The sequence below is a fragment of the Ambystoma mexicanum genome, chromosome 7p (genome assembly GCF_040938575.1).
Source record: "Ambystoma mexicanum isolate Mex_15411 chromosome 7p, UKY_AmexF1_1, whole genome shotgun sequence".
Taxonomy (NCBI): Eukaryota; Metazoa; Chordata; class Amphibia; order Caudata; family Ambystomatidae; genus Ambystoma; species Ambystoma mexicanum.
Genome location: NC_090939.1, coordinates 789,056,106 through 789,200,284, shown reverse-complemented (window position 1 = coordinate 789,200,284; position 144,179 = coordinate 789,056,106). Strand labels below are relative to the sequence as shown.

General features: G+C 44.6%; 1 protein-coding gene across 1 annotated transcript; it reads left to right on the top strand.

Annotated features, from left to right (window-relative positions):
- Positions 1-43,709: 43,709 nt before the first annotated feature.
- On the top strand, positions 43,710-102,512 carry LOC138525999 (nuclear apoptosis-inducing factor 1-like). The gene is made up of 3 exons (XM_069636290.1): positions 43,710-43,983; positions 44,462-45,244; positions 102,400-102,512. The coding sequence occupies exons 1-3, from the start codon at positions 43,710-43,712 to the stop codon at positions 102,510-102,512; spliced, it is 1,170 nt and encodes a 389-aa protein (XP_069492391.1).
- The last annotated feature ends 41,667 nt before the right edge of the window (positions 102,513-144,179 follow it).

Genomic DNA, 144,179 nt, shown 5'->3' with positions numbered 1-144,179 from the left:
CCCCTGGTGGCTGGGGGGTGGGGTGCTGGGAGACATGGGTGGGGGCCTGGTGAAGGCTGCCTCTGGTGGCTGGGGGGTGGGGGTGCTGGGAGACATGGGTGGGGCCTGGTGGAGGCTGCCCCTGGTGACTGGGGGGGTGGGGGTGCTGGGAGACATGGGTGGGGGCCTGGTGGAGGCTGCCCCTGGTGGCTGGGGGGTGGGGGTGCTGGCAGACATGGGTGGGGGCCTGGTGGAGGCTGCCCCTGGTGGCTGGGGGGTGGGGGTGCTGGGAGACATGAGTTGGACATGGGTGGGGGCCTGGTGGAGGCTGCCCCTGCACTGCTGGGGGGTGGGGGTGCTGGGAGACATGGGTGGGGGGCCTGGTGGTGGGTGCCCCTGGTGGCTGGGGGTGGTGGGAGACATGGGTGGGGGCCTGGTGGAGGCTGCCCCTGGTGGCTGGGGGGTGGGGGTGGTGTGAGAAATGGGTGGGGGCCTGGTGGTGGGTGCCCCTGGTGGCTGGGGGGTGGGGGTGGTGGGAGACATGGGTGGGGGCCTGGTGGAGGGTGCCCCACAGTGCTGGGGGGTGGGGGTGCTGGGAGACATCGGTGGGGGCCTGGTGGAGGCTGCCCCTGGTGACTGGGGCGGGTGGGGGTGGTGGGAGACATGGGTGGGGGCCTGGTGGAGGGTGCCCCTGGTGGCTGGGGGGTGTGGGTGCTGGGAGACATGGGTGGGGGCCTGGTGGAGGCTGCCCCTGGTGGCTGGGGGGTGGGGGTGCTGGGAGACATGGGTGGGGGCCTGGTGGAGGCTGCCCCTGGTGACTGGGGGGGTGGGGGTGGTGGGAGACATGGGTGGGGGCCTGGTGGAGGCTGCCCCTGGTGGCTGGGGGGTGTGGGTGGTGGGAGACATGGGTGGGGGCCTGGCGGAGGCTGCCCCTGGTGGCTGGGGTTGTGTGGGTGCTGGGAGACATGGGTGGGGGCCTGGTGGAGGCTGCCCCTGGTGGCTGGGGGATGGGGGTGCTGGGAGACATGGGTGGGGGCCTGGTGGAGGCTGCCCCTGGTGGCTGGGGGGTGGGGGTGCTGGGAGACATGGGTGGGGGCCTGGTGGAGGCTGCCCCTGGTGACTGGGGGGGTGGGGGTTGTGGGAGACATGGGTGGGGGCCTGGTGGAGGCTGCCCCTGCACTGCTGGGGGGTGGGGGTGGTGGGAGACATGGGTGGGGGCCTGTTGGAGGCTGCCCCTGGTGGCTGGGGGGTGGGGGTGCTGGGAGACATGGGTGGGGGCCTGATGGAGGCTGCCCCTGGTGACTGGGGGGGTGGGGGTTGTGGGAGACATGGGTGGGGGCCTGGTGGAGGCTGCCCCTGCACTACTGGGGGGTGGGGGTGCTGGGAGACATGGGTGGGGGGCCTGGTGGTGGGTGTCCCATAGTGCTGGGGGGTGGGGGTGGTGGGAGACATGGGTGGGGGACTGGTGGAGGCTGCCCCTGGTGGCTGTGAGGGTGGGGGTGGTGGGAGACATGGGTGAGGGCCTGGTGGAGGCTGCCCCTGGTGGCTGGGGGGTGGGGGTGCTGGGAGACATGGGTGGGGGCCTGGTGGAGGCTGCCCCTGGTGACTGGGGGGGTGGGGGTGCTGGGAGACATGGGTGGGGGCCTGGTGGTTGGTGCCCCTGGTGGCTGCGGGGTGGGGGTGCTGGGAGACATGGGTGGGGGCCTGGTGAAGGCTGCCTCTGGTGGCTGGGGGGTGGGGGTGCTGGGAGACATGGGTGGGGGCCTGGTGGAGGCTGCCCCTGGTGACTGGGGGGGTGGGGGTCCTGGGAGACATGGGTGGGGGCCTGGTGGAGGCTGCCACTGGTGACTGGGGGGGTGGGGGTGCTGGGAGACATGGGTGGGGGCCTGGTGGAGGCTGCCCCTGGTGGCTGGGGGGTGGGGGTGCTGGCAGACATGGGTGGGGGCCTGGTGGAGGCTGCCCCTGGTGGCTGGGGGGTGGGGGTGCTAGGAGACATGAGTTGGACATGGGTGGGGGCCTGGTGGAGGCTGCCCCTGCACTGCTGGGGGGTGGGGGTGCTGGGAGACATGGGTGGGGGCCTGGTGGTGGGTGCCCCTGGTGGCTGGGGGGTGGGGGTGGTGGGAGACATGGGTGGGGGCCTGGTGGAGGGTGCCCCACAGTGCTGGGGGGTGGGGGTGCTGGGAGACATGGGTGGGGGCCTGGTGGATGCTGCCCCTGGTGGCTGGGGGGTGTGGGTGTTGGGAGACATGGGTGGGGGCCTGGTGGAGGCTGCCCCTGGTGGCTGGGGGGTGGGGGTGCTGGGAGACATGGGTGGGGGCCTGGTGGAGGCTGCCCCTGGTGACTGGGGGGGTGGGGGTGGTGGGAGACATGGGTGGGGGCCTGGTGGAGGCTGCCCCTGGTGGCTGGGGGGTGGGGGTGGTGGGAGACATGGGTGGGGGCCTGGCGGAGGCTGCCCCTGCACTGCTGGGGGGTGGGGGTGGTGGGAGACATGGGTGGGGGCCTGGTGGAGGCTGCCCCTGGGGGGTGGGGGTGCTGGGAGACATGGGTGGGGGCCTGGTGGAGGCTGCCCCTGGTGACTGGGGGGGTGGGGGTTGTGGGAGACATGGGTGGGGGCCTGGTGGAGGCTGCCCCTGCACTGCTGGGGGGTGGGGGTGCTGGGAGACATGGGTTGGGGGCCTGGGGATGGATGCCTCATATTGCTGGGGGGGTGGGGGTGGTGGGAGACATGGGTGGGGGCCTGGTGGAGGCTGCCCCTGGTGGCTGGGGGTGGGGGTGCTGGGAGACATGGGTGGGGGCCTGGTGGAGGCTGCCCCTGCACTGCTGGAGGGTGGGGGTGGTGGGAGACATGGGTGGGTGCCTGGTGGAGGCTGCCCCTGGTGGCTGGGGGGTGTGGGTGCTGGGAGACATGGGTGGGGGCCTGGTGGAGGCTGCCACTGGTGGCTGGGGGGTGGGGGTGCTGGGAGACATGGGTGGGGGCCTGGTGGAGGCTGCCCCTGGTGACTGGGGGGGTGGTGGGAGACATGGGTGGGGGCCTGGTGGAGGGTGCCCCTGGTGACTGGGGGGTGTGGGTGCTGGGAGACATGGGTGGGGGCCTGGTGGAGGCTGCCCCTGGTGGCTGGGGGGTGGGGGTGCTGGGAGACATGGGTGGGGGCCTGGTGGAGGCTGCCCCTGGTGACTGCGGGGGTGGGTTTGTGGGAGACATGGGTGGGGGCCTGGTGGAGGCTGCCCCTGCACTGCTGGGGGGTGGGGGTGGTGGGAGACATGGGTGGGGGCCTGGTGGAGGCTGCCCCTGGTTGCTGGGGGGTGGGGGTGCTGGGAGACATGGGTGGGGGCCTGGTGGAGGCTGCCCCTGGTGACTGGGGGGTGGGGGTGGTGGGAGACATGGGTGGGGGCCTGGTGGAGGCTGCCCCTGGTGGCTGGGGTGTGCTGAGAGACATGGGTGGGGGCCTGGTGGAGGCTGCCCCTGCACTGCTGGGGGGTGGGGGTGCTGGGAGACATGGGTGGGGGGCCTGGTGGTGGGTGCCCCATAGTGCTGGGGGGTGGGGGTGGTGGGAGACATGGGTGGGGGCCTGGTGGAGGCTGCCCCTGGTGGCTGGGGGGTGGGGGTGCTGGGAGACATGGGTGGGGGCCTGGTGGAGGCTGCCCCTGCACTGCTGGGGGGTGGGGGTGGTGGGAGACATGGGTGGGGGCCTGGTGGAGGCTGCCCCTGGTGGCTGGGGGGTGTGGGTGCTGGGAGACATGGGTGGGGGCCTGGTGGAGGCTGCCCCTGGTGGCTGGGGGTGGGGGTGCTGGGAGACATGGGTGGGGGCCTGGTGGAGGCTGCCCCTGGTGACTGGGGGGGTGGGGGTGGTGGGAGACATGGGTGGGGGCCTGGTGGAGGCTGCCCCTGGTGGCTGGGGGGTGGGGGTGCTGGGAGACATGGGTGGGGGCCTGGTGGAGGCTGCCCCTGGTGACTGGGGGGTGGGGGTGGTGGGAGACATGGGTGGGGGCCTGGTGGAGGCTGCCCCTGGTGGCTGGGGTGTGCTGAGAGACATGGGTGGGGGCCTGGTGGAGGCTGCCCCTGCACTGCTGGGGGGTAGGGGTGCTGGTAGACATGGGTGGGGGGCCTGGTGGTGGGTGCCCCACAGTGCTGGGGGGTGGGGGTGGTGGGAGACATGGGTGGGGGCCTGGTGGAGGCTGCCCCTGGTGGCTGGGGGGTGGGGTGCTGGGAGACACGGGTGGGGGCCTGGTGGAGGCTGCCGTGGTGGCTGGGGGGTGGGGGTGCTGGGAGACATGGGTGGGGGCCTGGTGGAGGCTGCCCCTGGTGGCTGGGGGGTGGGGGTGCTGGGAGACATGAGTTGGACATGGGTGGGGGCCTGGTGGAGGCTGCCCCTGCACTGCTGGGGGGTGGGGGTGCTGGGAGACATGGGTGGGGGGCCTGGTGGTGGGTGCCCCTGGTGGCTGGGGGGTGGGGGTGGTGGGAGACATGGGTGGGGGCCTGGTGGAGGCTGCCCCTGGTGGCTGGGGGGTGTGGGTGCTGGGAGACATGGGTGGGGGCCTGGTGGAGGCTGCCCCTGGTGGCTGGGGGGTGGGGGTGCTGGGAGACATGGGTGGGGGCCTGGTGAAGGCTGCCCCTGGTGACTGGGGGGGTGGGGTTGGTGGGAGACATGGGTGGGGGCCTGGTGGAGGCTGCCCCTGGTGGCTGGGGGGTGGGGGTGCTGGGAGACATGGGAGGGGGCCTGGTGGAGGCTGCCCCTGGTGACTGGGGGGGTGGGGGTGGTGGGAGACATGGGTGGGGGCCTGGTGGAGGCTGCCCCTGGTGGCTGGGCGGTGGGGGTGCTGGGAGACATGGGTGGGGGCCTGGTGGAGGCTGCCCCTGCACTGCTGGGGGGTGGGGGTGCTGGGAGACATGGGTGGGGGGCCTGGTGGTGGGTGCCCCACAGTGCTGGGGGGGTGGGGGTGGTGGGAGACATGGGTGGGGGCCTGGTGGAGGCTGCCCCTGGTGGCTGGGGGGTGGGGGCGCTGGGAGACATGGGTGGGGGCCTGGTGGAGGCTGCCCCTGCACTGCTGGGGGGTGGGGGTGGTGGGAGACATGGGTGGGGGCCTGGTGGAGGCTGCCCCTGGTGGCTGGGGGGTGTGGGTGCTGGGAGACATGGGTGGGGGCCTGGTGGAGGCTGCCCCTGGTGGCTGGGGGGTGGGGGTGCTGTGATACATGGGTGGGGCCCTGGTGGAGGCTGCCCCTGGTGACTGGGGGGGTGGGGGTGGTGGGAGACATGGGTGGGGGCCTGTGGAGGCTGCCCCTGGTGGCTGGGGGGTAGGGTGGTGGGAGACATGGGTGGGGGCCTGGTGGAGGCTGCCCCTGGTGGCTGGGGGGTGGGGGTGCTGGGAGACATGGGTGGGGGCCTGGTGGAGGCTGCCCCTGCACTGCTGGGGAGTGGGGGTGGTGGGAGACATGGGTGGGGGCCTGGTGGTGGGTGCCCCTGGTGGCTGGGGGTGCAGGGGGACATGCGTTGGTGGGCAGTAGTGCAAGTTGACATGTGGGTTGGCTGGTGGGCATGGCCATGGTGGATGGGGTGCCTGCAGGACATGTGCTGGGTAGGCCCCTGGGGTGTGAGCCACCTGCAGGGGCCATGGAGGGTGTAAAGGGGAACACCTGGGAGGACCCACACGTGCAATTCACGTGTGCTGCTCCCGGCGCACCCCTGTAATACACGTACCCTGATGAGATCGCGTGTGGAACTTCCCGCGCACCCCTGGAATACACGTACCCTGCTGATGTTGCGTGGGATACTTCCCCCGCACCCCGAAATACACGTACCCTGATGAGATTGCGTGTGTGACTTCCCGCAAACCCCCGAAATACACGTACCCTGCTCAATCGCGTGTGTAACTTCCCATGCGCCCCCGAAATACACGTACCCCGCTCAATTGCGTGTGTAACTTCCCGCGCACCCCCGAAATACACGTACCCCGCTCAATCGCGTGTGTAACTTCCCACGCGCCCCCGAAATACACGTACCCCGCTCAATCACGTGTGTTACTTCCCGCGCACCCCCGAAATACATGTACCCCGCTCAATCGCATGTGTAACTTCCCGCGCACCCCCGAAATACACGTACCTCGCTCGCACAGGCCCAATTGCTGTATGTTGCCACTTTTGTGATGCGCTGGGACTCTACCGCCTGCCTTCGTGTGGCGGACGTGTTTCAGCTTGTGCGTGTCTTTGGCTGTGCGTGGCTTTGCCCTATTCGATTCCATGAATACGTGTGGTTCGAGTGCGTGTGGGCGTTCCGTCTGCTTCCCTGCAGTACATCCCCAGTTACGCCCTTATTTTCGCGCGTTGTTCCCCATTCCGCGCGTTACGTCCCGTGTCCCGCCCACTTTCTGGTGTATGCGCCGAGGTTGTGCGCTTTCACTGTGCGCGTCGCGCACGCCTTTCGGGATGTTGCAGTGACTTGTGCGCCATGCACGGGTTTGGCGCACATCCCGAGGTGTACACGCGCAGGGACTTCCATGAATCGCACGCGTGCGCGTGCGCCTGTTTTTTTCCGCTTGCGCCTGCTTGCCCCTGCTTGCGCCTGCTTGCGCGAAGATTTTCGGCGCACGTTTGTTCCATGAATCGGCCCCTTAATTGCATACGTGATAGCCAAACATGTGGTGGATAGGGCATTGACTTATTTTATCACATTGGCAAAGGCCCATCTTGTTAAGATATGGTAATACTTACGTAATTGACAGATAATGACACGTTTGGTTTCACTTCAAATGTAAACAATCAAGATATTACATTATACTGATTCTACTGGTTCCATGAAAGACATCATTATTTGTTGGAATTTGATTGGTTAACAGAGACACACAAGTGGGACTCAGCTTTTATAAGACAGCTGGTTCAGACAGTCCAGAGCCTTCTCTGAAATTTCTCAGTGGGCTGCAGCACTCAGAATCACAAAGGAGCAGGAGGCCACTGCTGAACCACAAGACCTTAACCTACTTGACTATGGTACAGAACCAAGCAGATACTTTAATGTCTAGGCCAAGACTGTAATTCCAGTTTTCGGACCTAAAAATTGGCACATTGCTAACTCTGACAAATTCTGTTTTTTAACGACTGCTTCAAAAATGTTGAGGCAGAACTAAATTACAGAGCAGATCTGATTTTGAAAAAAGCAGCAAACAGCTTTACTTTACCCTGAGACGGTTAACTGCACATGGGGGCTAACCATTATATGTGTTTGGCTGGTTCAGTATTTTCGTAGCTGGCAATACGCTATGTGTACCCATTTTTTGGCTTTAGTTTGCTTTTAGGTTATTAGTTCACTGCCCATGGAAGCCATGGATTTGTTGACAAGGTTTTTGACCATTCTGACCTAATAGGTTATGCAGTATAACCTCACCTGTCCCCTGGCTTGTCAAACCACAGCATCACAGTTGTGAGCATAATTTTCAGTTTTACCTTGCCACAATGGCTATATACACATCAGTGATTTGTAGTAGGTCGTTTTAACATTTTAGAAGTGAATATTGGAGTGGCATTTTAGGTATCCACTTATCTCTTTATTGCTACTATTAGGAATTACATATTGTTTGACTATTCTATTTTTAATGCTTGCATATTATGTCTATGAGAGAATACATATGCACAAATGCTAAAACAGAAAGTGAGAACATTGTTAGTGGGCTTCTGTCTATGAGGATAAAAGACACTAGATTGCAAGTTCAAGAACTGTTTGTCACCCCATACTGGCGCATGATCCATACGGAGACCATGAACATAGAAGGGGCAAACATTCCGCACAGTTCAAAGGCGATGATTCTGGGTACCGACGTCAAGGAGTGGCATGACGACTCACTGAAACGCAAACTCATGGCCCTAATGCGATTCGTCTCACGCAAGCTACTGCTAATTCACTGGAGGGATGCACACCCGCCTACTGCCAAAGAATGGTCGGACGCACTCACCAGAACATGCAGACTGGAAAGGGCAGCCTTCAAAAGGCTCTCCGGCCACAACCCAACCCGAACAGCTCAATATTGGGAACTCCTGGAAAACTACGTGTGACAAGGAATACCCCCACCATTGATGGTCCATCCCTCTCACCCTGCTCCATGTACTCTGACTAGGCAATTTGCCCACCGCCCTCTCTCTACCGATTCCCCGACCGGCTGCCGGACATGTCTCACTCTATCATGCTCCCCTTATTTGTTTGTTTGGGTGTTCCTTAAATAATGTCCTCATGTTTATGCTTCGCCAACTAATTCTATGTGACATATCGCTTAAATTTGTGATAATAATGATAAATAAAGGTTGACAAAAAACTGGTTGTTTTAGTGATAAAACTGTGTTGGGAAGATATTAATAACATCTAATGTCTATCATACACACAAAGGATTGATACATAGATTCACCCAGAAGGTAGACCCTCAACAATATTGCTGTCCAATAGTTCTCCTGTTAGGTGGTTAGGTGTTCAGCTGTAGTAGTTTCTCTTGCACTAAAGCATACAGAGACAACTTTCTCCAGAGTCTTTCTTCAGGTACAGCACTGATCTCTGCCACAGAACCTGCCCCAGCCCGAGCTAGATATTTAGAGTGCCTTTGAGCTGGCGGTTAGGCTCTGACATGCAGGCTATGATGTAAATCATGACAGATTGGTTTAAAATAAACATTCTGCAAACCCATATAGTGAGGCAACTCTTTTGCTAGATCCATTACCTGTAAAGGGAGCGATTTCAATGGAAGAAGGATGATGAAAAACAAATAGGACATATTTTGTTCTTTGTCCTAATTGCTACACTGGTAGTTGGTTTCTCATCTTCCTGCAATGATCCCCCTCAGGCAAAAAGCTACCGGAGTGTTTTTCGTATGTAGGGAACTGAGAACTGGGGAAGGGGTTTGACAAAAAGAAGACAGTGCAACACTGCATTCTGAGTCTAATAGCTCTGAGAAAATATCATTCAGATCAAGACAAGTCTAGGGAAAGAGTTCTCCTGACCAGGGCTCTGATGATATTACCCTTGTAAACCCACTTTCCTGGACCACAGAGTCCACTTTGTGACTTTGGTGGATTCAGGGACCTACATTCCTCACAATCCCCTGTATAAACAAATCTTTATTTGTAATTGGGACCCAGAAAGTGCCATACAGTTGAAACCTGTCATCTCTACTGTACACATTAATTTCCCATGCTGGTAGGGGTAGCTCTTCCTAATATGGTCCCTGACAATCATCACTTGAACTGTGGGATATTTACTAGAAACACGCTCTACTGTTGATCTTGACAAGGAATGGATAAGGGTGAATGTGTGCTTAAAAATGATCTAAATAGTTATAACAGTCTCATGATGTTGTTTGGTATTGTGTTGGAAAGAAGACACATTCATTGATAGTGTACATGTCTTTTCGGTAAATCCCATTTTTTGGGACACGGACCAGAGTTTGGGGGTAGCCATGCTGCTAAAAACGACATGGCTACCTCCAAACTCGTAATGAGGCCCAATGTCTGCTCCTTGCAGCCTAGAACTTGATGAAATGTGTCATGATTATCACTTGAGGCATTATTTTCAATTACCCATTCTACACATGCCTACCTTGGGCTTTGTAAGCCATAAGGGAGTGAACCTTGCAAGGGCACCACTGTGCCTTGCCAATGTGACCCTTGCTTTGTCCAAATGCATGCTCCAACCACAAGACGGCATTACCCTTACCACCAGGTAGACGTAAAAATCAACCTCTTCAATAGGGCCCTCTTCCAGCACTAGCCTTAATCCTCTTGACTTTCTCCTGAATCTTGAACTGGATACCATTGATTTTGTCTTTGCGACATTGTGGACGATGCCATTATTCTTAAAGAAATACAGAAATATCCCTGTTTTTTTGTGCACGTTAGTAGGGTTTAATGACAGTAATACAGAGTCATCGGCAAACAATAGGCCCGGTATCTTGTCTCCAGCCCGCTTGGGGGCATTTGACTGGGAAGCCAACAGGTCATTGATTACTCTGTTAAAAAAGATACACAATAACCTAGGGGTTAGTATGCACCCCTGTCAGACCCCTTTTCTCGATCTTAAAAGTACTTGAGGTGATATCATTTATTTCCCATCGGACAGCAGCTAAATTGCCCGATTACAAATTCTGAATGGTGTCTAACAGGTGTACATGAATGTTTGGTGCATGAAGAAACTCCCACAGATGGCTCCTTGGCACTGTGTGGAATGCTGTCCGCAAGTCTACAAATATTGCGTAGATGCACATATTTCTAAGGACAGCATATTTATAACATATCAATCTCAGCCGCAGGCTTTGATCGAATGTGCTCACCCGCCACAAAACCCCACTTGACGGTGGTTGATTATATTACTATCGATAATCCAAGATTCGAGATGATGAGAGAGAATTGCTCTAGAATACATTTTGCCCCCTGCATCCAGTAATGGTATTGGGCGATCATTTTTGGGCATTTCTCTTGCTCCCTTTATATAGATGGGAACTATCTCAGCACAGGTCCATGATGCGGAAACAGCATTGTATTTCAAAACTGCATTGAATAACTTAGAAAGATAAAGGATCCAAATATCTGGCTCTGTTGCATATACATATATTGGGACCCTACTGGGGCCAGGGGCCTTCCCCAATTGTTGGCGGTGTAGAGATCAGCTTACTTCCTCCCATGTAAGGACAAGCGGTGGGTGCTCACGACCGTCCACCACCAGTCCATGATCCCCATACCCCGGCAATACCCTTGATTGGAGATCTATCTTCCCTGTAAAGCCATGAGAAGTCATCAACCGAGCTGCAAGATACTGATTTAACCCCCTTAGATTCACCCTTAGATTAGAATAAAGTAGCATCAATGTTCGAGTGTTAGCACCTTCTCTGTTATTACTCTCACAAGAGTTTCAACTAACCAAATTGATTAATGAATTGCCATCTGCATTTTACATCTGCTCTGTAAAAGGGATACACACAGTCCTTATTACATTCATTGGCCAGTGCAGAATAGGAGGCGTTTCCCATTGTACTTACTCAGATATTTGAATTATACACAGAGTTGATTTAGAAGTCACAAGGGCAGTTGATGGGGTTTTATTTCTCTCCTTATCCTACAAATGAAAAGGATGCGTGCATGTGTATCTTAAATAGATGTTATCTCTTCATAAAAACATAGCCACAGGTATGAAAACATCTTAAAAGAAATAATTAAAAATAAGCATGATATTTATGCCATCTATATTTACCAAAGGACATTTATATTTGGAAATGCAATAAGAGTCTGTTAGTCTGAGGTTATTAATGAGGCCCTATAGCCTGACATGTTGTACAGACTATTCTGTAGTCGTGTCCTCTGTGATTCGGAGACTACCAAAGGCTAACAGTGATGCTCAAGCCACTGTGCTTGAAGGGTGAGGCCCTGCAGATGGGCGGGGTTCACAGTTTTCAGAGCATTGCTTGTAGCTATGTCCTCGGCTGGGCTTGACTGTCACACATCTAGGACATGCTGCATGCACACTGAGTGTGTGTGGTTCTTAGCTGCAGGCTATGCCTGGCATGCAGGGCACATCGGTGTACTGTGCACTGTAAATGTAAGCATTGCAGAAGCGTTCACTGTGCACAGGGAATGACTAAAGGAAATGCACAAGGCACAATGCCTGCAGGCTGACATGGCACACATTGGCGTTAGAGTAAACCATTGCCCAAGCACAGTGCTTACACACTAATGCCCAGTAGGGTAAGGAGGCTAACATGTATTTCTAAGAAAACATAAGTCACTGAAAATGTTTACACAATTTCTGAAAATATCTCAATTGAACGCATGTTATGGTTACAATATAAAACCTCAAAACAAACAAAGCCATAACTCCCCTCCGGCCTCATTTTGCTTATGATATGCCCCCATAAATGGTGTCACAATTGGCATAACTAATAACACCACATATGGCGTCACCAATGACAAAACAGAGAAATAAGAGGAGGAGAACACACGAGAGCACGAGATATACAGGAGAACCCCAGGGGGATTGGGGGGGGGGGGGCTAGTGTGAAGGATTATTGGAAGGATCAGAGAAATGAAGGGCGGGGAACATGCACACAGACATAAATGCCTGTGCACATCCAGAAAGTTCCACATCCCAGTGTGCTGTAGTGTGTGTATAGACATCTATATGACTTACACCGAGCTAGCTAGCAATGGATGGGCGCACAAGGAGAGTGAGTTTTAGTGTTGTTGCTGCACCAAATTCGCCCAAAATCACTCTCACGTACCCAGCACACGGATTCTTCCATCAGTCTACTATCATAGACACCCATCACAGCACACGCATGTTCAAGCTCAAGATAACTCAAAGCCAGAGATACACATACCAATGCATCCATGCACCCACCTCTCAAATATACACAGCAATAGATCCATAATGCCACACAGTCACCTCACCTATGACTCTGCTCATACGTGTATACTGACACGAGTTCAGACATTCATAAAGCACCCATAGTAAGAGTTTCACAAACACAGAGAAACATGCACAGGCAACCGACCACCCAACAAGCAACGATAAACACACGCAAGCATACAAAGATGCGCACATAAAGCACATGCTATATCAAAGTGCAGCAAGAGTTGTTTGCTTTACATTCCATTGGATGAACCGTACTCACCTTTCGGACAGAGAAGAGGCCAATCCCTTGGAGTTCTACATGACAGGAGGTCCATATATGTCGGGTGGCCTTACAACCAAGACACCCAGGCGAAAACATATCTATGTCCAAGGTGGCAGATGAGAGATGTCGCACTTGAACACAAACAGAATAAAGAAAACTAGCCTGGTATCCCAAAACATATGTGGCTCAAAGGAAGTAGTCCCTCTCTTTCAAGGAACTACTTGTTAATCATCAGACTAGCCAGTTAGGGCCTACAAAGGCATCCCCTGCTTCTGGATTCCTTGCGGTAGAAAGAATCCAAAAACAAATGCATGGCCTTGCTTCCTTTGTTTGCAGCTCAGTCGTTATTCTTTAGTGAGGATATCACTATGTGGCATGATTACAGTCAGTATCGTTACACTGTGGAAATCTATGAGGACAACTATGTGGATGAAGAAAACAACAGTTATGTCATGCTTACTAATGTATCTAAAATGTCCAAGAACATCCCGCTGCATAAAACATTCTAGCGCAAGAGTGCCGCAGATCTCCACTGTGCAACCCTCCAATGACGTGACAATAAAATAATGATTTGGCCAAAGGAAAGCACAAAAGAGGAACGTTCATGCGACAATATATGTCTGTATTTAGTCGCATATCATATGTAAAATGTAACAGTATTATCTTTTGTAATGTTTCACTATGGTGCCAGCGTGTCTGCTAGTCTTTAAAAGAGATATGCGCCAAACAGTCTGTCTGTGAGAGTTGGTTCTGCAACCGCTCCCCAGCACTGATTCGGTTTTACCTCCAGGGCTGACTCCAGAAGGGTTCAACACCTACACATGCATGCGATCGCCATGGACATGCTCGTCCGATTCTCTCCCTCGTCTAACATGTTCCTATCTTAGGCGGCAGAAGAGAAATGTAGCATTTGGGTAGTTTCATGAGAACATTCAAAGGGTTCCATTCTGACGAGCAAATTAGGCGGAGAGATGTCTGCCCCACACACCTGAACGATTTGAGGTGTGCAGACAGTGCTAATATATGATTTGCTGCGTTACCTAATACTATTGATCTTCTGTTTTCAGAGAACAGGAACCCAAAACTGGTCTTCTGATGTCCCATGCGGGCACTGCATATGTATTACAGGCTGAGCAGACTCAAAGCCTATATGAAACCTAAGCATGCATTGAATGCCCACTCTCGTGGGGCTTAGTAGATTTGCCCCAATTTCTATTTCATTTGCCAAAGATGTAAAGAGGGTTTTCATATTTGGCGTCATACCAGAGACCTGGGAGAATTCCTGCCTAGCTCCGCATTTCATCCTCACATGTTCATGTATGATGAACCGGAGGAGAGGGTCATATAGAACGTCGAAGCTGCATTGCCAAATATGAACATGGGGAAATGCAACATAGTGTAAAACAGAGTTCAAAATAGAAGAGGTGGCAACAATATGGCCGAAACGATTATAAAAACGGCACAAACTGAGGCACAATCACTCACAAGCAACTAACTGCTCACGAGGGTTGAGTTAAAGTGTGAGGAATAGATGGAGGGATTGTAGATGAGCACACACAGTGTGTGCATGTATTCATTTTGATTGGGCGGAGGGGCAACCTGGTATGCCTTTTTGTAATGGCATGGACAGGTGTGGTTTGTGGTTTGCAGCTACATCTTTTGAAAAAAAAATAACATTGTTTAAAAATAAATACTATGCTCGTGAATGTTAATTTCATTTTCTTAGATGGCACAAAGTAAAGGTAACCATTTTCAAGTATGGTTCGGCTTAATTGGAAATTGTGTACGACTCTACAATGAAAATAAGCAACATAAATGCTCTCGCTGGCACTCTCACAGCATGCTTCGTTGACCTTTTACAAGGCTCCCCTCCTCGCTGCTCTTAATACTAGCCTTTCACTTTAGAAATTGTAAATGCTGATTTTGTTCCATTTTTCCATGGCTGCTATTTTTAGTTCGCTGTGTTTTAAAGCCTTTGCTTCCATGAATGTATCATTGCCGCAAGCCGGCTAGTGAACTCTTGGCAGTTGTTTTGTGTAAGCTATTCATATAATGGAGCTTGCCTTTCGCGGGAGTTTCTTGTACACAGTGTGGCCCCAGTTTACATGAGCTGCTTGCCTTTGTGGGGCGCTGGGATAGTGAGAGGGATTGGGATCTAGAGTACTTTATTTCAGTAACTCCCAAAACAAGATCGGTGGCCAGCCAAGCTCAGCAAACCTCTCGCAACTTCAAGGGACAGATGCTGCTGAAGACAGAGCCACTGTTAATGGAGGTTCCAAGGGCACGTTGCTGCTCAGGGCGTGGACGAGTCACTAAGGTAGATGGTCAATTCCTAGATGAAATTATGTTTCATTTCACTGAGGAAATGTAAAGCTGACACGTCACTGTTGAAACTACTTTGAAAATGTTTTTGAGGATAGATGAAACTTGCATACTAATTTCTATGGTCAAAGTGAAATTGACATGATAATAATCGTTGTGCAATCGTGAGGCTTGGCTATTTTCTTACTTAGAAATGAAGCTGTAGAGTGAAACAGACATGCCTTTTTTTCTGCAGACAATGTGAAAATGGCACAGTATTTTTCTGTGACAATGTGAAAATGGCAAGGCGTTTGTTTATCTGGGGAAATGTTATAACGGCACGATACAGTACTTAACTGGAGGTAAACTGGTATACACCATTGATTGTGGCATTAACATTTTCTGATGGCGATGTGAAACTGGCATTGCATTTTTCTGAGTGTAATATAGAAACTAGCATGCAATTTACTGGTGGAATGTGAAACTGACCTATACATTTGGAAAGTGACAAGCAAGCACATTGCAATGAATGACACTGGCTGCCATGATATGTTTAGGTATTTGAAAAGCAGCATGTCAGGTTAATAAATTAGCCTTCATATTGTTGGCAGTGCCCTAGAATATATGAGCAACACCTTGACATTATTGTTTGCATTATATATTGTGCAACACTCCCATATAATTAAGGTGTAACCTGGCATGTGGTGGCATCTCCCTGGCATATGATGGCATTTCTGTTTGTATTTGCTGTCAAATCTTATTGTATTTTATGAACTAGCACCGGAACAAAGATATACATTGTATCTCTTGATACAATCTTAAAAACAACCGTAATATCTCCTCATGTTGTATTTATACTGTGGTAATTTCTACCACATATAATTTATTACTTCCAATGCCATTTTTACAACATCGATAGTGGCACACTCTATTGCAAGCTCAAACAACTATATTTCAACTATGCAACTTGTGTTTGAATTCGGCATGCCGGTTACAGATGTGCATATATATGATTTGCAACTCCAGTGACATGCTCCAGTTAACTCTCGCAGATGTGACTTTTGAAGCATTGGAGTATTTCAAGTGCCCCCTATCAGATAGAACAGCCTTTATATCATACAGATTTTTCTCACATTTCTTAAAACAATAGTGGCTTTAAATGCACCATTTCACCTCATTATATTTAGACATGCATTGGATAGAACCCCTCAAAATTGAACTCGGTTGGAGGGAGTTTACTCACTTTGTTCATTTTGATCCCAGTCATTGTGGTATTTTAACACCAGACCATTTAATTCACCAGCCAGTGTAATTGTCATCAAATACAACTTCCCTTGTAACATAATCCCCCTCAAGATATTTTATTCTGAAATAAAGTCTTGCAAGGAGAATATATTTGGAAATTGAATTTCCCCCTAGAAAATATATTCTCCCCATGATAAAAACGTAATTTATACCATTGTATACCCCCAACATCTGGCATACTTTAATGCAGAGTCCCCTCCCTTCCACGGAAGGTTTTTGACAAGTTCAGTCAGTATGGGGGAGTCTCTGATTTCAAATGCTGTAAAACCTTCCTTTGGAGGGAGCAAGCTATCCGAATAAGAAGCCCACCTTGAAGGGAAGACTATATCAAAATACCCCCCTCTTGAAAGGTGTGATTTGGTATATGAATAAAACACCCTAGTTGAAGGGGGTTGGCTCTGTATCAGAGTAAACTCACCCACTTGAAGGCACATGCGTTTTATCTGAGTAAACTTTCTCCATTTGACAGAATACATGCTCTGCTTGTAGGTAGGGACTATGTATGAGATTAACATATTCAATTTGAAGTGGGAGTTTCTACAATAATCTCTCCCCCTTCATGTGGGAGACAATGTATTAGGATACAACCTCCCCATCAAGAAGGAGACTGTCGCAGAATAAAACCTTCCCCTTGTAAGTGGAGAGTCTGTATCAGACTAATTGTTTCCTGTGAACGGGAGAGTTGGTAACAAGGACAAATCACTCAAGGGTGAGTCTATCATACTCAGCAGAATTAACTCCCGTCTCAAAGGAGGGGGAATTCAGTTTCAGAATAAAGCTTGTCCTTTACAGGGGAATGTGGCAAAGAACAGCTATCTTTCTTGAAGTTGGAGACTCTGTATCAGAATAAAAGCTCCCCTTGAGGAGGGAGACTCAGCATCAGATGAATACTCCCTCTTCAAATGTCAATTTCCTGGATAAAACAATTGAACGATCAGGGACATCACTTATGACTAAGATATACAGAAAGCCAACAGATGCAAACAGTTGCCTACATCACAGCAGTTCTCACCCAAAACATTAAAAGAAAACTTGCCTTATAGCCAACTACTAAGACTCAAGATGATAACATCAGACCAAGCTACACTATGGAATGAATATGACATCATGAAACAGCGATTCTTGAAAAGAGGATATCCAGCAGAAACACTAAACAATGCAATTGCAAGGACCAACTTGCAAGAAAGGGAAGAACTCCTCCAAGGGAACACTAAGAAAGAAACAAAGAGTTTAATACACACATTAAAGTACTTGAGTCAGAGTTTCCAAGTTAAACAGATCATCCACAAGAATTGGGACCTCATGAGAACAGACAACACCTTAAAAGAACTTTTTCCAGACCCCCCCATGATGGCATACAAACAGGGAAGAAATATCCGAGATCAACTCATCAGAGCGGAAAAAACAAAAATAACATTGCAAACTACTCTTAGCAAACAGAAAACAGGAACGTTTGCCTGTCTACATTGCCAACATTGCAATAACATCATAAAAGGTGACCATGAGAGACATCCCAATACAGGCAAAAAAATAACTTTGAGACAATACGCTTCATGCGATACAAAAAATGTTATTTATGGAATCCGCTGTCCCTGTGGGATGTAATACGTAGGAAAAACCAATTGGAAAGCGAAAGAAAGGTGGACAGAACACAAGTCCAACATAAGTACGAAGAATGTAAAGTCACCTGTCTACACGCACTACCAACACCAAACACACAACATCTGACAAATGAGAATGGTGATCTTGGAAGTAGTTCATTCATTATCAAGAGGAGGTGATTTACCAAAACTCTTAGCTCAAAGAGAACTTTACTGGATTAAAAAATTGGACGCTATGTCCCCTCTTGGGATGAATGAGGAGTACTACCTAGGTCCATTTCTGTAGACACATCTCAGAGCATAGTCCAGGGATCCCTTGTTTTTCCAATAATTATTCAATGTTTTTAAAATCAGATTTATTTACTAGACCACATTTTTTCTTGAAATTAATAATACTAAAGCCCAATAAAATAACCCCTTACATTTTATCCTCAAGAGGGTACACGAAATATTAAAATTACATGATCTCATGACCAAGTCATAAGAATGTACACCCCTTAGTGGGTCAGTCAAGGGTTTCATTATGTACAGTTTGCATACAAACAGCATCTTAGGTTGTTTTTATGTACAGGTGCCTTATGGTTTAATGACAAACAGCTTTTAATAATTCCTACTAATGATTCTATATGCATTTTTTTCAGAAAACCTATTACAGTTTTATGATTTCTCTAATGTATTTTATTTAGTCTATTTATGCATCTTTTAATTCGACTTCTGTTTTTTACTCTTTTACTCTTTTTACCTTTGGGAAATTTGTCCTCATTTGGATAATTGTCCAACTTATTCACCCCCTTTGCCCGCATCTTTTTGTTTATCTATTTACATTCATTCAATATTATACATCTTGAATTAACATTTTACATTAAATCTATTTCTGCTCACAAGCCTTCACCATTTAGTTATCATGGTATTCCGCTTCATTCAGACGCGTTTCTCGTCATTTTCGCGCTTGCGTGAATGACGATTCACAAACAAAATGGCTGCGATGTGACATCATCTTGCACATGCGCGGATGACGTCACTTGCGACCATATATACCCGATCTGCTTCCTTTTTCGTAGGGGAGCAGATGGTGTGTTTCCTGACTCAGCCCCACCCCTTCTTATTTATCTGCTAACATACATTCATACCTCTAGAATTATCATTCACATTTATTTTTTGCGCACAAGCCTTCATCTTTTAATAATCAGAGTATCCTGATGTAATTCCCGTCATTTTCACGCAAGCGTGAATGACGATAAACAAACAAAATGGCCGCAATGTGACATCATCTCGCGCATGCGTGGATGATGTCACTTGTGACCATAAATACTCGATCCGCTTCCTGTTACAAATGGAAGCAGATGGAGAGTTTCCTGACAGAGCCACATCTGACATCTCTTGCACAATCCAACTTTTAGCTTGTAAGTAGAGCCGCTTAGCCGCTTATTCTCTTTTCTGCCACATTGAACCCTTTAGCCTTTAGAGCATATGTACACCTTCCCCTGTTGATCTTAGATTTTTGTTTTTTCATTTTTTTAGAACGGGACAATCTACCATCCCTATTAATTTTGCACTAGATGCTGGTCTGTGGAGCCAATAATAACTTTGCCAAGTAAGTGTATTATCACCCAGTAGTCCTTCTTATCCCGGGCCAAGACAATGCACTACTTTCATTCTATTATCCATCATAGGTCTAGGAAGAACTAGGACCTTCCACAATACTGCTATCCAGTTTGAAGTGATGCTTCACACCCTTGGAAATCACTTTTTTCGTTATATCTTTATCAGTAAGTACCCTTACAAACCATCACAATAGGAACCACTGAGCTTGTCAGATTATCTACTTTACCATGTTCTATGGATGAAAAGATTTGTTTGTCATTCACCTAGCATTAGTCACTATCTACAATGCCTTTTCTATCAAACAATGAATTTTGTTCTTGAGTTTAAAGAATGCAGCAAAGATGTACATAATACCAATACTGTATGTGCTCCTTAGTTATTTAAGAGTTTTGTTTTGCCTTATATGCACAAATGAAAAATAATTTGTACTAGAATGAATTTGTAATAATGGATTATTAATCTATTTTCTCTCTAGAGATTAATTATGTATAAATTAATCTCTAGAAAAACAGTAAAGAAAACAGAACACTTTGCCCCTGATGAAGAGTGAAAGCAATACTCGAAACGCATTGGACCAGATTATATATTGAATGTTTTTTTGTTAAAATTGGAATAAAAACTGTTTTTGATAAACAGATGAATTATGAAGCATTAATTTGAGTATCTCCCAAAAAAATTCCTGCCATTGCAAGGATTACAGAATTACTAAAATTTAGAATTATCTTGTGTGAAAATTAAAAGGTTACTCTTAGTACCTTTAAAAATACATATAGGCCTCAGCCTTAGCTGAAAGTGTGCAGGGGACGCAGGTTTCCTTAATTAGGAAACCATTTATCCCATGCATATTTGACCAGCTTAACTACCAAGGCTGAGCACTTCTCCCCTGCACCTCAAATTATACTTACCTTTCAAATTAATTACTTCTATTTTTGGACAATTTTTGGACAATTTAAACTCAAATTTAAACTCAAATGTGAAACAGGTGTGCATTGTGGTTAAATGTGTTTCTTACTCCCCCTTCAAGTGGCAGACCCTGTTGAAGAATAAATCCTCTCATTCATAGGGTAGACTCTTTTTTCAAAATGAACTCTGCCCATTTGATGTGGGAGACTAAAACCTCCACTCGAATGAGGAGGCTCTGTACAAGAATTAAACCTCTCCTTTAAAGTTGAGACTCTGGGGCTGATTCATGGAATTATTTGTGCCGAAAAACAGAGATTTGTGTGCCATTCTGCCCACAAATCCTTGTTTAACAAATGGGGATTTGCGGCCAGAATGACACACAAATCGTCATTTTTCGGTGCAAAAATTCCATGAATCAGCCCCTCTGTGTCAGAATAAACAGTGCCCTTGAAATGGTGTGACTTGGTATCAGAGACAACTGTGTCCATTGAAGAGGGCACTCTGTACCAGAATAGTCATTCCCCCTGCAACAGGGGAATTTAATGCACAACAAAGTCTCCCCTTCAAATGAGAACATGTATTGTGATAAGTATTCCTTACTTTTCAGGTGAGAGGTAATCCTATCAAAGGGTCTCTCCTTCAAAGATGAGAGGTTTTTTTCTAATACAGAGTTGCGCCTTCTGTGGGATGTTTCACCCACGCATCCAAGCCCTGCTACATCATTGTGCATTACTGGCAGCGGAAACATCATAATGGCTGCCGGAAAGCATGCTGCTGGCCAGAAATCACCAGAAGGTGCGCAGTGAGAATCTGTCAGACAGGCTGTCATCTTCTTTTGCCTCTGTCAGTGTTAATACAGGAGACCATTGCCAGCCCCATCCTTTGGCTGCCCACAGAACAAAAGCAGACAAAGGAATACAGAGCTGTTCAACAATTAATTTTCTTGATTGTCAAAATTGCTAAAATCATGGGCATGAAACCACCAAAAAATATCCAACTTCTGGTTGGGTGTTCTACATTACTCTACTGCAGAATCCACATCAATACAATGTTAGCAAGGATCATATGCTATCTAGTAAAATCCCCTTTTTGAAATGTATTAATTTAAGGCAGCTGTCAAAAATGGGTGCAATACCGGTGCCCGCCACTGACTGGCACTAGCGATCTAAATTCTGACAGGAGACTTGTATTTCAGGAGCTAAACAGTGACCTGAGTTAGCTGGGACTACAAAGGCTTGCTTGTCCATGAGAAGTCTTCACACCTGGTCATCTCAGCAGAAGGCAGGAAATCTCATGGTTCTGTTAATCAAATGGAGAGTGACACCCTGGACTGATGCCCTGCTAGCAGGAAAAACCAGACAAAGGATTGCTTCAGCTGAATAGGGTATGCTCATTTTGGGTGTGAACTGTCAACACTGCTCTGGGGGAAGGCAAGACATCTGATCTCTGAGCCAAGCCAAGTTTCTAGGGGCGGGGACAAACCAATGGGTGTACTGCAGTGGAGGCAAATGTATCTTTTATTAAATTGCTTATAAAATATTATATCAAGTTGACAGAAATGTACAATTTGGGGATTCTTAATATGAAAAATGCACCCCCGATTTGAGACTAAGCTGGATGTTGTGGGATGTTCTGAGGCCAAGCCCTGTAATTATTAATATTGTAACATCTGTGTTTATGCTAGAGACCTCAAAACGTACTGTAATATGCCCAGAGAGGATGTGTACCTCCGTGTCAGATTTGATGAAAAACCAATATGGTAAAACCCACTAAAAGCGCAAAATGTTGTCATTTCTGAACCCAAGCTCGTAGAAACATGTGACTTGAACCGAACTGTACCTTAAGCAGTCTGTCATGCAATTTAGGTCATATTAACAAGTGGGGTTTATTGTAATTATGTGTTTTATGAAAAAGAATATATGTTGTACGGACACAAAGGGGAGTGTCCTTTCCTTGAGCCCTAAAGATGATACCTGATAACTCATTCTGACTCACAATTCCCTTCTCCGGTCAGGTCACAGTAAATCCTTTAACCTATCAGGATCCTCAGAGGGTTGGGCATAGAAAGTCAGCCTTCCTACCCACTTTCAAAAGACATAAAAAGAACCACCGAGACCCAGATAGGGACATTCATTTTCCACTCTTTAATCGATTTCTGCGCAGCTGCCCGACCATATCCAGAACTTAGATTCCAGATATACTCCAGAACTTGAAGCAGAGAGGCCTGAACCAAAAGCTGAATTCTTCTCAGCAGGCATCAGAATCCAGCAACCTAACCAAACTATTCAACAGCCGGGCGAGCTGTTTGATTCTGGCTAGAACCATATCCAGACCCAGAAAGCAGAGCTGTATCCAGACCCAGACCAGACCGCTGTGCAGTGCCGATAGCTTTCCAACAAACCCAAAACGACCTTCCAACTCCTTATAGTTTTTCCGTAATCGCGATCGATGTACTCGGAAAATGTGCCGCGAATTGCAATTTGACTCAATTTCACCACTTGTAAATATAGATGCTACTTGATTTCCACTGCTGAAATTCATTTTCACTCTGATAATCATTCCTGAATCATTGCTAGTGTTGACCTGAACTAATTAAAAGTAGCTATCACCTACCCTGAATCTCCTATAGGGAATTAAAATCATTTTTAGCATATTTTTCACTTTATTGCAACCACATTTAAAAGTATTTGGCCTGTGTTTTAAAATCGTCCCTGTTTCTCTAAGCTTGGTGGGGGGAACGGGAACTTAACTGCTTCTGATTGTATTCCTGAAAACCTGTGTGCCCTCATTTCCATCTCTTCATATTGCATGGGGGGGGGTGAGTTGTCATAAAGGAAAAAGTGATCAGATTATCTCTTGTTGAAACCATATCCAATGTGTTTCTGTGCTGCATTCTTTCCATCATTGCTTTTCCTTGAAACCATACAAAGTATTCTCTGCTACCTTATCCTTTCTATACCAACTCCTAAGTAATTAAGGAATTGTGATACTGTAATATTATCCATTGGTGATCACTGTTCACTGTTCATACTCATAAGTGTGCTATCAAATATTAATTTATTCATAAAAGTGTGATATATATATTGTTTATTTTTTCCAATAAACCTTTTAATTTGCAAAACAAACCTATTTCTTGGCTCAGTGAGGTCAGGGGGATTCAAAGAGAGGGGCGTTATATAAGGGTTTATCATCCAGATTTAAGAACTTGACATAAAAATATATAAATAAGGGCTTCCATTGGGCATCCCAGACTAGGCATTGACTTAGTTGGATTGCTGAGTTGAAGTCACTTACACTTCTAAATTCATAACTGTTTGTAATATATAATATCCTACTTCAAAGGTGAGCTTTTAATCTGATACAGAAAATCCACACTTTTAAAGGATGAACGTTATGCGGAAATATATTCCATACCATCGAAGGTAGAGTGTATTTGTTTCTTCTAATATATAGTATCTCTCTTTAAGGGCAGGTGTTTATTCTGATACAGATTCTACCCTTTCAAAGAGATTAGTTTATTCTTTGACAAAGCCTCCCCGTTCAAGGGAGAGAGTGCTGTCCCGGTACAGCATCTCCATTTTCAAAGGGGAGAGTTTATTCTGACACAGAATCCCTTCTACCTAAAAGGTGTTTGGATTTGGATATGGTGTCACTATTTTGAGTCATTAGCTGTTCCCTATACAGAGTCTCCCTCCTCAAGGCAGAGGTTGTATTCTGATACTGAGTAGGACAAAGTCTCCACTTTTGAAACATTAACACTGACTTTGCACATGTAACAAGCAGAGCAGCACAGCAGCCATGCTTGGGGGGGGGGGGGGGTGATGTGATTGACCACAGAGTGAACATGATTGGCTGATAGAAAACTGACATCCCATATGACTGTTCAGCTATAGAATGAGTGTCTGTTGGGGACAAGGGCACTTCCAGTGATGCATGTAAAGTCACATTAGAGGGAAAGGGTACTCCTGCCAGAGAAACAGAATTAGGGTCACATGGGTGCTACTCATCAAACAAGGACTTGCTACTATGATGGAACTATGTGCCACCAACAGAGATTTTATCACAGAAAATGCTGGCCTCAAGGTCAGAGGAGGTACCAGCACATTCATTCACTCTCACCAGATAAAACAATTCACTACGGCTACTTTGCTTTGAGATATTTCTTACAGCACATATGCATCTCTCTATGCATGTCAAATCAAAGGGACTGAATGCAGAATAAATATAATGAGACTAAATTACTTTTTTGAATTTGTTCTTTATCATAAAATAGAATTATCCAAGCTACACAGAGTGACACATCTGCCCACTTTGTACTTCACAGTGCTAGTACTTTTTATTTGCAATGGCTTTCAGCACTCAATCTGTGCACAGCTCTGCCAATTGACCTTGGATTCATACAAAACCTGGCAGGGTAAATATACTTTGAATAACAGTAGAATTTTGCAAAATATAAACACAGTAGTACATCCACATTGAAATTCGAAATTCTAATGCAAGACCTAAAATGAACTGAACAATTTAACCTCTGCTCCATATTACCATTTATATCACCAGCACCTCAATTAACCTCAGATTTACTTAAATCTTTTGGCAATATTCCCAACTCAGCCTGGCAGTGAAATCTTCCCCAGCCTTTCTGCTTGCCTCACACAGGTCAACCCAAATAAGGATTCTTGAGACTGCAGTTTTTATAAGGATCATCATCTGCTCAGCAACCAGCACTTCTGCCTCCTTTGTCCGTCAGTGCCAGGAGAGGAATGCCTGCTTACTCTGCCTCAAAAGCCTTTTTATGAAATCCCTTGTCAATCACAAGCACCTCCCCCTGTCCAGTACATCCCACTAAAGAAATCACGCAACGTCCCTTTCTCATTGTACTAACTGCATTGCTGACCAGAAAATGTAACAGTTCTCTACGCTTCCTGCTCCAAGACAAAGCCATGTCTTTAGTAGAACAGATTATCACATTTTTCATCTTACCACACAGCGCAGATTCAGCCTGCACGTTTAAAGTTCATTTTTCTTTCCCATTTCTAGAGCATTATGCATTTTCATTAATCTGCATCCGGCTTATTTCATGAGCTAATTTGCACTAAATGTTATTATGGGAATCTGTAACATGTGAAATGGGGTTGGATATTTGTTAGATTTGTTTTTGACATGTGAATAGTATGTTATATTTAGATTAGTATTATATTTAGTGCGGCTCAATTCATTGAAATAGCATCATGAATCAACATAATCAATTTCTAGCATGTGCTCTGTGCATTAGCATCTATTTAAATCGGCCCGAGACTCACGTTCTTCAGTCTAGCAATGAGTTTTACACCCTGGCCCCAGTTGAAGTTCAAACCCTCACTAAAATGTGAATGTGAAATGCAGAGTCTAAATGCCTACTCCTACAATTTCCTGCTTCAAAGGGCAGAGGTTCTTTCTGAGGCAGCCTTCCCCTTCAAGGAGGAGAATATTATTAGGAAGGAACTAGGATCTTCCCGCACTCCCACACACTTTAGAATGAGGCAAGACCCAGGCCAGTCACCAGGAAAGAGACACGCCCATCTATAACGACCGGTCCCTTAAATCAAAACACATGTGTATCCCGAGCGGTTTTAGTAGGAGCCATTTTAATAGAAATCCTCTCTGCTCACTGAAGTGGGGCATGGCTCCAGAAAGAAAGACAAGCCAGCACTGGGACTTCGTAAACAGAGGAAACTCAAGTGAAACCGCACATGTGAGTATACTCTTGCAAGTGATAACAAGAAGGGGATAGGTATGTACGTATGATAGTATGGTGATGTGGATGAAGTATGAGGCAGAATAATGCCCTCAGGGTGGCCCTCAGCATTCCCAAAAGGGAGCACATCTCCCGGCTAGACAAGAAGCCCACTGGCTTCTGGTCAAAGAACACATTCTCTTCAAGACATTAGCCATTTCCCATAAGTGTCTCTCACGTACTGCCCCCCTTGCCTTGCCGATAAAATAACTACAGCCACCTCCTCTAGACCTATAAGGTCTCATCACTCCAATCAACTTAAAGTCCCCTCCTTCAAAAGGGCCAAAGCAGGAGGGACCTGCTTCACGTTCCTTACCCCCAAACTCTGGAACTCTCTTCCCTCCACCCTAAGAAATTAAACCTCTCATCTAGCATTCCGATAAATCTCTAAAAACCATTCTCTTCAACTAACTCTCCACAGTGCCCTATGCCCTCAATGCCATCCCACTCCTCCGCTTCGGAGAAGATCTCCTGCCTTTGGACTAGGTATCTGGTATTCTGTCTCCTACATGAACCTTTAAGCCTGTATCTCTTTCCATTATCTGTAGCAATGTAACACCTGTCCGTCTGGCTTTAGGTTCAATGTAACCAAGAACCTCAGACAAGTGTGCATACCTATTTCTTTTGTGACTAAGTAAGCACTTTATAAATGTAAAAAATAAATAAATTGAATAGGACTTTTGGTCATGTGTTATGGTATAGATTGGATAGGATTTCAGGTTGTGTGTTAAGGATTAGACTGGATAGGAGGTGGGTTATGTATTGAAATTGTCGCGTATTTCTGCTTTTCTACTTTTTATAATGGAAAAAGGAAGCCTCTGCGTATAAAGACTGAGAGTAAAGAGAGCCTCAGCAGTAATAGGTTGAGAAGTAGTACCACACATTTGTAGAGGAGGAGCCAAGTACTCCCCCTCCAACTGCCCTGCCCATGTTACCTATAGAATGGGAACCAAAGTATGTGACATATGCGGAACAGTTGAACCAGCAAAGAGCACAGCGTGCAGTTCCCATAAGAGTACCAATACCTAAGAGAGTTTGGGAAGTAAAATACCCATTGAGGAAACCATACCTGCACGCAAGAGAATATAATGGTCATCTGAATGAGATTCCTGAAGAAGCAGAGAAACTGAAAGGCAAGGATGAATGGTGACGTCACACGGAAAGAGATGACGCACACAGAAGAGATGCAGAGACCTGAGAATGCAGATTTTCTATAAGGCATCAAGAAAGCAAGAAGGATAAGTGACATCTTGGGCTCAGAATGAAGAAGCTTATGCTGCAGAAACGGATGAAGATATCAAATCGTTTTACACGTGTACAGATGCAGAAGAAACGCAAGCAGCAAAATGATCGTGAAGCTAGCTCTACGCTTTTAATAGATAGACCGTGGCAAGCGCCAATACATATATATATATATATACATGTACCTTCAATAGATGCATATGGACAAAGAACAAATGGATGTTTCCAGTATACGTTATAAAGCAGTACTGAATATGAACATGGGCAAACAAGGCCTCACTCCAGTGTGTTACAGTCAAAAGCAATTTTTTATTACAAATTAATCCCAGCAGAAGGAGGTGGATGAGCCAGGATGCCAAAAGTCTTATCAAACAGGACTTGGCTGACTTTGGATACAAATTGTGTGAAGGGACAAGAGGCTCCTGCCCAGGAAGGTGGAGCAAAACAAAATATGTCAGAGTACTAATAAAAAGAACATTAAATACACAAAAAGCTCAATTTCAAAATGTCCAGTCACATGGTAAGAAGAAATTGATCGATCGAGGTGGTCACACCTACGCACAAAGGCCGACTGTGCTCACACTCCCTTAAAATTCTCAGACCAAAGAACAAACCCAAGGCCAAACTTCAAATCACTAATTGACACTGGACTGTTGAGGTGATGATGGATTGATATAATAATTGGTGGGAAGCTAGTTTTGGAATGAGCCCACTAGCACATGGATGTTCAGTCTGCGTGCTGCTAAACGTGGATGGAAAAGTACTGATGAAGGTTAGAAGCCAACCAATTGTAGAGGACCATGTAATCAAGGGTCCTATAGTTTATGTAGCCAATGCAACATTGTGTAATTAGTGACGTTCATGGTGCCCATGTTTAGGGAGGGCTTAGTTGCCCCACCTGATGTTAAGCACCCTATCACTTTCCTTTACAGTTGTATACTGATATGGAACTTATGTTTAGACATTCAATTAGAACCAATCACTCCCACCGATAGGTTTTTGTAGTTTGCCACGTAGGTAGTGACGCAGGTCAATGTCAAAGATGACGAGTTTATGCAATATAACCTCAGTTTCTACTAAGATGTTTAGAGTAAGAGGATCATACAACTACTGATGTTCGTTGTACTCCACTTTTTATATACTTGTCAATAAAACGGACTCCCCTTTTGCCAAACTACTAGAGTCGTTTTGATTATTGATTTATGAATAAAATCTGCATCCCCATCCATCTCCAAGGTATTGCTACTCATCTTAAAGATCTGGGAAAATCCAGAACACGTTATTTTTTTATGACGATAAAAAAGCAATGGGATCATCAGTATATGAAAAAAAGCTGGGAAGGTGGTATTACAAGGAAGATGGAAAAAAACTAGTGGCTCGGTATAAGGAATTGGCCTGGATTTTAGTCAATTATTTTTGTATATTTTCTCTTGCTGTCTTTGGTGGTAAAAATGGAAGGAGGGTGGATGAGTCGCGGTGTGTGTGTGGCGGTGTGTGTGTGTGAAATCAAAGTAGAAAAGAATCAAAAGGGAGTGGGGGAAAAAGTCAGTTGATCTGTATTTTTGTAACAAGCAGCAGCATGCGCAGCATAGTAGTTAGGTCCAAGTGAAGCATTAGGGATGCACGCAACCTTATGGAGGATGAAATCCCGATAAAACATATGCATAGGGTCTTGCCACTGTATTTTGACAGGATAGATATGTATCACAATCAATGGATAGTGGAAACAAAGGAAGGGGGATGTCCAGCTCCTGGCCAGAGCAGGGCATCCTGTAACAGAAACATGCTAGAAAAAATCTTTTTAGCAGAACAATATAAAGGGAACAAATTCCAAAAAAGAAAAGAGATTTTAGATCTCTGTCGATTATTCAAGGATATCGAAGATCAGGAAGATAAAAAAGAGATCCACTATAAGGGGTATACCATATAACGTCTAAACCTGCAGTACGAAATATAAATCCAGTCTATAAGCCTCCAGTGGTAAAGAGAGTGTCAACAGAATTATCAGGATTAGCAACTGGGGGGGACTCAAGAGCTTTTGCACCACCACCTCCATATAACCCATCCGCAAGCACTAACATGCCTGTAGCATCAGTGTAACCAGAGGGTCCACAAGCAGAGTGTAGCCAAGTGTTTTATTTATTTGCATTTATAAAGCGCACAAACGGCCCTGGGGCATCGTGGCACTGTTAAAGAGTGCTTAGCTTGCATAGGTAGTACGACAGTATTGAATACAATAGTATAGACAGGTATCAGACGACGACAAAAAAAGACGCGTTTACTATACTGTTGCTATGGTTACAGTGCAACAGCATAAGTATGCAGGCTAGTTAGGTACATTTAGCAGAACAGTAAGGTTTTTAGAGTTTTGCGGAAGGTGGTGTAGGATTTTTCATTCCTTAGTATGGTAGGCAGGGCATTCCAATTTTCTGGTGAGAGGTGTTGAAAACTGTTGAGTGTCTGGTGTCCCTGTAGATGTTTACACAATCTGTTGGAGATACTTCCTACTTTATTGTGCAAACTGTGACACCTTTCATTGCATCCTTTCATCGAACTCGCCTCCTCCTGCTAACGCCCACCTTCATGACCATCCAGAAGAGCGGAGTGTAGTCGAGTGTCTGGTGTCCGGTGGGCCGGTGGCTGGGGGCCCTATGGATGAAAGCAGGACTTTAAGGAGTGCCAAGAACCGGAAAGAAGGCGATCCGGCCCTGATGTCCTCAGCAAGAAGATTAAAGCCGGTGCCACATCTGATTTGCCCTGCAGAGTTCTGGGAGCTTTCTACACTGGGTAAGGCTCCATGTAAAACTGTAACTCTGAATGATGATTTTCCCTCTTTCCCTGCGTTGCAAGCTGCCTCATGTGCTGAGCCTCCCCGAAATGAGAACTGCCAACTGGTACTATCCCCAAACATGTTAGCCCCTGGAAGTTTGTCTACATCTATCGCACCGGGGGTGGATGGCAGTATTGGGAGCAAGCCTTTTTCATCGGAGTGGACTAGGCCCGGGCGGCCCTCTTAGCTCTTGTCTTGAACGTATACTGCTCTCCCCCAGCCAAAGCACAATGTTTGAGCGATTGTGTCACCAACAAGAGGAATCATTACAACACTTACTGATGTTCTGCGAAAAACTAGAAGCGAAAAGAACGAACATTTTAAGCAAAACCTTATTGGCATCTTGTGCTACGGACTCCGATCTATGATGGAAAGCTCTATGTGAAAATCCCAACCAAAGAATAACCAGGGCCCTGGGAGTTTTCCTAGAAATGATGCTGACCAAATTGGTAGCAATGGCAGACAATGGAAAACCTGATCTTATGCCCTCTCATAGCCAAGCAGCTTCACGCACGGGATATACGAAAGACTAAAAACATTAAGGAAATAATACAAGGAGGGAACCTTTGCTTGGTTTATGAAGGATGACAAAAATAACTTTCTCAAGGCTCAGCAAAAAGTTTGTATTTTTATATACTAAATGCTTAATAAATTCTTTTTAAAAATAAATATGTTTGAGCATGCCACGACGGCTGCAAGGCTGACCCACCAAGTGCAAACACAAATCTTAGGGTCATTAGACCCGGTCACGGTTTCACGTCCACAGCTAGGACCAGCAAAGTTTGTCATACACCCTGTCCCTTCACCGAGAAATGGGCTGGAAAAAGCAGCGGGGGCTATGGAACCCACTGCAACAAACTCACCACATGCGTTGATATTTTAGCCTTAGCAGCAGATGCCACCATCTTTTCCACTGTGCAATCAGTCACTGCACAAGTCCACAAGGAGCCGTTAGAACAGGGCGCAACGTTGGCGCATTCACCATCTCCTGCCAAGGATACAGGTGTGACGGCAGACTGTTCAGCTCTGCTTCTTGCATCTTTGGACGTACTGCCCGTAAACTGTAGGGACTCGCATAAGGTGGATTCAGTCTCTGCAACTGACATGCCGCTTACAGAGAATGACATCATTGCTTTGATGGACAGTAATACTCTGAACATGTACGGATCTACATCTTATGACACTGTGGGGGTGGAGGTCTCAACAAAAAAACCTCACCGGCAGCAAGGCCTGGAAAGCAATTTGCTTGTTTTGTTTCTGCAAAATGCTCTAGCTTCATAAACTCTTCTAGTGATGTGACCAAAACGGTGCACTCAAGTGTACCATAAAATCCCCACAAGAGGCCATTGCCCTAGCTATACAGCAATATCATTTTTTATGACAAAATCAGCTTCACGTTTGAGCAACATGTCAATGGGGGATCTATCTGATGGTGAATTGTTGGAGGGTGCAGAGTTTTGAAGCATGCAATTTAAAGAACCTGTGAGCAACCAAAGCGTTAATGCTTTAATATGTAAACCTTGTACCTCGTGCAACTTCTCTCCGTTTGTGAAGCCAACCCGGCCTAAAGAACCTTTGATGTTACCAGTGAATCGGCCTATTGCAACACACCAGTTGTATCTAGTGAAGGGCAGCTTTTGATGAAAGCTTTAAAACTTTATTCTAATATCATGGAAGCAGCTTCGCCTTATTTGACTGTTTGCCTTAGAAAGAGGCAAATGAGTTCAAACATTGGGGAACCTGTGAATATTCCCGTGATCTCAGGCAAAGATGGAGCCCCGGTTATAGGCCAGGCACTGGAGCCGCCAATGTGACTTGGTGTTTCAACTTCTTTACTTTTCCCCAAGAAAAGCGCCAAGGAAAATTCCATTTTGGTAGAGCCCGAACTATCTAAACCAGGACAACCTGGTGTGGACAAAAGGACTAACGAGACGGTGCTCAAACAAACTTTCCATATTAACAATAGGAATTTAGAAAATTCCAGAGATGGGTCACTGCAGTCAGCCCCTGACCTCATGGATCCAAATGAAAACCAAAAAGAGCAGCACCCTTGTCCACCTCAATTGAATGTTTCATCTAGAAGAGAAAAACCTGATCTTTTTACAATGATATCGCATTGGCACCGTTCATGAAACTTTACAAACATTTGAATGAAACATTAAAAGATCATACAACTCTATTGGTGATGATGACACCAAACTAGTCTTCCTGTAGGGTTTTGTCATGGCCAAAGAACATCATGCTCAATGAGACCTCCCAACCGCTGTAGCTATCTACACAGACCTTGACCGCTTTGCAGTTGGTGGAGCTAGCTGGTCAAATACATGAATGCTGTAAAACACCATCTAGGGCGACCTCATCAGCCCCCGCAGAGACAAGAAGCGGCCTGTGCATTTGTCAGGAAGAAGAAGTGGAAGAAATTTGGGTAATGGAGGAATGTTGCAATGCTTTATTCAACCCGGCTTTTGCAATCTTCACCCAGAAAAAGGCCAACCTGTGTGGTAGGATTGAGCCAAAGGAGAAACAGATAGATACTGACATCCACACAACAAGACCAAAACTACCTCTCTCAAAAGACCAAAACATTAAGAGGGCTGCTCCAAAACCGGCCCCAAGGAGGGTTTGCCCAAAAGCAAACAAACATCTGTGTTCCTTTCTGCATGGGGTGCCGCCTGTTGATGGGGAGGTGTCGTCAGCTTGTGCATCGGCCGTGAGGGAGACGAGTCCAACTCTACAAACTTTAATGGATCTTTCAACATACTCGATGGATGAGGAAGTCAGCAGTCAACTAGAAGTGAGAAAGACTGTAGATCTCCCGGTCGCATTAGTGGAAGCTGCGCCTGTGCAGGGCTTACCCCCTTGAATTCATGCATCACCCCCTTTCCTAATGATGTCTGAGAAAAGGAGAAGGATGGCCACTGACCAAAATTCAAAAGGTGGTATCAACTAAACCAATTCTTCAAAGACAAAGTCTGGGTGGAAACAAACAAACGGGAAAGTGCCCTCCAACTTTACTGATGGACTTGGATTGTGCCAGATGTTTGCATCAAATGACTCAAGAGTGCCTGAGGGGGGGCTAAACAAGTCTGAATCTAGCAATCACCATCTGTCTGGTCCCAAAACGGGAAGTCCAGAAGTAGGCATCAAAATATCCGCGGATTATCAGGGTTGAGAAATCAAAACCTGAAACACTGCTCACTCAAACTTGAGAGAATTCTGGCCCGAGAGGACAACTTAATACTCAACCATAGAAAATTATTGGAGTTATTGCACTGCCTCCCTAATCTGAGGCAACTAACATCTGAGTACCTAAGATCTGAGATCATTGAATTTAGAGACGAACGCCGCACAGACTCGATTTACCTCCACATTATCTCCCTGGTGGTAAAAACATGCTAATGGAAACAGCGGAAAGCCTCCAAATGTTGGGTTTTGATTTAAGAGCAATCAAGGCCTCAGAGCCTGAGACAGAACAAACATCACAGAAAACTCTTCCAAAGAATAAATTAAACACTGCAAACATGGAAAGCTGCAAAGCTGCCACTGGTTTTCGGTGTTCAAGTTCCACCACCACTTATTTGGACCCATTACAGACAGCTAGGGTTCCTGTCGAGTTGCGACCAAAACACAGTGGGAAGCTCCAACTGGAACCCCTCTTGTGCCATGTGAGCAACCTGACAGTAGTGCCATCGGTTACATCAGCAGGAAGTAAAACATCGGACAGGTCATGGCTGTCAAGAGCATTAAAACTCCAAGACAATCTCTAGCCACTCACCCAGATTAAACCTTCATCATCTCTAACTCTGGGGAGAGGGAGAAACACAGTAAGATTGACTCGACTAAAAATGGCCGCCTGGAGTACGAGAGGCTTTACTCACCTTATTAAACAGAGTAAAGTCAATCTGGGGGACTTTGACTTATTACGTTTGCAAGAAACATGCTGTGGGAGATCCCCATTGTGGATGGCTTTGAAATCTCACTGAGCCCAGCCACCAAAGGAAATAAAGGACACCCGTCTGCTGGCCTTGTAACTGCTGTCAAATCTGGCAGCCCACTGAATCTAATTGACATGATTTCATGAAGTCTCTTGTCACAAGAACTTCTCATGGGTTGGGAGTTTGCAGACTTTTTCCAGAAAATATGGAAACCAGCAAAACGGGTTATAATTAATGCTTATTGGAACCCAATGCTTATTGCAAATGAGACCTTCATAGACCACATCACAGACTTGATTGACAATGCAAATATTATCCAACAGACGCAATATGTGGTCATATGCGGCGATCTAAATTCACCAGGTCTGACCTATCATCTCAACGGTCAAGAGACAATTCACGGGAATGCTTGACATAACCGGGGCGCGATGTGGCACTCCCTGATGGATGCAAAAGACTTGCACCTGCTGAACGGTAATACCAGGGGCTACATACCGCCGCAGCCAATGTGGGAAGGCATGGATTTTTTCATCGGTGATCAACTATATTTTTGTCCCTAGAAACTTTTTACCCTTGGCTACTTCATTTAAATTTGTCAAAACAACCTATAGTGAACATCATCTACTACTTTCTAGAATGGTTGGTTCCTATTCTTGACATCCGGGAAAGGATGCCTGTAGCAGTATGATATGTAATGGCGGCTTTCGCATAAACATTTCTAACAACAATATATACCAACTCTCAACGGATTGCAGACAAGCAGATGCTACAGTGGAATATGCTACACTCCTGGACCAACACTACATTAATTGTAAGAAAACCAACCGCAAACCACCTGCACACCTTTAACTAGGAATTAGTGTTGTGAAGAAAAGAGGTCAGGAGGCTCTCAAGGGTAAAAAATAAGTCCAACTTAAGTAAAGATAAAGAAGATGCATTAGGGAAAAAAGGTAATACAAAAAATGGCTGTACTCTATTAGACTGCAAACTTACCAGAATGACTCTCAAGCCATGCTTAAGGCACTCGTAACCAAGTAATCCAGGGCCTTCTGGTCATTGATAAAATCGGTAGGTCTTATAGCCAACAATGAACAGACATTTTGATAAACTATATGCCGCAAGAATAAAAACCTCCTCTATTTGCTCACCTGTTCAAGGTATAGTGCCCTGGGTCTACTCTAGTAATACTAGTGACATCCAAAGACGTATTCAAAAGCTGAATGGCTAGCGTGCTCCTGGTCTGTACGGCCTTGACAACTTTATGTTGAAAAAACACCCTGAAGAATGGGCTAGCTTCATACATACCTTGTTGACTCAAGTCACCACATCTCATCAGATCCCAAGTTCATGGAGGAGGGCTGTAGTGGTGCCAATCTTCACAAAAGGAGAGCAGAAAACACCAAGAACTATGAACCCATCGCCCTCCTTGACGTAATTGGAAAACTCTAGGGTGCGATACTCCTGGACCACTTCCATAGCTGGTGCCAGCAAACAGGCTGTAATGACTTGTTGCAATCGGGTTTTGTCAAGGGCATCGGGACCACAGCCAACATATTATTATTGAACATACTAAAGGACCGAGTATGAGACAGAAAAACTAAGATCTTTATGGCCTTTGTAGACCTGGTCCAGGCATTCGATCAGATCGATCAATCCAAATTGTGGGTAAAACGTGAAGCAAAAATTTGCCCGGCCCTATTATTAGACCCCATGAAGGCCATGCATGGGAATAGAACTTTAAGAGTTCGGTTGAACAGTTTGGGCCTCTTATCTAATGAAATTGTTACATCAAAAGAGTCAAACAGGGGTGCCCAATGGCTTTGACTTTTTTCAACTTTTTTCTGGGTGACATGAAACATCCAGACACCTCAACAAGAATCTTTCCCAATCGGTGGGGGATGTGCAATTGCTGCACATTCTGTATGCAGATGACGTGGTCCTAACTGAGCAAACACCAGCAGGACTACAACGTCAAATGGACTCACTGTGTTGCTATATTAAATCTAATGGCCTGGAAATAAATAAGAAGAAAACCAAAATGTTGAGCTTTGGAAACTCCAACAGAGGGAAAAATTGCTATTCATGGTTCCTGGAGGGAATGCGTATCGATCAAGTGTCCTCTTTCAAGTACTTGGGTGTATGGCTCAGTGATGCAAAAGCAGAGTCCCCCATGGCGGCACAGTTAAGAGGCAAAACCAAAGCCCTAGCGAGCCAGGCACGTGCCGTGAATCAGAAGTTCAGCTGCTTTTCAATAATGCTGGTACTGTCGTTCTATAAATCTAAGATGATGCCCGCCATCACCTATGGAGCGGAGGGAATGCCTAACATCCTGGAGTTAGTATGGCTGCAGTTGGAAGGTATAATTTGGAAGAGAGTGCTGGGAATCCCTCCATCTACACCGATTCAAATTGTGCAGAAGGGGTTGGGTCTCTCCTCACTAAAACAGACAGTGAAATGGTATGGCTCTCTTTAGAAAATCCTAGAAATGCTTAACAAGGAAATCATTGCATCCCATAACCCCATGCTGAGCAAATGGAGACTAAAAATAACCACCCGACTTGAAGAAATTGGAGGCTCTATTGATCTATTGTTACATAACCCTACATGGATTAAAAAACCTTAAAGAGCAAGATTGGATCACCACGTTGGAGGCAGCCGCTAGTTACCAATCAGTCACTCACCCACCTTTTGAACCACGAAAACTAGATTTCGTATGTAACTACTTAAAGAAGTTTACAAACAGAAAGTTCAGAGATCATTTCGTGAGAACTCATTTGAATATACTACCCACGAACGAGATCCAGGTGATTCATGGCATATCAGAAGAGAACAAATGTTGCCATTGTAACGACCCCTTGGCGGTAGAAACCCTTAAACACCTCATCATATTCTGTCCAGCATTGCTAGAGGCACGTGCAGCTCACTTTGGCCCTCTACTATCTGACTATCGAATACTCGATCCAGAACTGTGGTGGAGAACTTTGAAAGTGGAAAACAAGACTATCTTTGTGATTGCAATCATGAAATTCTTAATCAAACTGTTTTAAAGGACAAGTCTGGGAAAAACATCCACAAAAAAATAGGAAGCTATGCCCGGAATCAGTGTTTTGTAATGTTTTGCTAAAAAAATGTTTTTCTCAATTAAATACAATAAAACAATAAAGAAAAGATATAGACAACGAGTTAAGAGCATTGCTGGAAAGGTTAGTCAGGTTACAAGACCCGGAAGAAATATCACCAGAAATAACGGTACCTGTGCAGAAAATATGGGATAGGAAGTCAGGAGATTTTTTCTTTAGATCCAACTCTCGGGCAATGTGACATTTTTGTGTTGAAAAAGATGATGGGCAGAGGGTGTGGACGGTCCTGGGACAAAAAGTAAAACAAGCAATGCAAAATGAAGGTAGAAATAATGAAGAGGCAGGGAAAGGAAGAGATCAAGGAAAAGACAAGGCGACAAACGTGTCCCTGCCAAAAGAGGCAGTGAGGGGGGATAGACCAAGAAATAGACCAGATTTAATGGTGCTAGTGCAAGATCAGAAGAATACTAAAAAAGGGGTAGAAGACAAAATAGACATGCAGATGCCTCTTATACATAAAGGAGTAGGAATAACACAGTCTGTGCCGTAGCCTCAAATGGACACAAATTTTGATTAAAGCTCTCCCCCAGCTGAAAGCCGGCGCTAGTAAATGGATCTATGAAGTTGAAAAACAAACAGCAGGGGTACCTTTAGCACTAGGAGACCTTTGCTGGTCGCCATAGTTGGGGACCAGGCCGGGGACATATGGGTAAGGGCTGAGTACCCTGGGATAAGTCTTAAGGATAATGAACATGATGGAGCAGCCTTTAATGAGGTAAGGGCAAGGGTATGGGATGCCATATGAAGGATGTACCTAGATACCCCTGACTTACATTCTTTAATGCAGTGCACACTGGGTGATGATGAGGACGCAGTTAAGCTTATTCTAAAGTTACAGGAAATGTGGAGAGTTGAGACAGGAGGGCAATGGGACCATTCTGTACCATTTTTCTATTTTATCCTAAAGAGGGGTTTACCAAAAGAGGCCCAAAAGGCACTAGATAAAGTTGTGGGAGTTGAAGCCAAGGTGGGCAGAGATAACTGTCCACCATTGTAAGAGAATCAAGGAGCGGGACAGGGAGACAGCCCAAAAGAGGGAAATGGATGAGGCAAAACTAGTGGAAAAGAAACTAAATAAGGCTGTCATTCAAGCACCGGTGACAGCATCAGTTCAAAGGGAAAGGACAGGTGACACTCAACAAATTGTGAATGCCACAATTGTGACACTATGTGGTGAATGAAGACAGGGACAATGGGCTGGGAGGACAGTACCCCAACCCACAGTTGCAGTATGTAGGAGGGGAAGAGGAGGATTTCGAGGAGCAAGAGGGGGATAGTACCCCAGGGAGGAGCATTGGAACATCACAGTGCTGGTATTGTGGGAGTTGAGGGAACACAGGAACAGGCCTGGGATGGGATGCAATTATGGGCCATCACCTCCAAGGCAGGGATTCCAAGGGCCTCAAGGAATGGGACAACAGCAATTTGGGCGAGGGGGTCAAAATCAGTTCCCTTATGGGGCTGACAGGCATGGGCAACATGGGCAACAGCCACAGCAGGGTGAGGGAACACAGTTCAACAGGATGACAGGGGAACAGGCGCTCTATTCCAAGGAGTTACAATGCTAGGGGCTGGCCCTTTTTCATTCCCCTGGACAAGTGCATATTCTGATTAGGACAGCCCACAGAGAGCACTCTCGTGTCAAATCCTATTGACAACCGTACACCCCGATGAGGAGCTCTTGGTGAGGCGGAAATAGGAAACAAACAATTTATATTTATGATACATTCACGAGCAACTAAATCATGCATTATGGAGGGGAACTTTCCATTATCAGATGAAACTCTTGACACACATGGATTCTCTGGGGCTATTTCTACTGTTCCATACACTGAGGAGCTGGATATAAAAGTGGGAGGGAAGGTAATATGAGCCCCTGTGTTATATTCAGACTGTTCCCCTATTAACGTATTCGGTAGGGGTCTGCTCAGTAAACTAAATATAACTATATCATTCACAGATCAAGGGGTAGTGTGTTCCACTCCAGGGATGTGTGTAGCTTGAGCAATGGCATTAATCAATGCAATGGCGAGGGAGTCAGTAGTGTTCCTGTGATCCAGAAATATGTGTTTATGGTATTAAGGTGCTAGCAAAAGCAGTTTCTCAAATTGTGACAAAGTGTTGGCGAGTCCCCACAGATTTCTTTTTCAGACCTATGGTGCCCCTGAGATGGTGGCAGGGACAATATTGCCATTAGAGTTGCAAGGACTAGTAGTATCTGAAAAAAAGTAGTACTGATTGGAACAGACCACGACGGGTGAGAGTGCCGCACAGTACTATGTATAGACCTGACAGTACAATTGAAGGAAATTGCTGATGAGGAGTTCTTTGAGGACACTGAGCAAAATGGGGAGATTATTTTGGAAATCTGCATTCCCTGTGATATCATGGTGCAGTATAGGAAAGTACAGTGCCCCTGATGGCAGTGGTGACCCCGTCTTTATTTTTTGAGGAGGAAATGCAATATGTGCCAGCACTATTATGGACTGTTAATCCACATGCTGTTGGGTTACTGAGAAATGTGACCCCAGTACAGATTACATTGAAGTCAGAAGCAGTACTCCTGAGGGTGCGGCAGTACCCATTGTCAAGGGAAGTAGAGGAAGGATAAAAGGCACTATTCAGGCTCTATTCAAGCAAGGGATCATTGTGCCATCCACGTCCTTGTGTAATACGGCCATATATCCAGTCAAGAAATCCACAGGGGGTAGTTGGAGGATGATTCAGGATCTATGTCATCTTAATGGTAAAGACCCAATAAGTTGATGTGGTGTGTAGGGGATGAACCACTGGTGAGAGTTTCTGCTCTAACTTACCTGGGCTATGAGGCTCTAAATTCGACCTCCAAATTAGGAGGGGTAAATGACCTCAATGCTAGGTATGGTCCTCTTCTTACAAAGATGAGGCGGGTATATGCACAGATCTGCAGTAACTCATTGACTCCACTCATACAGTTTTACCAGCTGCAGGTGGAGCTAACGATCTTGGATGGGCTGGATATATACCTTAATGACTTGGGACAAAATCTAAATACATTCCAAGGAAAACTCTGGAAAAAGACTTTAAGGCTAGCAAAATCAATACCAAACTCAATTATACACCATGAGTTTGGACTAGTCTCATTGGCATCAAAGGCAGACTGGAGGAAATTGATGAGTTATGCAAAGCTACTAAATCCTCCAGCTCACTCATTATATGAAAAATGGGGGCAAGTACAGACGCGAACTTTTGGAGACACTATAATCAGCATGAAGGTGGAGATGAATAAACTACTGACGGAGATAGGATTATCTTCTGAAGAGTTGATCGCAAATCAGGCGCAAGCAAAACAAAAGGTGTTTGATTACGACTGGGGTAAAACATCAGATAATATGACCAAATCTAGCATACATAAGGAAATTGCAAGATTGGTATATAGCAGGGAACAAATCCCATGCGCCAAAAGAAGCTCCTTAGACCTCTGCTTTCAAATGAATCAACTTGCAAGGCTCGAGAGAGTGGGTAGCTGAAATGGTAATACAACAGATTTAAGTTATCGGTTATGTGGTATGGGCAACATAAAAGAAACAATAAAACATCTGGTCTTGGGCTGTACGGCGCTAAATTAAGATCGGAAGAGATGTTTAGACATGACATATGGAAATGAAGCCTGCTGGGCTAGTTTGATGCCGTCCATGTGAAGGAGTTAAGATATTGGGTGCATCTCTCAGCTGTCCGAAGAGCCTCTGAAACAAGACAAAGCTCAATCAACAGAGTAAGATAAAGGATCCATTACAGGGTGGTGTGCAGTGTCACACACCTGATTTTTTTCTTTTTTCTTTCTTTTCTTTTTTCATTTTTTTTTTTGTTCTTTTATTTTTTATCTTTTGTTGATTTTTTTTAATTTTTAAAGCTTCAGAACCCCGTTGGCCTTGATGGGAAAAGGCTCTCTCCCTCTCCCTCTTTCTCCCTTTCCTTCTCTCTCTCTCTCTCTCTCCTTCTCTCTTTCTTGATAACTTTTTTTCTCCTCTCCAGGGATAAGCAAGGATGCCTGACCGACGTGTTCAAACCTCTTTGTAATGTAGGAATAATGTTAAAATAAATTACATTTGTTCTAGGAATTATGCAGAATATCATTGTAGTATTATATTGTTTTGTGTGACACTGATCATGGTTGTTGGAGTGTATGAAGGTATGTCTGTTATATGGGGTGGCCATATAAAAGGGGTATGAACAGTTGGAAAATAATATTAGTATGACTATGGGCCTCTTACACGGTAGGTTACATGGTAGCTATTAGCACCATGGCTACCCCCTTACCGCATTCCGGGTCCGTGTTCCCGGAATAGGGATTTACCGGGTCATTCTGACCTTGGAGGACCCGGTAAGTCCCCATTCCGGGAACCATTCCCCATTCCCATTTGAGCCCTCATAGGGCTCAATGGGAATGAGATTGGAGCTGATAACGGGCCCACTATTAGCGGGCCCGTTATTAGCATTGAAGCCCTTCAACGGGTCCCTTCCCTAACGCCTGGTAAAACCAGGCGTTAGGGAAGGAACCGCTAAGGGACCTCGTAGTAGGGCAGTAAGGGATTACCGGCACTGGTGCCCTTACCGGTGCCGGTAATCCCCTACCGCCTACCGTGTAATGAGGCCCTATGTCTATGATGAAAATGATTAAAAAGAATCACACAAGGTCTCACTTTTTGCCAGCCACCCCTAGATGAATAAAACGGGAGGTACGGATGACGTATGATTTATATAAGGGGTTGGGCTTTGATGCCATTTCTGACATTGAGTACCCAGAATCCTCCAATAGCTGGTACTCGGATATGCACACTGCAGGAAGGAATGTGATCAATGAAAGCTGTTACGTGTGTGCACTTGTCCCGCACGCATCAGGGGCTCCTATGCTTTTAGTTCCACATCCATTCCCAATTACAGAGGTACAATGCCTGTTATATCTTGCACTATGTAGGATAAAGGGCACATTCCAGACACACTGCATGCAATTGAGGAGCATTGATCTAGTCCAGCGTTATGCAATGGCAACACGCAATACCACCAGTGTCTACAAGTACCATATTTTTCCTTGGGGGGTTACTCACATGTCAACGACAAATGGCAGTGCACCACAGTGATATGCCCAGCAGATGGACTGAGTGAGTACATCAAAGAAGCAATAGCCCAAGTAGAGACTATGGGCCTGATTGCGAGTTTGGAGGTAGCCATGGTGCTATTAACACCATGGCTGCCTCCAAACCGGGTTCCTGCAATGATGACTTACCAGGTCCTTCCGACATAGGAGGACTCTGTAATTCCTCCTTGCAGGAACCATTCCCCATTCCCATTTGAGCCCCCATAGGGCTCAATGGGAATGGGGAGGGAGGTAATAACAGGCACATAACAACTGGCCCGTTATTACCTCCCTCTTCCCCTTGCGGGACCTGGAAAGCACGCCTGGTTTTAACAGGCGTCCTTACACGGTCCCACGAAGGGAACCTCGTAATCAGCGCTACCGTAATGAAGGGGGCCGGTACGGGACCGGCCCCCTTCATTACGGGAGCGCAAGGGTCGTAATGAGGCCCCGTGTGTGTGCAAATATGGTCCCAATACATGGCAAGGCTGACATGGATTGCAACAATGGAGAAGCCAGTGTGAATACATAGAGACAACTTTGTTTTAGCAATGAAGGAACAGTTCCTGTTGGTGGAAACGCACAGTGCAAACAGACTCTTGTGATCCCTGACATGACGAAAGGTACGGCAGCAGTGATGGATTACCACTGGGTTTGTGGCCAACAAGCCTAATTGCACTTCCCACCCTTCTGGAGGGGCAAGTGTTCACTGGCCACTTGCACTCAGTGACACTAGTAATCCCTGAAGAACACCTGACGGGAGAAGAAATGCCTGCCAAGATACCAACAGCCACTCCAGCACCTAAAGAAGCAGAAAGAAACTTGCAGATCACACAAGAATTTGGTATGCTGCCAGAGAAAGAACAATTTCAACAGCGGGAAAGAAAGAAGAGATCAAACTATGGGCCTCATTACGAGTTTGGAGGTAAGTCAGTGTCCTTACCGGCATGGAGCAAATAACCTGTCCGTGTTGCAAAGAGCCTGCTATTAGAGGGCCATTACGACTTCGCGGGCACAAGCTTTGTGCCATGCCGGTAAGGACCTTACCGCCATGCCGTAAAAGACCCCAAAATCACCCTTAGCGGCATCGCGAGAAGCGCAGATAGCAACACCGCCAGCCATGCCTCCGGCATTAGTGGTAAACGCTATCAACGGAGACCGCAAATAGCAGTCACCGCTAATAGCAGTGACCGTAAATAAGCGGAACCGGAAGTAGCGTCATCGTACAGGAACGGGAAAGAGCATGGCGGCCATCTTGAAAAACACAATCCATTGCCATCCTCTGCACCCAGGATCCACATCAACACCACACCTGTCCCAATATAATTCAGCAGCATATAAGAATGCCCAAGGCACTTAAAAAAGGAGCTGCGCACCTACGCAAGGAGTGCTTCTCGGAAGAAGAGCTGAACATGCTCTCAGACACCTTGGCTGAAAATGGGGATGTAGTGTTTTCGACTGATATGCGTCGACCAGCACTGTTGCGCAAAAAAGAGATCTGGGCGGAGGAAGCACGTAAAGTGAGTGCTGCAGGAACCACCCCACGCATGGTGAAAGATGTCCAGAAGCGCTGGGATGACCTGCGCCAACGTGTAAGGAACATCCTTGCAGCAAACCGTAACGAGGGAATGGCAACAGGTGGCAGAGGCGGCTCACTCATAAAGATGCATCTCTAGGAGGAGATTTGTGCAACCACCATCGGGATGGAGTCAATCGACGGAGTGGGGGATATGGAGCGAGGAGCCCCGTCATCGGCTGATGCAGGTAGGAGTCACAAATAAACCACTGTATTGCAAACCATGAAGATATCCCCCCGAACTCACAGTGAAATGATGCAAAGCAGGGTCCACCAGACACATGTGTGCAACCCTGCCTACAGGCAGTGCACAGCACCATCTTATCCACATGCATGATGCACCCCATACATGTGTCATCTCAGACGCATGCCTGCATGACCCACCCAAAAGGCAAGGAACCCGTATGTCAGTACTCCAACGGCAAATACCTGCCATTCCATAGAAATGCACCTACCCCAAAGCATGCCTGATGCATGTAGACCCATCACTAATGCTCTCCCTCTCTTGGTCCCCCACAGGCACACAATCTGACAGCGATGATAAAGACCCCAGGGAGAAGCCTGCAACACCAGTCAAGAAGTCCAGGGGCATGGAGGGGGCAAACAGGCCCTCAACATCAAGGGGAAGAGTGACAACAGGACCACATCATAAGCCCAACACACCCCAAGATCCTACAGCACCATTGTGCAATAGGTCCACACCCACAGCACCCACACCAGCCACCACCACACAGGAGCCAGTGGCTGAAGGCACTGTATCCACTGCCAGCAATACTGTCGGGGAGTCAGCTGCCACGGCAGCCGTGTCAGATGATAAAGAACATACTGCGACACCCGGAACACCTACCGCTACAGGCCCCCTGCAGTCACCCCACCTCTCCCTACCCAGCATACACAATACCAGCGGCCATGAGCTGTCTGCTGTGGAGTCATGGCCAGGGAGCTTCAGCCCCACAGGGTGCATGCATGAAGCACCAACCATGTTGCATGCCCCTTCGACATCCGCCAGTGTCCGGGACAGGCAAGAGGGGAACACGGTAGTCCAACAGCGCCAGGAGGAGCTGACTGGGCTGGTGACCCAGCACATCATTGAAAGTGGCCAGGCAAGGGAGGAATTCAGGGAATGTGCAGTGTCCCTAAAAGCTGCCATTGAGTCCACATCTAGAGACATATGCAGTGAATTGGCGGCAGTGAGGCAGGTCCTCACCCACATGGTGGAAGCCTTGGAGTTCCATCCCCCACAGGTTTTTGAACAACCAGGCACCTCCTCAAATGCCAGCTACAGACAGACCAGCCCCCTGCGTAGGTCTGGTCAGAATTTGCGCAGGTCAGACAGGGGTCCACCCGATGCTGGCAGTGGAAAAGGGGTGTAGGTGCAGCCTGCCATTCCGAACTCTTGAAGACTAATGGTGCATGCAAGTGCACACCATGTGTGGGGAAGTTGAGGGGGGAGGGCGAGAGGGCGTATGGGGTAGTTGAGGGGGAGTGAGAGGGGGAGAGGTTGTGTGGGTATTTGAGGGGGGAGGCGGAGGGGGGATAGGGTGTGTAGGGTGGAGGGCTTGTGCACATTCTATTTTCTATATGTTCAATACACCTGTTGTGAAATGAGAATTCACATGTCCGGACATTGCTTATTGTGTATGTGTGCTTTATTGGTGAACAGTGTACAGTCTCCATGTCCCTGACACAGCCAGTGCCCTGAGTCCCACCTCCATGGCACACTCCGCATCCATGTGTATTAGAAACATTGGTTAATCAAAGTCTGGCGCAAGGCACGTCCCTCCAGTGCATCGCTACCCCCCTGATGTGCAGCCCCATCTCCTACCTCCTCATCCCCCTCGTCAGGTGGTTGTAGTTCAACATCAGGGGGCAGAGGCACATTCCGTTTGATGCACATATTGTGTAGAATGACACATGCCATGATGCTCTTGCCCACCTTCTCATGCCCGTACAGGAGTGCCCCACCGGACCTGCTGAGGCAGCGAAACCGTGCCTACAAAAGGCCAAATGTGTGCTCGATCACCACACAGGTATGTGTATGCGCACGATTGTAGTCCTCTTCATGCCTGTTCTGCGGGTTCCGGACAGGGGTAAGGAGCCACCTCTTCAAGGGATAGCCAGTATCACCTGCATGTGTGCAACAATGGTAATGTGTAAGTGGTTACATCAAATGGGACCTGTATCAATGACACAATAGCATGCATTTATTTCCTGTTTGCATCCTCATATCCATGCATGAATAGAGATACTCAATGGAACTACAATGTGTGTATCCATGTGATCGCCTGGTGTGTGTGCCATCGTCTACTGGGCGCAGGGGTGTCCTATTCCTAATGAGTACTCATGCACTGTGGTTGCCCACGCCGATTGTTCTCATGTTCTAGGTGATGTGTAGTTCATTGTATGCTGTTATCCTGTCACCGTTGATGCCAGACTCTAGATGATCTCACTTTCCGCACCTGATGTTGCCATGTTGGTATGCTGAACCTCTGTGTTGGTGTAGGAGTGGGCTCATGTATTTTGGCCTCATGTGACTCCTTTGTACGCACTTATGGACACCTATCCTTCTTACTGATGTAAATAGCTCATGTGCATTGGCCCTACTGACAGCATGTCGCTGCATTGTGTTGCATTGCAGGGACTACGGTCTGATTATGTTGATGGCTGTGGAATGGTTGCAGCAGTGCCTCATTTTCATAGTAGTACAGCTTACATCCTGCATTTCGGTGTCAGGTGTCAGGTCCAGTCTGGCCTGCTTTGGGGCATGAGCATGGTCCATCCTCAAAGCTACTCTCAGCCAGGTGAAGTATGCATCCCCCCCTTCTCAGCCAGCTGAAGTATGCATCTCTCCCCCCCTTCTCAGCCAGGTGAAGTATGCATCTCTCCCCCCCTTCACAGCCAGGTGAAGTATTCATCTCTCCCCCTACCCTTCTCAGCCAGGTGTAGTATGCATCTCTCCCCCCTTCTCAGCCAGGTGAAGTATGCATCTCTCCTCCCAATCATCTCCCACATCATAATGCCATGAGAATGACACGCAACTCACTGAGTAGCCAGGATCGTTGCCCTGCGTGTCGCTCCATGTAGCGTGGTATCGTGGAGTTCCGCATGACCATTGAATCATGGGTTGATCCGGCAAATCGGGCACAACAATGTGTGATGATCTTGCTTGACTCACATACCATTTGCACGTTGATGGAGTGATACAATTTACGGTTGTGGTACACTACCTCCATGGCATGTGGGACCACGAATTACACATGGGTGCAGTTGATGGCACCGATGCAACCTGGAAAGCCTGCCAATGAATGGAAGCCAACTTTGGTGTTGGAGATCTCCTGGGCAGTCCGTGGTAGGAATATGTGGTCGCCAGTGTGCTTCAGGAGGGCATTGAGCACTTGATTACGTGAGAATAATGGTTGCGATATGCCATGCATCTGCCCTACTGTGTGCTGGTAGGTGCCTGTGGCCAGGAAGTGGAGCACAGACACCACCTTCAGTAGAGGGGGGATGGCCTTACGGATGTCTATGAGGCAGGCAATGTCGTTATGTATCATGTCCACAATTGTGGTATTTTCAGGCAGAACCTTCCCCGCAGACCACATCAGGGCAAAGCTGAGAAGCATACCAGCGAGCAACCGAGCTGGGTGGCGTCCCTGTGGATACCAGGTGAGCGCAACAAATACCTGATGAGTATCGACTTTTTTTTTTTAGCTCAGCAGAGACTTTCTTTTCATTTTTTAGGCTCCTGGGGGGCAAGCATCTGCTAATGCCTAGTGGGTGCAGATAGTCTGATGAGACCTAGTCCATCTGGCCAATGACACAGAAAAGGGTTCAATGCCATCAAAGTAGAGCTCTGTGCATTGAGACTCATGATGATGCAAAACCACTACATGTTGGTTTTGCTAACAGCCATAGAAGGCGGAGTTTGTAAGCAGCTGCTGCAATTTTGTACCCCTCGAGGATGCTGAGAATGGGTCACAATCCCACGTCATTGAGGTGGTGCACAATCTAGGTGTTCAAATGGAGAAAGACGGTGGAGTTCAGAACACAGATTAGCTATCGCTTGCCTTTGATTGGGTTTGGTCATGGCTGGGGGCAGCAATAAAAATACTGGTTCCAGTTATCATATACTTCTTGGTCCTCTTCTGCATGTGGTAATTAGGTCTCCAATGTTGTGTCAACATAGTCCCTAATAGTGCAAAGATGATGGTATCATTTGGGGGATCTAAAACACCTTGCCATACAATAAACAGCGAAACACAAACTAATATTTCTGGGGTTGTAGATATGTCAGGTGGGGATGAGTTTGTTACTGTAGAAGTAATGAAAAGGTGGAATGTTGGGAAGGAACTAGAATCTTCCACACTCCCAAGCGCTTTAGAATTAGGCAAGACTTCTTTTGATTGCTTCTAGGCACTACAAGGTACCAGGGGGGAGGAAGGGCACTGAGAAGGATTTTTCATGCAAATAATACCATATGCACAGACATGGGCAGGCACTAAAAGAAGGCCGTTATTATTTAAATATAAGTTGCAAAATAACTATTAGCTGAATACATTTATAAATGTCAAAATCTATGCAGTTCTAAAAATCTTGAAGCATGATAGAAGCAAGCTCTACGCCGGAAAGAATGCAGCAGGTGCTGAAAATGGATTGCACGGCTCATGCAGTTTTGCGTCACTAAGGCTGGCAGCGCAGCACAAAGTAACTCAGCAGCTGTCAAAAGCCCATGTATGATACCCAGGAATTTTAACATGTTCAATGCACAACATGAAGAATTATGAAAACCAGATGTAAAAGAAATTACAGGAACACATAAAAATATGAGTAAAATTAGTGGAGTATGAATGAAAATGAGTTATAGAAATGTTTAGTTTTTCCTGGGGCTAGGCCACAAGGTTTGTAAAAGTTTGTAAGGCTGCAGTGTGTGTCTATGTAGGGTAGCAATATGTAAAGTAGCATGTCCTAACAGAAATTGCTGATAATGAAGAAAGGAAGACTAGAGCATCCTTTGTATGGAAGCAGAACGAGTTGGGATAAAGCCATGCCCATATCCAGCGATGCCACTACAGCAGGTCATGAGTATAAAAGCTCCTGCCTTGCACCAGTTTGCAGGAGAAAGGAACAGAAGAGGGACAGAAGGCCATTCAGGGAGCAATGTTCTTTGCCTCCATCCTCATTTCTGTAAAGAATAAATGTGTTATCCTTCCAAGATAAACTCTCGGCCTTACTTCCCTAAAGGGGTGTACTTTAGTCTGGGGGTGTACTTTAGCCTAGTGTGAGCGTGATTAGGGGCACCCTTAAAATTAGGGATAGCCCAGTAAGTTGGGCAACCCTTACAATATGTTCTGATACAGTGTACCCACCTTCAAGGGGAAAACTTTTTTCTCAGACATAGTCACTTACTCCAATTGCAAAGATGATTCTGATATAGTGCCTTAACCTTTAAAGGGCAGTTTGTATTCTGATACTAAGGGCCTCATTACACGGACGGCGGTAAGGGTTAACGGTCACCGTTAATGGCAACGGTGACCGTTAACCCTTACCGCCGTACTACAAGGTCCCTTAGCGGGTTGGTGCTCTAACGCCTGCTTTTTGCAGGCGTTAAAAACCAACCCGCTAAGGGACCTCGGAGCTAATTACGGCACCGCAAAATTGCGGTGCCGTAATTAGCGCCTTCCCCATTGCCATAGAGCCCTATGGGGCAGAAATGGGAATGGGGAAGGGCAATGGCGGAAGGGGGATTTACCGCCCCACCGACCTTGGAATGGGGCGGTAAATCCCCTTTCCGCCAAGGCGGTGCCGGTAATTTACCGGCATGGTCCAGGGTGCTAATAGCACCCTGGATCACCGCCTTCCGTGTAATGAGGCCCTAAGTCTCCCACTTTAAGGAGGAGAATATATTCTGATACAGAGTTTTCCTTTGTGATACAGTGTCACACCCTTCAATGGGAAAACATGTTTCTTATACATGGTCCCTATCTCGTAGGGGAGAGTTTATTCTGATACAGACTATGCCCCTTCAAAGGGGAGAGTTTGTACTGAGACAGAGTATCCCCCTGCAAGAGAGAGAACTGTTTGTGATGCAGTTACTCCTTCAAGGGAATGTGAATTCAGATACAGATTCTCCCCTAGTGTTATTTCAAGGTATCTAGATCAATGATTGAATTAAAAGAAAAACAAAGAAATTACCGTATTTTGTTTACCTATTTTTCGGAATGTTTGGTTGTTTTTAATAAAATATAGGTGTGGGGTGGGGCAAGGGTATTAGTTAAGGTAGAGGGGTGAGGGAGGATGTGGGGTCTCCCCCACATTATTAAATTCACTCATTTTATGATAAACCTTATTCCAATGCACAGTCTCCCCTTCAAGAAGGATAAAACACTCTAATACAGACTCTCCCAATTCATCAAACATGTTTTACTCGGATACAGGGCTGCTCCTTTCAATAGTTCAGTTCTTTTTCTTATAAACTGACCCTTCCTCCAAGGGCAGAATGTATTCTTAAAGGGGTGGTTGTTTTATGATACAGAGTCTCCCCCTTCAAGACAGAATGAGTTTTTCCTGAAATGCATTCTTTCCCTTCAAGGGGAAGAATTAATCCTGAGGCAGAGTCCCCATCTACAAGGGAGAGAGGTGTTTCCGACACAGTCTCCTCCATTAATGGGGTGGAGGATTTAATTCTGCTATGGTCTTCCATTTTCAATGGGAGTTTGTTTATTGTGATACAGAGGCTGCAGGCTTGATTTACTAAAATGTTTTTTAAATGGGAAAAGTGCCATTGAAAATGCTTTTGTAAATCAGGCCCTCCATCTTCAAAGGGGACCTTTTTTTGTATGCACAATTGCAGCCTTCAAGGGGGATTTCTTTTTCTGATAATGTGTCCGCACGGACCCATGAAAGGGACAAGGGAGAGAGTTTTTTCTGGGACAACTTCTCGCTCCTCAAGGGGGAGGATTTTTTGTGATACTAGGTCTCCCCATTCAAGCTGAAAGCTCTGCAGTATTTAAATACATAGTTTGTTGTTTTCTATTTATATAAAGTGTGTTACAGTCATCATATAACTTTTCACATAACAAAAGATTACAAAGACTCTCCCTTCCTGACTGGACTATTCTAAAACCTTCCGTAGGCAGTTGGTCGACAATTTCAAATGGGGGGGTTAGGTTTGTCTCATGGGGGAGAACATATTTCTAAGGGGGAGATATCATTTCAGAATCAATGAAAGAGAGTATTGAACAAATCTACAAATCTCAGCTATTTTCAGTATGCAAACAGATAGTGAAGGGTGAAATGTGTCAATAAACAATAAAATACTATTGCTGTGTCACTAGGGGTGATTTTATTTAAATTTTTTAAGTTGTCCTACAGTGCACCATGCTAGGTAATTTATTTAGGAAGCAACCCCAATCCCTCTATTTTGGGTTTAGTGGGAGTTCTCCATCCCTAGAACATTTTTAAAAGGACCCAAACAGTGTATTTTGGAACACATTTGTATCTACATAGTAATTAAAAAGTATTAAGAGTGAGGAATAACATACTGGAAGACTTATCACAAATAATGCACATCAAAGGATGGGGGATTAGGAGAGATTGAAGAAATGTGAGATTGGGATGACTGGTAGAGGGGACGGGAGAGCAGAAAACCAAAGTACCCACGCAAAAGAAGCCAAAGGTGTTGAGGCCATTGCTTAATTTGTGCCAGTGTTTTCCAGTGGCTAATACCGGCACTCTTTTTTCGGCAGTGGCACTCTTTTGAGGCAGAAGTGTCAGGATCTGAAAGCAGATCTCTCAGGGTGCCAGATGAGGTCATCAGAGGGTGAAGGCAGGTCTCTCAGGGTGTCGGATGGAGCTATCAGAGAGTGATGCCAGATCTCTCAGGGGCTTAGGCAGAGCTCTCAGCCAAATATGGGATATGCCTCAGGAGCACGTATAGAGCTGTCAAAGAGCTATAGTAGAGCTCTTGGCGGGGGGGGGTGGTACATATTGTATCAGAGACAGAAGGCAGCTCTCCCAGGGCTTGATGCAGCTATCAGGGAGAGAAGAAAGACTGCAGGTGCTCACTGACTGTGAATGCTCTCGGTTCATTGAGGCAGACTTCTCAGGGGCCCAGCTACAGCTACCAGCAAGTGAAGGCAGAGCTCACATAGGGGGGACATACAGCGTATAGAAATGTAAGACTGCGCTCCCAAGGCATCCGGTTTAGCACCCCGGCAGTGGGGCAGAGCTCTCAGGGGGTCAGGTGCAGGTGGAGCCCCCAGGGCCTCATTGTGATCACTTTATTAAGCCAGTTGAATATGTCTCGTGTAAGGCGTGAGAAGCTCTCATCAGAGACGGACATCTACCATGACACCGTAGCATGGCAGGCAAGCGCTTCAAGTGGGACATATAGCGCTCTAGAAAAACACCTCTCATTTAGTCCACAAATAAGTAGCAACATTTTATTATCATGTGTGCATCAAGGCGAGTCGTATGTGTACGCTCCTTAGAATTGTCTGGCCATGTAACACATGAAACAGCTCCAGTTCTAATGTGAAGCTGCTTGGATTCTATTCATTTTAGTTCAGTAATTTTGAATTCTTGTACACTGGCATTTCGGCAGTGTTCCTGATATTGGCATATAAGGAAACTTAGGCATGAGGGTAAAGAGATGTGCCCCAGTTTACACAATTTCACCTAGTAAGGAGTTAAATTCGTGGTTACCTGAGACCACAGTCACCACTTTAGTCACTTGACCGTCTGCGTAGTAGAGCCTTTCTACTGAGGGATAGAGTGCGTTTCCTAAGAGGCCAGTATTTCATAAAGGCCACTTGTGCTGGGGCACAGTCAGTCACATGTTCTCGGAGTTGCCACATACCTATATGCTTTTGTACATGGTTGAATCAGTCTCTGCCTGAAAGAGGGATAATCAGTGAGTCCTTGGAATGGGGCATATTTGAGCAAAATACATGTGTATTACTCAGTACATAAGTAGGATAGCTCAGCAGGCTGACCTCTTGCTGCTGTGATCTGTTGTGATATGCAGGTCGCAGAGTCAAATCCTCAAGGCCAATTTACCCTTTCATCGTTCTGAGGTTGGTAAAAGAGTAGAAACTTGGGTTGTGAGATCATTTTATGTTAACATGTTCTAAGTACAGTGCTTTGGTAAAAGTGCTATATAAATAACAGATCATCATTATACATGTTAGCATTTGTATATGTTAACTGGTGTATGCACAGCGAGGCTATATTATGTGAATGCAACATGCAAAACATGGGTGAAGCTCATGCAATAATTGTATTTCTTCGTAGTGTACATGAAGCAACACAGGTTCTAACATGATGCAGTGGGATTCTATTATTGTTTTATATATTTAACTGTAATACATATGTACTGACTTTACATCAGTTTCTAAGTCTAAGTGTTCCCATTGAAGTGCACAGCGTTAAATAGTTGTGTCCAAAGTTGCAAAATGTAGTGCAGTGGGGGAGATGGTGGATCAGGTTTAGGAAAAAAGTCACCCCAGCATAGTTAGCACTGGAAACCACATCTCTTTCCAATCATTGCCTTGTTGAACACTGGCCTTGTTAACCAGGACCTAATATAAACTGGCCATGCCGTGCTAACTGGGCCTAATGAACAAGATAACACTGGGCCTAATGCAATGCATTCATACTATGTTAACGGGGCATAATGGAATTTGCCATGTAGCTCTAATTGGGCACGTGGATCCTGGAGCTAAGTGGGAATAATGACATTTTAACAATGTTATACTATTGCAGCTCAGTGTGACATGGAGCAGCAGCAGTGTGATGGGCTGGTGGTGGGCCAATCTAGCACTGAGCTGGGCTGTTGAAGACGCTGCGCTGGCATTAGTGAGCCAAGATATTTTGGGCCCTGGCACTCACTTTTTAAGTACTGGTTGAGGCCCACCAGTAAATCTCCAGAGTTTCCCACCACTGCTCAATAGACAAATGCTATTATGTTATCTTGATGCATTGCAGGGGGGAAAATAAGTTAGAATTGCTTTTGACAACCTCTGGCCCATGAATGGCAAAACATACTGGGCCTCATTGTGACCCTGGCGGAACGGGTTAAACGGCGCCGTAAAAGGCTGCGGCGCCGTTCAACCCGTTCTGCCACATTACGAGGTCCCCTCGCGGGACACGTTAAGCACGCCTGGGAAAACCAGGCGTGCATACCGGTCCGGCGAGGGGAAGAGGGAGCAAACAACGGGCCATCTCGTAATGGCCCGTTGTTTACTCCCTCTCTCATTCCCATTCAGCCCTATGGGGCTGAAATGGGAATGGGGATGAACCGTGTCCATGTCCTCGAGTGAGGAATTACCGGGCCATCCGAACTCGGAATGGTCCGGTAAGTCCTCATTCCGAGGACACAGACACGGAATCGGTTTTGCCGGCAGGCATACCTCGTAATGAGGCCCACTGTCTCTGAGGATTCTGCAAATCCTTAAGTGTTTCACTAGGCACATTACAACGTGTTCATGCGTTCAATGTGCACTCTGTGTAAATGCAATGTTGCAAACGATAAAGGCAATACCACACAGACCCTAGGAAGGATTAACTCGAGGGTACCGCCCTTTCTTGTAGGTATGTTAATGGGAAACCCGGTCTCAGTACGACGGAAACAATTGTGTATGAAAGTGACTTAAGAATGGAGCCTGCCGGCGACATTCACGGCGTTGTTGCCTTCATCGATTAACATAAGGGGCCTCATTACACGGAAGGCGGTAATCCAGGGTGCTATTAGCACCCTGGACCATGCCGGTAAATTACCGGCACCGCCTTGGCGGAAAGGGGATTTACCGCCCCATTCCAAGGTTGGAGGTGCGGTAAATCCCCTTTCCGCCATTGCCCTTCCCCATTCCCATTTCTGCCCCATAGGGCTCTATGGGAATGGGGAAGGCGCTAATTACGGCACCGCAATTTTGCGGTGCCGTAATTAGCTCCGAGGTCCCTTAGCGGGTTGGTACTTAACGCCTGCAAGAAGCAGGCGTTAATTCCTCCAACCCGCAAAGGGACCTCGTAGTACGGCGGTAAGGGTTAACGGTCACCGTTGCCATTAACGGTGACCGTTAACCCTTGGAGTTTTGTGTCATGTGCGTGCAAAAAACAGCTGTAAAGACGTATGGAAAATACGTCAACCTGACAGTTGAGGACATCGGACAGATTTCCAGTAAAGAAAAATAAACGACTGAATTCAAACATGATCGCAAAAGCCACAATTTAAGGAGATGGTATCATGTGCAACAGTCCTATTTCTGCTGGAAAGCCAAAGCCGCGTGTTCCATCTCATGTACGCAGCACAGCTTTTTTTGATTATGTAGATTACTTTCCCCTCCCATTTCATATGCAAAGCATGCGTTCCCGGCCGCTGCTGCGCTATCTCCCGAAGCAGTCAGCCTGCAACCCGATCTAGGCACAGCTCAGACTAAATACAATTTCATTTTCATTTGGCACCCCCTTCAGAGCCAGGGGGGCTGCTTCGTTTCACCCTACGCGGCCCAGCTGAGCAGGAAAGGTATGTCCTGTTTTGCGCGGCTGCTGGGGTGACTGGGGCTCACAATAAGGCAGTTCATGCTGTCAGCTAGGGCGCAGCATCTCAGCCACATCCTGTGCCTTCCTGTCCCCCCTCCTTTCCGTTCGCTTCCCTTCTGCGCTGCCTGCCTTCTACCTCCGGGGCAGAGCAACAGCAGACCCCGGCACACGTGTTTACTTTGGCATATGTTTTATAGCAGCACGGCTTGGTTGGCTTGTGTTGCTGTATTTCTGTGCGCATTGGGTTTTTTCTTCACCCACCCCCTTCTCTTTTCATGGTATTCAGGATAAACATACAGTTATAAAGAAATATGTAAGTACAGATGTCGCGTGTACAAAATTATTACTATTGCAGTAAGGTTTTCTACTTGAATATGAAACTGGAAGACATTGAAAGAGTAAATAAGAATGTTTGACACGCCCAGGAAGAATATAAGCCATTAATTTCCAATGGTCTGTTTTAAATAACCAAAATAAAGCATTCTGTCTTTAGGCACATATGGCCTAATTCACAGCGTGTTTTCCAATGGGGGTTTGCCAATATAAAGCGCATTTGTGAATTGGGTCCATAGTTGCACACATTTGATTTGAAGTTTTGTCATTCACTGTATCCATTTGGAAGACACTAAGGATAGCACTGTGAAGAAATGACTACTGCTCAGCTGAAGTGAGTAGTGAATGAAGCGCCTACTCAGCCCCACGCTACTTCTAAACTAGCAGTGATCCCAATCATAAAGGTGACACGGACACAACCTGAAAGCCATGCCTCCTTCGACTTTCAAGATGGCACAGGCGGAGGGCAGGCTATGTGAGCGAGCACAAAAGCATCCCAACAGCAATAGTAATGTGATGCCAAAATAAAAGCAATGTCTAATCAAGGTTCTATAAAAAATAAATTTGAAAATGAAAATACACATGATATGATATGTCATTTATAACGCGCCTGTACACAAGTGTTTCTAGGCACGACAAGACAAGGAGGGGGAAACAGAAGGAGGGCAAACAACGATCTTACTAGGCCTTGTGTCATTCAGATCGTGCAAGTTCTGGGAAGAGGGGAGGGGAGAAGTGTCAAGGGAGGTGAAGGGTGAGGAGAAGTGCAGGTGACTCAATAAGTGCTGCCAGAGGGTGGCTCTTAAGTGCAAAGAGAAGGGACTGTGGGGTTACAGATACATATCCTTAAGTGCTGAGGCGACCCAGAGGCAGTGCAAGGGTAACTGGACATGCAGGAGCCTGGGCCAGAGTTCAGGGGTGGCCAGGTGACTAATGTGCAGAGCTGTAAGGAACATTAGCAGGGGAGAGGAAGAGAGAAAACAGAAGTAAAAGGGGGTTCTTGAGTTGCTTCCGGAACTGGAAGTGGTTCTGCTCAAGTTTTAGAGAGGCAAGGAGGCTATTCCAGAGGGAGGCCCCAGCCGAGGAAAGAGATCCGCCCCCATTCTCTGCTTGGAAAAGCATCTGACCCTCAGAGAATTGGAGGTGGATGAGCAGAGAGCTCGAGAAGGAAGATGTTTAGGAAGAGAAAGGTGGAGGGAGGTATGGCAGTCCAAGACCAAGCTTTGTGGACCATGAAAAGGGCCTTGAATTTGAATCTTGCAGCCACAGGGAGTCAGGCAGAGATTTCAAACCTGGAGATATACGATCCTTGGGTTCTGTTCAGGATGAGTTGTAAAGGTTGAAGAGTAGAAACAGTCAGATTTAGAAAGAGGCTGTTGCAATAGTCCAGCCTGGAGAGGCCCAGGGCTCTAGAGATAGTGATCTTCTGGGGGAAAGTGAGAAAAGGCAGAATACCTCTGAGGAGGTGCAGCTGAAAGTGTGACTTCTTAGAGACGTTGGAGATGTGAGGAGTGTTTTGCTTTTCAGACACGTGTAATGACCTCAGCACTTACCCTATTACATGGACTAAAAGTTCTTGGACTCAGAAAGGCAATGATGTACACTTAGACTTATTTGGAAAATAATTGGCTCTTTACAGGCCCTTTATTCACATTCCAGGGGTATACATATCACTATGAAATAAATGCAACTGGCTATATATGAATACATGAACAAGCATAAACAGCATAATTATACATCACTGTTAGTGCAGTTGTAGGAGAAAGATTTATCTCAGCCACAGCACCACTACCCAGTCCCGAGGCAGGTAGGCAGAGACATTACGCATCAAATAACAGGGTCTGGAGCGGAGCATCCTTCCTCTCAGCGAGATTTCAACACCCAGGTTTCCAATGCTCTGTCATCTCATGGGGATTGCACCTCTCTTCTTATGGGGACGAATCCCTGCCCCCCATCGGTTGCAATTTGCCCCGGGCTGAAGGACAGACAGCAAGCATGGGAGGAAAGAGTGGAAAAATCTAGACAGTGGAAAAACCCAGCTCGTCTCCCATGCTCTCGTTTTCACCACCCCTTATCAATGCACCTGCACATCTCTGACACCCTTCTCGGCTCGTCCTTGAGCAAACAATGCAAAAACTATCCTCCACTGGGGGCTCATTTGCTTCATACTAAAATATCGCAACCACTGCAGAAATAATGTCTGACTTCAAAAAGTGGACTTTCATTGTGGTTTGGAAGTGAATGCCCAAAATGGCCACGCACCGATGCCATGTTGTTTAGCTCACTTATGCACACGCACTACAATCCACCCTTTGGACAATCAACTACCATACCCCATCATACAAATGACAGTTTCTGAAACCGATGAAACATCCCTACTAAATTAGGAATACATGAAAGACAACAACAACAAACAACCAAAACTATTGCAAAAATACAAACAAAAGCATAGCGCAATGCTGCAGGAATCCAGGAAAACATATTATCCCACCAAATCCTGGCCTGATCTTGAGTTACTCAGGAAATCAGATCATTCAAATTACCAATATGTTTCTCAATAGAATGGGAATGGTAATTTAAATCAAAACAGCACATCCTTCAACAGCATTGCAACCCAAATTATCATTTAAAAACACATAATCTATGGCAGCTCTTGTTTGCAAAATAGCCTTTCTAAAATGTCTGCTGTCCAAAAGCAGTCCCATCAAAGCTTGAGAGGTATAATTAAATATCCTAACCACTACATAAGCTAACCTAATCAAGGATTCATAACCACCAACTGCAATCCCCCACACACCCACCAAAGAAAATGCAAGTGCTAAATCCTCAGGTTCAGATAACAAATGCACATTAGAATCACAATCAGGCAATAGGCCAATATGATGAACAGAATGTGTAGCTCAATGAATCGCAGGCTGTAAAGGAAACATCATCAAACCGAGCCGCTTTAAAGCACAAGGTCCACCAGAAATATTTGCAGGAATGTAGGTGTATGTAAAGTTACCACAGGAAAATAGCCAACCTGTAGGAATTTTCAGATGCCGAAGATGGCTGGCAACTACACCAGTAAAATTATAAAACATTGATTAAGACACATCGGTACATGCACCACTAGAACGTGCACATGAAAATGTCTCAAAATCTGTTCCGCTTTTCTCATCAGTCAAGTCTAATTGCTGACATTTGCCAATGCGTTGAGGATCACAAGTCATATGGCAGACATCAGCTGGAGCAATGTCGTAAGAGACAATACACGTCATATTCCTCCATACACGATCAGTGTCAGAACAAAATTTGCAATACTCATAAACAGAGAAGGAATTTCGCAAATCCGAGTCCTTCACTAGAGTATCATTACGCAATACTCTGAAAATGTGTTGTAGCACAGGTTTCGGCATTGGTATGGCCACAAAACACGTCGAATTCAAGCTCAAAGCATCATGAACATCAGCCAAGCAAAAGTGTGAGATGTTCAAAACCCGAAGGGATAGAAAAACCCACATATTCTCAGGTTGTTTGACAATCGCAGCTTAGCCATGCTGCACAAAAGACAAGGATGTCGCAGAAGAGTGCAAAGCATCACACCCATGGTCTCAATGTCTCCTTGACAAAACAGTCAAATCAGCATTAGGCAACGTGGTAACATCAAAACTAGCAATAGTCATTCAGATTATCAGAGTCAGCTGTACAATGGAGACATTTGTCGCATCTTTTTGCATGTCCCCGGACCCTCCCGAATGGACTCCACACAAGCTCACAAGTACCCACATCACAAACAGGGTTTGTAAACAAAAGATTACAAAAAAAACAAGATATGAGTGAAGTACATCATTCATGCAAATAACATTTGTCAGCAGGAATGTGGCTCCATTTCCTCTTTCCTGGCTCCATTACTAGAACAGCTTGATCCTCTATTGCTGCAATTACATCTGCCGGAACTGGCGGGCCACTAGGTTTCTCAACTCAAACTTTTGCTCCCAGAACTATTTGGTCTGATGAGCCAAAACCTTTGTCTCCACGTGTAGTTACCAGTGGGTGGCTCTCCCTTTCTCACCATGGATAATTTCACAGGGATGATAATCAGTTGAGTCACGCTGTCCCCTTCATGAATAGGCAACATTTTCTCTCCACTATTGATCAGTATCACCTTTATTTCTCCCTGATAATCTGTCTCCACAATCCCTCCTAGTACCCGGATCCCTCACAATGCTAAAGCAGATCTAGCAGCAATCAATCCCATATGTTCTGATGGAATCTGTACTCCGATTCCCATGTCAATAACACTGATCCCTCTAGGTTCAAGTCTGATCTCTTCCATAGAATGCAAGTCCACCCCTGCAGACTCAGGTGTCACTCGATAAGGAGCCAGAGCTTCAGGTAACATTTCCCAATACACCAACGTTTCAAATGCCCTATTTGGTTTCATTTGTAAAGCTGGTGTTAAAAATTGCATTAATGGAGTTTCACCATTTGCAATTGGTCTGTTATTCAACACTTGTACTACGTCCAGAATGTGCTCTACCACCCTTTCAAGTTACCATCACCAGTCTTTCACAACTGTTCTTTCAACAAACCATTCATTCTCTCAATCAGTCCCGAAGCCTCAGGGTGATAAGGGACATGGAAAATCCAGTTGACGCCCTTCTCCTGACAATAGACCTGAATCAGTTTTCCTTTAAAATGTGACCCATTGTCACTTTGAATTTGTAAAGGTACACCATAGTACACTGCCAGTTGATCTAACAATTTAATGGTATTTAACTGTGCAGTTCTTTTGCATGGTAATACCATCAACTATCCTGAATGCGTGTCTACAATCATATACGTATATTGACATCCTCTACTAATTGGCATTGGACTGATGTAATTGATTTGCCAAATTTGTCCAGGTAATTTACCTTGTTTAAATGTGCCTTGAATCACATGTTGAATGGATCTCTGTTTCTGATGCTGACACACTGGACATTGCAAAATCACTGTTTTCACTACTTCTAAAGGAAGGATAATTCCTCGATCTTGTGCCCACCTGATAGTACCCTGTTCTATAAAATGCCCTCTTTTCTGGTGGGCCCACTTAGCAATCTCTTCCAGATCATCTTTCTCAGACCATATGTACGTAGCTGAAATTTTGGCAAGTTCATCTGCAACAGAATTGAACTAACGTTCCAATGAGTCTGTCGCGCAATATGCATCCACATGATACACAGTCACCTCACTATGCATCAACATTTCTGCAATATCCTGCCACAGTTTTTTTTCCCCATAACTATTTTTTTCATTAATTTTACACCCATTCTTTTGCCAAGTCGGCAGCCAAACAGCTAGTCCATAAGCCAATGGAAAACGCTGCCTGACCTGTTTTTGCCATATTATCCAATTGGTGTAATTCTCATGTACACACACATTCAACTCAAGTTCACCTGCCCTCAACGGCCATAAATCAAGCCCTCACTTTTTATATAACCAGTACATATCACATCTTTCAATCCCGTCAATGTCTTCTTGTGGCACTCTATCTTTTAGTAGCACCAACAACATGACCTTCCATGACACACAAGAGTCTCTACTGTTGGATCACTTTCCAGGATTCCGCCTGTCACTATGCCCCCCTCTCTTTCTCACAGGGTCACTTTTCATCTTTGTCCCATTCCCCCAGGTCGGATTACTGGCTGATTGCATCAACCAATTAATTTGTTAAATTACCTGTCATCCCCACCAGCAAAGTCATGATTACATTTTAGTAGGCCAGTGGAGCAGTTTGAATGATTGTATTTTGGGCTGAAACTGATAATGCCACTACCCCCATATGTTTGGGATCATCAATATGGATGGCTTCTTTCATAGCATCCTCCTAAGCCTGTGGATTGCTTTTCTAAATGTGTACACCTCTTCCAGTCCGACGTAATCAGATACTTGTGATTACACCCTTGAGAAGCTAACTGCAACAAAGACACTTTTAACTCTCTTCCCTGGGTATCAGTAGGCAGCCCTACATGCAATACATCCAGAATATGGGTTTCATGGGACAATGGCAGAAACCTTAGAGAATCTGTCGGATCCACAAGAAGGCCTGCCGTATACACACAGACTCACCAGCCCTTTGTTCCAATCGATTAATGATTTCCCAAACCTCTTGCTGAGATTAATCCTCCAATGTTGTCAAATCCACCAGACCACCTCCATGGTTAGTCAGATTTGGCCCAGCTCATCTACGCATAACTGGTTTAATGGTCACTTCCTTCCTGTCTATCCATGGTTTAGACATTATCACCCTTTCTGAACCACTCTCTGAACTAGTGCTGTCAAATACATCCCCGTCCTACTGGTCAGAATCCCAAACAACCCCTGCAGAGGCAATTACTTGTTGCCAGTTTACAGGTATTCACCCTCCCTTTTCTTTTTTGATATTTGCATCAGGCAACTCTTACAGTAGCTCTTTTGGCAACTGCCTGATATTTATCTGCCTTATCATGATGCAATTTCATCCAAAGTTGTTGTATTAGTGCAATCTGTTTCTCAGCAGCCAACTCTTTTTTCAACCTCAAGACAATCGCCTGCAAATCTACATTCTGCTGCATCTTTCTGAATGCATGCAACAAAATCCAACCTTGTCTGCCCAACGCTGAGCACTTCTTTCCCTTCTCTACGAATGTCTGTCGCAAGCAAGCCGCCACCTCGGCCGGACTCGCCTCTCATCTACTCATATCCCAGGTCTCACTCAAAACTGCTCCACAGGCCCAAGTCTGGCCAATTTATCACATGGGCTCTTTGTCTACCCTGCGATCATCACCTCAGTACAATCTCTGCCTGCCAAACCTCCCCTTTTCCTAAATAAGGAACTCATGATTTCGATGGATTTTTCAAGTCCCCTATCAAAACCTAAACAACAAAACACACAATTCCCAAATACAAAACTCAAGAAATATGCTTTCTGTGTCCATGCTTCAGATTCGTTTGAGTTCTTTGAATCAATTACAGCACAAGAACCCTGCTCACAGTGCTGCTATGTTTGGCTTTTCAGACATGTGTAATGACCTCAGCACTTATCCTACTACACAGACTAAAAGTTCTTGGACTCAGAAAGGCAATGATGTACACTTATAACATTAGTTGGAAAATAATTGGCTCTTTACAGGCTCTTTATTTACATTCCATAAGTATATATATATCACTAAGAAATATATGCCACCGATTATACATGAATACATGATCAAGCATAAACACCATTATGTATACATCACTGTTAGTTCTGTTGTAGGAGAAGGCTTTATCTCGGCCATGACAACAATACCTAGTCCTGAGGCAGGTAGGCAGAGAGATCACGCATCAACTAACGGGGTCTAGAGTGGAGTGTCCTCCCTCTCAGCGAGACTTCAACACCCAGGGTTCCAATTCTCTGTCACCTCATAGGGATTGCACATCTCTTGTTATGAGGACGAATCCCTGGCCCACATAAATTGCCGACTGCCCCCAGTGGAAGGACAGACAGCAAGCATGGGAGGCAAGAGTGGAAAAATCTAGACAGTGGAAAAACCTAGCTTGTCTCCCATGCTCTCGTTCTCAGCACCCCTTGTCAATACACCTGCACATCTCTAATGCCCTTCTCGGCTCATCCTTGAGCGAACAATGTGAAAACTATCCTCCACTGTGAGCTCATTTTCTTCATACTAAAATATTTCAACATTTGTAGAAAGCATGTCTCGCAAAAACATAGACTTTTATTGCGGTTTGGGAGTGAATGTCCAAAAGGGCTACACATCAGGGTCATGTTGTTTAGCTCATTTTCACACACACACTACATGAGAGAAGGAAAGAGTGGAGTCGAAGATGACACCAAGGTTCTTAGCCTCACAGGAAGGGACAGGAAGAGGACCAAGGGTGGGCGGCCAGAGAGAGAAAGAGCAAAAGAGGGAGCAGGTGTCTTGATGAGGAGGATCTCAGTCTTACTGGTATTAAGGCAGATATCATTGGCAGCACACCATTCCTGAATTATTGCAGCCCGGCAGTCTGTTATGAGAGAAGGCTGAGGGGCGCCTGAAGGAGATCTAGGTGTCATATATATAACACTGAAAGTTAGAACAGAATGTAGCGATACGGTCGGACAGAGGTGCCAGGTAGTGGTTGAACAGCCAGGGTGAAAGGTTCTTCCCCTGGGGAACATCAAAAGTAGATATAGAGATAGAAGAGAGAGAGGAAAGAACCCAGTTGGACCTGGGAGGGTTGATCAGTGAGAAAGGAGCTCAGCCAGGTCAGAGCCTGACCAGTGATATCCAGGTTATCACAGAGGCGATTGAGCAGGCTGGCATAGTTGACTGTCAAAAGCAGAGGATAGATTGAGGAGAATGAAGACTGAAGGAAGATTAGAGCCAGGATTAGAGAACAAGTCTTCACGGATGTCCAGGAGAACAGTTTTCAAGCCTCTGGTAGCTCTGAAGCCACACCAGTGGTCATGGAGACAACCAACAGATTCAGTATGCAGATTAAGCTGGGACATTGCCAGCTTTTTCAGCAGTTTGCCTAGGAAAGGAGTGATGGAGATTAGGCGATAGTTAGCCAGAGAGGAAGGACCAGCAGAGGGCTTCTTAAGAAGGAGGTACACAAGGGAGTGCTTAAGGGGCAGGGGAAGGTTCCAGTGGCAAAGGAGTAATTGCAGAAATCGGTCAAGGCTGGAGCCAGGGTGTCAATGTGGTCCTTGATGGTTCTGGATGAGCAGGAGAGAACCTGCTTTGACAAGACTTTCATAGATCGGACATGTCTAGAAACATCATCAGGGTTGAACAGAGGAAAGGAGGAGAAAGGAGGAGGGGAAGCGGCCGAAGACGGGCCAGGGATGGCAGAGGAGGAGGAAGAGGAGGTAGAGGAAGAGAGAGTGGACAGGATGTCCTGAGTTTTAGTGGTGAAATGAAAAGCCAGGGCCGTGCAGAAGGCCTGGGAGGGAACAGGAGAGGTAGCGACTGCAGCAGGATTGGCCAGCTTCTTGCAGATTTTGAAAAGTTTGGCTGAGTTGTTAGATGCCACAGAGAGGTGGGCTTGGATATAGGCTCTCTTCTTAGAGAGGACAGAGAGCCTTTACTGTCTTTGGAGCAGTCAGCTGGCCAGTTTGGTGCACCTGATGCCCTCCATTTCCTCTGAGCCCCCCTACACTTATGTTTAAGAGTGGCAAGGTTGGAATCGTACCAAGAGTTGCACTTGGAAGTTGGCTTCAAGCAGATCCTCGTGACAGGGGCAAGGATGTCAAGAGTGTTAGAGATAGAGAGATGAAGGTTAGAGAGGGCTGTGTCAGAATGTGAGTCAGCCAAAAGTGTAGGAGGAGGAGAGAAATTAGCAGCAACAACCCCCACTGACACACGCTTCATGGGTTGGATGACTCAGAAGGTAGGTGGCAGTGCTGGGGATGGCTTGACCTGAGGGGTAGAGAGAGAGAGAGAGAGAGAGAGAGAGGTCTGAGGAGAGTAGGAAGTGGTCACCCCCCAGAGAGAGGAGTGGTGAAAAGGTTAGAGAGGTGGAAGTCTGAGGCGATCAGAACATCCAGGGTATGTCCTGCAGAGTGAGTCGGGCCAGAGGGAAGAATAGAAAGAGAGAGAGAGAGAGAGAGCTGCAGAGGTTGCGAAAGAGCCTTGAAAAGGGGTTGGTGGAATCCAGGTGGATGTTCAGGTCTCTTATGAGGAGAAGATGACAGATAGGGGCAAGGAGGGAGGAGGGAAGGTCAGCCCAGTTAATGTTCCCTCCAGTTCTGAACCCCCTAACCTTTAACCTTTTGCTGTTGATTTCCTATCCTGTCCTGACTTTTACCAGAGTATCACAGCCTTCTGCTGCACTCCGCTGAGCTTTAGCTCATTTCTTTAAAGGGAAACTGACATGCCCTTCAGGCTGTCAGTACTGGGAGACCTGTTTCTTAACCTTCTCCAGGTCGAGCCAACCCGGGAAATTCCTTATTTTATCATGCAGGTTCCCGCAGGCTCCCGCACAAGCCAAGACTTTTGCGGGCTCCTACATGCCTCGTGTGTGCGCCCAGGACGTGGTCTGGACCTGTGTAGTTCCAATACACATCCTGGCTGCCAGGATGTCTGGTGTGCTGGGATTACTGGGACCACCGTGGTCGATGACTGGTCCACATCTGTGATGGTTGAATGTCAGCAGATCTCCATTGGTTGCCCTACGTTTTGGCATGAAGCAAACTTTGGATAGAGGAAGGCACTCTACACCCATTCTAGGTCGATCTTCTCACCATACTTAGTAGAGGAGCCAAGTATCCTGAACTGAACGAACAGATCCATGGAAATGTTGGAGACCTGCTGGAAGGTTTGGCACCACGACCCCGCTGTTGTCCCATTGCTGTCCCTGTTTTTTGTTGATCACAGAAGGCCTGCAAGGGTGCTTCAACCATTTGGAGTTGAGACACCAACTGTGCTCAGCACCTCCTGCCTAACCTGCAAACTAGCCCCTTCGGAAGTGTTCCTGGACTGCCCAGTGAAGTGACCAGCTCGTGAGGGACCTTTGCTCTGAAATCGCTGCTGTCTTGAGTCTTTACTCAAGACTTTGGGAACCGTAAGCTCTTGTGCGAAGGCACTCTGCTGCCAATTTTCATACACGGAGCATTCCTAGATCAGGAACTAGGAGAGTCTGACCGAACCCGAGGCTACACTGTACCCGTGCCGCCACGCTGTGGTGACGACATTCATGGGTGCTTTGCTGCAGTGCCCTCCTGTGCCCTAAGATGACCTGCAGTGGAACTGACCCGTTCCCTTCCCCAGAAGTATAGAAAAGGCTGCTGTCCCACCACCGACTGAAGTCCCAGAATGCAGCCCCTGAAAGCCAGAGGGACATACAACTGCTGGACTTGAACCTGCGAGCGAACTGGACCAGTCTGGCGAAGTTTGGTCCAGACTGCATCAAGGGTCCTGAGTACTTCCACCACTTACTGGTGGCCCCTAGGCGCATGCATAGACCTATGCACGAGTGTCCCCCAAGGGCCACTCACCTTAGTTAGGGTAGCCTGAGCTACCATCCTATTTCTGATTCCTGAGACACTACAGTCCCTTGAAGAAGACCCATTTTGTACAAGGCTCCACACTTCATAGGGATTGCACTGCCTACTAGTTAGGGTTGTGATTCCTGAAGAATTGCCTAAAGTGTATTTGCACTGTCTGACCCTCTTCTGTTACAGGTTGTGGATCCATACCTGCTTAATATTGCTACAGGACAATAGTTAATGTATATATGTTCACTATTATATGGTTGTGTTAGAATTGTTAATATTACTAGAGTTTAATCTTGTGTTTCATTAAAAAGGCCTATAGACCTGACTGAGCGTAATTTGTGGTGTCATTTACCATGTGTGCTCATTGTGGGCCTTCAATCACTCTCATCCTACTGAGAACTAGTCTTGACCAACCCCTGTGCTACCTTGGTTGGTCTGGCTTGTCCAGAAGGTTACCCTATTCCAAGAAACTAGGCTGGCCTTCTGAACCTCTACCCATAAGGTCGGAGCTCAGAAATCCACCTGGCCAGGGTGCCTGTAGATAGTGGCCACAGTGAAAGAGAGGCCAGGAGAGATAGATAGCCTGCAGACCAGGCATTCAAAGGAGGAGTAGTCCTGCATTGGAGTTACAGAAGCAGGGATCTACTCCGGGAAAATCATGGCTACACCAGCACCGGGATGGTTAGTTCTGGGTTCGGAGAGGACCTTGTAGCCATTAGGAAGGAGAGTGTCAAAACTCATGACAGAGCTGGCCGTGAACCAAGTCTCGATAAGACCAAATACATCCAAATCAAGCTCTTCCAGGAGATGGCAGATGTTAGAGGAATGTTTGACAGCAGAGCGAGAGTTGAGAGTAGCAATGTGGAACAGGTTGCCACCTTCGAAGGACTTCCGTGGATGGGTACAGGCTAGAGGTGGGCCCTGCGGAAGTGTTGGAGGTGCCCAAGGATGGGCAGAGAAGGAAGGAAGAGAAGGCAGGGTAGTCAGAGAGGAAGAGGAGAGTGCCCAAGAGGTAGCTGAGGAAGGAGGAAACAGGGTGGCCAGGGAAGCAGCAGAGGATGCCAGAAAGGTGGCGGAGGAAGGAGGCTGAAAAAAAGCAAGAGAGGGGTCAATTGCTATAGCTGGAGAAGAAACGAAGTTGATAAGACACAGGAAGCATCTATCAAAAAGGAGGAGATTGCCCTGGGGGCCCTGGACCAAGATGGTGCCATTTAGGTAGACATTAATGATAGTCTTAGAGAAATGGAAGGGGGCCAAGATGGCCTCCCACCGGGGCCACCATTAATGGGAGAAGAGGAAAAAGGAGAGAGAACAGAGACCATGTGGGGGGGTCGATAGGCCTGGAGAGGGAACGACAAAGAGGATGTTACGAGGGTCTGTCTGGAGGAAGCACTGGTGTAGGTATCAGTTTTAGGAAGTCCTGGGTTGGAGACCAGGATGGCCCTTTTGAGCTTCTTCCTGACAGACTTAGTGAGAGGGATAGGATAGTGTATAGAATAGCAGTTATAGAAGATAGGTGAGACAGAGAGCACCATAGAGGGTACGGCGGGAAAGAGGGGTGTGTGTGGGGAGTCCAAGCAGGTGGGGGGTAGCACAGGGGAAGACAGTCTGGAAACACAAGGGGGGGGAACATAGCTTAATGAACATTTTGAAAGCAATACTGAAATGGTGTTCTGTTACAACTAATAAACACACTAACAAACTAAGCAGAGGATGTGAGGTTGAGCTACTTTTTGCTGCGCTTGGGTATTCGTGGATTGGTTGATCTGTTGCTATTTTGGGTGCATGGGGGCTGCCCCACAGCCCACAAACAAAAAGGTGTGTACTAGTTATTTCCCCATTTCTCATGTTCATGATCAGTGGATTGTAAATTCCTTAGTTGGGTGTTATTGGTTAATGAGTAGCAGAGAAAGGCAATCTCCTATATTCAGTTTTCTTGAAAGAAAAACAACTTGTTTGTTCATTAGATTTGTCATAGAATATAGGTTTTTTAATGCCAATTGATTATCAGTACATGCTGCATATGCCAACGTCCCAACGCGTTTCGACCTTTATTTGGTATTTCTCAAGGCTCGGCTGGTTGCTACAACTGTATTATGAGTAGCAGAGGAAGCTCTTTAATAGAGCTTGTCTGTGACTCTCTCATCCAAAATATTACACCTGAATCATGTATTTTTGTTGGTACTTTCTAAAGCATAGGGTTGCCCTCTGGCTTTAGTAAAATGGTTCCATGCAACCTGCAAACTGCAGTGTGGCTGAATAAAGGCTGACTCGAGTTGCAGACTGGCCTAGCCCTCATGGCGTCCACGAACTCGCGGACTCCATCACCATGTACTCTGTGGACTGCATTAAGCAGTGATCACATTAACGTACACATTGATAGTCTACATCAAGTTGTAAAATAATAGGGCACACTGGATATGTCCAGAGCGGCAATGCCTGCAGTGCTATCCAAAGGCTTTTTAAAATAATTACATTTGGGGAGTGCATTGCTAATACTGTTCTCCGAGGAGTACCCACTTACCCCAAACTTTCTAACTTGAGTGACTTGAGCTGCTGCAGAAGGCCATGTCCCGTTCATCTGTCATCTCAAGAAGGCATGGTTGGTTGATAGTGGAACCTTTTTCTTAAAGGTTCTGTTTACCAGGTAGATCACCTTGACTTCTCTTCTTTTTGCCATTAGTGGAGAAGGGGTCCAGTGGCTTCGCTGGTGATCTTGGAACCTGACCACAAGGGATTTTATCTCAGCTCTGGCAGTAATCAAAATGTGTGTGTTCCTTGAGAAAGGGTAAATCTGTATGCCTTAATTCTAAATATGTGTAATATAAATATGTAAAAAAATAAACTACTGTTAGTCATGCCAAGCTACCTGTTTCCAGAACCACCATCCCATTCTGACTCCTGATATTCAGGCTGCACCTTCTGCAATACAATGTCCGCAGGTGCATTGAGAGCTATGTCCCTGACACAATATGTCAATACTAAGTGTTCAGTGGTCAAGGAAATCTACCCAGCTGCTATGAGATATGATCAATGATTATTTTCTAAAATATAAATCAATATCCAAATGTTATTGTTGCTGTATTGTTGGGCTCAATTTAGTCCAATTGACAAATTAACATGAACAGCATTTGCGTAGTCCAGACTTGCAAGGATGATCATGCTCACAAGTGTCATTTGTAGATGGGTGTTATTGTAAACTGGAGATGGAATTCACAGCTCATGAAATCTTGTGTCACACGTCAATGGGCAGTTTGCCCATGTACTGCTTGCAAAGATTTTCTTTGAGGATCGGTTTCTGGCCTGCAGGTGCTTGGTGTAGGGGTTATAAGAATGAAGAGTGCATTATGTGAGGGCCCTGAAGAGATGTGTTGGGTTGAGTGTCATATCTGGTGAGGGACCCTTTCCATCTAATACCTCTGTATATATTTGGCAGCAAGGTGAAGCTGTTCTGACGAGGAAGGCACATGACTGGAGAGTGGGCAGCAGGGGAGTGGAAAGTGATGGTTGAGTCTGATTTGGTTCTAGCTAGCGAGTTGAAGTATCTAGAGGGGGGGTTTTCAGAGAACCTCACATGAAGTAGGGGAACAGGATGGATTGGGTGCGTTATTTTGGGATACTGGTATTTGTACTTGGATTGGTTGTGACACAGGTGGATCAGGTGGCACTCGGAGGGACCTTCTTGCTAGGGTACAATTTGGTAGTAAGGATGTCCTGAGGCTGACTGCGAAGCAAATTTGCAAGCTGCTAATTATTTTTCTAATTTAGCATTTATGTTCTCGAAGGATTAAATTTGAGACTCCCTTAAGTGTTTCTATGCTTCCTCATACCAAGAAAATATGCAACCCATTGATTCTGAAATATATTTCATACTAATTTTTCGAGGGCACCTCTTAACATTACTAGCTTGTCTACATTAAAAGCCCTTGTTTCAGGGAACTACTTATCAGTACTGAGTCTAGTGAAAAAATGCTATTTCGATAAAAAAGTGCGTGTGTATGCACCATAGTTGTGGTACATATAGTGTACATATAGAATGCATTTGTGTTGGTGTCTAGAACACTAGGTTTGCTGGAACCAGAGCCCATCTCAATGGCACAAAAAGAAAGTGACGTAGCAAGAGTTTCCAGTGGAGAAAAAATAGACGTGACCACAGAGGCACTGACTAATGACACTTTCAAAACAAAAAAGACCTGTGAAACCCCAGAATCATTGCACAAAACCACTTAAATAGCCATTTTGGGAAAGAGGCCCTGGTTCGTCACTCTAGTGTGAAAGAGAGATCACAAATATGTGGGAAAATGGGCTCTGGCTGTTGTAACAACAAAAAGAAAATAGTGACGGAAGAAAAGAATAACAGATATTTTATTGTTTTGTTTTCTCTCTTCCCGAGAATGGTGGTATGCGTGTGTAGCTGGCAGACTAAGATAGGCCTGAAATGGCAAAAACGTTATAATTACATGTTATAAGTTAGGCCGTGTGATGGCCTGCACTGCTTGAAAAGGTGCTTTGGGAAATCCATGTATGAGATTTTAGGTCTGTGACTTGACCCACATGAGGAACTGTGGACAGGCTACTGTGGAATGCCCTGCTATGACCTAGGTTTTAAATTAATTTGTGAATGTATTTGGAAATGCACACGGAACCATTGTGCACTGGCAAGAATACATGTGTAGCTGCGACACAAAAATGAGGAAGTAAGATTGTAAGCTGTGGACCAGTTTTCCTCCGTGCAAACTGAACAGAAGGAAACTGTGGCCAAGCCTAGAGTGACTGAGGATGTTTGAACATTTAGCTGAGATAAATAAACTAAACCATTTTAACATTTAGAAAAGTTAAATGACCACCAATCAGCCCACAGATATGGCTCCGTCAGCTCTGCTATAGAACGCCAGACGTCTTCTCCTCAGTCCACCATGATAGTCACAGAGAGAATGGCAATTTTGATGATATGCATGTTGACTTATAATAGAAGCTCTCACCTTTATTTTATGAAACGGTAGTGCTTAGGGACACTTGTGACAAGATGATTGTAGGGCGAGGTGACCATCCATTCGGCAGCAGAAGCAGCTGTGAGTCACAGAGACCATCTGATAAGGTGAAATGTTTTTCAGTAATAACTATGAAAAATAATGAGAAATGCACTGAAGAAGGCTGACTGATAATGTGTGAATTTTGTACACAAATGACAGCAAGGATTTGGAGAGAGTGCGACACAAGTCTCAGAGAGTTGCCATGACCATCTCTGAGGATTGTACAACAGTGCCAGCTTATATAGCAGATCAGTAATATAATGTAGTATTGGCCCAGATCCAGGTGGGCACCACCAGAAAGTATGCATAACAGTTTCCTAGGAAACAATGGCTTCTGAAAGGCAACACGCCATTGCAGCTACTTTGTAACACGGGTTCAGCTAGCATAGCTTTTGCGGATAATATATGAAAAGCAGATGACACACACATCAAACCAAAGTATTAACACTAAGAATCCTGATAACATTTACTCGGTGCTACTCCTGAAAGGTGCCCTTATTAATTCAAGATCAATCACAGCCCACGCCTTAGACATTGCAGACCTTATTAAAGTCAACGATCTAGACATACTGGCAGTCATGGAAACTTGGCTCCATATGGCCTCAGGACCCTCCCTATCACTACCAATCACATAGGGATGCACAGTACATAGGAAGGACAGAGCAATAGCTAAAGGAGGTGGAGTAGCCCTTATAGCTAAAAATAACTCTGATATCAGAACATCAGGAGAATTCCCCATCACCTCGGGTGAAGTAATCACTTTGAAAATTGAACTTACACATACCTGTACTTGCACCCTACATATTGTCTATAGACCCTCAGGTCCCTTATCTACCTTCGAAGATGACATCACCTCTCTCTGAGTCTCAATATGAAACCACACTCCAAAGCCATCATCCTAGGTGACTTTAATCTCGGTCTGAACGATCCCTTGGACACCCATGCAGGTTTCCTAGCCAACTCTATGAAAGCCCAAGGTTTCTCTCAGCGAATCTGCTCGCCAACCAATGAGAAGGGCTGCACCTTAAACTGGATTGCTGACACCAACTGTGTCACGGACATCTAATACACTTTCACAAGGGTCTGACCCCTACACCATCATTTTCTCCACTACCATAATGTCCAAACCTGCCAACTCTCCCCACACACATTCATGTTACCATCTAGAAGTTTAACAAATATCAATTATGACAACATGCCCCCCTCCTATCACCTCTAACAAACTCCTCCTACCCTGATGATGATCCATCCTTACTAGTCAATCTGTATGATAAAACTATGCTAACAGCCATTGATAAAGTTGCTCCCCTGAAATCCAAAAAGCAAAACCTAAAGTACATGCCAATGCATGGTTCACCTCAGACCTGCAAACTTTTTGCGAGTGACCAAAAGGTCTGCCGAATGTACCTGGCAAAAATCACCAACACCGGCAAACACAGCCTTCTTCCAGACTCTAGCTAACATCTATAAGGAAGCCATCATCAAAGCTAAAAGTAACTTATATAATCACAGAATCCAGAATGCCCAATCAATCAAGCCCTAGAGAATTATTTGCCATTCTTCGTGAACTGGAATCAACAGCCCTGACCCCTGACCATTCAATCAAAGATCAGCAATGGTACACCAATGTGCAAAAGGTCATAGCAGACAAAATCACTTTTCTACAAAGTAAAATTGAAATATAAAAATCCAGACTCAACCTTGACTCTGCCTCCCAAACCACACCTTTGACCTTAGAACCACACGTGATTCACACTTTCACGTTCATGCCAGTGTCCACAGTAGAAACCATTAACATTATCAAAGGGCAAAAACCTTCAGAATGCAAAGGTGACACCTGTCCTGCCACCCTTTATAAAAGAATGCATAAACAAACTGGCACCACTTATTACCACCATCATCAACAGTTCATTCACCTCCAGTTCAGGACCTGATTGCATAAAAGAAGCCTGGGCACTATCTTTGCTAAAAAAAAAAACCTGTGTCTGGAACAATAGGAGCACTGCTCCTTTAAGGCTTGCTGCCTTAAAAACTGACCCGGAAGCAAAGCGGGCGAAGTGTGAGAACTGTTCTGGTGTTTGGGGGTGAGACGGGTGAGCCGTTCCATGTTGCCGGTGGAGTTTGCTTTCTAGGACCCTCCTGGCTTTTGACTGTTTCTTCTTTCCCCTTCCCAATTGCACACTTTTCATTGTTGAAAGACTGCTTCTTGCACTCATAATGCATCCTAAACATAACAAATATGGCCTATGTAGTGCCAAGATGCGCATGGGAAAATATGCACGTAACTCACCCAATTACAGTGGAGGAGCTTCTGATGCCCCAAGCCCTAAAAAGAAAGAAATTGACCCCATTAGCGAATTAGAATCCAAAATAACGTTTTATTTTTACACCTCAGTCAATACGGAGGGAATTAATAGGGGATCCAACATAAATGACATGCAAATCCTCTCTAATGGTGTCAAATTAGTACCAGACTGCACAATAGCAGGATCTCCGTCCATTGACAATAACGATTCCCTGCTCAATCTCTGTCTGAGTCTTCAAAGAAACTCTATGGGTGGTGGTACATCGTGTTTGAGCCCATCCGCCGGTTATGACACTATTATTGGTACAAACCTCTCTGTAAGCCCCGATCTTCTGAAGTTGCTTTCTTCCTCAGAATCTTCTGAAAGTTAAAGTGAAAGCGGCACAGAGGACGACAGTCATCCGGGGGTTAATAACTCCCATGCGGAGGACATTGTATCTGAATCTTCTACATTCTGTCGCTGCCACGGTAGATGCACTTTTTACTTTGTGCACAAATATGGCTGAGGAACAACATGACATGAAAGGATCCTTGCCATTGTTGTTGATGTTACATTGCGTAGTTCTAAGGAGTTTAGTAGTGTGCACTCGATGCAATTAGCTGATACAGGCGTTTTTCTGCACTTATCGCCAGAAGATGTTTCTCCGGATAGTTCTCCTTCATTTTGCCCTTTATTCAATTCTGGCATATCACTGATGACTAAAATATTACTCAATCATTGGCTCCAGAGAATACTGACATTATCGAGCAATTGTCTGTAGTCCAACCTACTATGACTTGGAGGTAATAATGGTAGAAGCAACCCAGAATGGAGCAAAGATGAATTACAATCCTTTAAATGCCCGAAAAAGATGCCGCCTTCGTCAACAACATACGAAGGCGACTGTTCAGTCTGCAAAATATTTTGAAATCAGGGTGGGCCAGCACCTGCAACCCTCCCTTTAAGTGCTGACTGTATTCCAGAATGCATCTCATCTGGCCAAACTAAAGTTACTAGAGCAGAAGGGGATGGCACCATTAGGCAAGTGCTGCTGCAGAGCCCTTTAGACAAATGGTTACATGCCGTGACTGTGCCACCTCTGCAATCTGCATCCCTTTCAACTCAAACTGATTCCGCTATCTGCATAGTGGATATTCACTCTTCAAATGACGACAGCCGTTTTGCCCATTATTTAATCTGCCAAATGAAATTTAGTTGAACCTGGCAATTCTGTGAATTTGGTCACAAACAAATCTCTTGTTATTAGTAGCAAGATGATTACACATAACAAGCCTTTATCCTTTATCCAACACACAAGCAACTCACAATAATATAGGGGGTAATTCATAGAATTCAGCGCACAAGTGGCGCACACGGCTGGCGCACAGTGTGCGTGTGCGAATTTCTGCGCCAGCCGCGTGTGCTAAAATCCATTTCCGCGCACAGCGTATTCATGGATTTTAGCTTCCAAAACCAGCCGTGGCGCAGAGTGGCGCAGCAACCCTGCAGCAGCACCAGTTACGCCCCCAATCCCTCCCCGTGTGCCATGCACAGCGCACAAATCCCATACATGGCGCACAGGCCCCAACCATGAAAACGCCTGTAAAACTCCCAGCGCACCCCTCTGAATGCACGTACCCCCCTGCACGGGGAGTGTCACACGCGATTGGAGCGGGGTACGTGTATAACAGGGGTTTGCAGGAAGGTTTACACGCTAAATGCCCTGTGCGAGTGGGGTATGTGTTTTCCTGGGGTGCGCAGGAAGTTTCACAAAGGCTAGGCCCTGTGTGAGTGGGGTACGTGTATTCCTGGGGTGCGCGGGAAGTTTCACACGCGATTGGAGCGGGGAACGTGTATTTCAGGGGTGCGCTGGAAGGTTCACACGCGAAATGCCCTGTGCGAGTGGGATACGTGTATTCCTGGGGTGCGCGGGAAGTTTAACACGCGATAGGCCCTGTGCAAGTGGGGTACCTGTATTCCTGGGGTGCACGGGAAGTTTCACACGGGATTGGAGAGGGGAACATGTAATTCGGGGGTGCGCGGGAAGTTTCACACGCAAAATGCCCTGTGCGAGTGGGGTACGTGTATTCCTGGGGTGCGTGGGAAGATTCACACGCGATAGGCCCTGTGTGAGTGGGGTACGTGTATTCCTGGGGTGCGCGGGAAGTTTCACACGCGATTGGCCCTGTGCGAGTGGGGTATGTGTATAACTGGGGTTCGTGGGAAGTTTAACACGCGAAATGCCCTGTGCGAGGGGGGTACGTGTATAACTGGGGTTCGCGGGAAGTTTCACACGTGAAATGCCCTGTGCGAGGGGGGTACGTGTATTCCTGGGGTGCGCGGGAAGTTTCACACGCGATAAGCCCTGTGCGAGTGGAGTACGTGATAACTTGGCTTTGCGGTTAGTTTTACACGCGATTGGCCCTGTGCGAGTGGGGTACGTGTATAACTGGGGTTCGCGGGAAGTTTCACACGCGATTGGCCCTGTGCGAGTTGGGTACGTGAATAACTGGGCTTCGTGGGAAGTTTCACACGCGATTTTGCTGTCAGACCAGGGTACGTGAATTCTGGGGGTGCGTGGGGAGTCCTACATGTGAATTGGCAGTGTGGGTCCTCCCAGGTGTTCCCTCTACACCCTCCACAACCCCTGCAGGCAGTCCACACCACAGGGGACTACCCTGCACCCCTGATCATGTCCTGCAGGCAGCCCATCCATCATGGGCATGCCCCCCAGCCAAGCCACATGTCACCTTGCACTAGTGATCACCAACTCATGTCCCCCAGCACCCCCACCCCCCAGCAGTGAGGGGCACCTGCCAGCAAGCCCCACTCATGTCCCCCAGCACCCATATCCCCCAGCAGTGAGGGGCACCTGCCAGCAGGTCCCCACTCATGTCCAACACTTGTCCCCCTGCACCCCACCCCCCAGCAGTCAGGGGCACCTGCCAGCAGGACCCCACACATGTCCCCCAGCACCCCCACTCCCCTGCAGTGAGGAGCACCTGCCAGCAGGCCTCCACTCATGTCCCCCAGCACCCCCACCCCCCAGCAGTCAGGGGCACCTGCCAGCAGGCCCCCACTCATGTCCCACACATGTCCCCCAGCACCCTCACACCCCAGAAGTCAGGGGCACCTGCCAGCAGGCCCCCACTCATGTCCCTCAGCACCCCCACCCCCCAGCAGTCAGGGGCACCTGCCAGCAGGCCCCCACTCATGCCCCACACATGTCCCCCAGCACCCCCACCCCCCAGCAGTGAGGGGCACCTACCAGCAGGCCTCCACTCATGTCCCCCAGCACCCCCACCCCCCAGAAGTCAGGGGCACCTGCCAGCAGGCCCCCACTCATGTCCCACACATGTCCCCCAGAACCCCCACTCCCCAGCAGTGAGGGGAACCTGCCAGCAGGCCCCCACTCATGTCCTACACATGTCCCCCAGCACCCCACCCCCCAGCAGTGAGGGGCACCTGCCAGCAGGCCTCCACTCATGTCCCCCAGCACCCCCACTCCCCAGCAGTCAGGGGCACCTGCCAGCAGGCCCCCACTCATGTCCCACATATGTCCCCCATAACCCCCACTCCCCAGCAGTGAGGGGAACCTGCCAGCAGGCCCCCACTCATGTCCTACACATGTCCCCCAGCACCCCACCCCCCAGCAGTGAGGGGCACCTGCCAGCAGGCCTCCACCCATGTCCCCCAGCACCCCCACTCCCCAGTACTGAGGGGCACCTGCCAGCAGGCCCCCACTCATGTCCCACACATGTCCCCCAGCACCCCCACTCCCCAGCAGTGAGGGGCACCTGCCAGAAGGCCCCCACTCATGTCCCACACATGTCCCCCAGCACCCCAACCCCCCAGCAGTCAGGGGCACCTGCCAACAGGCCTCCACTCATGTCGCCCAGCACCCATGTCATGACGATCCTCAATCATGGGCCTCATGGCCACCCACATCACACCCCACGCCACCCCAGCCCAAAGACCAAGTATTGCATCCACCCCCAGAGAAAGGGCCATTACATGATACAACCCGAATGGCAAGTGTGTACATGAACACATGTCCGTCACACACACACAATGGGTGCAAGTGAATGTGAAAACCCATATCATGACATGCATGAAACCAATGAGAGAATACCACACATCGAAGTATGAAACAAAAATGTATTGAACACAACATGAATGTAATGAAAAAAAAAACACTCAATAATGGGAATAAGAAATAAAATGCAGCATGTCCGGAAAAGAATAAAAAATATGAAATCAGAATCTAAAGAAATCCAAATGAAAATGTGTCCAAAGTATCAGTCCAACAAAGCAAATCCAAGGGAAAAAAAATATCTGAAATCCATTGCGCCATGGTGAAATTAAAATAAAAAAGAGAAACATCCACTGTTCAACTATATACAAATCACCAGTCCAGGGTCCATGAGCCCAACAAATTAAAGAAACCTACAAAAAACACTACCTAATAAAGAACTATATACAAAAATGTGGTGCATTGGCCAAGCGGCACAAAATAAATAAAAACAGAAAGGAAACCTAACACTTTCTAACTATTTACAATGGCAGCGGGCTAGTCTGACGGCTCACTTTTTGATGCCCCGGGCCAGGGCATCATCGAACTCCCGCTCAATGTCCTGGAGGCGGTCCTCTTCCATGGCCCCGAGGGTTCGCAGGGACGATGACATGTTCACCTCCAACTCCCTGCGAATTGCCTCGAGGCACTCGGCCCGCCTCAGTGCCCTCTGCATGGAGTTCTCCGCCCTGACCATTGTGAGCTGTGCCTCTTCCGCCCGCTGCCACTCCGCATCTATGGCGTGGCCCAACCGCTGCCACACGGAAGACACTTGGAATCCTGGGTCCTCCTGCCCTCTGGCTGATGCCTGCCCCTCCGATGTTGAAGGCCCTGAGCCATCATTGCTCCCACCATGTTGCTGCTGCTCCTGTGCCTGTGCCTGCGCCCTGGCTCTTGCTGCCTGCACGTCCGCCTCTGGCTGGGGTGCAGTTGTTGTGGTGGCCACCCCTGCTGGACGTCCGACTCCCGACTGTGGCAGGGATGTGTCCTCCACCAGCCTGGCCGCTGGGTCAGAGGCAGCTCCACAGGGTACCCAGGTGATACATGGGTGGGAAGATGGCATGGAGGACGACTGGTGCGTAGGGGGTTCAGGTGAGGAGGGGGTCGCAAGAAGGTCCAGCACACGGAGGAATCCAGCACCGGTGACCCATCCCAGCAGGTCAACATGGTCAAAGAGGCATCCGAGATGACGTGCAGTCTCTTCACGAAAAGACCGCAGGTCACCTCGCATGCCCCGTTGACGCAACACTATCCTGGCCAGGACAGGCTCAACACGGTCCCGGATAGCCACATCTGCAGGGAGAGGAAGGCCAGTTGCTGTGTGCTCATCCCCTCCCTGAAAACAGGTCTGGACGTAGGCATCCCTGCTGGTGCCAGATGATGCAGTGACAGGATCAGGGACAGGATTGCACACAGGCACCTCCGCGGTGGCCTGTGCTGCCTCCTGTCCCTGCCCCTGCACTGCACCACTAGCACCAGTGGAATCCCCACCTCCAGACCCTGTGTGTGTCCCTTCCGTGGCCTCCTCCTCCACCAAACCCCCCACCAACCTGGATGACTCTGTGCCATCTTCCTCCGTTGGACCCTGTGGGGTCTCAGCTGCCCCTTCTGCAACCGAGGAGTCCACCTCCGACCTCCGCCTCTTGGACCTACCCTCGGCAGCTGCGGCCTGGGACGCGGCACCAGACTCCTCACTCCCTGACGAGATGACAATCTGGGAGGCAGCTGGGCCTTGCGTCTCCGGCTGGTGGTGCGATCCCTGCCGCTGTGCTCCACAGCACCCTCTCCACCATCTTCATCAGACTGATACACACATGACAGTTGCACATGAGTGGCAGTGTCAAACTTCAGACATGGCATCACACTCCACGACCCATATGTCATTTCAACTCACACACATGAGCATTTCCACAGCAATATTGCACCAGGCAGCAACATCCATACACATACAACAGCATGAACAGCCGAAGGTGAGCCTAACATCACATGAAACACAGGGAGTGCACACACGTCACCACACTTACATGCATGTCTACATCTCCTCCAACTGTCGCAGTGATGCGATCGCCATACATGTCACATCTGGCATTCAGCCTTCTACATATCAGTGTCACGTGCATCCATGTTGCATCACAGTTGCACACTTGTCAAATACACACACATGCACATGTACACAGTGCAGATACATGCAGCAGGAACCACCATCCATGTGTGACACCACAACCATGCCAACGTACATACACAGAAATTCAAACATGTGTGCTCCCACACCTGCATTTGCACAGCATGCTTACCAACACATACACCATCGATGTGTCTCACACCTAAGAGGACTCACATGTGGCAGCCTCACGCCCCTGTTCATACACATCCCTACATAGCCCTATGAAAACACATGTGCAACCTGTGTCCAATCAGTTTGCATGTACACTTACCGCTCGACTCCAGACGGGTCTGCCTCTCAAGGACCTGGACGTGGAGCGCTGGGCATATGTGTTCCAGGACCCTCATTTGGTGGTCGGACAGGTGGCCCCGGCGCCACTTGGCATCCGCTGCCTTCAAGAGGTGCCGGGCCTTGTTGAGGGTCCTGGACCTGAAGTCCTCCCAGCGCTTCTTGACATGTTGAAAGTCGCAGACTGCCACCACCTCTGCGTTGATGGCAGTCACGATGTCCATCCAGATCCTGGTCCGTCTTTCATTGTCGGCGTGCGAACTTCCAAAGAGGGCATCATACTGCCCCAGGACTTGCTCCACCAGGACCCCAACTTCCCTGGCACTGAAGCTGGGTCCTGGGGCTGGGCTGTGGAGCGATGGTATCCCAGTCGGGAGTCTTCGGTTCCAGCAGGGGTGGTCACAGCAACTGCACCCCTGGCTGACATGCAGGCAGCAAATAGCAGAGCACGTGGGCAGCAGGCAATCAGGCAGCAGCAGATGGCAGGTGGGAGCGTGCTCGGGGTTCTGGGCAGCAATAATTCGGCCTTCTGGGCAGGAGCGTGGTATTCCGTGTGTTGTTGCGTAGCCAGTTTGATACGAGTGATTTGGAATGTGAAATTCTTGCACGTCAGCGTGTAATTCGAGGAAAGGCCCTTCGCGTGTGAGCGCGTCAGCACACGTACACGGTTTCATTGGACCAAAGGCCATTAGCGTGTAATCGCTTCTGTGATGTGACTCGCGTGGGCGTTTCCCTCGTGACGTGGGCATAGTGGTTCAGCGCGCGTGAAAAAACTGCACATCCGCATGTGAATGCGTGTAATCCGAGGAAAGGGCCTATGGGCGTAAGTGACGTGACGCGCGCGGCCGTTTCCATCAACACGGGTGCATGTTCATCGTACACATCCAAAAACTGCACGTCTGAGTGTCAGCTCTTGTAATTGGAGGAAAGGGCCTTAGCGCGTACACGCGTAAGTGATGCTGTATGTGTGGGCCGCTTTAAAAGGTACGTGTAGGACCCCATTCCCTTGTACGTGCTTTTCACTGAGAGCGAGTGGGTGAATTCTGTACTTCTTGTCGGTTCATACGCGATTACTTCACAGCGTTTCAAGTCCGTACTCCCTGTTACCTCTGACAGCATTCTTTATTTTTTTTTGGGCCTGTTTCCTCAAACAGCGTTCACTTCTTCTTTTGTCCTGTCTCCTCAGACAGCGTACAGTTCTTCTTTTGGCAGGGGTGTTGCCTACGCGCACACGCATGTTTTTTCATATTATTTTTCCAGGCAGACGGTGAGTCGCGCATGCATTTACCAACTGTGCTTGCCCCGTGTGTCGCATACCCCTTCAGATGTCATTGTAGGCTGTGTGTAACATGCGTACGCTTGTTTTTGTGTTTCTGGGTGTAACAGCGTAGTGCGGGTTCATTTTTCCACGCACGTGGTCTATGAGGGGTTGCGTGCACAATCTTTTTTGTTTTTGGTGTGCCTGTGCTTTGCGTGACCCGTCATCTTCCCCCAGGGGTCACAGACAGCATTGCTAGAGCACTAGGGTACGAATTCCATCTAGTACCCTACCCCTTTCACCCCCAATTGCCCAGGACAATTGTTTACTGCAACTCCCATACACACAACAACATCAGTGCCATGGTTGGGAGGCGACCAAGCGGTAAGGGAGGCAAAGGTGGCCGACCTCCAAAAGGTGGGCGTGGTGGGCACAGTAGGGGACATGGCCATGATTTGCAGGGTGCCCCTAGACCCCCATGTGTGGAGGACCAATCAGGGACACCCATGCCCCCCCATGGTTGAGGGAAATGTGGCTGACACCATCCCAGCTCAGCCCTTGTTGGACCAGCCCATTGTGGCACCTGACCCGGCACAGGATGACTCCTAGGCTGACTTCCAGGTCAGCAAGTCTAAGCCACGTGTGCCGGTGCAAGTTGGTGTCACCAGGCCACGTGGATCTGGGGCAGCCATGTCATCTGCTGCCTCAAGTACGCAGGGCGGGGAGGCTGCAGGGGCAGCTGCAGCTCTATCCACCCCAGCTCTGAGTCTCCCAGCTGGGACAGTGTCGTTCCTGGTCCATCAAACTGACGTTGCCCCTGCCAACATCTCACTTCAGCCAATGCCTGCACCAAGACCTATGGTCATTGTGCATTCGCACACTCCCAGTACCCAGTCCACCTGCGCTTCTGCCCCTACTGACCAGAGCGGCGCAAGCCACTCAGGCTCTGCTCCACCTTTGAAGAAGAGGAAGAAGGGTGCTCTGGCACTACAGGCTGAGACCCAAGACACGGCTACACAGTCCGGCACGTCAAGAAAGCCTAGCTTTAATGACCCCGAACTTGATGCGCTTGTGACCTATGTGTCAGCACATAGCCATGAAATGTTGGTGACTGCAGGTTGCAAGACCACACCTGGTCAACATAGGGCACACTGGCAGACCATCGCGGACCGCATAAGTGCCCTTGGATTTATGAGGTGCACAGCTGATGATTGCTACAAGCGGTGGAATGACCTGAAACGCAGAGCAAAGAACAAGTTGGCCTCAAATCATGCCGCTACTCTGGTGACTGGCGGTGGGTCTCCACAAGTGGACAATGAACTCACTGAACATGAGTATGTTGCTGGGACCTTCGTCAAAGAGGAGCAGATCCAAGGTGTGGGAGATCTACCTGATTACGACGCATTGCCCGGTGAGTGCCCATGCGTGTGTGTGTAATCCATGTGTATGTTGTTTGGGTGACGGGTTCTGATTGAGTGTCAAGTGAGGGTGTGTACACCTGAGTGTTATGGGTCACCCATTTGCTTCCTCCCATATATTCACGTGCCTTGGATTTGGATATGACTGTACCCCTTCTGCCCACAGTTGCCAATTAGGCTCACATTAGTGCACTTTACCTTGAACTGTCATCTTGCAACTACATTGTTCAGATTTTGTAAGTGTTCATTCAGGCTGATTGTTTCCACTCTCCCATTTTTACTACGCATTTTTCTGCCCTATTGCAACATATGTGATATGCTTCGGTCATTGTTTACAGCCCACACTGGGGCACTATTTTTACCTGGTTATGTTAATGATTACACCTTTCAGGCCGATGGAGTATTGAGCTGCAGATATTTTTATTAGGGCCTGTTTGCAATTGGAACATGACAGATGTTTCCTGTAATGTTAAAGTGACCAATAATTGATCAGCCCACAATGACTGTATTATTGGACACTGGATGTGTTTCAGTGTGTGGCACATGCATATTTAGCAACACTATTCAGCATTAATCTTCGCATCATGTCGATGTGACATGGATGTCTGACAGTACTCATTCACTGACATATTGCTGTAGTTTTGTAATTTACCATGGCTATGCTACATGACATCTGTATGGTGGCATGTGTCATGTATGTGTATTGGACATGCCACTCACAGCCTGATGTGTGACGCCAGTGCTACCCAACATGCTGCAAATGTGTTGCTTTTCCATCTTGCTCTCCCCAGTGTCTGCCTTTTTGACTCCAAATCCAACTCTTTGACAATGCATGCATGGCAGGGTTATAGTCATGTGGGACATGTGTAAATCATGTACTGGATCTCTGGCTTGTCACAGCCTATGTGTGTGCTATGGTGCTCATGCCTGTTTAACTTTGTTGTCTTTCATGCTTTTGCAGGTGATGACGCACTTGATGCTGTTGAGGTAGAGGAGATGGTGCAGACCCAGGAGGAATCTCAGGCACAACCGGGCACCAGTGGGGGACGTGGTGTGGTGGTGAGTGAAAACACTTTGGTTCTGCAGACCATACTGTCGAGGGGTGTCTCTGGGTCCACCTCCCCAGACCTCTATTCAGGTGCTGAATCTGATGATGAGACTTATGTGCCGTCGCAGGTAAGTGTTTCTGGCAGGGATTCTGTTCTGTCAAACCCACCTGCACCAGGGGTAGAACCCTCTATGGGGATGTCAGTGTTGGTAGGTCTGCCTTTGGCGGTTACGGATGCAGGGTCACACTCCACAGCATCTGATCCTGTTCCTGGGCCAGCAGATCAAAGGGGGAATGCAGTCCTGCAGACTCACACAGTGCCAGCACAGCAAGGTGCAGATCGCCTTGCCCAAACAGGTGTGGTGCCCGTCGATGCGGTGGCCATGCGCCACCAGGCAATACTGTATGGGAAAACTCCATGTACGGTATGGCAACCCAAAAGGCAGCATCAGTAGAAATGATGGCTCAGGCAATGGAGAGGGTGGCCACTTCCATTATCCCCCCTGAAAGGCAGATGGAGCAACAACAGCATGCAACAGACTCCATTTGCCAATCACACAGGGAAGACATGTTGGCATCCAGCAGGGACCGACGGGCGGCACTGGCGACTCTGCGCGAATCCATATCAATAGAGTCCCAGGGCCACAGGGAAGCCCTGAGGGTAGAACTACATAACCTCAGGCAGACTCTAGTTGAACTTGAGGCTTCCAGTAATTTAAGGGCAGAACAGCAGCTGGAGCAGCTCATACGTTCGCTCTTAGCTGAGCTGCATGCAACATGTGAGGAGATCCAGGCATCACGTGAGGCCATGCGTGCAGAAATGCAGGCAACCCGTGACGTGCTGCATGGGGATCTCCGCACTTTAATCCTCCAGAATCAGACCTTCCAGACCCGCAAGCTTGCTGCCATGTAGGACCATACCAGGGCTTTGCGTGGGCTGCCTCCCATAGTGCCACCACCTCATGATGCAGCAACAGAGGGTGAGTAGAGCGACAGCAGTTCTCCCACAATGGCATAGCCGTGCAGGCCATGAGCCCAAGGAGGTTTTTTTTTTTTTCTCGCAACATCCATGCAGGTGGGGGTTGGTGTGCACCCTGTCCTCGAACCTTCTGGGTGGCCTCCCCCATCCTCTTTGCCCCCACATGGCCATTTTTAATTTTTGATTTTTTCTTTTTTACAGTGTGTTGCCTTGTGTGGCTCCCGTGGGCATCCACTGTATTCCGGCTGGGCACATGCAGGCTTGTCCTGAGTTTGGGTTAGATGCTTGGGTTCGTGAGACACACACCCCTCCTGCTTCCCGTTTCCATGGGCTTGCAAAGGGTGTGACCAAGTGGCAGTGAATTACACAGTGACGTTGGGCTCCCATGAGCTGTGTGGGCAGTCTGTAGTCAATACTATGTAGACATCCCTAGTGGATATTGTTGTTGTATTGTACACTGCATGGTGTATTGATATGTGCTTGTGCATCCATGTCTTCCTCCTAATTTGCAGGTTCCTCCTCATGTCTTCACAAGGCCGTCTACTTTGCAGATGCATTTCATGTTGTATGCAGTACATTGAGACATTTGCGTGGCAGCAACACTCTACAGTTGGAAGGGGTCAATGTGCTGGCGTATTCATGTTGTAAGACTACAACTACTTGAACTTAGTACTGTCATGTTTTTGAATTTTTCCATGGTGTGTTGCAGCATTGTGTTGGTGGTAAGTATTTGCTAATGTGTGCTGTTAGTTATACATTACTGGGAGCATATTGTGTGTGGGCAGTTTCCATTAGTGACAGTGTACTTTGTGACACTTGTGTCAGGTCTTGTGCATTGCTTTGTTTGCTTTCACATTGCATGACATGCCATGGTTTGTTTGGTGGTGGAGCTGGGAGGGGTTGGGTGACATGGCGCTGTTCTCATGTTGTATTTAGCAAGGCGGTAATGAATTTAGCAGCATAGATGTATGTCTTTTGATGACACAGCATTGGTGGTGTTGGGTAGGTAGGGATGCACACAATGTAACACTTCCAGGTGACTAATCTCAGGCTGGTATGGTTGTGACAGTTGATTGTCAGCTGGTATGTGCCAGGGCTGTGTGCACTCCACAGGGGTGTGATTTTATGTGAAGTAATTAGCTACCAGCTGTGTATGGGCTGCCTCACCACGTGCCCTTTCCCCTACCATGCGCAGTGGGCTTGCATGTGGTTGGGGATGTGGGGGCACCACCATGTCCACAGGCAGGCCTCGGCGTGTTGCAACGTTGTGCAGGACACATGCTGCCACTATGGTCCTGCACACTACTGGGGGAGCGTATAACAGCTGCCCACCAGAATGGTCAAGGGAGCGAAAGCGTGACTTGAGCACTCCGAATGTGCACTCCACTATGCCCCGGGTTGCAATATGGGCTGTGTTGTATCTTACCTCGGGTGGCGTGGTGGGGTTCCGAATTGGCGTCATTATGTGGGTGCTCAGAGGGTAGGCACTGTCCCCTGGGGAGGTGGTGATGGGTATCATTAGTGGGGTTGTGACATTACTCAGTATCTGACATGCATGCATGTGCAGTGGCATTTATACTCACCAAGCAGCCATGTATCGCCATGCCGCCCAGCTTCTAGGTCCCGGATTAGGGTTGACATTCTGTAAATGAAACTGTCGTGGGTGGACCCTGGATAGTTGGCATATACTGAGGTGATGATTCCCTTGGCATCACATACTACCTGCACGTTGATGGAATGCCAGTGCTTGCGGTTTCTATAGATGTGCTCAGATGCCCTTGGGGGACATAGAGCCACATGGGTGCAATCAATGGCACCTAGCACTTTGGGGAATTGTGCCACCCCGTAGAAAATCCTGGAAGGCAGCCTGCCTTTCTGCAGGTGTTCTGGGCAGGTATATATGCCTGCGGACTGATGGGCATGCAGTCATGATGGCCAACACCTGTGACTGCGTGGCCTGTGACACCCCCCCTTCTCACCCACTATAGCACGTGTCCGCTGAAATGATCCAGTGGCCAAGAAGTGCAGTACATTGAGGACCTTCTCCAGGGGGATGAGTGCTTGGGAGCACAGGGTGGGTGATGTGAGGTCATCCTCCCACTCACTCACCAGGTCTAGTATTATGTGAGGTGGAAACCTGTACCTCCCATACACCTGGTCATCAGGCATCCCAAAAAGGCTGGTTCTGGGTGTAAAAATTCTGGGCCTGACTATCCTCCTGCTCCTCCTGCGGTACCCCACGACCACTGCTGCTAGGAACGGTATATTCATCTTGGCGTCTGAGCTTGTTTGTTGTTTGCACGCACTTTTATGCTGCGCGGGTCCACATACGCCTGCTTCCTGCTGGCATACGTGTTTCCGGATTAGCGCGTCTTTTTTGGCGCACGCATTAGCCCCGTTCGATTCCATGAATACGTGTTGTAGACGCACGTGTGGGCGTTCCGCGCATTTGCCTCCTGTACTTCCCCCATGACGCCCACATTTTCACGTGTTGTTCCCCATTCCGCATGTTACGCTCCCTGTTACGCCTACTTTTGTTGTGTGGGCTGCGCTATGTGCGCTTTCGCTGTGCGCTTAGCGCACGCTGTTTGGAGACGTGTGCGCCAGCGTGCGCCAGCAGAATTTTAGTGCACATCCAGGGATTTACACGCGCACAGACTTCCATGAATCACTGTGCGCTGGTTTCGCTGCGATTTTCGCACTTGCGTTGTGATTCGCACGCTTTCGCATTCTTGCACCGAAAATTTCAGCGCACATTAATTCCATGAATCGGCCTGCTAATCTGTTTCTCCTCACTTATCTCATTGGCTTCACAAAACTCACAATGTTTTGCAATAGATTATAGCACCAGAACATCAAACAATCAGCTCCCAGTTGGAAAATGGCCCAAACTTGAAAACACATTACTAGGGTGTTGGATGATTCCGCTGTTGGCCCTAATATCACCAGTTGCAAAGAGCTTTTGTCATCTACTGACTTTTCATCAGAATTATCCAGTTTGTTTTCATCTTAGAACAAAGTAGAAGATCTCTCCAACCCACACAAGGAAATAATGAATTGGATATCTGAACCTTTACCTAAAAATGCTAAATGATATGCATACCCTCTTGTCTCCCAAAACTGGATTTGTTGGAACACCAGAGGTTTACGGTCTTTTTTAGTCCACCCTGAATGTCGTACTTACATTGCGTCTATCGAAAAAAAATTATTACAGGAAACTTGGCCCACCAAGCCCTTTGAAATTGATGGTTATGACATAATCCAGCAGATGGCTCTAAATAAATCTAAGGGGCGCCCAGTTGGTGTTTGGCCATTGGTGCAAGAACTCATTTCAGCTTAAAACCTTTTTTAGGTGGGCCCACTTCCCTATATGTATTTCTTGCAGTTTTTCTTGATCTCTCTACCTCCTCGAATTTGGGTATCTTCTTACCAGGGGTATATGTGGCCAGCACCTCTGAAGTCTCTAGAACTCGTCCATTGCGGGATGAGAATGGTGATAATCCTTCACAAGTCTTGGGTGATGTAGCAAAATCATTTGTGCTATTTTGGGGACAGATAATGAATTCCGAGAAGACTAGCAAGGTACTGGAGAAAACCATCAATAGAACCACTGATATACCATACAACATGACGCTAGCGCAAAAGGCCATTAGATTAGTGGCCCTCCAAAATAGAATGTTGTTATACGTCATCCTAGCTGAGCGTGGTGGGGTATGTAAATGGGTCAGATCTGCATGCTGTGTTTTTGTACCTCACTCCTCTCCTACCATATTCAAGTCAATACAAAATCTACATACCTTGAGTACGGAAGTACATGTCACGAGGGAAACAGGGATCTTAGTGCTTGGTTCTGGGACTTGTTGCATTCATGGGGTTGGAAGCTCTTTGCAGTCCTAATGATAGTTCTTGGTGTTCTACAGTTTTGTTGTTGTTGTGTACAATGTCTTCCTGCCATATGTTCGTTGTTAGGAGGATGTTGTGCACAAATGATAGGTACATCAGGACCAAAAGTACATGCGCCCAAGAAAACTTCTAACATTTTTGTAATGAAGGATATTACTATCAAGGAACTTATGGCGATTGATAATTCTCAAGAATGTGATTCAGGATGTACGGAGATTGAGACGTGGGGTTTTGAGTAAAACGAATGTTTGAGTAATGCTCTTAGGTTAGGCAAAAGGAGGATTTGTTAAACTGTATTCATATAATACCGACTTGTTATGAATGTTGGCCTAAGCCCTTTTGCGTTGCACGGAAACCTGCATCTGAAATGTTTCGATTTTCCATCGACTTCGCTGCCATTTTAAGAATCAGCCGCCATTTTCATTTCCACTTCTGTTTTGTGTTCTAAAATGGTGGACTATGTTTTCAACTGCAGCCGAATCGAACAACCTTTGAGTTGTGTCAACATTTAGGCTGATCGAGAGCAGACTGTTTGTTCTATGCAAAGAAACCTTGTGACTCGAATGAACTGCAATCCAAGTGTTGTCTACGCTCACAAGCCTCATCCTCATATAAACAACGAGATAATGTAGAAAAAACGCAGATCGTGTGCTTTTGCTGCACTGCATTGTAGCGATTCTTGAAACAGGGCTTACTATGGATCAGAGAACCAATGGCATCATTGTAACTTCATGGACATGCAAACTTGTTAAATCCGTTGTACAATATTGTAATATTTGATATGTGAACTGGGCACAAACCCTAGCATGTAGAGTATTAGTCTGGAGAGTGGCTGGACAATGATTGGAAACTGTATAAAAATGTCTGAGTTAAGATGTCCAGCACTCTCACCCCTCACTGTGTCTGCTGGTACACACTGCGAGGTGTTGGGTGCCAGATAGCTATCTGTTTGCTTTGAATCTGTACAGAATAAAAGATACTTGTATCTTTTCGACCTGTGATTGGCGTATTTCATTTAGTGGTACTAAGCTTTGATATTTCTTTGGTCTTTAATTGGAAAGGAGTGATAGAGATCGGGTGATAGTTTTCCAGACAGATAGGTTTGGCAGAAGGCTTTTTAAGGGTTGGGGATGCACAAGGGAGTGCTTGAGAAAACAGGGGAAAGATCCAGTGGCAAAAGAGTAATTGCAGAAATCGGCCAGGGCAGGAGCGAGGATGTCAATGTGGTCCTTGGTGGTTCTGTTTCTGAGCTCCCTCGCAATTCAACTCTGCATCTATTGTGGAGGGAACTTAACCCTGATATACTTCCTCAAGTTTTATATTTTGCCTCTAGGAAGAACAGATATCTTTTAAAAGAGGGGTTGGTAACAACTAAGAATCCAGAATCTTCTATTGATGATGTACATAGTTAGCAGGTGTACCCGTGTCCGCACAATAATTCCTAGTTCTGAAGCATGTAAGCTTGAAGTGCTATACTTGTATGTGTATGGCTAGAGCATGTAAGCTTTGTACTGTTGAGGTGACTTACATTCATCAACTTCTGTGGCAAATTAAGTTCCTGTAATTAGCATGAGAGATTTGCCATGATCTGACGGTCAACGTCCTTGTGAACAGTATTGAAGAGATATGCACCCTTTCCTGTCACCCTCATTACTACAAAAGACGATTTTGTGTCACCCGCAAGACTTCAAAAGTAAGTGCCGCTCATGTCAGCTAGAATGCTGATAGTGTGGAAAGTTTAGAAACAATGAACTGCTGATCTTTTGATGAACTGCTGAACTTAAGTGTAGATGTAGAACTGTAGCGCAAAGAGCCATGTGGCAGGGGTAAGTATTTCAGACTGCTTAAAAAATCCTAAAAAGGTATATTTTATACTCGTTAAATTGTCCACACCATGGAACATACCCGCACACCAAATTTCAGGTTTGTATCATGTTCGGAAGTATGCTCAACATTTCAAACAGATACACAGACACACATATCCAAGCATTGCCGACTGCTTACATTTGTATTTCTTAGAAAAGTTGACATGTTATACTTTGTACATTGTCTACACAATGGAACCTACCCACATGCCAAATCTCATGTTTGTAGCATGTTGGGAAGTATGCTAATATTTCAAACAGACACACACACATATCCAAGCATTGCAGGTCGCAAAACTTAGAAAATGTTATTTTATTCTTTTTACATTGTCTGCATCATGGAACACACCCACATGCCAAACTCCAGTTGTGTAACATGTTGGGAAATATGCTGAACATTTCAAACAGACACACACACATATCCACACATTTCCCTCTTATATATAGAGAGAAGAGATAGGCAAGGTATTTTGCATACAGTGGTGGAAGCCATTTTTGTCTGACTCAGCACTGACAATTTTAAATCGCTCGTCTATTTTGTGAATCCTTTCTGAAAAACTTTGATTGACATTAATATCCACATCAAACATTCAACAAGTGTAGTGTATCGATCTGTCGAGGGTGGATGTTGTAATTCTCCATCTGCCTTCAAATGCTACAGCTAAAAATGATTCTACAACAGGTAAAGCCCTCATGCAAATGGGTTTTGAGGTGTTCATTCATCCTAACAAAACCACTTCTTTTCTTCTAAAGAATACATTTGAGAATGAAATCATACTGCAGATTATTGCTCTAAGTCTTGGTTCAGCATTGACTATGACTTTGAACTCTGTGGGCCTAACACAAAGAACTGTTTGTTTACCAATGGAGGCAGGGGCTTTTCCCCCGATTGTTGACTGGTCTTGTCTGCCCGAGGCCCTCTCCAAGTCCCTCAGACTAGTGGTGCTCAGAATTCACTTTAGTCTTCCATGCTTAGCTCTCCTATCTTGGAATTTTAGATGTTTTAATAGTTTGATGAGTCTTCTTGTTGATTTTGCAAATGTATTAGATTTCAATGTATTTCTCTTCCAGGATACCTAGCTAAGAGACCTTCCAGTCATAGATGGCTATACAATATTCTTATACAAATCCCACAAAGGACCATTGGGCTGGCCATATTGTGGCCTTGTGATAGGAATGGGTAATTGTCTTGATGTGGAGGATTCTTACGGGCCAGATATGTGTGATAGTATCCTAGCTGTCTCAATACACTGGAAGGGGAATCGTACTATTTCTTCACTGCAGTTGATTAAACTATAGTATTATACCCTAACTATGGACAAAACAAACATAATGAACGATTTAAAGTCCCTTTTGTTGGACCGATCAGAAGTGGGAGATATAGCAAAGGTTATTCTAGATTGAGACATAATTGTGATTGCTCTGATTACTTTCTAAATTTTAAGTTAGAATCATTGTCCATTCGGTATGATACTCAAATAAATTCCCACTATCATGCAATTGAGAAATGAGGTGGGCACGGGTGGGACAATGTTTGGGAAAATTGGGCCATTGATATGGCCAGTGGACATTTTACCTGAGATATTCTGGGAAGGCCCACATGGCACAATTTTAGTGCTCACTGTGAAGGCATCATGAAGCAGACACAGACAACAGGTTCAAGTTCGGTCCATAAAGGTTTTATTAACTCAAAATGCAGGGTTGGATAAGGCCTAACTTGCCCTATGGTAAGGTGGGGTTTCCCTACGTAAATAAACTATGGATAGTCTTTGCCAGGAAGTCCTAAGTAAAAGTCTGTCTATGTCCAAAATCTATGCTTGCCCTCACGTCTAACTGTATAAAATGTGTAGGGATGCCAGCAACAAAAAAAATAGTGATTGGCTTCCAATCAGCTTCCCCTTCCCCAGTTCAAAATTGTTCAAAAGTCATAGGACTTCCCATACATAAGATTTCAAATCTTCCAGATTTTAAAACAACCAAATTCCCTGGGACACTTGCCAGTTCTTAGGATATTGTCACATTTCACTATTTCACATAGGCAGTTCAGTTTCTTGACTTCAAAAACATGTAAGAGTTTGTTGTTGAACACAAACTTCTTTATAGGTGCTTTCAATGGCTTTACCTTACAAAGGGGTTTACTCAGTCTAGGTGCAGTTGTCAGATCACATGATCCACCCATTACAGGTCACACAACTGATACACCTTCTTGGTTGCTTTTCCATCCACTCTTTGCCATTGCTTCAACTTGAAAGTGATGCTTGCTTCATTTATCTGCACCACACTCTCCTGACATTTTATCTTGGCTTGCTTGGACACTATGCATTTGTCACACTTTCTTTCATTCTCCTGGCCCTTGCCAATGCTTGATTTCTCATATAATACAAAGTTCCTTGAATGCTCTTGGCTTTTTCCAATACTTGTTTTCTCAGCAGTTCATCGAATGCCCCTGGCTGTTGCCAATTCTTGTTTTCTCATATAATGCACAATTCCTTGACTGCTGTTGACCGTTGTCAATGCTTGTGTTCTCATATAATACACATCAGGCCGATTCCCAATCTTTCACTCTGCATAATGTTCAAGAATGCTCATAACTTGAATCCGCTATGTTCGTCATTCACAAGTGCTTATATTTGCTTATACTTCGTTCGGTATTCAAAAGCACTTAGTTCGGTATTCACAAAAGAACGTTTAACTGCTTTCACTTCACTCATTATTCAAAAGTACTTATTTGATTCCATTTAATTGTTAAACAATGTTAACTGCCTGATTTTTAGATATGCTGGCCAGCCCAGTGCTCTCCCTTCTAGTTTCACTCACTGGTTTGATGTTAGAGCTCTTCAGCGAGGTCCTCGATCACCACAGGTTCTCTCCTTTCCGGACGGTACCTTGCTCTTTTGCCCAGCTGCTTCCCAAGGCTCTGCTCACCCGGCGATGTTCCACCTGCAGCTCTGGAGTATTATAACCACTTTTCTCGGTTGTACTGGTCTCCCTCTTTCGGTCAGCCACTGGCCTCCAGCGTCCTTCAGCTGCGCTTCCCTCTGCATAAACTCTGCATCCTTTCTTGAGTCTGTAGCGCTTCGCCAGCCACACCGCCGATCCATAGAGGTCTGCCTGCAGATAGCTGGCCATAGCCCTGCTTCCACAGCTGACTCCATTTACAAAAGGATGTTGGCTTTTAAAGTTCCTGCCACAATAATGAGTCAAGTAAAGACTAGACTGGAACTTAACAGATTTATTTACATCAAATAAGCATGCTAATTTTGAAAATGAGAGTGTCTCTGTTTGGAACACACATTAATTTGATATAGCAGTTACATATTATTATTTAACTAGCTGGGGTACCCGGCATTGCCTGTGTTATGATTGACTGGTGTCTCATGTGACCTGGAGGATGTTGCTCTTGTCCTCTTGTCGGCAAGTCTTGCTTCAGTTTGCTCTGGTGTCTCATGTGCCTTAGAGTATGTTGCTCTTGTCCTCATGTCGGCAAGTCTTGCTTCAGTTTGCTCTGGCATCTCATTTGCCCTGGACAAAGTTGCTCTTGTCCCTTGTCGTGTTGCTGTTTGTTGTTGTGTTTCAGAAGCTCTTGATATTGATTTTCGCTTTGCATCAGATGGAGCTTTTCCAAGTGATGTTTTTGTTTTGTGTGGCATGTTTCAGTCACTCAATGGCTTCAGCACATTTGAGAAAATGTCCAAGAAAGATTGATTGATTGTGCTCTCTTCTTGTGAATGAACTTAGGTAAACTGTAATGTTGCAATTTCCCATATTTATAGTGGTGTGATAATTTTTCTTCCCTATAAAAATGCTTCAATAAACACTTTGAACTGTATACAGTAGTAATGAATTTCAAAGGAATAACCAACACATCGAATATTTTACTTCAACACTTTTCCAAGTTTGCCTCCTTCCAGTACCTACTGTAGTGAATTGCGGTGAGCATCAGTAAATGAGTGTGTCTACATAGTGAATTTTTGCATCAAAAAATAGACTGCAATCTTGCCCCTCATAAATGAGTAATCCAAACACAATGTGGTAGCAGTGGGTTCAACGGTGTGGATTTGTATAGCCGGGCAAACATACACACACATCCAACATTTTATTTGCACATAAGATTTGTGCGTCCAAACATATACTGTGATCTTGCCCCAGACAAAAGAGGAAACCATGCAAAATTTGGTAGACATGGGAAAAACGATGTGGATTTGTAAAGCCGGACAAACATACACACATACATACATTCAGTTTTACATATAAAGATAGGAAGGGACACAAATCGAATTATAAAGACTAGGAATTGCAATGTAGGTCTGCATTGATAATGCACATTGAAAACACATATTAAAAGTCATGGCAACAAATAAACTCCACTGAATTCTGGAAATTGATGAATAGAGTGAGTACAAGCTATGCCGACAAATTAATAAATCCAATATCTGCCTCCACTTGGGAATAACATTTTAAAGATCAATTTTTTTAAATTGATCATTTTAAAATTGTTTTGATGAATGGGGAGCCACCCCAATTGGCATTTATCCTTCTCCAAACAGCAAAATATTGAATTAATTAAAAAATATAAATCTAGAGCCATTTGTCAAGATGGCTTCTCCAATTTCACATGTTAGGCAGATCCTTGTTTTTTTTTTCGGAGTGGAATTTGGAGGTCCTCTTTTAAAAGCAATATTGTGAATTGGAGGCTACCTTATTCATGGCACTTTTCTCACATTGTTCCTATTTAAAAAAGGGGGACACATCAAACCCTGTTTCAGTGTTCCCATTACTGTGGAGTCCTAACTCCATGTGAATGGGAACTTACTGTTGCTCCACCAGTATTACCGTGAAGTAGAAACGTTAAGCCGAGGGTGCCGGTAGGCTGACGGTAGCACGAGTGACCTACTGGCATACTTGTAATGAGGCCCAACATCAAGGTTTTAGTATCTTTGATATTACAGCATCTTGATCATTAGTTTTGATCACCAATCGTTTATCAAAACTTCGAACATGATTCTGTTGCCTACAAGGTACCTCAATTCATGGATTGATAATCAATTTGTTCTAGATGGAGGTGCGTAGGACACTTCATATTTTATATATATTGTTAGTATAGACCTTGACGGGGCATTTGACAGAGATAATGGCAATATTTGCCAACATATACACACCTCCAAGTAAGATTAAATTCAAAAGGAAGTCTTGCAGATCCACTAGCATAAATAATACAATCATTTCATATTTTTCAAAGTTAAAAATTCAATCAAACTTAACCTGGCATATTAACAACACTGTATTACTTGCGCTGAAGGAATTAATTTATCTAGGCTGCCTTATTATAAACAAACCTAAGAAAGGAACCTGCTTTATATCTTTTTACGAAAGAAAAAGTTTCCACTCATCACTCAGATGAAAAAATAAAGTCTTAATATTGTAAAATATCACTCCTTACATTAAATAGCTTTTACAAACAAAATGTTGTGCCTAAAATTATGCATGGGTTGGGAATTAAAGCAAACAAAGATTGCCTCTCTCTGATAAAGATAGAAGGGTTGATTTGGTGATCAGTTTTGTCATTACCATCATATGTCCCGATCTGTATTATAAGACATGAATTAAGGTTGTTATACCTTCAATCAATTGTTTCTCGGATATCAATAGGGTTGTATTGCAAACATTTCTCCCCCCCGAAGAATACTTTTTATGCAGACTTGAATGTGATTATTTTTAAAGAGAATTGTTACTCAATTGGGGGTGTTAGATCTTTTTACCAGTTTGATAGATAATCAAAATTCCACTAAGTTGAAATTATTGTCTTTTGACTGGATTTCCATAATTGCCTACATTTCATCTAATATGCTTTTCTCAGAATGTTGCAGGGAGGGGGACAACATTTGGGACCGTACTAAGTTATATAGTGAGGTTTCCATGCCCCAAAGCAAGATCTGATTATATTTGATTTATATTAAATCTGTTTCCTATTCTTGTGATTTTAGCACCCAGAAATAGGCTTCCTGATTAAATGCTAGGTTGTCAGCTATGTTACACTATGAAAGTAGGGGAAACATTGAAACATTTAGTTCTGCTTTGCTATACTAAGATTTGTAAAACAAATGTTTAAAATGATAAGGCATACTGATTTATTGGCCCATTCTATTAAACATTATGTCGACATTGTATTTGTAGAGTTCTCAATTTTTGTGTAATTGAAGGAAGTGTATATACTTAAGAACTGTAAAGTTGTATTTCTAATGTAATAAGGAATTGCATGAGCATATAGTGCTAACTTTTTTGTATTTTCCAATATATTTGTGAAAGGTTTATATAAAACATAATACCAACATTTTAAAAAACAAACTTAAATCTAACTCTCTGAATCCCCACTCATTGCCTCTTCCTTCTTCCTTCTCAATTACTCTAACTTTGCCACAGCTTATTCTGCTTACCCTTAAAATACAGACTATCTCCAGCAAAGAAAGCTTTTGAATTATGGAAAGAAGCTCTAACTGCATGCCCCACTTAAGGCCATGCAGTTGAACTTTGGTTGAACTCCTTAAAATGTTTGACCAAAGTATGAGCTGGTCGAATCACCTGATAATCAGGTGATTTTAGGTTCTTGCAGTAAGGGGTTTCCAAGCCTACTAATGCAAAAGTGGGAGGATGGAGGACTGAAGCAAGTTCAATTAGAACATACTTTTATAAGACCTACAGCCTCATTTTGAGTATATCAGTGCAGTTAAAAAAGTGTCATTAATGAAATTACTGACACTTTTACTACAACACCCTATTATGAAGTTTAAAGTCATGTGGAAGAAAACATCTTGTCTGTGCTGGAGATCCCCTCCAAACCCCATTTTCTAAACAAATAGATGATTTGACATGGGTAGAATTACCACCTGTAATAAATGTTTCAAATAACTAAGGGAGTACTGGCAGACTCCTTTAAAAAAGCAATAAGCACCGAGCCGCTGGGGCATTACTGAGTCAGGTAATAGCCCAGGCCCATATTTACACATAGTTAATGCCCCTGCAGTGATGGGCTAATTGCTATTAGTAAACCAGCCCATAAAACCAGGATACTAAAAGTATTTTATTTCTGAAGTGTTCCCAGCGTGTCCGCTCCCTGTTCCGAACCTCCTCATTGGCTGAGTGGCTGCCACCACCCCCAGCCGGGGCCATGAAGGAATGTAGTGGGGAGAGGGATTCGAGGGATTTGAGGGATTGGGCGTGGCCATCTTGTGCTAATCTTATCCGTTGATGCATCGTCCTAAGTTCAAGTGCGCTCACGGCAAGAATACAGATCGCCCGCCCCTCAAACTGACAGCACTAGACGTTTACGCTCATTTTCACACACCAATGCATGTCTCGTGTCTACTTTCTCGGTGCGCAAGCTTTTGATGTGTCACCATGGAAATGCCAGGACCCATCTTCCCTCAACAAGTATAAACAGACCCTTTCTGATCAGACAACTTTGGAGTTCCTTTTTCAATCATTTCGCTGTATTTAGTTTCGATCAGCCATGACTCGTTTCTGCTCTTTTCAGCTATCTTCCTAGTACAAAGCGCTGCAAACAGGTACTTCCACTAGCAGAACTGATTTAACTCGTTACTTCCATTTTATTTAAATATTTGTCATATAATGGCAGCAATACAGCCCTACCAGTCAAGCCTGAGTATTCAGAAGCGGAACTAATGGAAAGAGAAAGAAAAATAAGCAGAAACAATGGGGAATTGGATGATAGTTGGGAAGAAGAATCACCAGAGCATGTGCCCGAGCCTAGCAACATGAAAGACGATTCCACCTGGTGTACCTGACATCGTTGCGAGGACAGGCCAACTGAGGTGGAGAACTGCTACTGCCAAGAAAATGCTGGATGCTCGGCCTACATAGCCGAAAAACACACACCACCACTATGCGTTACCGAGCTGCATGACTTCAGGGCAGCCTGTCTCACAAAGTCTGTGTTGAGGATTATGATGGTGCTTATGCACGAACCTTGCGCAACAGTTCACCCTCGCAATCCCAGTAATGAGTAAGTATACTCTAGATCTAATGTAATTTTGACCATTGAGATGACTAACATTTCATGTTGTTCTCTTACATTGTCGCAACTTTGATCTATCACTGACAAATTAATTTAGCCTGTAAATTGAATACATTTCTCTAGTTTATTGGAAATCAGAGTGTTCATCGCCTACATGTCTTTCACTTTCAACTAAATAACAATATTTCTCTATGGCCAAAACCGTTCTGGCTAGAATGGGTGTTCACTTTTGTAATGTGTCGATACTTTAAAGCCCAAGTTCCTTTTTCCAGAAAGTTACTTTTCTAAGGGCAACTATAGCATAGAATTTAGGATGTATTTTCAAATAAGGTGTTACACTTATCATGTTCATCCAATTGAAATATGTATTTTTCTCTTTCATGGGTGGTACAGGCTGGTGAACTACCGTTCGTTTACATGGTAGCTTTATGGGAGGCTTAGATTCCGCGTTCGACGAGTAATATCCACCTTTGTCTATCGAGCCATTTCTGCCAAATTCATCAGTCACTTTGGACAGTAAGAGGGATTTTCACACACTGTAATCCAACCTCACGTATACAATTTGTAGTTTGTTTGTGCCATGAACATCACCAAATTAAATAAAATAGAAATGAGCACATACAAATAGTTGTTTGAATTTTTAAGTGAGTCAAGAATACGCTCAATCGTCTATGAGGGTCATGCGAGAATGGTTGGTGCCCTTTTGTGCTCACCTCGTCCCCATCCATCCCCCGTCCAGTATTGGGTGGGTTGGAACAGCCAAGGTGCGAAACACCATGTACAACTCAAAGGGACCCTTCAGACTCTTCTCTTCAAGACATTGCCCCTTCAAACAACATAAGTTTGTGTCCCTTCAGCAATGTTCTGCCCTTTTTGCGCTTGCCTCATGCCCATCCATCCCAGTATCAATGGCAGCTCATACCTATTACTATGTACTCCCAAGGGGGCTTGGTGGGTGGGAACGCTCAAGTTGCCAAACACCATATACACTTCAAAAGGATCTACTGCATGGTGACCATTATTCATATGGCCTAGCCAGACCCAGTGTCTCCAGACTCCCCTCTTCAAGGCCCCGACCCCAGCAATCAACATAGGTTTGTGTCCCTTCTGTAATGTTCTGGCCTTTTTGCACTCACCTTATGCCCATCCATCCCCCCTCCAGTATCAATGGCAGTTCACGCCTATGACTGTGTGCTCCCAAGGGGACTGGGTTGGTGGAAACACTCATGTTGCTAACACCATGTATGTTTCTTAAAGGGACCTACTGCACGGTGACCATTGTTTAGATGGCCTCCCCAGAACCAGTGTCTCCAGACTCCCCTCTTCAAGTCCATCCATCCCCTTCCCTCCCTCCCCAGTATCGATGGCAGTTTACAGCCAAGACCATGAGCTTGCAAGGCAGCTGGGTGGGTGTGGATGCTCAAGGTGCCACAAGCTGTTTAAAAGCTAGCCTCTGTGTAGCATTGAAAATATACATTACACATCATACAAAATGGTGCAGACTTTTTGTTTTTGTGTTGGCAATACACGTCTGTGGCTTTTAGAAACATAATAATAAACCAAACAAGATTACTGTGTTTATGCCTTGCTGGCAGCTTGCTTTCAGCCCCATGCCAGCACACCTGAGTGGGTCCAGGGCCACTCGGGTTCATCCAAAAGACCTTTACTCTTCTAAGGCTGTATGCACACCCTCTCGTTGCTATTATGTTTAAAATCCCTGTATGGGAGAAATTCCTTCCCATTTACTGATAGATGTGTTCCATTTTTGTAGAAATGCTCTGGGCCAGAATAGGCCGCTTCCACCAGGATGTGATTGTGTTTTTAAATGGGAGTTTGCTTCTTGACTCTTCGGTCCACTTTCCTGTCCTAACCACAAAGTAATGGCCACAATACATGCTGATTTGTAGGGTTTCTCTTATCTTTTAAACAATATTGCTTATGTTAGCTAAGGTCATATTCATCTATCTAGTGAAACAATGTCATTTCCAACCTCCGAACTTGTTGAATACTTGTGTCCCCATGCCTACGCGACATGCTGATGTGGCTGCGACTATCCTCAAAGAATGCGTCCCATATTCTGTGATATTTGTTGTCCACATGGCCAGGCAAGACCCAGTGTCTCCTTACTAACCTCTCCATAGCCCCGGTCCCTGATATCAACATATGCTTTTGTCCACTGAACAGTGTTCTGGGACTTTTGAGCTTATTGCACCCACATCCATCCTCCTCCCTAGTGTCAATGGCGGTTGGCACCTATGAACACGGTCGTACTGGGCCATACGCTTGTCTCTGGCTCCAATGAAAATGTGGCACACAGTTTGAAGTCACTATTCATTCCTTTTCGGACACCATTTGAATATTACCAAAAGGTAAGTATTTTGATGAAAAGGAGATGCAAATTGTGCATTAGAAAAATGTTTTCAGCAAAAGTGTTCACTACTAGTAGTCGCATATTGAAGTAACTCATCAAAATGGCCTACATGGCCCAAAAAAGTTGGCCACTTTCATTAATAAAATGACCCACACAAGCATTTTGCATTTGTGGTTCAACCCTGGCCCTATTGCCCTATAGGCAGTACGAGCAGGCCTGTGCCTGTGCGCTCACAAGGGGTCTGGGTGGGTGTGTCAGATGTGAAACATTGACATCGAGCCTGAGTGGGTGTAGACGAACACGTCACACATTCACATATATACCCAATTTTCTAAGCCTTTATATACACCTTGACATTTACCAGTAGAACATCTCTGAGATCTACAAGGTATATTGTCATCGTGCTACCTGTTTCCCGATACCTGTTCCATGGCTACTTGTTCCCCTCCTTGCTGAATCGGCTAATTTGTTTGTCCAAGTAAGGGTAGGTCACCTATGTGCTTCTCTATGTTCATCGATTGCTGCCCTGAAAGTTTCTATCGATTTAAACCTAATGCACCCAGTATTTTAATGTTCATTTATCTCAAAGACTTCACCATTATCGAATGTTTGATGTAGTTTGAACTCAGTAAATAGCACATTGCATCACTGTGCATTGTAATAGAATTAAAAGTTTTGTGGTCCATGTTTGTAAGCATATTTGCTTTTGATGCTTGAAAGTTCATTCAATGGATGATTTGCGGTATAACAATCAATTCTGCAAGAAAGTTAACTAGGTTACAAAGGTTTTCTTTCTTTATTTAAAGCAAACTTTACAGACAAAGCTGTGTTATAATTCCTTTATTCACATTCATACAATATTATTTGTGATAATTATTTTTTTATACAGATCTTACAGACTTTTCAACAATGCCTTCATCTATCGTTATCAGTTGCCCTTTTGTGAGCCATGCCAAAACTCAGGGCATAATCCTGAAAACATTCCTGAAGGATATTGATTGAATCAAATTGCGGTTTTCCAGTGGACGAGAGTGAAAGTAGAGTACAGTCTGTCTTGCAAGACTTGAGGGCCAATCGATTACGCCTCTACAGCCTGCACTTTACCGACGATCTATGAACAATCAAAGTACACAAAAATTCATCGTAATTTGCTTCCAAACGCAATTCTGACTCAATTCCGGCACACACTTGCTCAGGTGAGTAGTGGACGATGAATGTGTTATGTTTGTTTGTATGTAGGACGATGGTCTGCATAAAAAAGTATTTATGATCTCTCAATGTATTTAAAGTAGTGTATTGAAAAGGTAACTTCATGAACGGTTTAGAGTTTTTGGTGTTTATTTCCATCAAAGTAGTATTGCTCAAGTTTCCGAAGTTACCAGATTCAACAGAATTTTAAAATGTTTCACTTTAGTATACGTTATCTATCCCGCTTTCTGGGGCCTCTAATAAATCAGTGAAATATGACCCTCAGTAAAATCTCCATAGTGCCCTTTAAAAGTCACAAAATGTTTTCGAAATATGTTGGCTGACATGTCCTTCTTTAGGTAGAGCACACCGATGGAATCACAGACCCTCACCAGTGACGAAAACAGCAACATGTCTAGTATCCCAATGGAGAGCCCTACCGACTTGGACAAAGTGATATTTTAGAGCGTTGGATGTGGCCACCTTTCTAATACTAATTTACCTTTTCCATTGTACTGTTTTCTGACAATGTACTGAAAATGAAGGTGCAAGGTTCTGCATCAATTGCTTTTCCGGAGTCAACATCAACCTCACTCGCCTATCAAGTAATTATATTATACTAGTTTAGTTTAGTGTGTTTGCTTATAAAGCACACCTAACCCAAAGGTATCTGGGTGCTTTAACTTATATATGCAACAATTGTTACATGTAGGTAGTACAAAAACAAAAAGTACACACATAACAGTAATCACATACATAGGAAGAGAGGTAACCAATTTACTTGTGTTACATATCAAGATAACGTGCCTTGCCTGGCAAGAGAGTTAGTTACAGAAGTAAGTATGGTTACAGGAGCGAGCTGTAGAGTGTCAGGCGCCTCGTGTTACATATCTAGGCACTGGCACATTGTGTAAGAACTTGAAGTGTGATGTGTAGTTTGAGATCCTAGATATGTTGGGGGAAGAGCCAAGTTTCTACCTTGTTTCTGAAGGACCAAAAAGAAGGTTCAGCTCTTTGCGCTGGGGGCAAGGAATTCCAGGTCTTGGCTGCTAGTACAGGTAATCTAGATCCTCTACCTTTTTGCAGTTGTATTTGGGGATATTAAGGCAGTGTGAATAGTTAGATCTAGTAGGTCAGGTGGATTGCTTTCTGGAAAATCTATCGACCAGCTATTTGGGGGCCAAGTTTGAGAGGCATTTGTGGGTGATCACTAAGGTTCTGGATGTGATCCTGTCTTGTTTAAGTAGCCAGTTAGAGTTCCGTCTTACTTGTGATATGTGGTTGGAGCGAGGAATTTTTAGGGCGGTTCTAAGGGTATTGTTTTGCAACACTTGTAACTTATTCAAGTTCCGCTTGCTCGTGCCTAAGTATAAGGTATTTCAGCAGTCCAATTTTGAAAGTATAAGTATACTAGTCCTTTGTATGCGAATAAACAACACATGCATGTGTTATGCTTGGAATTTCAACATATTGAAAATGATTATGTATAGTATTGGTTATTTACACAAAGTGGCATGTATGGGTGTCTCTCTGAATGTACTATCGTCTGCATCTCAATTTTTCAGTTTTGTTTTGCTTTTTCATCCATATTAAAACAAGTACTATGTTATGGGGGATGCCGGAACTTGGACTACAATCACGTCCTCCTTGCAACAGGTCCAGAGTATGAGGTATGTTTACTTACAGTTCCCTTGCTAGAATGAAAGTAAATCCTACAAAGGATATACTTTGACAATGAAATGCATGTAGCCTTGCACTGTTTTCTGATTTTGGGTCTAAAGTTATATTTCCTCCCTAATGTAGAATACATTACAAAGGAAACATTACAAAGCAAACTACTTTTCAATGCGACATTATAATCACTATGTTTTGCCGGGTGATCTCAGATCAAGTCCATGTGTCATCTCGGAAGGTTATCAGGTGAAATCTCAAAAATGTATATTATGACCAAATCACATACACTGTTTTTGAGGGTATGTTCATGCAAATATTCTATTTGTGTTGCAACAACAAACCGTATAGTATATGGTTCGTAATAATTTTAAAATACTTTGTGCAGATGTGCTTTGTGCGATGCAAGAATGTAATTTTCACTCCCACTGATTTTTTTAAAATTATTTTTCTATTCAAGGAATGTACTCAAGATGTGCAATTAGAAGAGGCACATGGACCAGAGGTATACATAACCTAATATGAAATATAATTGGGCATCACATTGTATTAGGAATACATTTGTATAATGTTGTAATGTTTTGAAGTCTGTCAAGTTGTTGCTGTTTGTAGATATGTTCATATGTTTTTTTGAGTGGAAATTAAATTTGCTTGATTTAAACCATATACAATGCTCTTTTTCAGCTTGATGTTGCAGTTGGCAAAGAGAAGGCTACAGTTTTGAAGTGAATTAAAAAAACACGGTTAAAGAACGAACCAGTTTGTTTTGGAGAAGTTTTTAAGAGGATGTTTTAGTCATATTATGGTTTTAGTTGGAAAATCATATCTTCTGTATTTGTGCTATACATTGAGCATGTTTTTCTATAAATCTATTAGAGGCCCAGAAGGAAGAGGAGTATAAAGATTCAGGCAATAACTGAAACCAAAGATTTTGCTTGCCAAACAGATTTCACAATGGAGCAACTACTATTTTTGGCACAGCATTGTCCAGTCAATATTCAGACTCATGATGCATATGTGCAGTGGCCAGAAAATGAACGGAATCTCACCTGTGAACCATACAAAGTTACAATGGACCATAGCTACTTTGTGAAAACTCACACCATGAAACTGAAGACAATGAAGATGCATTGTAATTGCACGCAGACCCTTTGACACAATCTACACCCTCTAAGAATGTTCCGCCCAACAAACATTCTATGTTACCTCTTTTTCCAATTCATGCAGAAAGATCAAAGCCTGAAATAAAAGAGGCTGAAACTTCAACACAATTGACTGAGGAATTTGCTCAAGATCTCGATTTCACTTTGCCTAGTATTGATAAATTGTCCACCACCGTTGAGTCTCAAAACACAGTACTGTATTGTATTGTATTGTATTGTATTGTATTTTATTTCTATAGCGCGCCAAGCCCTTGGGCATCTGGGCACATTTCTTACAAGGTTACTCAGGCAGACACATTTGTACATTAGTAGAAATACAGGTACAATGAAATGAAATTACACGCTGCACAAGGCAAAAGGTGGAATATACAGTTGTGTGCAGTATTTACAAAAAAAACATTAGTGTTAAGTACCGACAGTAGTTAGGCTTCAATTGTGATGAGCCAAGCTTTAACATTCTTACAGAATTTGTAATAGGAAGGTTCTGCTCTGAGGTACTGCAGGGTGATTGGCTATTAAAGGAGCAAAACAATATTGTATTCAACAGCTGCCTGCTAGAGATTGTACAAATGCTGAAATGTGATCATAAATTAAGAGGGAACATATATGGGGAGCCATTGCTGAATGTGTCTCATGCATTACAAGGCACCAACCTGAAAATCCATGCCAGCTATGTCCATCTCCATTATAAATGGTCATGGTCTGCTCAAACCATTCTCTGCAACGTGCCTGCTGGAAATGGACTTTGTTCAGCAGCTTTACTGTTCTGTGGATTGAATTTGAGTAAGATTACCAGTTTCTGTCACTATATGGGACTTGAGTTCCTTGTTAAAACCCAGTACCACAAATATCTGAGCGAATTTGTATTCCCTGCTATTAGTCATGCGTGGAAACTCAAACATTCTCTGGCAAACGTGTGAGGCTAGCTGGCGATGGACAGTGTGACAGTCCAGGAATTTTTGCTAAGTACTGCACATACCACTTTCAAGACATGGAAAGTAAAAAAAATGGCGAGTTCAGTCATCATGCAGGTGTCTGAATGTACATCGTCTGTGGCCATGGAGAAACATAGTTTCATTAAATCCATCGAACAACTGGAATCCAGGGGAATGCAAATAGACCTGATAGCCACTGAGATGCATGTTTCAATAGCCGAGGCCATGCAGAGCAGTTTCCACACATTTGGCATCAATTTTATGTGTGGCACGTCACCAAACCAATCAATAAAAAAAATACTTCTGGTAAAAAAACAGTTCGGAAAACCTTTTAAAATGGTGTCAGTCTATCAGCAATCAACTTCGATGGAGCTCCAAAACTTGTGATGGGTCTTTAGAAATTCTACTTGAAAAATGTTGTTTTCTGATGCACCATTGTTCCAACGTACATTCATGGACAGAAAACCAAAATTTTCACAAATGTGCACATTGACCTTTATCAAAGGAGCAGGAATGCAAGAAGAAGTGGCTGGTGCCATGTTCCCCTCCACACAAAGCACTTGAGAAGATTGTGTACGATAAAACGCTTTCAAGAGACCTGAAGGGACTCACAGAAGTCTGTCATACTGGAGATTTGGAGTTGTTCCATAATATGTGCCTAAAGTACAGGCCCAAAAGGTTGCATTTCAGCATAGATGGTATGGAGGACAGAACAAGACTAGCTGTACTTGCGAACAATGAGAACTTTGGGAGGAAACAAGTGAAAACTGCAGGAACATTTGGGATGTTTCGTCACCTCACTACCTTTACAAAATGAGGCAAACAATGGGTGGACAAGCCAATACACCAGGAAATGGATTTTGATTTTGTGAAAGATCTAACATTGACTGTGTTGGCCATGCATGCTCATGGAATGGATCCTGATTTTGTTCCCAGGACACATACAATGCCATAAAACATTGCAAAACAAGCCTTGTCCTCCAAAATCAGAACCTGTTGAAAGGTTGACTTCCAGATTTAAAAGATTTGTAGCTGTCTTCAAAATCTGCTCACAATAACATTTTAGATATGTTCCCCAGTGTTTGAACATTGTACAGAAACAATCGAATGCTATTACACTTGCAATTTCAATCCTAGATAATGTATTACAAAGTATGTATTTACGCCAATATAACTGTCTTTATGATGCATTAATGTATAGCTTTACCTATCCTTGATTTAAATTACTTATCCTGTGTCTAGGAGACACGTATCTGTGGTTGCTATTGGTGCTATTGTTCAGAAGAGAATTTCCATAGCACATCGGTGCTGTACTGCCCATTTGGGTGGAGAGAAAGACTGATTTGCAAATGGATATTCACCATCTTTGAAAGGTACATTGTTGCTTGGTGTCTGTCAAATCCCCTGCTATACCCAAACCCCATGCACTTGAACTGATGGCCTCTGTTAGGTAAGATTTTCATAGTAATGATAAATCGTCCTGACCTGTGTCAACCCCAGAACTTCCAGAACCTTTAGCTTTACTGGTGGATTGTTTTTTCTTATACCTCTGTGAGTGGGAAACTTTTTTTCTCTTTTTATGGGTGTGATTTTTTGTGCTATCCATACTTCTCCATAGTGTCCATAGTGTATTTGCAAATGTATCCTCTTTGACAACTTTTTTGAAATAAATGCCTGTTGTTGCTAGGTTGCCCTAAGAGCGCCACTTTTAACTTTCTCTGGCTAACCTTGAGAGAACTACAGTTCCCAAGGGTAGAAAAGATCTTTGGATCCCTTTTACATTTTATTAAGTGAGACCAGCACCCCAAACCTTAAGTGGAGTGCTGCGGTGATACTAAGTATCCTCGTTCTAATTTTAAATAAATGTAACATTTATTTTACACAGACAAACTTAACATTAATGGATTGTGGCAGTCATTTTTTTAACACTTTAACTGATGTGAAATACTTACATAGACTTCATTATAGAATTCAAACTGTCTTCACATTATAAGAAATTATGTTCTCACCTTTCTGGGTTTATACAAATTGATGTTCTAACCTTTCTGCAAAGTATATAAAAGGTTTGTTTACTCACCTTAGAAATGTTCTGCCATTCTGGAAAGTATATAGAAGGTTATGTTGCTCACCTGTGAATTGGTTGTTCCTATTCCACAAAAGTAATGCTGTTGGTTTCACTTTATTATTCATGTAAGTATAATTGTATAAGTGTCCCCCAACTGGGTTTGGCTTCCCCTGCCTTGGTGTTAGTCTATCCATAAAAAGTCTGCCTTAGGTTGTACCTACCTAGAATGACTTTGGGTCATTCATACAGTGTAACACTGGGCTTTGCTTTCCCTTGTCTGTTTTAGACAGGCACAAAAAGAGTCTTAGGTTACACCTTCCTTTCAGGCGCGTAGCATTGGTTTACTTACCTTGAGTGTAACTGTATTATCCTAAAATAAGTTAGAGTTATTGTTTCCCTTAGTCTGTGAACTGAAAAGCAACTGTAATTGAATATTTTACGCTCCAAGGTCCAACTCCCCTAGAATAACTGTGTTATCCTGAATCAGAGTTATATGTTTATATTGTGCCTGGAATATGAGTATCACTAGATCAGAAAAATGTATTGTCCAGTTGATTAGACTATGTGATTTTTTGCTAAGCATCATGGTACAACTGATAGGGTCTACTACCTTTGTATTACTGAAAGTAATCTTAAAGTAACTATTGGTTTTGACTTCCCAAGACCTTCTATTAGGTGTTCCAAATAAGGTTGTATGCTTTGGTCTGTGTACCTTCAAGCATAGTGTTGTGTTTTTGTGACTTCAGAAAAACTGTCCTAACAATACCTTGTTACACAATGGTATATTTTTTATATATTTATGAGGTGAAGGTGCGTCCCGTAGCCAATAACTTTGATGAAAGGGTAATTGAAAGGGGTAAAAAGCATGTAATTGCAGACGTAAAATCTATCCCATGGCTTCAGTTGGCTACATGGATCAAGCCCTTGCATCACTTGACGGTTTCGGACTGGAACAAACAATACCTGTCATGCAAATATCCCATAAAGGTATTCGATGTTGGCTGGGTTAGCCTGTGCTCCCGAGCTATTCTCACCTTTTGAAAACTGATCTGCCACCAAGGGCACATCCTAACTGAAAAGTGGGAACCAATTCTTCATCGTTCGCGGACCTTTCTTCCTGACTTGCTATAGCCTTCCCAAGAAGAACTGTTTTTTTGCCTCACCGGTGTGATTGTGCGCTTTCTCGCACTACGGCAATGTTGAGCACAAAGCTACCCACTTCTCAGGGCTGGAATAGAAAATTAGGGAATGACTCTGAAAGATTGTCTAATGTTCCTAGCATGTTGTGAAACTCCTTGCTTTAGAGGTTGTGGCTGTGTTTTCCTCATTTTTCGCGTTATAAAGCGTATTGTATACATGCCCGATAGTAGTATCTATTGGTCATGTCAACAATAAAAGTATACATATCTTTCATATACACTTGCCTAAAAGTAATTTGTGGTTTGTTGCTGTGTGCACTCATTGTGGATTTCTGATCACTATCACCCCTCCTGAGACTTAGTCTTGACTGCCTGCCAAGCTATCTAGATTGGTCTGGCTTGTCCAGAAGGTTCCCCTGTTTCACTAAACCGAGGGTGGCCTCCTAAAGTTTGGCACATCAGGTAAGAGTTTAGAAATGCATTTTAACACCCTCCTCTATCACTTGCAAACCCATAGGTCCTCCTTCCTTACCCTATGCACTAGCACGGCCGATTGGCACAAGACCTAGTCAAAGCATGAATGTAACTTATTTAGTATGGGCACGCAATGTCACCTGTCTCACATGAAGGTAGAGAGGGCTGCCTCAGGTGCGCAAGGGAGTATAAACGGACATGCATGAATGAGAGTAAGCACTGTGCAATTGAAGGCTGTCCCCTGTTACACTCACACCAGAATGAATACAACCCTCCAGGGAAAGAAGCCAAGAGATAGCTTGCAAGGGTAACAAGGTATAATTGTTCAGAATATAAAAAATATCAGCAACAAACTCTCCTGCTCGACAATGTTCGGACTCCAGAATGAATGTTGGTGTCTTTTGAGAGGCCACAGTGTTAGTAATGACATCACATATAGGGTCTGAACCTGCACAGGTGATTGCTAAGACAGTATACATGATCCTGTTCCATAGGGGATGCCAGGCTCCAATTGGTTTGTTTCCCAGCCATCTGTTGATTCCCACATGGGTCAGCTGGGCTCAGCACTCCATGGAGTGAAGGTTAGGTCTCTCATAAGTTACATTGTGAAAAGTACGATAATATGCTGAGCCTAATACTACATCACTATGGAATACACCTGAGAGGCTCATGGGCTGGTGCCAGGGGGAAGCGTGGAAGAAATACAGTCACACTGACCCACACATTCTGTGCTTTGTGCCATGAAACAGTACTGGACGAGGGAGAGGTAGGGTTACAATTGAAATTTCTTACAGAGATGATATATCCCCAAAGGTAGCAGCAACAGATACTGTTCTGGATTGTTCCTACATTCCTGTCACAAAACATATTTTACATACCTGTTTGTAACTGACCTTGGTTTTCTGAACCACTTGCCCGAAGCAGCGTCTTGTCCAGTTTTTTTTTTGCGGCATTCTTTCACAAAATCAAAACCTACCCGTCTCTGGCTTCAAACACTGAAAACAGACTGCTATTGTTATTTGGCATTGAGTGAAAGTCAGGAACTGTTTGAAGGACACAATGTGTCGAATACCCACATGTGGGACGACCGACAGGGATCAATCACACCATGTGCGTTATTAGAAAGTTTTGCTGCTGTGACATAAGGACACACAACAATTGGAGTACAGGGATTGATCGATCATTGCTCGCAATCAGCGTACCATGAGGAAGTTATAAACAACATTCGAAGCATGCAATATTCACTAGTTATGTATGGCAAAACAATATCATTCATTTTGTGGACTTAATATTCTCTTGTGAGTGTTCTTTGATAAATAAAAGCACTTGTTACATTGCAGACTATTGATGTTTTCTTAAAATAATGTTTTGCTCTCCTATTTAGGATGAGAACGAAAAGTTATGTGCTGTGAGAGGATGTGTGTGTTTATCTTCCTGGTTCTGCGTTAAGTAACATTATAGCGTGGGTGCTGACGGGGCACGTTTGGCTATGCTGGCCATGAACGTCATGCAAATAGGTGGAGCATATCGTTTGGACTAGTGATGTCAGCTTCAGGGGCGGGTGATATGATTTAGTGCCACGAGAGCGCTTGAATTTAGGACGATGCATCAATGGATAAGATTAGCACAAGATGGCTGCACCCATCCCATTCTATTCGCATGTGTAAAAGTCAGGAAAACGAAGGTAAGATGCATAGGAAAACATTTTAAGGTCCATTACAGTATCCATAAAAATACAAGCCCAAAATATCAAGACAATATAATTTTTGAACGAATTTCCCCTTTAAGTCTGGGATTTCCCACCCTACCATTTCCACTTAAACTTGGGTTTTCCAGTCCATTATTACACACTCCGCAGGTGCAGAACATCACAGAAATCCCAAATCTAGGGGATGGTGTCATAACATGGATTAAGCAGTCAGATAAACTGGGTTTATGGTGTATGAGCTGGAGGCAGGAGTTTAAAGAAGATTGAAGAGTTAGAAAAGAGTTTGGGATACATTGGAGACAGATTGCCTGGACAGACTTGTGGCGTAAGACCAGAGAGAAGAAAAATACAGTCTAACCGTAAACCTGATTAATTTCCACAAGAGAAGCTTTTGGCGAAAATACAAATGCTCAGTAGAGGAACACCTACACCCAAGACTGTGACCAAAGGAGAAAGATTGATATGAGAGACGAAGAACACAGGGATCTCTTAAATCCGTGACTGAGAATCAAGTGGCAGTGAAGATACTTCAGAAGCCCATAAGTATGGCACAGGAAACCTTTACAGAATGCAAAATAATCCCATTGGGAGAAACAGGCCCAGAGGGTGTTGGAACCCCTTTAAATACAGGGCTTGCTTCATTTCAGTATCCTGTTTCTTGTTTTGCGTATTGGGTGTTAATTTTTCCCCCAAACAGGTATTATAGCTTAACTATTCTGTGTCCCGGGCTGGCAGTCTCTCCGCTCTCTGCCCTCTTCTTTGTAGTGTGCCTCAAGGGTCAGTCCTTGGCCCACTACTATTTTCACCTATCCTATACCTCTATCTTCAATTATCTTGTCTTTTAACCTATCCTTTCATTTCTATGCAGATGAGTCTCAAAGTTTCTTTTCCTTTTCCGGTTTCACTGTCTCCCTTCGCTCCTAAGTCTCTTTGTGTCTTTCCGCCATCCAATTCAGGATGTCATCCCATTTCCTCCAATTTAACCCATCTAAAACAGACATACTCTTATTTTCCTCCATCTTCCCCCCTCCTATTTCCTCCCTTTCATCTCTCTCTTGTCCTCCCTCCCAGCTCTGCTTCTCTACCCCAGCCCATAACCTAACTGTCTTATTTGACTCTTCCCTCTCTTTCTCTGCTCACAATTCTCTTACTGCACGTAGCTACTCTGTTCTTCTCTTTAACATTCATTGAGCTACTCCCTTTCTGTCATTTCACGCATCCAAACTCCTTATATCTGCCCTAATTTTCTCCAGGCTTGATTACTGCTTGGCCACCATTCCTTGTATCTTACCATTTGAATCGTGACCATGGTTTAATTTTCTGTCTATCGTCTTCAAATGTCTTCATGGTCTAGCTCCATCTCATCTCTCATCTTTATTCTCTGTTTACTCCCCTGCTCTCCCCTGCTCTCCTGCTTCACTATCAAAACACCTTTCATCTTATTGTCTCCAAACCTCCCTGTGCTTCCTCTCGCTTTCGCTCCATCTCCCTGCGTGATCCCTGACACGCAATTCTCCCCCTCTTCCTATTCACTCATCTTCTACTTATCACATTTTCTGGACCTGTCTCAAAGCTCATTTTCTATCCCGCCTGTCTGATTCCTAAACATTGACTTTAATTATTGTTTTGCCATTGTTTTTGTACTGTGTTATTATTTATGTGCAGTGATTTGGCAAAAAAACTCTTTAATTACCAATAAATAGCAAAATACCAAAATACTCTTGGGGAAACAGGGCCAGAGGGTGTTGGAACCCTTTTAGACACAGACTGTGGTTCATTCGTTATTTTACCCCCCTGAAAAAAAATGTTGTTTAACTATTAACTCCATCTTGGCAAGGGGAGTGATAGCTGTTGGTCTTATCACAGTTTCTAGACAAATGTGAAAAATACTGTAAGGATAACTGTGAAACTGGACTAATGTTTCTCATAGATAGCACTTATGTCCCCATGTCTCTCCGGCCACCATATTGAAACTATTACTTGTCTATGCTTGTTCTCGTACAACAGATTCAGTGTGTTTTTGTTATACTAATACATATGTGTATTACAGTAAAATCTATATTTTTATCAACCAATTGTAGGGTTGAGCTAAAACTCTTTTTAACACACTTGGAAATATTGCTCTAACACAAGTCAGCTATTACCCTATTCAGAATGAATCTCTGACAATGTGTGCAGCTGGAAAAATGTGTCAAAGTAAGGAATTGCTGTGCTGGTAAGAAATAATACAACACCTATTTAGAAGTTGGAGGGATTTGTCATGGCCATGGACACGAATGGCATGGCTGGCCTCAAAGGTGGAGACTTGGACACAGGAGGTGGAGAAAAATGCCAATTGTATCATGCCCTAGATTGCCAACTACGATATTTGTGACAGGCATGCTGATAAACACTCTCCTCCCTTTTCTAGATGCCAAGTCAGAAGCAGTCAACAGATATAAGGTGGAGGAGGAGTGGCAAGGAAGCGGCAGGGGCAGTGAGGTAGCAAGATGAGAGAAGGGCGCGAAGTGCATCGACTTGACATAGCGTTACAGAAAATGGTATAGAGGAAGTTTTACATGAATGCTCAAAAACCACAAGTGGTAATAATATCTTGGCCATGACACACACATTTATCAAAATCGCTGTATTACATGGTTACCTCAGCAATCATGTGTTTTTGTTAAATGGAAGAGAATGTCCAGCCACACTCCATCTTGGCCAGAATATATGAGAGCCTGGAACAGTCTATTTGTCAGATGTCCTTTTTCTGAAGTAAGAAAAGTACCTCCTCCTCACCCTCCCCTTCTCTTCCCAGTTTTCTTTTTGGCAGCCTCTAGCCAAAACCTAATGATATTTTACTTTTGGGTATATGCATTAAAAGCCAGGATGTCATTTTGAGCAGAAAGGACATACAGCATATACAGGCATAGGAGGCAGTGGCAGTCTGTAGGTAGGGTGCCTTTGAAAGTTTGTAGTGGTAGATTGCGTGAGGTCCATCTGGTGATGAAGTTGGAGTAAAGGAACATAGCCTGGGGACAAAGACTAAATGGATAATGGAGGATCAGGCTAGTACATATTTATGTTAGCATGATCATGTGATATGTTAGCAGGAGAGTTGGAATGAAAGGTCAGTTGAGAGGAGAAGGTAGGGGGTTTGGGTCACCCCCCACTTTCTAGCAGGTGGAGAATGAGCATAGTTTTACACTGATGGAACGGCTTTGATGTCAGAGGCTAGGACGTGGCAGTGGACTAATGCAAGTAGAGAGAAGGTAGGAAAGTGGAAGAAGGTACAGTTGGGTGGGAGGCCAATGGGTTGATGAGAGAAGAGGAGCTCAGAGCTCAGAGTCTGAGTGAAATTGGATAGCGAGATGCAGTCAGCAAAGTAGTGAGGGCGATGCCATGGATGTTTTTGAAGGCCAGATGTAGACAGTTAAGTAGAGGGTGATTTTCCAAGGAGAGACAGCCAGGGTGTGACAGTAGGTTGAGTTAGTGTAGGATCTTGGTAGGATTCATGCAATGAACTCGAGAATTTAGTTCACCGGAGTGAAGGAGTAAATGGGATGATTCTTTTTGTATTATTTATGTATCACACATATAATCAAATAATGACTTTGTACAGACATTATCATAAAATATTCCCAATATAAATGGATTGCCATATACTTCGTGAAAACCACATAGAAAAAGACACATTCAATTCATAAGTCAAATACATGCAAACATTTCCACAAAATGATAAAAAGCCTTATAGAATAAAAACACACCTAATTCTTGCACCAAGTTCATAAAATCTTTCCATTAAATGTTCTCAATAGTTAACCCCATAATACATAATATTAAGATCATCCACACCCATAAAACTTTTCCAGAGCTCCTGTTCAAAAATGTTAAATAATCATTCCTATATTTGATGAAATATCGATCCCTAATGGCATGCAAACTTGAGCAATCGACAAACAAATACCTCATAGTTTCGATGGCAAGCACCCTGCATAATCTACAGAACCGCTGCTCACGGCCAATGCCAATGCGTGCACCGATAATTTCAAATGTCGGCATACAGTTACATTTAATTAACATATACTTCCTAACTACTGCTGTGTTTGGATAGGCCTTGAGATATTTAGGTTTGTTCATCCTGCTATCAAGATAACCCATAAATTCCTAATTTTTTTTCTTTGTGGCCAGATCAAGAAATAGCTGTTCTCTGTTGGTGGATTTCTTCACCGTATATTTATACTTAGAAAATGTCAGTTCCCCCCAGCTGCCACCCAATCGGCCGGTCCAATTAACCTCAGTGTTTGTTGCCCATTCCAAACAACAATTACGCACGGGAATTTTCCCTTCACTATGTCTTGTAGATCATGTGAACAAGAGCAGACAGTTCCATTTAATTTATTTTGCTAGTCAGCAATAGTAATTGTATTGAAACTGCAATGTCAATACTATACAGACCACATTCGAGCACTATGTACTCACAGGGCATACAAAGAGGGAGCCTCAAGAGTAATTTCAGCGATTTCTCATGAACAATTTTTTGTTCTCTGCGGAAATTGAGGCCCCATACTTCCACACCGTATAACATAAGAGAGCTTTTGTTTGTTTGATAGATGGTAGAACTGTATTGATAGTATTGTCCCAATAAATTTTCTCAATGCACCAAGTCTTTGTCGTACCTTATCGTGCATATACTCCCAGTGTGCACGCCAAGGTAGTTTGTTATCAATCACAATTGCCACACATTTCTAACAAGAGACCATCTCAACCCGACTGTCATTTAGGATCCACACAGAACTACAATTTTTTTTCTGACCCATTCTGAATTCCATTATTTTAGTTTTTCCAACATTAATCTGGTGGCCATTCGATATAGCATAGATCTCAAGTGTGCTGAGCCTTTTTTGTAATACCCTGGGGGTATAATCCAAATTAGCACCCTGGTGGCGGAGCCAGCCAATCGGGTGGCTAGGAACGCAGGTTTGCATACATCGTCTGCCATGCCAAGTGTGCTCAATCAGAGAGGTTATTGTAAAAAGATTATAAATTGTGGAGGACCCTTTTCTAAACCCAGTGTGATTGGGAGGAATTATATTATTATCTTTTGCCCATGTGTTAATTTCCTTAAGCAGAACTTTGATGGGATATCCAGCAACGCAATTGTATATATCTGTAATGTAATTGTATATATCTTCAATGTTTACCTGCAATTTGTGAACCATAATTTTTGAACTGTAAATATCTCCATCTTTGTACCTGTAATACTATGACTGCAACTCTGTATCTCAAGCCTAAAGCCTCCTTGTACTGCTTGAGCCAAGTTACCTTCGGGTTTGTTGCGCCATACAAAAATAATAAACAAACAAACAAACAAACAATGCTAACATACGATAATTGCCTTGACTGCTTCTACACCCATTGTTGCCATTGGTCCAGGAGCTGGGTACAAAGCCGATGCTACTGATGCACACCATCAAATCTTGTACTGCCATCGCTCAAACCGTGGGAGAGTTCTTCACCAGGGCTTTGCAAAGTGCCGTTTGGCCCAGCAAGTCATGAGCTATTTAACATTTTGATGATACCCAGAGGTTCAGTGATAGAAGGAGCACCATTGCAGTGTGCATCATAATTAACAAGAGACTTATAATAGGTGTTACACTCAGCTGTCTTACCGAGTGTTTTACCATTTTTTGCATGATAAATCCGAGATTAAAGAATCTTCGATATCAGTATCCCTTATGATTTTCCAAAAACCTATGCTGTTTCCACTATTGGCAGAAAGACCAAGAAGTCAGCAGAAGCAAAGACCAATAAGTGAGATTGTGCAGTAATCCAGTGTGGTGAGCACTGGAGTGCTACTCAGCCTCCCTTCATCTCCTTTCAAGAATCCTTGTTAGCAGCCTCTAGCCCGAGCATAATATTAAATAAATTCCAATGGCCTTATGTCTCTCCTTCCATCCTAAACTGAATAAAGGCAGGGATCATGGGATGTGAAAAGGTTAGGGATGGGGATCATTTGATATGTTTTGTATGCAGTAAGGGAGACAAAGATGCTGTAACAAGATCTGTGCTGGAATATGCACGGAGGGGATGTTAATTTATTTACAGATGTCTGTTGATAAGCAATATGTTTTCTATGAAAGTGAACACATTTAAATTATACTTCCAGTCATCACTGTGCTCCTAGAATCCTCATGGGTTTTGTATGGGGGTATTTACTTAACCGCCACAATTGGTGTTCCCCGCCACTGTCCTCCACTTTCAAGGGAGAAAATTGACAATCAGCCGTGATATCAAGCAAGCAGCCTAATAGCACTTTCCCGTGAAATGTGTCTTGATCATATGACACCCTTCGTGTTTTCTGTGATTTCTTGAATATATTTAGGTCATTGTAAGGGCAGGGCTGTTCATCTCCTGCAAGCCAATAGCAGTGCTTATAATGATGTGGGTGTGTGTTACAGTGCCATCAACATGCCCTTCTGTGTGTGCAGTATCATGGTATCTCGTATGTGCTGAATGGAATGTTCCTGTTTACACTGGCATTGATGTCCAGGCATCATTGTAGGTGTTATCATATTTTCATACTGACATTGGCCTCGGCATCTTCCCTAACACTGTTTCAGCATGCCCCGCCATTATAGAAGCGAAAACATCATACGCAAACCCACCCTAATACAGGCAGTCCAGTCCAAACTGCTAAGCTAGGTCACATCCCTTCTGCATGAAACAACAAGCCACCTCACACATGTTTCAGCCTCTTTAGACATCATCTGTGAGGAGTAGCTTGATTGTCTATTGACAGCAGGCTCAGGACACAAATCTGGGCAACTAGATCCTGCAAAGCGTGATCATCCGAACACTGTACAACGATGGCTGTAAAGTTCTGAATAATCAAACATCATTTATCACTGCTCTAGTAAAGCTTTCCGATCACTGTTTTGCAGCCTGCCGTGTGTCCTGAGCCTCCAGTGCTTGTAGACCCAAGCTACACAGCAGTGACGATGCCCAATGATGCAGTGGTTGCTTGTGGTGATATGCCGAAATGATGTGACCTAATAGTTTGGGCTGGACTATGCATGATTTGCATATGGTGTTCCCACTTCAGTAATGGTTTGATGGCCTGCGGGTTTGCCCAGACTAATGCCAGCAGTTATTCAAAACTTTTCAGCCTTCAGTTTTCGTTACCACACGTGCACCTGTATGTACACACATATAGCGTGATTGAGTTAATGGTGTCCATGCCTGGGGTACGACTGTTTAGAAGTTAATGACATGATCTATGTTTTTGTGACAACCTGAGCAAGTAAATTTTCCACGTTGCCTCTGTTGATTCAGCTTCTGTGCCTAATGTTCCTCAGCATCCTCCTGCTCCTATATCACTCCAACAATTAAAGTGTGAATCCGTCTCAGAGCAATACATTGTATTCTTGCTACTCCCATGGTGCTGTCAGAAATAACTTTGAGCTATTATGGCTTTTTTTTTGTAGTGATCAGAGGGGTGAAGCCCAATTGTCCTTTGGTGAGACCGGATTGTGGAGATGTCGGGCCACTGAACTCATGTTTGCTCAGCGTTAAGAACATTTTTCAGTGAATGTAATAATTGCCAGTGATCTTAGCCCATCCATTCAGTATCTTAACATGCATGCTGTAACGCCTACGTATGAACATGTAAAACCCCCTAATCACAGTTAATGCCTGTGCAATGACACAATAGTTCGAATGTCAGAAGGTAGATTATTTACAAGAAAAGGTGGTTTGCTCATAAATACGCATCTTCTGAGACGCTCACAGATAACATGGATATAGATGTAAAGCACATGCTTACCAAGGGGTCCTGTCCACTTCCCTGCTTCATGGTCTAAAGCTTTCAAATTACTTTTGTACTCTTTCAAAGCCAGTCTTTAACGTGCCCCAAACTAAAACCAGTCTTTCCAATTTTTTGGTTAGCTCACAATAACAAAGATGGGGTTCAAATGAGGATGCACATATAAGAACATTTCAATTTGATATCAACGACATATGTGTGGGAACATTTCCAAGGACAATTTGCTTAGTATTGTATTTTACACTCACACTTTCCGTAAACCAGCTGCCACCACGTAGCCGCATGTACTTTACAGAACGACTTAGTGACAAAATAATAAATCTTTGCCCGACATGTAGTTCATTGAAAACGTGTGATGTCTGCCAGCACTGCAGTATGTGTTTAATGTTAACAATTAGAACTCTGCCTTCGGTTTCACAACTGGACCACACCCATCAAAGCAAAAGACTTGGGATGAGCTGGCCTAGAGGCTTAAACATAGACAAGTGTGTCAAATTGCACATTGCATAGGCTTTGAGAGCATTAAGACTTTATGGTATTTCTATATGAATCTGAATACAGAGCTGAATCCCAATGACATTCTGTATCACAGTTTTTAAAACACGTTGGTGCTTAAATCCGAGCTGATATTGCACACCCGTCCCCATGACATCTCCCCAATTCCTCTGCTCCTTGCTAATTTTTCCTCTCACAATACATGCCTTTTCTTTTCGACTCTCGGCAAAGTGCTCAGAATGTGTGTGTTTGTTGCAATATTAAACAACAATAAATAAGTAAATTCAACACACCACATCTCACGCACCTCGATCCTCCCACAACGCACCCTACTCGTCCTCTCCAATTTTCCCATGGGTGTGTCCAACATTAGCAATGATGCACTAAGCACATGTTGTTTTTCTTAGTGTATGTGAACATTTGCATCCATAAAAAGCACAAACAGAAAAAATGTAATACTAAATAAAAGATTCTACAAATACATAAAAGCAATTCAAATGATTTTGAATTTTCCTCAGCCAGGGAATCCTGAGAAGATATGAACATGGCCTTCAGGTCATGCAGCAATTATATGGCTAGTTTGGCTTGCTTCTGCCCCGCCATTTTTAGCCACAATAGGGTTGGAGCAACAGCCACTAGGTCGCTGATATACTCCAATCCAAGCTCGACATGCGTGGCTTACATTGGTGCAGATTTACCAAGAGTCAGGATTATCCTACGCAAACGTCGACAATGGTGTATGTTTCAGGTTTCTGAGAGGCCCATATCTAGCCAAGCCAAGGTCTGCACTTTCACCCAATATACCTTAAGTATTATACCCATCAGTTGGCATGCAAGGTGCCTCAGTAGCCTGTTTAAACCTCCTACCCCCTGCATAATGCTGCCTTCCTGCTCAACAATCTGCCCTTTCCCTTTAAATATGAAGTTCAATGTACTCCCGGAAAGTCAAACTCTGGTTGCTGCTACCTCTTCCCAGTGTCCAAAGGCCAGATGGACATAATGTGTTCTGTGTTATCTTTGTGCTTTCTAAATATGACTAAAGCTCATGCCTAGCAGTTCTTCAAGAATGCGAGCTTTTTATTCCACCCCTTCTGTGAACTGCTTTGTGAATAGAGAGGAGCAGTCTTTCTTAATAACTAAACAATGCCTCTAAGTGATGATATTGTAAGAAATTGGGATTAAGACAAATCATCTTTTCTCACTCTAGCAGTAGTAGGAACTTTATTTATGTGTTACATGCAGCCAGAAAAGTATCATATAAAACAAATCTAATAGATCCCAAGATTGGTGTAATATATATAAATGAAAAATGAAACCAAGAATAAATCATATTTCACTTGCATATAAGATGACTATGGGCCTCATTACACAGATGGCGGTAAGGGTTTACCGGTACCGGTAAGGGTACCAGTGCCGGTAAACCCTTACCGCCTTACTACAAGGTCCCTTTGTGGGACCCTACCTTAACGGCTGGTTTTGCCAGCTGTTAAGGACCGGACCCGCAAAGGGACCTAGGAGGTAATTACGGTACTGCAATTTGCAGTACCGTAATTACCGCCTTCCCCATTCCCATTGAGCCCTATGGGGTTAAAAATGGGAATGGGGAAGTGCCATGGTGAATGGGGAATTACTGCCCCCACACACCTTGGAATAGGGCGGTAATTCCGCCATTCACCATGGCAGACTCGGTAAAATACCGGCGGCAACCATGGCGCTAATAGCGCCATGGTCACCGCCGTCCGTGTACTGAGGCCCAGCATGCATATTGTAAAAGAGACCACACATGACAAGGATTGACTGCAGGCAATAAATAAATCACAGCTGGGCGACTTTATTTAATCTTGAGGTTCCTTAACATCAGAATGAAAACGTTTTTCCTTGGTATTTTATATTTATGGGCAAAAAAACATAAACTGCACAAAAGATTTGATCGATGATAAACAAAAGGGCAACGTCTTATCTTGTTGTGGGCTCTATTTCAGTTGGCAGTTGTTGTGTTGAGTGGCAGACATTTAATCAGAGGCGAGTAATTAAAATAAGGTACATAGCCAAAGGGAAACATTTTTAATATTTTTGGCAATCAGGATGACTCATTATACAGGAAATTGATCTGTTGCTCGTTTCCCGCATTGCCAAGTCTGTATGTGATACAGATAATCTGTTCCTAATTAAAAGTTTACTTTCATTTATTCTGGATTTCTCCGAGGTGCTTGGACCAATCATATTTTTTAAATCACAACTCATTTTGACAGAACCTGTAACCTTCTTTACATACAATAACAAGGGACTATCATGCACATTCCCTTTTGACTATAAAGCCTTCAATAACACTCTAGCTAGCCAAGTGTGTTCATTTCACTATAGGTGCTATGCTAACCCGGTCTTCCAAAAAATCAAGACCAAGTTCCATATGGGTGGCATAATTCGTTGCTGGTTGTGGTAGTCCCAACACTTGTTTGCAGAAACTATTTTCTACTCTTTGAGGTATCTGCCTATTAGAAAACCCCAAATAGAAGCACCATACAATGCAATGGCACGCGCCTTGGCTTCATTCATTTTTAACATGTAATTTATCAGCAGTACTTTCACATGTTTTTAAAATGCAAGCATGCCCCCTATGGCTTCGCCACATTCTTTAGTTGTAAGAATGCTAACATTATACACATAATAAGGAAATAGCACATGTCAGCACCAACAACTTTGTGAAGTGCGTACAATTGGTCGCTAATATTAAAAATGGCACACAATGTATAGACTATTAAACTGTGATTGAAGCTTTTTTTTAAATGTAAAATGTAGACTATAAATGGAATCACTTCTACGGACTAGCACTTTTGGCAGCTATGGTGCAGTAAGAAAAAAATGATTTGCCCCAGATCACACAATTTAATTACACGGGGAAGCTGCTATTCGAGTCCAGTCTGCAATTTGGGCCCAAAAGTTGTATTATTGTAGCTTTATATTCCCCCATTCAGAATGGGAGTATATAAGTAATGGAATGCTAAGTAGTTAAAGACTAATCATTCTCCATTTTATTCTGCAACTTAATTTGAACACATAAAGAAACACAACCTGCAGCTTCTGGTTACGTACAATGTAAATCATCATTGAAATTAATAAGTTCAAAAATGGGTTAAGGCGTGATTTTGAACATGCTATCAGTGTGTCAGAAAATAAATGACTTTTTTTCCAAGGATCAACATAAACACAGAAATCCGACTTAAGAGACCAACCCAGGCAGGGCTCATGGCAGAAGAACCAAACATTAATGAGTTCAGCCTTTTGGAAGCGGCGGGCACGACTGGGTGTCGGGACATTGAGTCCGAATATGAGAGTTCATACATGCAATTATAAAGATAGATCTGGAAGCCCAGTCTAAGTGGAAAAGATAGGCCAGAAAATCTTGCACCCAATAACGGAAATAGTCAAATTAATGGGAAAAGCCTGCTTTATTAACACTCCACATAAAGCAGGGACAGCATAAAAACAAAATAGTTTTGAGCTCACGTTCTTCTCAAGCATAACAATGGTTTAAAAACAGGAAATACATCACCATTGATGTCTCACTGCAATCTTGCTTCCAAAAACCTACAGGTTACCGGGATTGGATAAGGGAATTGTCTACCTATAGAAAATATATGGGTTAGTCCTTCCATTGGTTATACTGCTATACTGCACCTCGGACCACCTTTAACTTGATAGTAGAGAGTATATGCCATCTTTAAAGTTGACTGGTGTTTACTGCAACATGTACTGGGTGGCAAAACCAAAGTTTTCATTGGTCAGTACCTTGCCCACCAACCTTGGAAATGACAGGTCATCAGCAAATGAATAAAACATGGGAGTGAGGGGTGAGAATACCAGGACATGCGTCCTTCCAGTCAAATAAGACACTATCCTTATCCCTAGGCCAGGATCCAAAATATTCCTTTGAATTTGACCTTGCTAGGCACCTTGATTCTGAGAACATGTTGGGAGTCAAGGCAGGTGTTGGGTCGTGTCTCGCCCTAATAAATAGGCACTGGTTTGAATTATGGGTCACATGGGAGGAGACCATTTTCTGAATTATTCTGTTCTGTTTTTATTGAGATTTTAGCTAATGTGATTACAAGTGTTATTACTTTTCCAACCGCTGGGGACTTGGTTGATCCATTCTTTACTATGTTTTAACTTATAATTGATCGGCTCTTGACATTCAAAAGTTGGTTGTTCTCTAATTAATCTGAGAGAAATATGTCTTGTGCCTTCAGAATCCTTATCTCATATTGTCTTGTGGACCATTCAAGCCCTACCTTAGTTCTTGCATAACCTTGAAGTGGGGTCACGCAGCTGCTGCCTGCACCCACACAATCTGTGCTTCAGTGGATTTAGCAGTATTGGGTTTTCATAAAACTACGGGACTTCTATTAATTTCAATGTGTGTTACGACCTCTATTTTAACAAAGATAGTGTCCTTTAATTGCTGCTTTTCTTCGTATATCATTTGTGTTGTGTTTCAGCTTATACATTGCATGTGTTATATCAGTCAACCCATTATTCGATACAAAATCCATCAAATTCATAATCTACAAGACAGATAATCAATTAAAAGCCCTTCTTCAGAAATTGCCACATAAAATACAGTCAAACACATTACAATCAATTCTACATGACCAAATAGTAGACAATGCCTAATGTCCCATGCTAGTTTGCATTTAGCACTACTTCTTCCCATTGCCATAAGACTGCATGTGCTATTCTACTCATCCCTTAGCCCACCCCTCGGATGTGAGCACAGTTCCCTTTATTTGCAATTGACCTCTTTCCCAACACTGAGGTATTTTCTTTCTCCATTTTGGTCATTCCATTGGAGCATCTTATTGTCTTCTCTCCTCATCCGTGCCCTATTTCTTTCGGATGGCAAATATCTTAACACTGTATGCTGTGTTTCAGTTTTGTTCATCATTTTCATCTCTTGTATATAGTTTTCTTCTTGGTGGACTTTGCTTTGTTTACGCATATGAGTGAGGCCATGTGACCTTGGAATTGCCCCCTCATTAAGCACAGTGCAAGGTGTGTTGGGTACTGTACTTTGTGTGCTGGTGCTTCCATGCCTATAAAAACCCGGGACATGCTAATGGCAAATCTAATAAAGGAGCATACATAGCAGCTCTCATCGTATGTTTCCTTCCCCACTCATGCCATTTGCTGACACCATACATTTTTACTGACTTGGACAGTATTGGTTATATACGAGTTCATGCTCCCGAAGTCATTATTCACACTTTGTTTAAGCCTCTTAATCTCTTTAGTGAGCATGGGAAATTCTGGGGTTGTTGTTTCATTTGTCATGGTGATAGGCGTCACATTGCTGTAGAAGGGTCTAGATTAATTATGCAGGGCAAACCCTTGTAATGCAATAAGAATGAAAAAATAAGGACTGAAACATGTAAAATATGTTGCCAAAAGCATTATTGCCAGCTTATCTGTTCTTTGTGAATAATCACTTTTGTCGGAAAGTTAGAAGTGAGTACCTAACAGAATTAAGATGTACCATTTTATTTTTTAAGACCATCCCTTTTCAGTTACACAAAATGTAAATGTTTTACAGAGAAAAATTGGATCAATATAACGACAACAATTCTTTCAAAAAGTATATGTATTCTGTGATTGCTTAACATCTTAAGTGCTGAGGACGATTCTGCTTGTCCTATTTGTGCAGACATGCATAATAGCCCTGAAGTGAAGGGGCGAGAGTGGTGTTTCTTATTCTTTATGCAGGATACATATCTACTAAGTAAAGAGCATAAACAATAGGGTGTGCAGAGAAAACAGTAGCATATCTACTTTTCTTTTTTGTGAATGTATTAGTCTTTAATGTGTGCAGGTATGCTGTTACAAAGAAAATGTCTACTAAGGTCCTCCTACAATGATTTAAAAGCAAGCAGAGATACTTTCTCTTAATCTTTTGGCTGCTGGTTGGCTCTGGTGGTAGACTGCATCTGGACATGTGCCGTCTCTTCTTCAGATTTGGATTCTGGTAGTTGTGCAAGGGGGGTCTCTCATTTGTAGGGTTTGACGTCACCAAGGTGCAGCCAGGTTCTTCTTCCTTGAACCTTCAATGCCATGGGCATCATCTTCTGCATGATAAGTGGACCTTCAAAACGTGGCATATGCCAGCACACAGTAAGGTTTGTAATGAGAATTTGGTCCCCCGGATATAATAATAGGGGTTTCAACTTTGTTAGTGGATCAATTTGTTTGTTGTCTTTATCTGTCTTCTCAGCCTCACCTGCCGGGCACAAAGCAGTTGAGACATAAAGGCAACACTCGCCGTCATAGCAGCCAAATAGTCATGCATTTCTGTTCCAAGCATATTCAATATACTATTGGCTTCAGTTTGCGCTCGAGTGGGAGGAGCAAGAGGCACATGCATACAGTGTATCATCACTAGCTTGTGAGGAGGCAGGTGATGGTCGGAGCCGGACTGATAGCATAATGTGAATAGGGCTAAGGGTAGGCAATGGAGCCATCCTTTTTTCAGGGTCACCTTTAATTTGACAATGTATTCCTTAAGGAGGCTATTTAGGTACTCACATATGCCGTTTGCTTGCTGGTGATAAGTGGAAGAGAATTTGTGCTTAATAGCCAACCGTATTATGATGTGCTCAAAAACTTCATTTACAAAATGTGGTCCATTGTCAGACCTGAGCACTTCGCAACTTCGGGAAGACCTCACATATGAGGAACCTCGCAGCACATGTGGCATCAGGATGTGTGCATGTACCGGCCTCGATCCATCGCGAGAAAGGAAATACAACTACCATTATATATCTGTAGCCATTACAAACTTGGAGCATATCTACATAGTCAATATGCAGATGCTGGAAGGATACAGTAGGATGGGATATTGCTACTCTCACCATTCACAGCATGTGCTCTGTAGTGTACTGTTGACAGACCAAGCAATGTACAACAAAGGCGGCAACATGTTCTGCTTGATTAGGTACGAACCATTCTTCCGAGATAAAGCTGTAAGACTCTCTCATGTTGTATTTCCTGGGTTATGTAGTTGATCTAATGCTCCATTAAGCAGTCCAATCGGCATAACGGGTTTCCCGCTACTGTCATGCTGCCACATTGCATCTGTGGAGGACAACAAGCACCCCTTTCTCTTCCACAATTCATGCTCCTCTAGTGTGGCCTGTCCCTGCAACTCAATAATTTGGGCTATGGGCGGGACATTAAATCCTTCTTTTTTCATCACTGTGTTTCGTGCCCGTGTGTGTTTATTTGGAGCAGTGTCAATCTCAGATATTTCAGAAACATATGCTGCTTTTTTGGCTTCTAGGTCGGTGGTCTCATTTTTGCAGTAGAAGGAATCTTAGTGTGGGCTGCGCATTTCACCACAGCAATAGCCGATGGATGCTGTAGTGCATTTATGAGCCTGTTCAATAGTAGTGCATGTTACACTGGTGTACCGTCTGTAATTAAGAAACCCCACCTCTTCCAAAATGACAGTCCTGCTTGTACTGTTGATGATACATAGGCGGAGTGAGAATACACTTTTAATTTCTCAGCACAAATAAGCACTACTAATTCTGTTACTTATGCTGAAAAATGCCAAGACAATATCGAACTTGCCACTGTCTCAAATTTGCCATTCAGTTTTGATTTTATGACTGCAGTTCCTGTGTGCCTTTCACCTGTACTCTGGTCAACCATCGATGGCCCTTCATTGAAGAGGACCCCCCAGGGCATTTTCTTTAACATGTGGTATGTCTTTGTGTTATTCCATTTTTTTGGTGCAGTCATGAACTTAGTCTCCTTCTTTTTCTGGCTCAGCTATAAATCTTGCTTGGTCCAATACTCTGCAACTGACAATTTTGATTTCTGGGTTTGATATAATCACCTCATAACCAGAAGCTCTTTGGGTAGTTAATGAACTTTTAGGCTTTTGAAGGATAGAAAACAGCTCATGCTCAACGTATAATGTTACTGTACATCCCATTATAATACTGGCAGATTTCTCAATTGCAAAGACTGCTGCTGCTAGTGAATGCTCACAAGGTTAATGACCTCCCACAGCCAGATCTAAGATACTGCTGTAAAATGCTAGTGGTTTGTGTCCCAGTGTAGTTTTATGGATGAGGACTGCTGTCATTACTACTACATTGTAATGGGAGAACAAAAAACGAATTTGGCACTGTAATCAGGGTTATTGACAGTTTTAACTCATGAAAGGCCTCTATCATTTCACCTGTTCAGTCTATGTGACTATCATCCTTCTGCTCTTCCTTGAGTTCTTTTAAGAGGGGTCCAACATATGTGCTGTAGTCGAAGACCCATACCCTGAGTAATTGCAAATGCCCAAAATGTTTTGCATCTCCCTCGCTGTTTTTGGTCTGGCTGTTTTCATGATCGCTTCTTCTCAACCAGAGGTCACTTTTCCTCCTTTTTGTGATATTAACTGCCCTATGTACAAGACATCTTTCTGGCACTATTGTAACTTCTCCTTGTCTACTTTATACTCCTTCTCGGCTGAAACTGTCATCAGCTGTATTGGGTCGTTTCTGTACTGTTTTTCTGTCTCACTACACCCCAAAATGTCATCTACATATTATATCACTATGTTGTCAAGATATATGATTCCTAGATCCATTTGGAGCACTTGATTCAATATTTAGGGGGACTCGCAGTCTTCTGTATATCCACTTGGTCCTGCGATAGTTATGAAGTCAAGTCTTGAAATTCTTTGTGAAGGGGATTGAAAAGAATGCATTTTTTAAATTGATCACTGTGAAATATTGATCTCAGTATGGAATGCATCACAATATTGTGGCAGGGTTCAGGACCAATGTAATCTCTGCTTCAACAATATTGTTCAGGGGGCGTGAATCCTGAATAAATCTCCACAACCCCCTGTCGCTTTTATCACTGAGTACACTGCCGTATTACATGGGGATTCTGATGGCACTAAAATCCCTTGTTGCACTAGAGTGTAAATTGTATCATAGATACCCTTGTCTGCTTGTCTTGTCTCTACTGTCTCTCTTGTGGCAAAATAGCTTTGCGATTCAATTTAATTTTGACTGCATCTGTTCCTTTTAATAGGCCGACATCATATGGAAACTTGGTCCACAGTGTGCTTGGTACATCTGCCATATATTCCTGGAGAAATGACTGTGTCGTCTTTATTAATTAGATCCTCTGCGACAATTCTCTGTTCTCGATTTTCAACCAGTAGGTAAGGCTTATGAAAAACACTACCTCATCATCTGAGTCATCTGTGAACAATTCTTCATCTGTCAAATCGGTCAGTCTGTGTCCCTCGTCAAGAGCTATCACTGTTCTCCAATGTTTTCCCTCATCATCATCCATGTGAAGAATCAACCTGTCTTCTCTCGCTATTCCTGTTTCTATCTCTTTTGGGATCACTTGCCCTTATTTCTCATCCATGGGTAATTATGGTCTGAATAAAACTTCTGCAGATAGCTGCAATATTTTGCCCCTTATTCTGGGAAGCCATGCTGACCTTATGTGTACTCTGAGTAAGAATACTTCTGGGTCTAATGGCACAACCCGCTGTTCTTTCTGGCCATATAATGCTGTTATAAATGTTTGCGCATTTACATAGTGAATCCCTGGACTAGAACATATTATTCCCTGGTCAGAGAAGGATATTGTCATGTTGAGTTTGCTCATCAAATCTCTCCCCAGTATGTTAACTTGTGTTTTGTGGGAGTACAATAGTGGCAAGGAAAGGTCATGTTCTCCTATAGTTATAGGTAAGTCATCAGTTAAAGGAGCCATACTTGTCGCCCCAGAAAAACCTTGTACATTCATGGCCATGCCTGACATTGGGAAATTCCCTTGCCTAATGCAGGACTATGTCACCCTGTATCAACAAGGAAGGAAAATGTCTTGTCACCTATGGTCACGCAGACTGCCGGTTTCTCTTGTCGGTCTGGTGTAACTGATAGGATGGAACACACCAAGTCTCTCTCTGGGCTGTCCTATTGTGGATATAAGTTCATATGTTCATCCCTGTACCAGTGAAAGATTCCCTCCCACCACGGTCACACTTCCTATTCTGGGTGTAGGCTTCTAGGGTCCGGCATTTGCATTCCATGATATCATCTTGTTTTGTTGCACCGGTGCTTCTGGTTGCATCAGCATTTGCTGTGTTTTTATGGGGGCTTGTGGTTGCAACAGTGCTTGTTGCACTGGCATTGGCCTTCCCTGTTGTGCAGGTTGCATTTGTGGTGCATGTGTCTGATACTGCATGTGATCCTGGACATAATATACAGGCGGCTCTGCACTATTCAGTAGAGGATACAGTATCCCCCCATTGAATCGTACAACTGTTGCTGCAGTGCTTTTGCATGTTTGGGAATTGTGGCCCATTTTTCCAACTATCCAACACTGTTGAGCCTGTACTACAAGCCCAGGATGTCCCCTGTTGAATCCTCCACCCTCTGCCTGCTGTACGTCTGATACATGTATCCCTTTCCACCTGGTGAATACTGCTCCTTCCATTGAAAACTTTCTTTCCTCAAGTTTTGTTCTGTATTTCTCGTGTCTTAGCTGGCAATGATGAACTATAGTCAACTTAATATTGTCCATGCTTCCATGCACACCATCTTTTTCAATTGTTTCTGCACTGGGTCGGGCAATCCTTGACACAATACATGATAGAAAATAGATAGAGTTTTATCCCATGGCACTCTCATTTCTAGCTGTCATTTTTCTTGAATCTCTTCGATATAAGCAACTAGGTCTTCATCATCACACATTTGGCGTGTCATAATTGTGCTCATGTATGACGAATCGGATTTTGCGCTCTGAGTGTTCTCCATTCATCTGCACTACACGTGTTAATTGGTGCTCCGTGATGAGTAGTATTCTGAGCTGTTATTCCTGGATACTCAGGTCACTTCCGAATGTCATCAGCCCTTTCCCCTATGATGGCAGTAAGCAAGCATTTTATGTCACCCACCGCTAACGTCATCAGTGCTATAATTTTTTTGAATTTTTTCGAATTCATAAATCCAATTGCCCACTTACGATGTGAGTGTTGGTAGTATGCAGACTAAATTATTCTTGTCCATTTTCAGCCTGGGTATATATTGAGGCCGTCCTCCATCAAATTACATCAAATTACCTCCATCAAATTAATGTTCTCCGCCCACCTCAGTAGATCTCTCCACCTTTTCACATATGGTGTTCATTCTTCTAAACTTTTTTATTGCATTTTTCAGGAGCCCAGAGATTTGTGCAGGATCTGGCATTCTTTCAGATTCCCCGACTCCTAGCTATGTTCTTTCTCCCCTGTTCTGAAACCCATGGAAGATGCTTGTGCAGACTCTTCCTCCTCTTCCTCTCCACCTTGTTCTCTCTCTTTATCCATAAACATCATATTACACCCTTCATCTTCTCTGTCCTCAAACTCTAATCTCATGAAGGGGATCATCCTATACAATCCACTCATCACTTCCTCCTATACACCCCTTTGCTCCCTTTGTGGGGATCCTATTATACTACACTTCACAATGTGGTCAGCACCGTCCCTCTTGCTTCTGTATAAATCACCCATCCTCTTTGCATGGAATCTTCCTCATCTTCATCTGGAATGGTACATTTTCTGAGTATCTTCTCCACTTCCCTATTACTCCTTTCTAAACTCCTCTCTCTTTCTTTCCACTCCTATTCCTTGCCCATCTCTTTCTCCCTGAGCATGCATCCCTGGGTAATCTGAAATCTCACCAACTTCCTTGTGTCACCTTCCTATGCTTTTTTCCATCTCTCGTTCTATCACACTGTCTCTTTCATCCTCTATTTCCTTCACTCTTGCTTTCTCTACTTCCTTTTGCCTTTCATCTTCTTCTCGTCTCTTCTCCTTTTCCCTTTCTTCTTTTTGTTTTTTCACCTTTTCCCTTTCTTATTTTTGTTTCTCTCTTTCCTTTTCCTCTTGTTTCGTTTCCTTCTCTTCTCTTCTTTTCACTACCTTTCCTTGTCTCTCTCTACCTCACTTTTGCTTTCATTTTCCTTTTTCCCCATATATTCTTTTCCATTCTCTTTTTTCTAATTTTTTCTAATTCTTTTTGATCTTCCTCTTCTTTCTCATGTCTTCCACTAACTTCCCTTTCTCTTTCTTTGGAGTCATCCATGTTTCTTCCATCTTATCTAAACAATATTTGTCCTCCAACCCACTCATTCAGGATACTCAACATCTCTTCCCTGTTGCCCTGCCTGCCTCTCTTTCTCTGGATTGCCTCCTCAGTATTTGTCAGTTTCACCTGCAGCTTGCAGTGTTCATTATACTGATTGTGCATGGACACTGGATTTCATTTTTTTATTTTAGCTCAATTTATAAACTCTTCACTGCTGTAGGCGGGGCTCACATATGTGGGGTTTAGTGTACGCTGCTGCTGCCTTTAGTTCTTTCAATGGATACAATCCTTGTAATTTGGAAGATGGGTCGATTCTCTGGGGAGGAGAAGGAGGAACTGAGGGTGCTGTGCCATCCCCTTCATGCTGATTAAGCATCCACTCTCGCAGGAGTGTCTCTTCCATCTCATCCCCATACATCTTCCAGAGTTCTAAAATGGCTAATCGTTTCTCTCACTTTTCCCCTTTGTATGCGGCATGCAAATATGTTGTCATGTGTTGCAGCACTGATCTCAAAAGGGTTCACTCCTGTGGCCAGGTCATAAACATTTTGCCTGCTGTGCCTTTCACCCTCTGTGCATGGTATTTCCCAATTTTGGTTTTATATCTGGGAAGTGCCTTATATAAATGCACAAGAGGAGTGTCTCCCATAATAACACATCACAATTTAGACTGCTGATACCTACCAGACCTTAATGTAACCTCAGCCTTACTCCCTCTCCACTCGTCCTTCACACTCTTCTTCCAACAATATTCTTCTCTTATTTCCACCACTTCCATGTCTCCTCCCACCTCCTCCTTCATGACAACAACTTCTCAGGGACGTCATTTCACCAAAATGTCAGGGGTAGCAGAAGCGTCATAACATGGCCCTTGATCCTTAAGTGACATCAGAGGAAGTGATGGAACATGACCGTTTACCCCTTGACCAAGTGGCATCACATAGAATTGTTTCTAAGTACCCTATGAAAAATATGGTTACAATATTACTGTCACGTGATATACATTTCATACAAGAATGGATCACCATATGTAATCGGTAGAAAAAAACATGCTATAACTGCAACTTGCGAAAAGCAAAATGCATAGTTTAAAATGGATGCTTATTCTCCTCTAAATGCTTTTTGGAGAATTGTGTCTGCATTGTGAATTTGAGGTGTTTAAGAACAGACTAAATCAGTGACTCACCACCTGAAGTGTGCCTGAAATAAACCTTTAATGAGTCCAGCAATTATTGTATGAAATTCCAGAAAGAGAAATATCTGAAATAGCCACATGGCATTGGCCACAGCCCACAAGCATCAATTTGTAAAAAAAAAAAGAAAAAGAAAAAAAGCTAAAGATTTTTAAAACATTTTTTTAGGAGTACCAAGGGAGACCCCCTCAGAACCCTGAATGGCATTCCTGCAACTACTGTGGCAGGCACTAAAAACACTGTGCACCTCTGGACTATGCCCTTTTGGTCCAAACCATGACTTCAGTGTCATGCGCCCCTTCTATGTGCGCTTGTGGGACCGATGGAGATGCGGCCGCCATAGAATTACTCCATCACGCTAGAACGCAACGTCTTGCTGCGGTCTAGTTTTTCTTTTCCATCATGGCTGCCGCTGGGCTCTTTAGGTGCTTCCAGCCAGCGGCGGTCGCGTTGCAACTGCATCTTTTTTCTGCTTTGTTGCCAACGCTCAAAGTGTTTTCTCTTGGCTCCGCTGAGCCCTGCTGTTCCTCCAGCCTCTGGCCCTCCTCTCCAGTTATCTGCCTTCTGTTTCCCCTTATCTCTTTTCTTTGTGCTTTCTCACAGCTCTCTTGTTCTTTCTGCTGTTCTGCTCGCTATTCCTCCGCCATTGTCTTCCTACCTGGGCTTCTGCTACAATCTTGTCCTTCCCGCTGCTTTCTGATTCCCTTGGGACTTCGTCATTTACACTTACATTTTACCTCGCTGGACGCTCCTATTCTCCGGACCTGCTACACATCTGATCATCTTTGGAACCATTGCGCCAGACATAGGGAAGGCGTTTTGTTTATTTTTGCCTACGTGGCTTTTTCCCCTGTCGGCGGCTGCGGATCCGGGGCCTCTGGTTTCTGGATTTTACCAGTAACCACTGTGGCGTCGTTCCGCGGTCATCCATATCTCCACAAAAAGAAATCTTCTGTCCAGGAAAGAAAGAAGAACCAACCAGGAGCGAATCCTCAGGTGAGGAAGGGTGCGAGGGGTCAGAGTCGGAGATTGAGGTAGAGATTTGTGACATTCACTTGCTGTACGGTCTGTACCACTATGCACAAGCCCTTACTTTTCAGAAACCCAAACCACTTCACACCCTACTGCTGGTGCCAGCAATCACTATGCATATGCGTGCACCACAAATTGAATACACTACGGCGTCTTCTTGTCCACTGGCAGGGTCCTTATCTTTACATCATACTCTGGAAGGGGATGTGTAATACACTCTTCCTCAACCTTGTACATGTATGTTCAGGACTACTACCTCCTCTCACACAGATTTTCCCAATGCAAATCTCCTACCTCGCTTGAACATGTAGAGCTCCTCACTGCCTGATTGTTAGGTGATATGTGGCATGACAAACCTATACTGAGTTTATATTGCATCAACAGTTTTGACATTTATCTTGCTGTGCACATGCAATCTGAAAATATATAAACTAAAACACAAACAATACTTTCCCATTAGCTACACTGGATTCATGCTAAATTGCAACATGATGTCAACATCGCTGTCACCCCAGCCACCAATATTGTGTGTGCAATTCAAACTTCTCTTTACCTGTGGGACCCTTATCAACTACCCCATCATCCCCCGCTTTAGTTAATACATTAACTACCAAACCAATTTCCAGCTCATCGATATCACCTTCTCTGGGGACTAAAACCTTACAGCCATCTCTCAAAGTAGTCCCCTTGCACCCATGCTCCTCCATTGGACAATCCCAATTCGCCCATCCACCAATTCCACAATCTACCCATTGTTCTACAACCTGGTGGAGGACACAAGACCACTCCTGCATTTATTTCAGAATCAGTCTGAGTACCAATGTGAGATGGAACGGCAGTCGCCCTTGCCTTAGACAGAGTCACAACCATCATAGCAGCTGCTCTAGGCATTTGGTCAGAGTAGTGCCATAGACATAGTTGACAGGAACAAAATAATAAATAAAAAAAGTCAATGATAGGTATGAGAATGTTCGTAGTTAGGCTCATCCATCAAGGCACCCAAGAAAAAAGAGATTCCCCCCTCAGGTTGTGCAATGCAACAATCGTTTGTGCCAGAGTTCTATTGTCCAAATCATTGGGAGATAGGTATGTGCACCACATACTACTGATCTTCTGGCGAACCACACCCTCCATAACCATTAAGAGGTCAAGTATATACCGAATCTGCAACACTACAAACCTCGAGTTCTTCTTTAATTGTACGAAATGCTGATTCAGAGAAATGCATAAATAATAATAATTAATAGCAAACAATTTCTAACCATTTTGAATTTGCCAAGGTTTGTACTGTAGGGTATTTTGTGGAGATTTGGGGCCTGACGGTATTTTATTACCGCCGAAAAATAACTTAGCAATAATCACTCCTTGTATTCAGATTTGGCCATGTGCCACAATAATACAGTGGACATGCACTTTTTCAGCACCCAGGCATGCATATTTGGTATGCGTTGTTGGTAGGCGTGGTTGGTGGTATTTTGGTGAGCATTATTCCCTTGTTTTATTGGTGGCCCCAATGTCCAGAATCCTTTATCTTTGTTTAGATTTTTCGTGTAATCACTAGAGAGACCTCAGGCCTACATTTCAGGAATACCACATTTTCAATGTTAGTGTTAGTGTTAGTGTGCCACCATGGGCAATCTCACTGACTTATTTACGACAGAGAGCTATATGCGGTAATTTTGTGGTAATTTCCACTACCTTATATACGGTAGGGAACTATGTCCAGAGAGTCTCTCTTCCCGTTGGCTCATGTACCTCCAACGAGCTATGCTACAGTCACTCACAACTGTTCATACTGAATCTGACATGCACACATCTGTCTTAAAATGACCATTGCATTGTTTAAAAATCTCCCCACATCATCAGCATTGTAATGGTAAATAGTAAACACACCACCCGTCTGCTTTCAAATATTTTTCTGTATTATAAAAGTTGCATTTAAATACGATCTCATTCTTTACAGAAATAAATACAATAGCACAGTAACAGCTTTGTCTATGACACACTGCAAAGAGAGTGGCGGAGAACAGAACTCAAATTGCAACATTAGCATTTGATTAAGGCATGCACAGGAATCCTACACTGACTGCATATTCTCGTACACACTCAGCTCCCACACTTCTGTAATTACCTTATCTCTTTAGTTGTTCTCTTTCTGAATGTGGCTCCCTTGAAGATTAACCCCAGTGAAAACGAACGCTTTTCGTTCTCAAACCGGGGTTATTATCTGGAATCCTCAGCTTCTGCAGATAGGAATGCCTCAGCCAGGGGAAAGGTCCTTCTTCCAGCTCTGCCAAATCTTGACTGCCTTTCTTCTTCCTCAAACTCCCCCCAGCAAAAACCTGATCACTCCCTCTAGCATGATACTTGCTATGACGCTGCTCCAATCAGAATTAATCACGCCATCTCCTCCTTCTCTACACAATGGCTCATTTTTATAGTAATACTTTGTAACCAACTGATTTCCTGTTCTTTCAAGCCCATTTGCTTCCTGTAGTTATATGGACAGGGCAGCAGAGAGAACAGAAAAAAAAAATGGATGTGCGTTTAAAATTTCACTTTCAGAATAGGCCTAATTCTGCAGTGGAGACACATTTTTATTAGTGGATTATGTTTCATTAGTCAGGTTAGTTATAAGTTATGTTAGTTGTTATTTTCAAATGTGTCTCTCGCACCATAGGCATTTCAGGTGAAAAATAGTTTGCATTTTTAAATGAGCACGTGTGCTTTTAACTGTAAGAATAGATTTGCATCTTATATGTTAAAATCGTTTTTGACTGAATAGCCTGTCTTTTCTTGTTAATCTGGTAACACATATAGCAATGCACCGCACCCTTGTGGTGGTGCTGCAAAAATAAAAATTGCTACCTGTGCAGTAGTGCTGTACTCTGTGCTGTAACACGCCAAATATCCTTACATACCCTCCTTTTGTTTTTAGAACTTGGCTACAATCCAAGCCAATTCCTAAAAACAATTTGTTCTCTCTTTTTTTCTTTTACAATATAGCAATCCAACAAAATGAATATTCATGTGTATCAATGAAAAATTTGCAATCAACACAGTATTCATCTGAGTTCATTAGTTTACAAAATGTTCTACATTTGCCTTCTCAGTTGAAGTGGCATTACTTTAAGTTTAGATTTTCCAAGTCAATTAAAAACAAAGAAATAAAACAACTAACTAAAACAAATAATTAATATAACAAATTAAAATAAATAATTAAAATAATAAATACGTGGAACTCCATATGTCAGGACTCTTGTCCGCTTCTGATATGTCCCGACCAGCGATGTTATTCGGTTCATTCGAGTACACTTCCATCTTGGCAATCTTAGATCCATAGGAGTCATCCTTTTTAGCATTCTGGTTATCTTGTCTTCACCTCCACCTGGAGGCAGGCATCTTTTGGTCTTCATCCAGGGGACTCCAGGACTCCATCGTCTCTCCCGTGGGCTCTGATCCCGGAACCTCCGACCAAATAATGTTAATTGTCTAAATCAAAATAGAAAATAAACACATTAAGTACATAGCATAATAGTAACTTCATCCTTTTGCCAAAAATAAAACATGCTTGGTAAAAATATTTCTTTTTTTTTTTTTTTTCCTGAAATTAAACACAAGTTAAAAGAAAACAAGCAGATATTCAATATTTAACACCCTTTCTCTCTGCACACCAACCATGAGCTTCCATTATATGTGCATTTATTTATTTATTTATTTATTTATATTATATATTTTTACATATATTACAGTGTTTATATACCATCATAACAATTAGCGCCCACACAGTGGTTAATAGGGTCTTTTCACATTCATTAAATTTCATTTCAACTTGGGAAAATGCCTTACTTGCATAGGCAATGGTTTTGTGATTCAAATCGTGTTTTTGTGATAACACTGCTGACATACAATGTTCAGAAAAACCTATTTCTATTAAGAAATCCCTGTCCTTTATGGGGTATGCTAAACATGGTGCCTTTACAAGACATTCCTTTAATTGAGCCACTGCATCAGACTGCCCTTTTTCCCATCTCCAGGGAGTATTTAGTTTAAGCAGTTTAGTCAATGGTTGATTGATTTCTGCATAATTCTCAATGAACTTTCTGTTATAGCCTGTCATCCCTAATAAACTTTTTACTCCTTTCACATTTTTAGGATCTTTTAATCTTTGTATGGCCTCTATTTTCTTCCTTTGTGGATTTAGCCCATGTTCAGTCACTTCATGCCCTAGAAAGTTCACTTTTTTCTTGCACCATTGTGCTTTTTGCAAAGATACTTTGGCGCCTGCTTTCTGTAATTGGCCAAGTACATGTCTTATTTCATCAAAATGGCTTTTCAGGCTTTCATTTTTTATCAGGACATCATCCACATAAACTATTGTTCCTCTTTCCGCTGCATCCGGCATGGCCTTTCTCAAAAATATGCCAAATTCACTCCCACTATTGATGTACCCGAACGGAGCTCTAAGCCAGGCATATTGAGTCCTGTCGAATGTAAAGGAAAATAAATGTTGTATCTCTTCTGCCAATGGCACGCACCAATATCCAGAGGTGAGATCTAATGTGGTAAATACATTTGAACCATGTATCTGAGCTAGGCCCTGATCAATGAATGGCAGTGGCCATCTAGATACTGGTACTCTTTTATTTAACTCTCTTAAGTCTGCACACAGCCGCCATTGACCATTTGGCTTTAACACACCTAAAATAGGCGTATTGGATGTGCTATGAATGGGCCTGATTATTCCCCGTGATTCCAAATTTTTAATAATCTCTGCCAATGATTCTAAACATGCCAGCGGTAGTCTATACTGGCGTACAAACACTGGATTTCTGCTACAACCTTCTGGTAGTGTGGCCACATGTAAATCAGTTAAACCACAATCATAAGCATCTTTTGCAAATACATCCTTAAACTCCATAAATATCTCCCTCCGATTGTCCCTCACTTCATTGCTTTCACATGCATCCGCTAAGGAGATCTGCTCTTCTACCATTTTGGAAAATTCTGGAAAATCTTCTGGTAAGGGAATCTCGGCGCTTTCTTCTAACTGTGTGGCTGTGTCTCTCTGTAAAGCTGCCACTTTTAAATATTTTGGCATATCAGTTTCCACTTCAATGGGCTGATTTCCTGTTTCATTTTCATTCAAATTAAATATTATGCAATCCTCTTGATGGCAGCACACTGTCTCATTTGAATCATAAGGATACACAGAATGAACTTTAAATATTCCTTTGGGCTGAGAGTCCAGGTGTTCTGGCAACTCGCCCTTGGCATCTACATAATTTTCCGGAATATTCCCAATCACCATGTTATTTAAATCTGCCGTATAATGTGATTTTTGTATGGCCATTCCTAATGGGGAGTTTTCCTCTAAATGAATATCCTGACAACCTTTATTATTTACCATGATTTTTACAGATCCTTCACCAATGTCTACCAATGGAATGTATTCATAATACAGGCCTTGCTGTTTTATGGACTCATTCAGGCATACAAATGCATCAGAGCCTTTCATCTGCTGCCCATTTTTGCATTTCAGTGTTATTGCAAACTGTTTTGTAAATGCAGGAATAATAGTATCTTTCCTCATTTGTAATTCGATTGCATAAGGAACCAGTTGTGCACAATGATAAGCCCTTCTTTTGTCTTCAAATTCAGGTGCCGGACCACCTAGGCGTGACCATATTTTTTGATTAAGGAAATCTAACACCATACACATTCTGTGCATGATGTCATTGCCCATGTAAAATTCATTTTGTGCTCCACTCACTATCCATACATTATGGTAAATTGTTTTCTGCCCAATGCTAATTTTAAGCATGCATCTGCCTGCAATTCGGTTTTCAAAGTATGAATTGTCCAACCCAGAAACATATTGGTTTTTAATCCTAAATTTCGGGATTTCTTCCCTCTCCATTATGTTTTGCAACAATTTCTCATTAATGAAGCTCCTTTCATGTCCAAGCGCTAAAGTGGCTTTTATTGTTTTAAAATAGTCATTTATACCAACATGAACCCATGGTTGCTCATCTTCCATGTGTATTTCTGCCAGAGTGGTAATGTGTTTTTCTGAATCTGTTTTAGGAACAATATTCTGTTTGCATGTTTTCTCTTTTAAATAGAAACGTAATGTGTGCTCATCTATGGCAGTCTGCCAATCTTTCCTTGGGTCCAAGTATATTTGTACAGGTAGTTTTTCATTGTCGCTCTGCATTTTGTCTTGACACATTAATATAACAGTGACACTAGGTATGCAGCTATTCTGGAGATATACCTCCACAGCATCATTTGTTTTGGCAACGGTGTGACATTCATTTATATTGCTGTTTTGTGATTTTAGTTTCTTAGGCCTCAATGGTTTTTTGGTTAAGGACCACAGCACTCCATTCACCCCATCTATGAGAGGAGACAATCTTTTCAGGCAATCTGTCCCCATCAGAAATGGAATTTCACAAATAGATGTGATCAATACCTCTTGTTTCATTCTGTGCTTTCCTATTTTTATGTCAACCTCAGTTACACCTATGATGGGCACCTCCTCCCCATTAAAGTTATGCACTGGGCCTTGATTTTCCTTCACTGTGATCTGACTCTGTGGAGGCCTCCCTTCATTGATACTCTTTACCAGCTCCTTGGACATAATTGTGGCCTGTGCGCCAGTGTCAATCATAGCAAAGGTGTGGCATTTTTCTTCTACAGTGATGGGTGCATAATATCTGTCCTCAACTTCCTCTAATACACATAAGAAATGTGAATTCTTACTGATTTCAGGGCTCACCTTTCTCAGGTCTTTTTCACTTTTGGCTAAGCACATTGGTAAATGAAAAGACATTTTTCCCTCCTTTTTACCCATTTCTGTGCGAGAGATTTTATTCATTTCTCCATGTTCAGAGGTTTTTTGGAGTGTGGCCACTGTTCGCCCATCCATCTGGGTAACATCAGAGACCACATTACAATCCTCCAACTGAACATGTGTAACAACATCATTCAGCAATTTGTTATTTTTTAATTCTGTGCATTTGTGATCATTTAGTGTGATACCAGCCCTTTCAGCCTCTTCAAAAATATGTGGCTCAAAGAATTCTTCAGGTGATTGACTTGTACCCTACTTGTGAGTATTTCCTTTTTCTGTCTGTGTTTGGTCATTGTTTTGCTTGCCCAGGGAAGGAGCTATGGCATCCCCACTTACTCCCTGTTCACTGGTATTCCCCATGCATGAGTCATTTTTCTTAAATCTGTGCCTTTGTTCTTTTGGAATTCCTAATGTTTTTTTAGAAGTATTTGCACTTTCTGTCACAATTTCATTTACTGGTACTTTCATTTTTAATCCATTAGGCATCTCAGAGTCGTTATGCAAAATTATATTAGAGCAATCTGTCATTTTGGTACTGCAGTTATCATGAGTACTTAGTCACTTTTCGGAAGCCCCCCGGTCATTGCTATGGCCATCAGCCCCCTCTTTGGAAGGTTGTTTTTGCGCTGTATAGAGCTTTCCTATTTGCTCAGCTAACATTTTCACTTGGGCCTCAAGGCACTGGAACCTTTCCATCTCTCTAGGATCCTCTTTCTGTGGCCTAGGTCGATATTGGTTGTTTTCCCCCTGATTGGATCTATTCTGATACCTCTCAGGTGATTGATGTCGGTTGGGATGGTTTCTGAACTCTTGATTCATTTGTGGAGGGGAGCGGGTTGCACCCATCCTTTGATTATAGTCCCCTGGTGGGGAATCATTGTACTGGCGTGGACTGTAGTTCACGTTTTGCCTCATGTCCTGTCTCTCAGATTGTGGGTACTGGCCCCTATGTTGATTTCCATTATCAGTAAATCGATCCACATATCGGGGCCTATCCTGATTACCATATATCATGGTGTTGGGATCAAACCTACTCTGTGTCCCCAATGACTGGTAGGGACCATCATTTCTTTGATCTTGATTTTGTCTCTGGTTATTGTTCATACCTGCCATATCAGGCCGATATCCTACCCGGGGTCTATCCCCTAAATACCTAGGGCTGATGTAGCTCTCTCTATTACTAGGATCATGTGATTGGAACATTGGTACAGGAAATGGCGATCTTCGTTGATTACCCCTTTGTTCAGGTGTCACATTACTTTTACCTTGGCTTTGAGTAGACTCAAGGGACATTTTGGCTGACCTGATTTCCATTACTGTGGCTGAGGGTTCTTTAGATTTGGGTCTAGTATCTTTCATTTTATCACTTTCTCTACCCTGACAATAGAGTACCTCATATAGTTTTGTGCTTTGATGTACAATCCATTCAAGGGACTTGTCACGGTCAAATTCACGGACCAATTGGGATATGATGTCTTTCTGTAGCCCATAGAAGTATGCAGTTTTAAACTCATTGGAATTTGAGTCAAAAGATACATCAAAGCGAGAAAATGCTCTTTTTAAGTCTTGTAAAAATTGGCGAGGGGATGTATTAGGTCCAGCAGTAATTGTGTACGCGACTTTCTTTGCCTCCTGCAATGACTGAAAAGGAGAAAAATGACGCCTAATTTCTTTTTCAAACTCCAACCAGGTCATATTCTGCTGTTCATTTAATCCCCTTATGATGCTGGCCGTCGCGGCATCTAAAGTTAAATGAAAATATTGTCTGTACTGTTCCTTAGGTATCTGGAGTGCTTTAAAAATGTCATGTACCGCTTCTAAGTGATCCTCAATGCAGCATTCACCTCCCTTTTTAAATGGTTTGATCAGGGCTTTAATGGATTTCATTATTTTTATGGGGCTACTTGTTGCAATGCATGGAATTGCACTATTTTGTGATTCAATCCTGTTTTCAGGTGTATGAGATTGGTGGCTGCCCCCAATGGGAGTATCAAATCCCCCAAGGGCGCTGCAACCAAGTTCAGTCACCGGCCCAGTCACTGGAGCACTAGCTCTTTGGGCAGAGCTAGAATTCACCTCCACTCCATTGAATGTGGTACCCTGCCGTCTCTCCTGGGACCTGGGAATGCACATTTGCTGTTCTAAGTCCTTACACTTTTTAAGGAGTCTGGTTGCTTCGTTTTGTAAATAATTATTTTCATCACTCATCTTATTAATCACCTCCTGCATGTCGCACATTTGCATTTGGCATTCATTGAACTCTTTATTTCTCTTGTCTCTTTCTTGAATCATTTTAATCATTTCTTGTTCTGCACTCTGGAGATCACGTTCTTTTTCACAGTGTTCTTTTTGTAAAATCTGCATCTCTGAAACAACCTCATCTTTATCTTGTCTAATGTGATCCACTAAGGCTTTTGAGTGTGCCAATTCTTGCTCACTATCCTCAAATTGTTTCTTGCTTTTGAATAATTGAGTATCAAAGTCTCTGCATTTTAATTGCATGTCTTTTTGGCATACATCCAATTCTGCTCTCAACATTTCCTGATTTTTACTTGCCCCCTCTAATTCAGTCTTTAACCTGTTAATTAGCTGAGTATCATTCTCTTGCATTCGCAGGGACTTGTTTAAAATAAACCATATTTTGCCGCATAGCCGTATTAAACAGTCTTTCTCTGCACTTTTATCGGCTGCATTCAATAATCTTGTAAGGCAGACCTGAATTATGCTGCCTTCTGCAAAAATATTGTCTAGTTTTTCTTTCTGCACCTCACCCTGAATGCGGTTACTCCATTCT

Excerpts from the sequence above, each read along its gene's own strand:
- LOC138525999 (XM_069636290.1), top strand. The coding sequence starts at position 43,710 with ATGCCCAAGGCACTTAAAAAAGGAGCTGCGCACCTACGCAAGGAGTGC. Across the intron at positions 43,984-44,461 it reads GAACATCCTTGCAGCAAACC|GCACACAATCTGACAGCGAT; the intron begins GTAACGAGGGAA and ends GGTCCCCCACAG. Across the intron at positions 45,245-102,399 it reads CAGACAGACCAGCCCCCTGC|ATCTTACAGACTTTTCAACA; the intron begins GTAGGTCTGGTC and ends TTTTTTATACAG.